We start from the raw sequence: 112,500 nt of genomic DNA on the forward strand, positions 1-112,500 counted from the left end.
GGATCCTCAGTAGAGATCAATTCCTTGGTGTTAGCCTGGCAGAGAGCCTCACCTGGTCACACCAGCACCATCAACACCAGCTCCATCATCAAGAAAGCCCAGCAGACTCTGTACTTTCTGCAAAGGCTGAGGAAAGCACAGCTCCCTCCACCCATGTGACCGTGTTTTACAGAGGGACCATCGAGAACATCCTGAGCAGCTTAATCATTACCTGGTTTGGGGATTGCACCGTCTCTGCTCACAAGACCCTACAGCGGTCAGTGAGGAGTGTCGAGTCTGTCTTCCTTCTAACACAAACATATAAACCTCGTGCTGCATTCGCAACACCAACAACATTGTACATGACCCCACACACCCCTCACACACACATACACTCTTCACCCTCCTGCTGTCTGGGAAAAAGTTACCGAAGCATTCGGGACCTCACAACCAGACTGTGGTACGGTTTCTTTAATCGAGTCATTAGACACAACATCCGAAACTGAACCGAACAGACACTCACACATATTTAATATTTTTATATTTACACACTGTTTTTGCACATAACTATTTAACACTGTCATCAACTGCTGCTACTGTATGTTGACATGTGCTTACAAAAATCCTCTAATTGTTTACATCTTTTTATTTGCACAATGGTCAATTACAGACTGCACACTGCTCGGGACCATTTTATGTTTCATAGACTTGACTTACAACACACACACACACACACACACACACACACACACACACACACACACACACACACACACACACACACACACACACACGAGCAAAGAATTAACAGCTACTTCAGCACCTCTGAGACCTCCCGGAACAATAAATAGAAATAGGGCGGAGTCCAGGAAGGAGATAATGAAACACACCTTAAGGAATAGACTCAGCTCTGTGGTTCGAGCTTCAATCAGTCACTTCATGGATGAAGAGAGGAAACAGCAGAGGTTATCTGATAAATCTAGTAGATATCACACTGGACTTGAGACTGGCTAGGACGTGTTTAAGTTAGAAGTTGTTAAAACAGATTAGCATGAGCAGTTCTGTAAGTTAAGTTGTTTTAAAAACTTAAACTGTGGTGCCCTTGAGCAAGGCACCGAACCCCCCAAATGCTCCCCGGGTGCCGCAGCATAAATGGCTGCCCACTGATCCGGGTGTGTGTTTACGGTGTGTGTGTGTGTTCACTACTGTGTGTGTGCACTTTGGATGGGTCAAATGCAGAGAACGAATTCTGAGTATGGGTCACTGTACTTAGCCATATGTCACAAAAACTAAATAAATAATAAAACAAACAAACAAATAAACAAGTAAATAAATAAATAAATAAATAAATAAATAAATAAATAAATAAATGATTGGACAAAATAAATTAGAAAAAAAAATTACATAACAATCAGAGGTCACGACAGTGCTTCATTATCCATATACGTGTCTAAAACCAAAATAAAATACAAAACATTTTGTATTTATGAAATACTATTACTGACCCACAGTATAAAGCCCTGAATCCGCTCGCACTGAGCAAACGTTTCATTTTTTTTTAAAAAAGAGTGGCCATGTCTATTTCCATCAAAAGGTGCAGTCTATTTGTTAGTACCTTAAACAGAGAACGTAGCAGCAGAAGGCAGAACTTTCTTTTACAAAGCTCTACAATCATGGAACAGACTTAATGTTCAAGTCTCACTGTTCAAATCTAGTCTAAAAAAAAAAAAAGTCAATCCTTGAGTTTTCTTCAAATTCAAAATTTTTATATTTCTGTAAAGTTTTGGCAAAGTGCTTTCCAAATATAATTGAATTGAAATAATAAAAAAGTAATCTTTCTAAGGGAAAAAATAACTATAAATAAATAAATAAATAAATAAATAAATAAATAAATAAATAAATAAACCTTCTATCAACATGCGAATTCTGATGTGAATTTTTTTGCGATTTTAAACATTTCGACAAATAATTGTACGAGAGCAAAAAAACAGATGTGTCAGGAACTCTGTCAAGAGTTGTGGGCAAGTCGTGGCCAAATGGTTAGAGAGTCTGACTCGTAATCCTAAGGTTGTGGGTTTGAGTCTCGGGTCGGCAACGACCGAGGCACCGAACCCCCCAACTGCTCCCTGGGCGCCACAGCATAAATGGCTGCCCACTGCTCCGGGTGTGTTCACGGTGTGTGTGTGCACTTTGGATGGGTTAAATGCAGAATTCTGAGTATGGGTCACCGTACTTAGCCGTATGTCACATCACTTTCAACTGAGACACAAAGTGCTAATGCTACCAAGTCATTTGTGTGTAATAATCTGTTGAGAAGTATTTATCTGGCTTACGTTTTGGCAGGACTTAATGTTGTGTCTGATTTTTGAGATGAACTTTTCATGTGCTTGTGGTCACATTAAACGTTATGGATAATATCCAGGGAACATCTGTGGGTTGTTTTTTGTTTTTATCTATAGCTTTATTTGTTTTTGATGTAGGATTTTTCCTTCAGATGTCAATAACGCGTTTATCTTTTGACTCTTTTAGCCCACTGCACCACATCAAGTCTCCCAGCAAACTTTACTTTATCATGATGCAATCAAACTGCAACTTAAAGACAAAATAAGAAATAAGCAGGTTGCCCTCGGAGGATAGAAAGTCTTTCTGTGCGATGATTGACGCGTTCAAGCTCACTCGAGCTCACACATTCCGAAGCCGGCATTCTTTTTTTTTTTTTACAGACCGAGTCAATCACCATAAATTAAATCCGACATCCTTCGCAGGATTTGACAGTAAATTATTCCTTCATCACAGACAGACATCCGTCAGCACTGCGCAGATGCGGGATTTACATAGTAATGGGAACTCGTGCTCCGACTGAAGAACCTGATCGAGAGCCGGAGACGTAGAAAAAGAGCTCGAATTGAAATGCTTTATTTCTTTAATTACACGTGTGAATCGGAGGAGCTGATGACAGCCAGGAAACCGTCACTCCGATCCTCAGATCAGACACTATAAGGACACGCCCCTGATGGGGAACACGTTCAGATGTAAATGAGGATTTAAAGAGTTCAAGCTGCCTGATTCAAGTTCCTGCTGAGAATAGAAAGGCAGCTTGCAATGATGAATCCTGGATTCTGATTGGACAGAAGATGCCGATTCGTTTTCGTTCAACAGAGGAGTTTACTGTACGCGGTTACTCAGTAGCATGATAGTTTGCACCAATATATGCCTTTTTTAACTGATTGACTGGTTGATTGATTAATTGATTGGTTGATTGGTTGATTGATTGATTGATTGATTGATTGATTGATTGATTGATTGATTGAGGAATTTATAATCTACCACACGTATATTTCCAAATGACAAGAAACATCTCCTATTAAACCCTTCAGTTTGATTAATTTCCAAAGACAGGAAATAATAAGAGTGGAAAAACTATTACTCCGCTGCTCCTTGATAAACGAGCAGAGCTTCCTGCATAGCGGGTTTGAAAATAACCTGGATAATGACAGGTCTGTGAGAAAAGCTGTCACTGAATTCACTATGTTGTTGTTGTTGTTTGCTGGTTATCATCCACTCATCTGGAACTCATCATGCTTTTTATTATGTGGCTGATTTTTATGAGTCACAGCAAATTTGCAAAATCGCCACAACAGTGTCCGGCTTTATGACACATAGCACATTGCGAGCCTTTGCCTGGCCGATGCTGTCTGTAACACTGTGTGTGTGTGTGTGTGTGTGTGTAGGTGTGTAGGTGTGTACAATTATTTTCCACAGTCCATTATTCAAGTTGCTGCTTAAAGTAAACATTCAATAACAACATGATCAATTCTCAAAATGACTCCTCAAACTGATTCTTTATTTCAGTATCAGTTTGTCCAAATCTTTAATAAAATAAATGCTCACAGTGCTTTTATTTCAGTTCAGAACAGCAATGTTGGTGTTTTAATGCTTTATATTTCTCTCACTCACTCATTTTCTACCGCTTTATCCGAACTACCTCGGGTCACGGGGAGCCTGTGCGTCATCGGGCATCAAGGCAGGATACACCCTGGACGGAGTGCCAACCCATCGCAGGACACACACACTCTCTCATTCACTCACACAATCACACACACTACGGACAATTTTCCAGAGATGCCAATCAACCTACCATGCATGTCTTTGGACCGGGGAAGGAAACCAGATTACCCGGAGGAAACCCCCGAGGCACAGGGAGAACATGCAAACTCCGCACACACAAGGCAGAGGCAGGAATAGAACCCCGACCCTGGAGGTGTGAGGCGAATGTGCTACCCACTAAGCCACTGTGCCCCCATGCTTTATATTTGTGGGGGAAAACAACCTTAACTCAAGATTTATTACCGATGTGTGAAGGAACCGATTGACTCCATCAGAGTGAAGCTTCACTACACGCTTTATTACGCTGTCTGAGGCGCTAAATATGGACATGTTTCCTGTCAGAGAATATATGTCATATGCACCGATGTTATCTGTCATAGCGATATTTGTAACAATGGACTGACTTTCCTTGAAATAAATGTCAGTGTACTCACTACACAAACATAAAATAATCACACTTGGGGCATAGTGATGATACCTGCATGGCTATTTCTCATTTTCTTGCAGACGGTAAAACACACAGAACAAATGATTAATAAGTTGACTATTGATGACAGGAATGATTATTTCAGGTTTAGCGTCCTTTTTTAACAAATGTCTTTTAACTGGCTGTGTCCCGGATGATTTAAAAGTGGCTACTGTTACGCCTCTCCTCAAGAAGCCTTCACTAGATCTGTCTATCTTAAAAAATTTTCGCCCTATACAGTATCTGTCTGACCTTTTACCTCAAAGATTTTAGAAAAAATTGTGTCCGACCAACTTCAGTTATTTCTCACCTATAACAGTTTGTCTGACAATTTTCAATCTGGTTTTAAAACTGCTCATGCTGAGTCTGCTCTAGCTACAGCAGCATTTGATAGAGTTAACCACTCTACACTTATCGCTAGTTTAGAGTCATGGGTGGGGCTGTCAGGCACAGTTCTAAAATGGTTTCCATCATACCTATCAAACAGAAAGTATGTAGTAAAACTGGGTAACTTTTCCTTCTCCACTGCCCCGCTGTCTTGTGGTCTTCCTCAAGGATCAATACTTGGGCTTTCCCTGTTTTCCCTGTATCTGTTAGCACTGGGCATCATTCTGAGGAAATACGGAGTGTCGTTTCACTTTTACGTGGATGATACCCAAATCTATTTAACTTTTAAGAAAAATGACCCCTCATCCATTACATCCCTTTTATTGTGTTTAGATGAAGTTAACGCTTGGATAGCCCAAAACTTTCTGTTTTTAAATGAAGATAAATCTGAGGTGATTGTGTTCGGCCCCACAGAAAGTACAGTACGAAGGCCACCGACCTTGACTTAGGATGTCTATCTGTCTTTAGGTCTCCGCTGATAACAAGTTTCCACTGGTATTGGATCGAGTTTTTATCAGCTACGCATTTTATCAAAAATGAAGCACATTTTAGCTGACCAAACCTTAGAGATGGCAGTAATGTACATGCTCTAATCACCTCTCGTCTAGACTATTGCAACTCACTCAAATTAACCGTTTACAATTAGTTCAAAATGCTGCTGCCAGATTTCTTCTTAGGGATCGCCGTGCCGTCCACGGCACGGAAGTAAAAATGACCACTAGGGGATGAGCCAGAAACAAGCGTCATTGCAGCTTTAAAGCATTAAATCCTCTAAAAACACGTGTTTCTAGTAAAGTTTATACTCTCAAGATTTTCTTAAGCCCACACAAAAAGCATAATATGATTCATAGCCGTCATACTATTTGAAAAAATTTTTGGAGTAAACTGACCTAGGTGGCGCTAGACCAGTTTTTCCCTTACCTTTAGACGCTTCCCTTTCTTCACTGGGGTAATATTTTCCAAAACAAATATTCCATAACAATCCCCAAAGGTCCAAGGAACTGGAATCTGTAAGCCTTTTAATCCAAAACGCTTTGGTCGCCTCGCAAATATTCCGTTTGTGTTCCGCAAACTGGAAACAGTTCGGCTTTAACTTCTCATTGGGGGTTTCAAAAATTACACTGATGCATCATATTTATAGCCCAGGGCCTAACGAATCAAACAAGCCCTCACTTGAGCCAATCGGTGCTTGTATTGCAGAGATAGACGGCTGAGAAGCCAATGATGTCATGACATCATTTTTGGGAACCCTTTTTGACTGACAATTACTCCTTCCAATAGCAATGAAATGATCCGGGACCTCTACAGCTCTTTAGCCAATAAGGAGACGATTCCAATGGTATGCAACATGCCATGTCTCCGAGGCCTCATGCTGCGCAAAAAAGTAGCGCAAAGGATTTATTGCGCAATCCTCGACTTTTTCAGTCTCACAGCTCAGGGTGTCAAGTTACAGGCCTTTTTTCACAGCAGACTTCTAGGCAGAGAGTTTCTGTGTGTTTTAGGCCTTTTAAACTGAGCATGCAGTCTTTTAATTCAAAGTTATACAGTAAACAAGTACACAAAAACACATGACCGGACGGACATGTCCGTAGAAAAATATTTTTATTGAAGCCATTTTTGGGGCTGTTCACTTGAATTTTTTTTTGGTGAAAGCCAAGACATGTGGCTATGACCCTCAGTTGTTATTTGGTCCCTAACATGTTCCAGAGAAATAAAATTAATCAGTTTATCAGGTAAACAACTCTGTAACTTTGTGCCAGTAAGGCCTAGAATCACTCTGACACTTGTATCTGAAACTAGAGAATCTCTTCTTTCCAAAGAGACCAGGCTCACCCCGTGTGTCAAAGTATGTGGGAGCTGTACCACTTTTTGTTGGGTAGGTCATGTAGGCGAAAAACCTGCAATAGGGGGTGAGATCCCTAAGCGTAAAAGCGATCAAATTACCCCTCTTCTGAGGACTCCTCACTGGTTGCCTATTGAATACAGAATTCATTTTAAAATACTTTTATTTGTCTTTATGTCCCTGCATCATCAAGCTCCTAATTATTTATCTGAATTGTTACATCCTTACTCTCCTTCCAGAAGCCTAAGATCAGGCAACCAGAACCTCCTCACTGTTCCCTTTTCAAGACTTATGTATAGAGGGGATCGAGCTTTTTCAGTGATTGGGCCACAGTTTTGGAATGATTTGCCCATAGAGTTAAGATTAGCACCCTCTCTGTCCATTTTTAAGTCTCTTTTAAAACGTATCTGTTTTCCTTGGCATATCTATAGTTTTCCCTTTCATTTGAATTCTTCTTATTGTTCTTTAATTGTTCTTATTATTGCTTGTTTTAGTGTTTTAGTGTGTATTATTCAATCATTCATTCATTTTCTACCACTTATCCGAACTTCTCAGGTCACGGGGAGCCTGTGCCTATCTTGGGAATCGAACCCCCAACCCTGGAGGTGTGAGGCAAACTTGCTAACCACTAAGCCACCGTGTCCTCCAGTGTGTATTATTATATTGCTTAATTCTATTTTGCTTTCATTATCTCTTGTCTTAGTATCATTTTTTCTGTGTATTTTTACTAACACTCTTTTATTGTACAGCACTTTGGTCAGTCCCATGGCTGTTTTAAATGTGCTACATAAATAAAGTGAACTTGAACTAGAAATGTCATGAACAATATACTCCAAATGCACATATTATGCACTTACACTGATGCAATCTTGTCTTTCTGTGCGTAACACTGTGCGACCATAACAGGAAAAACTTTGGGTTCTAGGACGATTTTCTGAGCGAACTCGTTTGAGCGAATTCTTGGGAGTCCAGTCGAAATTCTGAAAACAGTTTTGCTGAAAATTTGTTCAGTATGTTCTGTTATTCACCATGGGTGAGTATTCAGAGTCTGTATTCAGAGATTTAGTACAGTCAGAAATATTAAGTTGAGTTATATTGAGTTGACTCAATATTAAGTTGATTTTTATTCAATTGATTCAAATCAGCATTCATTCATTTTCTACCGCTTATCTGAACTTCCTCGGGTCACGGGGAGCCTCAGGCGTCATCAGGCATCGAGGCAGGATACACCCTGGACGGAGTGCCAACCCATCACAGGGCACACGCACACTCTCATTCACTCACACAATAGGGACAATTTTCCAGAGATGCCAATCAATCTACCATGCATGTCTTTGGACCGGGGGAGGAAACCGGAGTACACGGAGGAAACCCTGAGGCATGGGGAGAACATGCAAACTCCACACACACATGGCGGAGGTGGGAATCGAACCCCCAACCCTGGAGGTGTGAGGCAAACGTGCTAACCATTAATCCACCATGCCCCTGATTCAAATCAGCAATGTATTTAACCACAACAGATACATTTTTCAGAAAACTTTACCATTTAAATAGCAATTCTTTGCATTTTGTTCAGTTTTGTCAGATTGGATGCTCTGATCATGAAGCTCAGAGTGAGAATAAACCTCATTTTCATCTGCCTCAGCAACACATGCAAAACGTGTTTTTAAGTAAAACTTTGTTCTAAAGATGGCCTTGAGTTGCTCTGTTTTTGTTTTTTATTAATCTTTTTCATATGAAACATTTCAAAGATTAAGAGATTTTTATTATTTGATCAGACCATTAGCAAGTGTGTTCTCAGTGAATCAATGGTTCAGAGGTTGTTGGGGTTTTTTTTTGTTTTTTTTTTTGGTAGAAAAATCCATTTCTTTTGAAGCTTTTTTGACCTTTGTTCTGACAGATAATTAACAAATCGTTTCCCATTGTAGATGTTCAGTCTGTTCTTTATTAATGATCCGATTCGGCCCTGTATTTCTCAGGGACCAATTATTTTGTTTGTAAAGACCGCTTGTGCTAACACTGTGCTATAAAATCCCAGTGACTACACACCCTGCTCCCTTTTAAGCGACAGGCCGCTCCCAGGCTCTCGCTGAGAGGTTGATCCGTACTGAGATTTGCCTTTGAAAGATCGGTTCGGCTCTTCATTCACAGCTGTCTGCTTTCTGTTTGGTCTGTGTGTGAGTGTGTGAGAGAGAGAGAGAGAGAGAGAGAGAGAGAGAGAGAGAGAGAGAGAGAGAGAGAGAGAGAGAGAGAGAGAGAGAGATAGTGAATCTCGCTAAGACTTTCGGCCAAATTAATCACAGCGTTACCTTTTTTTTCTTCACATAATGCTAATGCACTAAATCCACACAAATCCATGTTTCCGCAAAAAATCTGGCACATGAGTCACTTATTGTGAGAATCTTGACTCAGTCTGAACACGAAGGCTGAATGTCAATGCGTAGGCATATTTGTTTAGCATTGTGCCATGTGCTCTGACTTAGCCTTAGCATTTGCAAGTTGCACATGTTAAAACATCTGTAACTCTTGAATGCCAAAAACAATGGACGTTATCTCAAAGCAGCTTTACGAGAACATAAAATGTTTATTTTAAAATGTTTGAATTTATCCATAATGAGGTGAGAGAGGTGAGGTAAAACAAATAGTTTGCAAATATAAATTATTCTAAACAGTGGAGAGTGAGATTATAAACTTTGTCCTATCTACAGTCATATACTGTACAGTCAGTTGGAGTCGTGTAACCAGGAGCTCCAGGGAAACTCAGAAATTAGCTCAACATCTGAGTTCATTATAGATTCAACACCAACTCCGCTGTGCGAAGCCTTGAAGTACTCAACGATGGAGATACTGCACAGCGTATGTAGAATGGTATTTTGTTTAATGATTAAGAGGTTTTACTTCTAAACTAATAAATATGGCACAACCATGACTCCAACAGAAGACAGTGACTGAATAATGACTGAGAAGTTCTGATGTAGCTAATGATGCTACCACCACCATGCTTTTCAGAAAGGATGGTGCTTTTTGCGTTATTCAACATTTTTACAGTGTTGTGCTAGTTACTAAGAAATTAACTTTAGTTACAGTTACTAGTTACTTCATTTAAAATGTAACTCAATTACTTTGTTGATTACTTGTACCAAAAAGTAATGCATTACTGTTCAAACTAACTTTTTTGTTACTTTTTTAAAAACCGTTCTTTAATGTTCCCAGTAATGGATAGGACCTTCCAACCAGAAAGACACAGCTTACTGTACATTTGACTAAAAGGTTTTTGTCTTTATGCTCAACTAAAGTGAAATAATGAGCATATTTCCACTTTGAGAAACTCGTCTTGTTCTCGCCTCGACTCGCCATCACTGTCGCACATACTCGAATAAACGGAAACACGCCCACAGTGCGGCGTCCCCGTGTTTACAGGTCGGCATCCACCGATCCTACGATGCGTCGCTGCTGTAAACAGGTTAGGCTGTAGGCTACACTTCAGCCTAAATGAATTAATTTAAAAAAGTAACAGACAAACGCACCATATGGTAACGGTAATGGAGTTCCTTTATTTAAAAGGTAATGCGTTAGAGTATTAGTTACTGTCAGAAGTAACTGCGTTACAGTAACCAACTTTTATTTCCCAACACTGTATTTTTATTACATTTGCTGGAAACCCAGTATGAAGCTGCCTAGTGATGCATGGTGGTGGCATCATGAAAGAAATTCTTTGCTAGTTCAAGGCTAGCATAGTAGCAGATCTCATTTCCGTCTGCTAGCTAACTGGTCGCTAGATTTTTTGTAGAAGTTTTGTGTTGTTTTATTGTTTTAGCCTTCTGTCTAAATCCTAACATTGATTACACTGTAGAATTGCGTTCGACACATTGGGATTTTGCTGTAAATGTAATTCCTGTAGTAAAACTGTGTGATTTGAGCGAAATAAATATGAACTAAATGTCATTTTGCTCCCACTGACAATAGCGAAGCTTTTGTCCAGCTTTTGTCATTGTCTGGATTTGAATGACAGAACTATCAACTCTCTCTAAAAGAAGCTTGCTTGTGCTTTTCTTTCTTCTTCCGTGATTAAAATTCTGCAGAGAAGACCATAGAGGAGAAGGATATTCTCTCTCTCTCTCTCTCTCTCTCTCTCTCTCTCTCTCTCTCTCTCTCTCTCACAGTACTTTAATAGCCTTTTTTCTTCTCTAAGATTGAAACCAGGCCACACAGTCACTCAATAATGAAGCGACGGCAGCAAGAGGAAAGTCACGGGTCATCGGTGCGACTTCTGCTGCCCCCGGTGGCCCTTATTAACCGGGCTTTAACCGCATTCACTTCCAGGCTTCAGGTGTGCGAGCGCCACCACTGAGCTCCAGATTTACTCACAAAGCTGAATTCCAAGCTGGAGAGAATAACAGATTTCTATTCAAGTAAATCCTCCTTGTGCTGTTCGATGAGATGGAGCTGCTAGACAAAAAGCCAGTTTGTTAAGAAGAGGTACAGGGACAGATCTCTGAGGAGTGCTAGAGAACGCCAAAAAAAAAAAAAAAATCAATAGCTACAATGGCAATTTAAAAGAAAGTTTTTATTAACTGTATTTCCGAAAAAAAAGTAAGAATTTTTTTTCTTCTTTTTATAAAAAAAAACAAGTAAATTAAAATTTCTTTTTTCCCCACACTTTTTTTTCTTAAATATATTTATTTAACTACACATCTTTAAGTGTTTGATTTTGTAAGCCGAAAGACACTGTGTTTTAAATGAAAACTAAAAAACACATAACACCAGGAGAGTTTTGACAGCAAGAAGAGTTAAATAAACTTTAGCTTTGCTACGTAATTCCTAACACCAGAGCTAAGAATTGGTTTAAAAGCATTAGACACAAGACTAAAGCTAACCTTTAACAGAAATACCCACAAATCCATTATTTACCTCAAAAACCTAAGCTTAACAGAAAGACCTGGCTTCTGTAAGAAGTGTTAAGCTTTAACATGCCATCGATATTATTATTAGCATAGATCGGATTTTGATTAGAAGAGAGTGTTTGTGCTAAACGTACGGTCGAAATTGTTATCTCCAAGCACTCGTAGCTCGACTCAGCGTCCATCGTTCTGCATGATGCTGATTGTAATGACCCATGAGAGCCATTCTGCTGCCGGATGCAGAGAATCTACGGGAGTTCCGAGGATCCTCTCGAGTCCATCAGCCCCGTTCCGTGCGCTGTTTCTTTTGCATTTGAAATTTTATAGCCTTGTAAACTTTGCCTATCAACTAAACAATCTCTCTAAACAGCGCTGATTGTTGTGGATGAGTGTCTGGAGTGTCATCTCATCTCCTGATTTGTTCTAATGCAAGTTTTACTGACACATGATTTCACAAATTTAAAATAAAAGAAAATAAACAATCAAGAAAATGTTGGAGCAACTTTGAGCAATTCAAATAAGTAATTAGCAAAATGAATCGAATTGTTCTCACATTTTAGGAAAAGGGGCGTGGTCTTCATTTCTGCTAACATTTTAAACACAGGCAATTCACCACAGCACCACCAGAGGGAGCTCTTCCAGGAAGTTTAAACCTTTGCTTATTGGTTAGATTAGGTAGAGTTCCTGGCAAAAAGCTTATCAAAAGCACAAAGATAACTGCTGATTATAAAGTCTTGCCATTTACTGGTCATTATTTTTCAATGTAAAGCAAACACAGAAAATGAAGTGTAAGTGAAAACTCAAATCCCTTGCCTACGCTCTATTCTGTGCCATTTTGTTGTGTAAATAGAGTAGTGTAGTTTGTTCACATTGAAATCCAACTTGAAAAAAAATTCAAGGTGGCTGATAACACTGACTCTGATAATGACAGATTTAGAGAGAATTTACTTTTAAAAATGTTAAGAATTCAGCATTTCTTTTAAAGCTATTTCAGGTTAGTGAAAAAACGTTAGCCCATTTGACAACGCTACTCTTCTAAAATTCGTAGACTAGTTAGTGCATAGTGTTAGTGCGTAGTGTGTAGTATGTCATTTGGGGTTGTGCAAGCTACTGTATACTATCTAAACAAAAGTGCTTTGTCTTGAAAAGAAATATGATTACAGATTAAACATTGTGTGAATTTGTTTAAAAGTGAACAAACAGCTTTAATTTTTTTCTCTAGATCTACAATCTTGGATCTGGTTCAGATGTGTGTCAGAGTCCCAGTTGCGTGGCTAATTTTACACATCTCACAGCTGAGGTTGTCAGTGCGAGCTGGAATAAACACAGCTGCTAACATGGAAATAGAAACGGTCCTAGCCTATAGAGAGACGCTTTTACTGCTGAACAATCAATTCTGGTGTTAAAATAAAAACAAAAAACAAAAAAAACACCAACAACAAAGTCCTCAATGGGTTTAAAGAGCTGATGAGGTTGTGGAAGCTGATTTTTAATTCCGAGCTAAGTGGGACAAAGTGTTAACCTCGGGCTGAGAGAAAAAGTGGAGCTGAAGCGAAAGAAAAGAACAGATAAAATCCAAATATAAAACATTTCATAAGATCTCAAATAATATCGGATAAGTTGATCCCTAGAGTTGGTTAAAAATACATTTTATGTATTGAAATATCATTCTGAGAAAAAAACAAACAAACACAATTATACATATTAAAAACAATTTAAAAAATCAATTTACAGGAATAAAATAAAATTCTAAATATTACTTCTCAGGATAAGATTCGTACAATTTTCAAGAAAATGTCTAAAGACTCTCGTAACATTGATTTAATAAATACATAAATAAATAAACAAACAAACAAACAAACAAATAAATAAATGCAGTGTAGCAGACACCCATTTCCGAATACAGATAGAGAAACAGAGTGTCATTGCGTAACATCGACATTTGACATCGAATCCATATGTTCAGCAAAAATCCAATTTGCACACCCAAAATATGAAACCTGTCACCAGCAAAACAAACCTCCTGTATTTCCGTCCTTATTATTTGTTGCCTTCCGGTACCATATGTCGAGCCGACTGGTAAGCAAAGCTAGCAAGCAACTGAAACACACTGAATTTATCACCGCTTAACGGTCCAGAACAGCCCTAGCGGCATATCTGGTGCACTGATTAGTGTGATGGAGTGGAGCGGAGGCAGGCATACGGCCGCAGCTGGAGCGGAATAGTCACTCTCTGCTTCCAAATGGCCATTACGTGCCCTGTGGCCTGTGTAGCCGTTGTGTCTGACTTTACACACTGGCCCTTAATGATGTGTCCCATTGTCCCGCACTGTCACAGCTAATAAACTCCAGCTAGCAGCATGTACGCTTGTCGACTGCTAACACGCCTCGAGCGTGCGGAGATGGCCGAAACGGGAAAGGCAAATTCCCAGAAATAGAACTTGGCGGAAAAAAGAACGCATCCCTAACGTGTGCATTTCCGCATGAAACTTTATACTCTGTGCTTAGTTTCTATCAGTATATTTATGTTGATAATCCTTCAGGTGTTTTTAATGGGTTTTTTTTCTTTAATTTTCTGTGTTTTCTGCATTTTTTTGTGTTGAAAATATGACGCGTTTGAAAACTGTTAAATTGTATGTTCCGAAATCACTTCTCATTTTTTAGTACTATTACAACTTCATAATATTCTGTTTATATTTTTGATGTACTACCTATAATTCAGTTTAAAATATTAAAAGATTCTAAAAATTGCTTTTCAACTAACTAACTAAATAAATCTTAAATTTATATTAGGAATAGAAAATGTACTCATCAATTCTGGGTTTTTTTTATTATTATTTATTTTTTTTATTTAATACTCAAATAAATATGACAATGCTATTACTATAACTTTTGAATTAACTGCTAATCAGTGAACATGAACCTGACTATTAAATGCACATTCTGTGTGTGTGTGTGTGTATGTGTGTGTGTGTGTGTGTGTGTGTGTGTGTGTTATGAAGAACTTCCAGGCTTCTAACCTGAGCTGATTAGCATCCCAGATGGGTTGCATGCCTCAAGACTGTCACGCTGTGGCGCTAATTAACAGCAGCTCTCCAGGGAACGCTAACGGCCTCGTGCACACGCCATGTTTGGTCCTTATCCGTAGGCAAGTGTTGTTTTGATACACTATCACCAGAACCATCCACATCTGCTTGCCATCGATGATGTTATATACAGAACCTCAGCAAAAAATGTGATTAGGTTTTATTTAACAGGTGTTAATGATGTCTGAGAAGAGCAGACTGAAGAGGTAAAGGGTAAGGTGACTGCTAAATGCCAAGAAAAGGCAGAATCTTCATACTGTAAGATGTTGAGATCCGTGGTGATCCGTGACCGGTTGTAGGGTTCAGTGGTGAAGTGTGACTGGTTGTAGTGATCAGTGGTGATCCGTGACCGGTTGTAGGGTTCAGTGGTGAAGTTTGACCGGTTGTAGTGATCAGTGGTGAAGAGTGAACGGTTGTAGGGATCAGTGGTGAAGAGTGACTGGTTGTAGTGATCAGTGGTGAAGAGTGACTGGTTGTAGGGATCAGTGGTGAAGAGTGACTAGTTGTAGGGATCAGTGGTGAAGAGTGACTGGTTGTAGGGATCAGTGGTGAAGAGTGACTAGTTGTAGGGATCAGTGGTGAAGAGTGACTGGTTGTAGTGATCAGTGGTGAAGAGTGACTAGTTGTAGGGATCAGTGGTGAAGAGTGACTGGTTGTAGTGATCAGTGGTGAAGAGTGACTGGTTGTAGTGATCAGTGGTGAAGAGTGACTGGTTGTAGGGATCAGTGGTGAAGAGTGACTGGTTGTAGTGATCAGTGGTGAAGAGTGACTGGTTGTAGGGATCAGTGGTGAAGAGTGACTGGTTGTAGTGATCAGTGGTGAAGAGTGACTGGTTGTAGTGATCAGTGGTGAAGTGTGACCGGTTGTAGGGTTCAGTGGTGACCAGTCAATTGTTAAGAATAGTGGTGATAAGTGAGTGACTGTAGGGATCAGTGGTGATCAGTGGTAATTAGTGATTGGTTATTGGGAACAGTGATGATCACTGAGTGATTGTAGTGATCAGTGGTGTTCAATGTGTTGTTCTTGAAAACAGTGTTGATCAGTCAATTGTTGAGAACAGTGTTGTGTTAATCATTGAGTGATTTTAGAGATCAGTAGTAATTAGTGATTGGTTATTGGGAACAGTGATGATCACTGAGTGATTGTTGGAATCAGTAGTGATCAGCGAATGATTGTTGGGAGCAGTGGTCATTAGTGAGTGGTTGTAAGGGTCAGTGGTGATCAGCGAATGATTGTTGGGAGCAGTGGTCATTAGTGAGTGGTTGTAAGGATCAGTGGTGATCAGTGAATGTTTGTTGGGAGCAGTGAGTGATTGTAGGGATAAATTGTGACCTGTGATTGGTTTTTTGGAACAGTGGTGAACAGTGATTGGTCTCATATATATATATATATATATATATATATATATATATATATATATATATATATATATATATATATGTATATATATAGGTATATATAGGTATATATTGGTATCTGGTTCAATGTTTCACTTTTTATATGCAAATTTATATTCGGATTATGTACAGTCCTGGAAGGTGGGAGCGGGTTCAAATCCCATAAATATAAAGGTAATAATCTAAATGTCCTGGATTAGTTTAACAATCCACAAGGGGTTAATTATGAGGGTTTGTACATCACTGCTACTTTTCCAGCAGCTAAGCATGGAAGCATGGAAGAGCTTCCTGCCTTGTCTCGTTGTTTTTCTCACAATCAGCAGAGTTTCACTGCAGGATGCTAATCTGACACACAGCAGGACTGACCGAGTGCTAGTTTGTCATTTCCGCTCACTCGGAATGGTGCCAGTTGAGACAGCGGCTTTCTGTCTGCTTTCCTCGTTTCATGTTTGCTAAGTAGAGTAAATGCATCTTGACATACTTTATACTATACATATTTAATGCTAACACTAGTGAAGCAAAGAAGCAGTCTTTCCTTCTTACTTAATAAATCGATTATTTAAACATTTCTATAAAAGTAATACGATGACACTGGAAAGAGCTTTTCATTTCATCTACAGCCATAACGTTTTCAAAAGTAAACAATTCAACAAGAGACCTTTTAAAAGAACAGAATAGCATTGATTTACAGCAGGTAATGCTAAAAGCACATTGAACCGTGACCCTTAAATTGAATTGTATCCTTTGTTCCTTGAATTATTATTAAGTATTGAATTAAGAAACCCGACTCTGTGGAGTCTTTCAGGAAACCTGACCGAGTGAAACCTACAAGACTAAAAACCCTGAATGATCAAATCTTTTATGAAATAGCTCACTATACAGTATATCACTGATCACCACTATTCTTAGAACAATTGACTGACCACCACTGAGACCTAGAACTACTCACTAATCACCACTGATTCCTACAATCACTCACTGATCACCAATCTTCCCAACACACCAATCATTGACCACCAGTGATTCCTAAAACTACTCCCTGATCACCGCTGATCCCTGCAACCAATCACTGATTACCACGGATCCCCAAAACTACTCACTAATCACCAGTGATTCCTACAATCACTCACTGATCACCAAACATAAAAATGATATTCTTTTAAAATTAAATATATAATATATAGATATATAGATATAAATGTATAGACTAAAAAATCATTATTTGTATCAAATTATCAAATCTAAAAGTGAATAAAAAAATATAATTTAAATGCTTATGTGCTGGCCGGTTTGTTTCTCACACACACACACACACACACACACACACACACACACACACACACACACACACGAATACATATTTTAGGCAAAAGTGTTTTAATTTCTATTCCATACTACAAGTACTTACAGTATTTACAGTAAAAAAAAAAAAAAAAAGAAAGCAACCAAACAATCAAAACAAATTAATCGGTATATTTTTTTTTTTCTTCTTCCAGTATAATCAGTGTACAGTCTCATCCACCTGAATGTAGCACCTACCACTGCACTGGCTTTTGATTCGATTTACACTCTCATTAGTTCTTTGTTATTGATGCTTTCTCATATACTCATATCCGGTCACGTCACAAAGAAAAATGAAAACGATCTAAGCGTACGCTATGTCATTTCAAGTTATTTTAGAGGTAGGCTACGGCTAGGCTTATCAGTATTGTTGAATTAAAGACTCGGTGCTCAATAAGACTCAAATTAAAAAAGGATTAAGACGGATCAAGAATGTGAGGAAAATAATTCTGCGGTGGAAAGATATTTTATTATTTTATTATTATTATTTATATATACTGTATTGGAGGGAGAGAGAGAGAGAGAGAGAGAGAGAGAGAGAGAGAGAGAGAGAGAGAGAGAGAGAGAGAGATCGTAAATTGTCCTTTTAGTGTTAAAAACTAACTCTGGGTTGAAAACAGTGAAATAAAAAATATAACATTTAAATTAAAAACAAAAAAAAAGTTTTTCTCCAACAAGAATTTCTCATTTTAAAAATAAATCATTAAAAAAAACATATATTTTCTGGACTATAAGTAGTGACTAATACTTTATAAATTGCCTTTGTTTAAAGTTTTGCCTATTCTCTGGCTGAAATAATAAAGACTTAAAATGCTAAGCTTGCTACACAGACTACAAAGTATTTTTATAAGAATTCCTAATAATTGGATTTAACTGATACTTCACATTGGAACTGATTGAATTTTCTTTAACGATCACAAACTCGAAATGTTCTCCAAGCAAGAAAGTTTCACAAATTGTACTGAGGTCGTGAAAGGTGAGTGAGGAAGGGGTGGAGCTTCTGGGGGAGGTTAGTTAATGTCGATAGGTTAAATCACCTATGCAAATGTCAATCATTCCAGATTCATATGGTTACTGATTCATCTGTTGTTTTTATTAAGGGGTTGGGCCTTGGGAAAGAAAACCAGCATGTTTTTGAGATTTAAAGATACTTTTATATGATTGTTTTAACTTTACTTGACTTCTCTAAAATCATCTATGACTATAAATTTGATTTTGTCAAATTATTTACTGCAATTTTGGGTCAAAGTTAGGTGAAAGTAAAACGTTTTCTTCAGCTAGCTGACATGTGACTGGATTACAGTTGTAACGTAAGTCATTTGAAAAACATTTCTAATTTGCATTCTAACAGAATTCAGGCACATTTTCACAAGTGTAATGGTTGATTTTCGTTCAATTTACTATTTTATGTTGTGAACTTTAATTTTGTAATCGAATGCCCTATTTTTTGAATGTGAACGATTTCTCTAGAAGATTTAACTTCGTGTTTTTCTTGTGCTTTGTCAAAACTTATTGTCCAAAAAAAAAATTAATAAAATAAAAAAAAAAACACAAAAAACTCTAAGCATAAACAGTTGCCAAATAAATGTAAAAAAAAAAAAGTTGCCAAATAAAAACTTTTTGGGGAAATTATTATTACAATTATTTTTATTACCTCCTATTGTTTCCCGTCTCTTATTTACACTCGCAGCTGTACATGGGTATTTTTTGGAACACTGTTTTGTTTATATTGCTAATAAACAAAATTGATTAAACAAAATTTTAGGAGTTTTAGGTTAACGTTTTAAAACTATTGCTTCAAAATTCGATAAGATGGCCCAAGTCGTCATCAGCAAAACATAGTGTTGCTAAGCGTAAATGTTCTAAAAGAGGCAGCTAAAATTTTGTACTTTTAATATGCAGTCGAGATGCATGTTGAAAAGAGATCGCTTAATCAAGGAAACATTCCAAATGTTCTCCAAAACGTTCCTGAATTATTATTATTATTATTATTATTATTATTATTATTATTGCAAATTTGCTAATGTAGAAAAAACCTCACGCAGTAAAATCAGTAGTTCATTAGTGAAAAAAAAGAAAGAGATGGCATCATTTGTATAAAGAATTGTAAAAATTCTGTTTGTCATCTCATATTGGCGTTAGACGAGTGACCCCGCCCGGCTCTGAGCGGGAACCATGACAGGTACGGCGCCCATGCGCTCCAGTGCCGCTTGGCTGACGGCGTACGAATGCGTGCGACTCGGCAAGTGCGTTTGGGCGGCGCCAGAAGTAGGTGGGGGTGTTGTGGGTGGAGCTCGCTGAGTCAACGAACCGTTGCTGCGTGTAACAATAGGCGCAGAATTGGCAGTGACCACCAGAGTCTTGGGAGCTGGGAGAGTGTGTCCTCCATTTGCGTAGCCTACCCCGCCTCCAGTACCAGTCCCGACCCCAGTTGTGAAGCTTTGCCCGTCGTAGCGAGTGTAGGAGTTGGCGTCGTAGCTGGCTTTGGCATTGTGCCAGTAGCGGCTGTTGTAGGTGTTGGTGGAGGTGAGCGTGTCATTCTCAGAGGACGAGGCGTCCGCCTGGAACGCCTTCACCGACGACGACCTCTTCGGCGGAAGATCGTCCTCTCTGAAAAATGTTCCGGAACAATCTCACTTCTGTGATTTATTTGCGATTAAGTTGCTTCACAACAACAAATCAATAAGTAGTTAATGGAAAAACATTTTTTTCTTCATCTCGACTCCGATTCTCATAAGAAGAAAAAAAAAAGAGATTAATTTTTTCAAAAATCTATCTGTATTTTTTTTTTGCTCTGTCTATCAATAGTCTTGAAGGAGAAGGCAGCGCTCAGTGAGAATTGCTGTAGTCACAAATTAAAAAGGGATTAAAAAATAATACTGCAGAGCAAACAATGAAGATGAATTTTTTAAAGCGAAATCAGAGGTAGCGTTAGTCTGAGCTTTAATATGTTTTTTGTTTGTTCAGGTAAATCCTGAGTGGAAAAAAAAATTGCGGTCTTAATTTTAAATACATTTAAAATCATGCAAATGTTTCTGTGGCTAAAACCAAACAGAAAACCTATAACAAATTTTGTTATATTTTATTTAATTTTGTCATTTCTTCCTATTCCTGTGTGTATGTTGAGAGTATCAAACATGTCAACAGCACAGCTGACTGACGTTTTGACACCTTGTATAGGGCGGCATTATTTTTGAACAAGTGTGTGTGTGTGTCGAAATGTGAAGCATGAATTCTGCTTATGAAGCGAGTAAAAGTGAGGGAGGGTTGTAGCTAGCAGTTATGGTAGAATATAGAAGTCATCAGTAACAAACAAATAAAGGGTTAGTGGTTAAAGTTAGGATTAGGGTTAGGGTTAAAATTAGGGGTTGGGTTTATGGGTTAAGGTTAGGGATTAGGGTTAATGGTTAAGGTTAATGTTAGGGGTGGTTCTCACCTGATTTCATTGGGGATGTCATCGTCTTCGTAGCGGTTCTTGTTCCTCCAGTAGAAAAGCGTAACGATCACCAGCAGGGCAAAAATCACAGCCGCGAGGACGCCGGAGACGACGGTTCCAGCGATGAGACCTGCGCTCTGGGGCTGAGCTGCACATCACACATACATCAAGATTAAAACGTGTATGTGTAAAATACATACATGTGTAAAATTAAGGAGATCTCGTATACACTATAAAACACTGCGTTTTAAGTTCTTTCGTTCATTCCTCTATACGCAGTTAAACAGAAGACTGTTTACTGTTTATAGAATACGGACATTGGAGTGTCGTCATTTATTCGTTCGTTTATTTATTCATTCGTTAGAAGAGTTGGTGAGGTAAAAATAATAAGGCAACAGTTTGAATGTCAAGTTTCTAAGTTTGTAGTGCTGATGAAATGAAATCACTTTAATCAATTAAATGTCGGTTTACTCATAAATAGATTAATACACTTTTGTTATTTAGAGTTATGTTGTAATTTTTAGTCTCAGGGGGTAAAGACCCTCATCCCTAGCAAGGCCCCTGTTCGATACCCAGGAGCAGAAAATTATGGATTAGATATCAGAAAACAAAATGAAGCATTTAATCCGGTGCTGAAACAAATCAGAAGATTGGGATAAATAAAAAAATTCTAAATGTTTTTAAAGCAATCGTTAAACGAAATATCGAGATCAGCTGATACTCAAGAAAGGTTTCTCACCGTAATTAACAACCAGGATGTTAATTAATAATCAAGATTCAGATGCCGATTTTAATAAACAGACGAGAGGTGACTCACGTGTAACCACCTGCACGTTGAGTTGACACGTGCTGGTGCCGATGGCGTTGGAGGCGGTACACTGATACACACCCGACGTCCCCACGCTGATGTTCTTCAGACTCACCGTACCCTGCATCTGATCTGATCATCATCATCATCATCATCAGACACACACGTACCACACACACACACACGCACAATTATGCTACACTGAGGAAAAAGAAACGTCTCGTGATCATTTCCTGTAGTGAATGAACTGATCTAAAATCGACTGCAGTAACTTAAAAAAAAGTAAATGAAGTCTATTTATTTATTTGTTTTTTTATTAAACTGATACTGTAGCGATTGTGAAATTTTCAAGAAATGAAACCAATTGAAATCCCAGTCAGCATGAAATACCGATTTAAACCATGCAAATTTAGACAAAACAAAAAACAAAAAGAACAAGATGAAAACCAAATGAAAACATGATTATTTAATTTGTTTGTTCGCTGGTTTTTGTTTTGTCTGTGTATTATATTTATTTAAAAATAAAAAAAATGTTCTGAACAAAAAATATAAACATGTGCATGGAATAATAATTATATAAATTTAGGAAAAGATAAAAAGAAATGAATAAATAAAAGGAATAAATCATTAAAAATTAAATCAGTCTATTCATGAATGTTTTTAAGAAAATTAGTTTAAGATGGGCCGAAATGGACAGCAACCTTACATGCATAAAAAATTACATGCATAAAAGTGATTCACCGAAAAGGACTAAACTTATCTGAATTCTAATAGCGTAAGTAAAACATGACGTAAATAATTTATAATCATTTTTGTACCTTTTATTTATTCATGTAAAAGGTTAACCGAAGTTTGAAATTGCAGACATTCATACATTCATGTGGGTTAATAAATACTAAGATTTAAATAATTTTTATTTTTATTATATAATAATAATAAGAATAATAATAATGTGAAGTATAAAACAAATGCAGATAAATAAACACAAAAATGTAATGAATATCTGGATCATTTGCGGCACAAAGAGTGATATTTTTGTGATATTTAGAATACATTTTACTAATATTAGTAACAGCTACTAACAAAAAGCTAACAAGAAACAGTCTGAGACTAGAAAAAGAAAGTCGAGTTCAATGTAACTGCCATTCTAAATCTGTCCACTAGATGGTGCTACAGCAATAGTAATGAAAATCCCACACGCTTCTTTCATAAACATCTTCAAAGAAATGACCACCACCTTTAACATATGTATATAAATATATGTATTTTTATATATAAAATATATAAATAAAAAATTGTATATATATATACATTTATATATATATATATAAAAATACATACATACATACATACATACATACATACATACACACACACACACACACACAGAGTACCTTGCATGGAACCGAGAGGGAGTTTGGGGATCGAGTCCAGTTTCTCCCATGAGTACGTTGGCGTCGGAATTCCCTCTTCAGAACCACAGAGGAGCGTGACGTCACTGCCGACGTCCAGAGAACCCTGGATGCGACACACGGGCAAAGATGGAGGAACTGCAGAGGGAGAGGGAGAGAGAGAGAGAGAGAGAGAGAGAGAGAGAGAGAGAGAGAGAGACAGAGAGAGTTTGAGATTTTTTTTTTACAATACTTTAAATACACAGGTCATAGATCATAAAAATTCAGGGTGACTTAATAACAATAAATAAATAAGTAAATACGTGTTAAGATGGTTTCAGAATTGAGTAAAACATGAGTGATTAGCCTAATTCTGGTGCAAAGTTTACTTCTCCTTCTTCAACAGAGCACAAAGCATTCTCCCAACACCACACACATGTAAACACATCCACATCATTCATACTTCTGTAAAAATTAAAATCAAATCTAATTCTTGATTTTATCAGCCCTTTTAAACGTGTTTGTGGCCTCACAGTCAGTGTTCTGTGCAAACTGGTTTTTCCCGCTCAGGTATATTGCCATCTTCGCTTGACCGAGGATTAAGTCAACCAGTTGGCACCTAAACCTGTGTTTCCTAACGTATTTAAAACCAAAATAAAAACCTTAACAGTAAAATCAACATAAAACGATCTTAAAATGTTCCGTAAAAACACAAACAGTGACTGTAACTCAAGAGCAGTGAATAAAAGCATTAAAAACTCTGAACAAAAAGGACAGTCGTGTGCAATATCAGGGTTTAGAACTGAAATAAAAGAGTTCACAGAGATAATACCATGTACAATCCTCCACTGGAGGTCCTCCACTTTTTGGTATCGGTGGTTTGTACAGTGCCCTCCACTCTGGTTTAATATCAGCATTAAAACCACTTCTCCATGGGGTGTCTACCCTCCCACTCAGCTTTTTCTTATTTAAAACCTTAACACAGGCTCTGTAGAGCAGCTTCCCCATCACTGACCCAAAGTCCATTTCCCCTTCACCCGGGCACACTATGTGAGGGGTCCCTCACACCCATCGAGGTAGGGAGCGATGTTCAGCTGGGGAAAGGGTTCATCTCTCTGCAGGCCCAGCCTCTGTGTGATGATAATCCAGCAGCCGAACACGCTCCTCTGATGTTAGTGCAGATCTCCAGGGTTGATAGGTCCCAGTTGAAAGGTCCATGTGTGTTGTCAGTCTCATACGTGCTGCCAGGTCCTCTGCCCTCGACAAGTCTGTCTCCGTGATGTTCAAGAGCTCCTGGATCGTCACGATGCCAGATCAGATTAGAGTTCTGAACAGTGCAGGAACGGTCACACTGGAGACATCTAGTCGCCCACCGTACACCAGAGGCTATAAGTTTGATAGCCTTTGCTCTGTTTTTTTATAAATGTTCCAGATTTTAAAGAGTCCACGGTAAAACATTGGCAATTCAGAGATGTCCAGCATTTTTGGGTCCATTAAAAACAAGGCTCTGTCAAGCCGCAGTCCTTCAACTGTGCGTAATAATCCACTGGCTGCTGCTCTCCATACTAAGTCTCTGGGTCCAGTGAGGAGTCTCTAAATGAACTAGAGGCAGAATGCTGAAACTCTGCTGGACAGCTGGACCAGTCCGTGCCATCCTTCCTATTTCGGCAGATGGAGAACACTCTGAGGAATCCGGTGTAGGTTGTCCCAAAAAAAAAAAAACACCAGCAGGGCCTGGATTTTTGCCAGCAGGTTCGGTGGAGGATCAACGCAGGCTAGCTTTTAGGACCAACCATTTCCACCTGCTCAGTCTGCCTTTCACATGCTCTACAGAACCTTCTCAGTTTTTATGTAAAAAGTCATTGCTCCCCAGGTAGACACCCAAGTATTTAAAACCGCCTCTTTTCCAAACTACTGTAAGCCTCCTGGCAGTGAAGGTTGCCCACCTCCCCACTACCCAACTAACATGGCTTCACTTTTACCCCAGTTGACCTTGGCAGAAGATAAAATCTGAAAGTCCTTTAAAGTGTCAGTTAAAAACTTTGCATCATCTTGTGTGTTTATCATGACTACCAAGTCATCTGCGTAAGCTGACAAGCATATGGAGGCATTAATATGTGGGATATTAAAACCAAAGTGATGACTCCTTAACTTGTTCAATCTCCAGAGAGTACAACATACCTGAGAGGGAACAGCCCTGTCTGATCCCTCTGTACACTCTAAAAGGAGCCCATAAACCACCGTTGACCTTCAGTACACTCAATTTCATTGTACAGTACAACACCCTGATCATGGCTCTGAAACCAGTGTTGAACTTTCCAGCACCTTCCACAAGTATTCCTGCTCAACCCGGTCAAAAGCCTTTTCCTGGTCTAGGAAAATCAGACCAGTCTTTAAGCCCAATAGCCTGAAGATGTCCAAGGTGTCATGAATTAGATATATATTGTCAAAAATCAACCTGGCAGGCACACAGTACTTCCGGTCCTGGCGAATGATCTGCTTTATCACTTTCTCAGCTCTCCTGCAGCTTGACGCTTTCAGTGTCAGAGCCTAGAGCCTGTCTCAGGCATCATCGGGCATCAAGGCAGGATACACCCTGGACGGAGTGCCAACCCATCACAGGGCACACACACACTCTCATTCACTCACACACTCACACACTACGGACAATATTCCAGGGATGCCAATCAACCTACCATGTATGTCTTTGGACCGGGGGAGGAAACCGGAGTACCCGGAGGAAACCCCCGAGGCACGGGGAGAACATGCAAACTCCACACACACAAGGCGGAGGCAGGAATCGAACCCCCATCCCTGGAGGTGTGAGGCAAACGTGCAAAATTTTAAGCCACCGTTCCCCCCGCATCCATCTCAGTAACGCTTTTAAAGCATGAGCGGACCAGCGCCCCCTGTGCTGCAGTGTCTAACAGGTTGTTAATTTTGGTCTTTTTAATTTTGGGGGCTTCGATATTTGTGCTTTTGTCACATCCCACCACTGCTGTAGGGAGTTAAAAGCTGCCTTCTCAAGTTTAAAACAATTTCATAAAAAAAACAAAAAGCAAAACAAAACAAAACAAAAAAAACACTCTAAGATTCTCTAAAATTAGCATCTTCTAAAAGAGCAGTGTTAAAATGCCAGTAGGCACTCTTAGGTTTCACAGTACATTCTTTTTAGCAATGGTGCACTGAACCATGCAGTGATCTGAGATGCCCACTGGAAAAATAAAACACTTTGTAAAAAAAAGTCAGCTGATGCTTAAAACCATAAAATCGATCTAATCTCGTTAGGGAGAGCGTGTTGTCTATGAAGTGGGCCCACGTGTACTATCTCTGTTTCTTGTTTAAATTCATCCATATGTCACAGAGATCATTGGCCTCTATAACAACTCCCACAGTCGCTTACGGGAAGCTTATCGAGGTTCTGCGTGATTTCTGTCTATACTTTCTGCCGCGCAATTAAAATCACCTCCCAAAACTAAAATGTGTGCACTGCTGCACTGGTGGGAGCGTACAAACCGATAAAAACAAAAACCTCATTCTCATAAAAAGCGTTCACTTTTAAAAGCCTCCCGTTCAAAACGTCATGTTATGGCTTAAAATCACCAACCCGTCAAACCAATCGGCATCATTACTTATGTCGCTGTGGGTTTCCTGTAGCATTGCAACATCTACTGTATATGTTTCTGCTTAATGAGCTCCTATACAGTAGTTTTGCTCTTTTTCCATGTTCCTTTGCTTCATTTATATTAAAACTCGCAACTTCTAATGAATCTGTTCATTTAAAAAAAAGTGTAAATAAAGCAAACAGATCATAAAAAATTCAAATAAAAAAACAACACACACTTTATCAGTCTTCATCCGAGTTTTCCCTATTTGACCTTCGTTATCAGTTTTTTAAGTCCTAGTCAATAAAAACACTTTCTCTTCTAAAATGCTTCACATCATGAACAAACTCTTCACTGGGAAAATCTCTTCAATAATAAATTTTTTTGCCATTTAGTGGTTCCTAAAAACTCTTTAATGGCTTCATCACTGTAAACAACATTTAAGAATTCCTCCTGAGACTCTTGGTTGAACACGTCTCCTCCGTTCCCTTGCACTGATGTTCCCTTATCACCGGTGTTCCCTTATCCGCCAGCGCAGGCAGCTCCAGCACTACTCCAGTGTCCGCTGTGACTTTTTCATATTCGTAGTCCTTCTACGAAAGCAGTTCACCGAACAGGGCTTCTCCGGGACCGTTACAGCCGAGCAGGGCTTCTCCCGGACCTGTTCAGCTGTGCAGCGCTTCTCCCAATCAGGTTCGGCCGAGCAGGTAGGTCACTAGTGGAGCTCTGGTCTGAGGTCTGAGCTTGGGGCTCACGCTCACTAGGCCCTGGTGCAGGAGTAGTTGCATGGCTTTCAGCAGCAGGCCAAGCTGTAACTGCAGGGGGGAACGGCTCCAGTAGGCTCAGCTGCCTTCTGCCCCAGTTGCATGGAAACACTGGGGTCACTCTGTCTTTCAGGACAGTCGTGGACAAAATGTCCCGTCTGACCACATTTACAACATTTTACGTCTATCACTGGAAACAAAAATGTTGTAGTCAAAGTTATGACTATTTTGGCAGGAGAACTGAAGGGAGAAACTAGTACACACTCATTATTAATGACAATTACTTTCTGGACCAGTTTAGTCACTTTATCAACATGGTTCAAAAACAATGATTGCACTGTACATGCGGGAGGCAGAGACAATGTTCTCATGTCCCACCACGTCTCCTATCGCTAGCACACACTCCTCTACACTCACCCCGCACACCACCCTCACACCATGCAGGTGAGTCAGACTCTCAAACAGCAAAAAGAGGGAGAGAGAGAGATAGAGAGAGAGAGACAGACAGATAGAGAATGAAAGAAAAAGAGAGAGGGTAGAGAGAGCGAGAGAGAGAGAGAGAGAGAGAGAGAGAGAGAGAGAGAGAGAGAGAGAGAGAGAGAGAGAGAGAGAGAGAGATAAAGAGTGGGGGGATTAGGAGATGGGGGTTGGGAGGAGTAAAGAGTCCAAAAGAGGAAGAGAAATAGTAGAGGGAGAAAGAAAAAGGAGGGAGGGAGAGAGAGAGACCTTCAAACCAACATACACAAACAAACAGTAAACAAACAAACAAATAAATCTAACTAATTCGTGAGCAGTAACAATTTACCTCTAAAATCCCACATTATTTAGACGCACACACACACACACACACACACACACACACACACACACACACACACACACACACACACACACAGAGAGAGAGAAAGAGAGAATTATTAAGGTTGCCAGTAGATGGCAGTATTGTACCACTTATCCTCATCTTTTTTACAGCAGTCCTGTAAAGAATGATCTTTAATGGGAAACTAATCATCCACTTTACTGTGACATTAAGTCTGTCGTCCTCGGTACTGAGACAGTAACTCGGTTTCTACGCTGTTTATTTTCCTCCTGTAGCTCAGCATGAAGCGTTTGCTTTCATATTTCAGGCATGACCTCAAGTCAGGAGACACACACAGTATAGTGCTGTTCATCTGAATGCAGTGTTGAAACTTTTGCCGTTGACTATGTTGCTATTATGAACTTATTCCTTTTTTTTCTTTTTTTCAGAAACCTGACCTCCATTTTGTGCATTATTCCCCATGAGCGCTTCACAGGCAGGGTTTGAGTGACGCTGATTACACTGAAGTGTACTTGAACTCATCTGATTTGTTTATTTTTTCTTTGGAAATGCAGGAAATTGTTGAAAACGTTGCTGTCACCGAGCAGGACGACGCCGATGACAGCAAATTCGAGGACTCTTGAGTTGCTCGCTTTAATGCACCACTGTTGTTCTCTGTGCTGCAATGGTTTAAAGAAAGTGACAAAACGTGTCTTATTATTTCGATTGCTATCAGCTTCATCCCGCAGTACAGTACGGAATCTAATTTGCAGACTCACTGGAGCATGTTAATCACTTCCAATGACTCCTGTGTTAATAAAAACCTCCTCACTGGACTTCTCCTGTGCACACCTTTGTGCTTCCTTTCTTATTAAGAATAAAATGACTGATGGAGACTCAGAGACAGGAAACGACAGACGCGGGTCATTTGGGTTACATTTAAATAGGGTGACACCGATGACATTGTAGGTTTGTTATTTATCTCTGGGACTCATTTCCGTCCATGTTCGTGTTACACTCGAGATTGCTCGAGTTGGAGTTTCACATTCTTTCTTTGCACTACAATTTTAACAAAATTGTAGATTTGAGTATAATCGAAAAATTTGTAGAATGAAAATTAAAAGATTTTTTTTTTTCTTGCGTCATTCCAGTTACCGAGGGCGATGACACAAATGACACTGCAGTAAGTTTTTTGTTATTTCTCTCTACTAGTTTTCATGGATCGTCGCGATACATCTGTGTTTCTTAGCTAGAAAAAATGGCATAAAGTGCAGATTTTGATCTATTTTTTTCTTTTAATATCATTCCAGTCACAGAGTACGACGACACAAATGACACCGGAGTCGCGGTTTTGTTATTTCTTTCTACAAGTTTTTGTGTATAAACGTGCTCACTTTAGTGTTTCGCATTGTTCTTTGCACAATGTTAATTTGTATGAATAAAAAAAAAATATGTACAGTAAAGTGCAGATTTTTTTTTTTTTTTACTGTCATTCCAGTTACCATAAATGATAACATAGATGACACTTTCTATGTTTCACTTTTGAACTTTTGGGAGCCTTTTGAACTTTTTGGAGCCTAAGAGTTGACTCATACTTGACTGCTTACCGAGCACGGTGAGGCCGATGACACCAATGTTTCTCCCCCCGCGGTCGGGCAGGTTGTTGACGAGGCACTGGTACGTCCCCGTGTCCGCCAGCTGTGTGTTGTTGATGAAGATGGAGGCACTAGTGCTGGGCATCGTAGCAACAAAACCCACACGATTGTTCATACGGTTAGCGAGGCTGAAGACCTGACCGCCCTGATAAATAATCACCTACAGAAAGGCAGAGAGAGAGAGAGAGAGAGAGAGAGAGAGAGAGAGAGAGAGAGAGAGAGAGAGAGAGATATTATTACATACTATACTGTGGGAATCTTTCGGGATCACATGATTTGATTTGATCTGATTTGATACTGATGCACTGAGCTACAATGTAATTATAACTCAACTGATTTTTTTTTTTAATTATACATCTTACAGGATGATTTTTCTTCTGCTGTGACTACATTTTAAAGTATATTATATATAATCATTTTCAACCATCATGAAAAATAATGTTAACCATATGAGATAAGCAAACAAACAAACAAACAAAAACAAATAAAGCTACATTGAACTATTCAATTCCCAACACGCTGAATCCAAAATGACTTCCGAGTCTCTCCTGTACATGCTCACTACATTGGGATTGCGATTCTGGTTGGTCAGAAAGTGTTGATGAATTTTCTAGAGCAGCAGCTTTGACATCAGTGCAGGTTTATATTGATGCGCGATCGTTTCTATAGCAACTTATTCGCAGCATGGAGGTGGTTTTAGGGGTAGAACAGTAACTCTGCTTCATCACACCACACCATTGCTGATTATTTTCCTGCAATAGCATGACACATCTATTACAGTACATATTTAATTAGACAGATTCACACAGATTTTTGGAAGTGCACACACACACACACACACACACACACACACACACACACACACACACACACACACACACACACACACACACACACACACACACACACACACACACACACCATCATGCTTAACATTACATGCAAATGTTTTGGAAAACACATCAAAGTCTTTGAACCTTCAATGCACTGTGTGTGAGTGTGGGCATGATCAGAGTACACACACACACACACACACACACACTACAGTACACACAAGTACTACAACAGAAGAGGTCAGGCTAAAGAATAAGTTGAATATTCAGGGGGTTCTTCAAAAGAAAATCATGTGATGACCACACACACACACACACACACACACACACACACACACACACACACACACACACACACACACACACACACACACACACAGCAGTTTAGGGATGCTTTTCAACTACATGCAAATTTCCATGCTATGGCTTGGTTTGATGTCTCTCTCTCTCTCTCTCTCTCTCTCTCTCTCTCTCTCTCTCTCTCTCTCTCTCTCTCTCTCCCCATCACTTACAAACACAAACACACACACACACTGTGATGTTGTTTAAGTGTTTGTAAATTGTGGTGTCATGGTTTCCCCACACTATGCATGCATGTGTTCTGCTGCCAAATCTGCTAAAGTAGTTAAACCATGTGTGAGTCGTGGTGTGTGTTTTTCTCTCAGAGTGCTGGGCTTTTGTCCTCTTATACACAGATGAATGAGCAGCACTTCAGCTGTGATGTGTGTGTGACTGTGTGTGAGCGTTAGAGTGAGAGAGAGAGAGAGAGAGAGAGAGAGAGAGAGAGAGAGAGAGAGAGAGAGAGAGAGATATGAAACAGCACATGAACAAAATTGAACATGAGGCATACAGGAGAGACTCACTCACTGACTCACTCACTGACTCACTCACTGACAGATTCACTCACTCACTGACAGATTCACTCAATCACTGACTATCACTGACTTACACTCACTCACTGACTCACTCACTGAATCACTCATTCACTCACTCACTCTCACTGCCATTACTCACTCACTCTCACTGCCACTCACTCACTCACTCACTCACTCACTCACTCTCACTGCCACTCACTCACTCACTCTCACTGCCACTCACTCACTCACTCACTCACTCACTCACTCACTCTCACTGCCACTCACTCACTCACTCTCACTGCCACTCACTCACTCACTCTCACTGCCACTCACTCACTCACTCTCACTGCCACTCACTCACTCACTCTCACTGCCACTCACTCACTCACTCTCACTGCCACTCACTCACTCACTCACTCACTCACTCACTCTCACTGCCACTCACTCACTCACTCACTCACTCACTCACTCTCACTGCCACTCACTCACTCACTCACTCACTCACTCTCACTGCCACTCACTCACTCACTCACTCACTCTCACTGCCACTCACTCACTCACTCACTCACTCACTCACTCACTCACTCACTCACTCACTCACTCACTCACTCACTCACTCACTCACTCTCACTGCCACTCACTCACTCACTCTCACTGCCACTCACTCACTCTCACTGCCACTCACTCACTCACTCACTCTCACTGCCACTCACTCACTCACTCACTCACTCTCACTGCCACTCACTCACTCACTCACTCACTCACTCACTCACTCACTCACTCACTCACTCACTCTCACTGCCACTCACTCACTCACTCTCACTGCCACTCACTCACTCACTCACTCACTCACTCACTCACTCTCACTGCCACTCACTCACTCTCACTGCCACTCACTCACTCTCACTGCCACTCACTCACTCACTCTCACTGCCACTCACTCACTCACTCGCTCACTCACTCACTCACTCACTCACATACACTCCACTAACTCTTCGTCACACACTCATATTTACTCACACACACACTCTCCCACACAAGATATCTGTTGTCAGTCTCAGCCCAAGACCACAGTGTTTTAATTTCGAACAAATTATTTTTCACTTTAAATTATTTAAATGGTTAAATATTTAGTGTTATTATTCAAGCTTTCTATTTACAAAGAATCCGTGTTCACTAAAACATTTGGGAAAACAAACAAAGAAATAAATACGCAGTGAAATAAATAAAAAAATAAAGGAGTTTTCGAAATTAAAAAAAAAAAAAAAAAAACTGGTAGTAATAATTTTTTCTTGGATATATTGTTTTTATTATTTGCCCTGAAAACACAGAACGTTACTTAAATATCCATATTTTTAATTACATCAGAAACATTTTATCTAGCATATGCTAGCTAATTTTCCTTTAAAAGTAATATGGAGCAAGCAAATAAAAATGTATGTTATTAATATTAGAGTAAACTGAAATCCAAGAGGTCAAAAGGTCAAGGTCACAGGAGCAGTATTTAAATGCTAGACCGCGGCTACCTGAGCTAATCCTGAGCTGTTTAGCAACGTGCCAGGAGTGAATGAGGAACTGAGCTCCGTTCATGCTAATTACAGTAGCTTTGCTTTATTGTTAAGATGGAGAGCTCGTTAGTGACAGGGAGTGAGCCGAAAGCCCGCGGACGTCTCCGTCTCTGCCGGGTCGATTCGAGTCCCCGTCGGGGATGGTAATGAAGATATTTAGGTAATTATAGAGCTGTTTGGGCAAGGCAATAAGGAGCGTCGACAAACTCAGCCATTAAAGTACTGCAATTACTTTCAGCTGGGTTTTCAGACTCCCGCTTTCAGCTAATCTGATAAGAACTGTGAAAAAAATCTAAGCATTCAAAACATCCATTTTTACATACAGACTTTTTGTGACAGAAAACAACAGGAAACAATGTTTGCATACCAGTGAAAAGCTAGCAACCAAAACTGTTATGATTCAAGATTCAAGCAATAAAAGAACACTTAAGCAAATCATGTTTACATCAACCTGACCAAATCAGACTAAACATAAACATAAGAAACCAGACAAAACTAAAGTAAAAATCAGACTAAACAAAAAAAAAGAATCAGAGTAAATCTAAATGTATTCAGTGAAATCAGCACAGGTTAATTTTAAAGAAATAAATAAATCTTTTTTTTCTTCTTTTTTTTTTTAGATTTTAAAGATTTTTCTTTGTAGACATTTTAAAGCTAAACGCCTGAAAAGTTATCAGCTAGCTAACAAAACAGTCATAATTAAATAAAATATCCTAAATGAAATATCCTCCTGGATGTGTCCCTTGATTTGGTCCAAAAATTTGAAATTTCAAAACAATGTTTCAATATAAATAAATAAATAAATAAATAAATAAATAAATAAATAAATAACATCAGCTAGTTTGAAAATAGTAGAAAAAATAAACCAGATGAATATTACAGCACAGTGGAATTCTTTTCTCCGTGTATCCCAACTGAGGAAGATGGGGTCAGAGAGCAGGAGCAGCTACTGTATGGTTCAGCACCCTGGAGCAGAGAAGGTTTGGGGCCTTGTTCAGGGGCCCAACAGTGGTCCAACTTGGCAGTGCTGGGGCTTAAACTATGATCAACAACCCAGAGCCTTAACAACTTAATCCACCAATTATTAAATATAAAATTAATATTGAATACTAATAATATGTTTGTGTAATGTAATATTTGAGTTGAATTTTAAAATGAAAATCAATTTTAAACATAAAAAATTGGACTAAATGGAGAAAAAAAAATCTGACTAAACTATTTACTCACGTTCTGGGCATAGTTTGTTTAAAACTTTGTGTAAATACATTCAGAAACAACAAATCATTCAAAAATGTTTCCTTTAAAGAGCTTGGGATAAAAATTTGAGTTTCTCTGTTTCTCAGATGAACACCAACATTTTTTTTTTATACAACAACCTTGATTTATTAGCTCATAACGACATTAACCCTGCGTACGAGAAACTGACGCAACACGTATTAGTCAAAGATAATACAAGTAAACATAACGTGCAGTTTTTAAATAAAGGTTTTTATTATTATTACAAAATCCAAACCCACATGGCCCTGTGTGAAAAAGTGTTTGTCCTCCCTAAATAAGACCTGACTGACAAAGTGAAGTGAACCAAAAGATCCTCAAAAACTACACATTTTCAAAGAAATTCCGGAACAAATGAGAAAGAAAGTAATTGAGATCCATCAGTCTGGAAAAGGTTATAAAGGCATTTCTAAAGCTTTGATACTCCAGTGAACCACAGTGAGAGCCATTATTCACAAATGGCGAAAACATGGAACAGTGGTGAACCTTCCCAGGAGTGGCCGGCCGAACAAAAGTGACAAAAGACCCCACAACAACATCCAAGAAACTGCAGGCCTCACTTGCCTCAGTTAAAGTCAGTGTTCATGACTCCACCATAAGAAAGAGACTGGGCAAAAATGGCCTGCATGGCAGAGTTCCAAGACAAAAACTGCTGCTGAGCAAAACAAAACACAAAGGCTCGTCTCAGATTTGCCATAAAACATCTTGATGATCCCCAAGACAATTTAAGAAAATACTCTGTTGAAAAAAAAAAAAGTTGAACTTTTTGGAAGGTGTGTGTCCTATTACATAAGGCGTAAAAGTAACACAGCATTTCAGATAAAGTACAGCACACCAACAGTAAAATACATGTATGGTGGTGGTAGCGTGAAGGTTTGGGGCTGTTTTGCTGCTTCAGGACCTGGAAGACTTGCTGTGATAAATGGAACCATGAATTCTTCTGTCTACCAAAAAATCCTGAAGGACAATGTGTGGCTATCTGTTCGTGACCTCAAGCTGAAGCGAACTTGGGCTCTGCAGCAGGACAATGATCCAGAATGCTATGTACCTGTGCTATGCAAAGACTATAAAGATCTAATCAATCAATCTATCAATCTATCTATCTATCTATCTATCTATCTATCTATCTATCTATCTATCTATCTATCTATCTATCTATCTGCTGTAAGATAGATGATAGATGTTTTTTATTCAAAAAATATCTGGCAACCTCAGAGATGTGATCTATACAAAGGTGAGTTTAATAACGTGATAATGTGGGACTCGACTCTAGGAACTTTCCCAGTAAAGCCTAACAGAAGAGAACCGAGATACCGCACTTAGATTTTAGCACTTTCAATCTGGATCACTTCCTGTATTCATGATAATTCTTAGTGTAAAGAGTTTCTCCTAGTAACAAATTCTAAGAAAATTCTTAGAAACGTGTCAGTTTCCCTTTCAGATTCAAGAGAAGATCCTAGTAAAGATAAAAGTTAGCATCTCATAAAGCATCTCAACCCTTAAAAGTGCTCGTAAGTTTAAAAAGTGTTAGTAGAAGTGAGGAGGACTTTTAAAAGGATTAAGAGTTTCTTTACCAGAGGTGAAGATGACTGAAAGGTGAAGAGGGACAAGAAATGTGTTGTATAAAATATTTAATAATGATCGTGAGTTAATAAAATGATACAGATTAGATCAGGTACAGTAGGGATTATTTTTGTGACCAATCAGATTACAGATACCGTCTCAGACACCGAGCAGAATTGAGATGTACAGTATACGCTGTGCCGCTATGTCATTTAGAGATACACTAGCATCTCAGAAACAGAGCTGAAACGCCATGGCAGCAGAAATGATATAATTTGTCTCTATGACATTTCTGCTCTGTGTTAGAGATGGTTACGTTTACATTTATTACATTTATAACATACAAATTTTAGAACATCTTTAATAGGATCAGACACATACACAGTATAACCTGAAATATCTTAACATAGAGACAAAGTGAAGGTTTATAATAAACCTGATTAAAAAAAAAACCACTTATTTTGTTTTATTTGATTAGACAACCAATCACAGCATTCCAAAAGAATGCATCATACCTAGTAACATGGTTTAGCCCCGCCTCCTCTCTAAGATTAAAGTAGAGTTGCTCTGTGATTGGTCCTGAATCTCTCTTATGATAAGATTCCTCGTTAGAATTTTTTAAGCGAAATTAGGAGCTCTCTGAGATCATTCTGAGAGTCTTTAGAAATACGTGCCCTGGAGTGTTATAAAAAAGATCTCATTTCATTATGTGTGTCTGTGTGTATGTGTGTAGACGAAGCCTGAAGGCCACAAGGATGTCAGTGAGATTAAACACAGAGAAACCTGCTACAGCCTCGGAGAATAAGGACATAATTAGTGCTGTTGGACTCGTGCTGGATAGGTGAGATGATTAGATTTTTTTTCATGAATGCCAGCATAAATCGGATTGTTCACATGCATAAATGTATGTGTGTGTGTGTGTGTGTGTGTGTGTGTGTGTGTGTATTCAGGGGAACAGCTGCGTTAATTAGTGCAGAAGATCGCTATGTTACGTGCTTGAAGTTAAATAGAGACAGAGGGAGGTGTGTGAGTGTGTGTGTGTGTGTGTGTGTGTGTGTGTGTGTGTGTGTGTGTGTGTGTAGCCATGTATAAAAGCGAATCAAACGGGAACAGCGGAAAACATGCAGCCAGCTGGCCCGACAGTGACTCGAACCTCAGCAGTGCAGCTGCAAATCACAGGTTTATTAATGCGCTCGTTTTCATCTGTTATTCGTTTCCATAGTAACGGCTCATTCACAGGGATTCTGAGGGCGGGCGCTGCACTAAAAATAAACTGATTAAGAGAAAATTGTGTGTAATCATAGCTACGACTAATTTTTCACCTGGGCAAGGAGATGTTTATGGAAGGAGTCTCCAGTTCTTTCTGTGCTTTGTTTACTTTTTGTTTACCTCTGATTCCTCGAGGAGCATCTAATGTAACTCTAAATTTTTGAAAGGGGCACGGTGGCTTAGTGGTTAGCAAGTTCGCCTCACACCTCCAGGGTCGGGGGTTCGATTCCCGCCTCCGCCTTGTGTGTGTGGAGTTTGCATGTTCTCCCCGTGCCTCGGGGGTTTCCTCTGGGTACTCTGGTTTCCTCCCCGGTCCAAAGACATGCATGGTAGGTTGATTGGCATCTCTGGAAAATTGTCCGTAGTGTGTGAGTGTGTGTGAATGAGAGTGTGTGTGTGTGTGTGCCCTGCGATGGGTTGGTACTCCGTCCAGGGTGTATCCTGCCTCAATGCCCGATGACGCCTGAGATAGGCACAGGCTTCCCGTGACCCGAGAAGTTCAGATGAGCGGTAGAAAATGAATGAATGAATGAATGAATGAATGAATGAATTTTTGGAAGCATTGACAAATTGCTGTGGTGGAAGAGGAATAAAACACTGTGGTGTGGTTGCCAGAACTGGATTTAGTACAATTTATTTTATCTTGTGCAAAGGTTTGTGCCCCCATTTGTCAATTGAAATATATATGAATGAAACAATGTAAAAGAATGGAATAGATCTTTATCCAGCGAATCCTAATTTATTATTATTTTTAATGTCATGTTGTGACAGATTCCTGTACACTGGACTTAACGATGCTACGAGCAATCAAGGTTGTGAGATTAAAAATAAATTATATAGAAAACAGTGTGAAGGATAAGATAAAACTCAAACTTTATTAATTTTATCCAGAAAATATTCACAAATATTTTATTTCATATTAGCTCTCCAATAAAAAAAAATTTAAAAAGTGTCTGGGAACATGGCAGCTATCGTAAAGTTCAATGAATATTAATAAAAATGATCATAACTATATCTCTGTGACACGATTAACACTTTAAAACAAAGTGAATTTTAGTAATGTGTAGTTTGTTACCTGCTCGGGTTGGTTGGCGTTGGCCAGCGGTGTCACCATCCAGATGATGTACAGGTTGTTAAGGGCAGCGCTGGTGGTGAAAGTGCAGGGCAAGATGGCTGCCTGACCTCTGGCCACCTGGACGCTGCTCTGACTGACCGTCACCTCCAGCGAGCGCACACACACTGCGGGTGAACACACACACGCACACACACACACAGAGTTAACCACATTAGCGGAGGAATCTGGCTAACGTTACAGTCTTTCCTCCATCGCTTGTCTTTGGTTGAATTCCATCTGCGGATGATTTTATTCATCTAATCTTACGCTTCCATTTCGACTCCAAGTATCAAACCAAAAAGATCATGATACAGAGAAAAGATCAGATTCTTTTAGAGAACACTTTGAACTCTTGCAGATTGAACCTTACAACAGAGTAAGGGCTTTTGAATGGCGAGGGGCTAAAAACCCTTCACCCTTATACAGAAACCTTATTATTATTTTAATGAATATTTCTTAATATCTAACCTGTCAGAAACTTAACATCGAGATATATTGATACGGAAAACTAGGGTCAGGTGTTTAATTTAGCTTCTTAAGGATTCTTTATCCCTTTTTCCCGATGGAAACCCACTTACTGTATAGGACATTTTTAAGCAATACTAGATTTGTAAATGGTGCTTTTTGGAGGCGTGTGGACATGAGGATCAGTGTTACTTTTTGAGGCTAGTGGAAAGAAAGCTAGGGTGCCAAAACATTTGGAGGCAAGTGGAGACGAGCATGTGAAATCTATCGAATACTCTAGAGGAAGTTCCCCACATTGGGCTGAGTGTTTTGATATGTCACATGTCCATGTTGTGCTAATTTTTAAAATCACGTGATGTCATCAGAATGCCAGTGAGGAAGTTCCCCTCATTGTGCTGAGTGTTTTGATATATGACATGTCAATGTTGTAAAAAGTTTTTTGATTTAGCATAATTTGGGGGCGGGGCGGGGCTGCGGCACAACCAAAAGGCAGTTGATACACCAATTTAAAACTTTGTTCAGAGTCTCACCCTAAAGGAGCTGGCCGAGTTTGGTGTAGATAGTTCGAAAGCTTGCCGAGTTATAAACCTCCAAATTGTATAATGAGAGTCTATGGGAAAAAGGCCACTTTGAGACCCGGTACCGGAAGTACCAGTACTCGGATCGCTGTTGGCTTTCAGTGTGAGACATGTGTTTTTCCCTCCATTTATAACCTCACACTGAATGTGTGTGTTGAAGATCAAATTTTATCCTATGAACAAACGGAGCAATGGGTTTGATATCAACATTTAGCTTAAAGATAGAAACATTTCTGTGGAAAAAAAAATGCCATTTTCGTTTTTCTGAAACGTTTTATGAATATATTGCTCCTAGTATTCAAGCGAAAAACAAATACTTATAAAACACTACAAAATAAAAGTCCTGAGTGTCTACTTTCATATGAGCTTCATATTAACACCACTGTGGAGTGAGACATGACAAAAAAAACACTCAGTACTAAACATGGAGATGACAAAACAGGAGTAAAAACTCATCTGAGAAAAGGTTAAGTGATCATTTGACAATTGTGGTTCAGAAATTGCTTCTAGTGCTTTCTCTTAAATCGCTCTTCTCTTTATTTTGTGCCATGCTTCTGAGAAACATGGAATGGCACTACTGTACATCGCGTTAGGAAGAAAATTTCAGATTTTGAAAAAAAAATGTTGAACTTTTTTTTAAAAAAAAAACCTTTGGACATTCAGGTTAATTCAGTGTTAGTTAGAACGGCGTGTTGAGGAAAAAACATAATCAACAAAACGTAAACAGGCCTGTTTCCATACCGGCTAAACGCATTAGACTTTAAATCAGGTTACCTGCTCTGACAAGACACATGGTAGTTGGGGGTAGTAATTATATCCGGATGTGTATTTAAGTCGAAGCGAACCGATCGTGACTCACCCCCACGCTAACCATGAACTCGTCAGCCGTCCGGCTTGTTAGCGGGTAGCTGGATCGAATTAACATCAAGCACAATCACTTGATAAGCATCCGGTCAATCACAGAGCAGGAAGTGATATTTCAGATCTCTAAAAATGGATTTCTTGTGATCCATTCCAGGTTCTGCTTTTGTTGTTTTGGGGTTTTTTTTTCTCAGCACTTTGGAAACATCACTCATGCCACCTGTGCCAAATTCATTATTTCCACAAATTGGCAAAGTGTCCGAAAATATGAGCAACTGTCCTTGACAAAGCCCTTAGTTAGGGAAATGAGAGCACTTAAACACTCGGGATATTACTTTTTTTTTTTTTTTTTCCAGAACAATGGTGCTAAAAGTGCAGATTGGACTCCAACCTGTTTATTAACGAGTGAAAATTAGCATTTTAAAATTAGTGTTCGTTCTCTTCTGTGAATAGACTTACTGATGGGAAATGAAGCGTGGCTGTGACTTCATCATTTAATCCATTGTTAGAGCTCTAAACTAGCATTGGGACACGAGGAAGGGGGCTATTAATAATTTAATAATTACACAAAAGTAACACACACACAGGGAGAGCTTATTTGTGATGGTTTCAGTGTAAAATAATTGCACCTGAGCTCTTTTACTGACAAAGTATCAGAGGGATAACTGTGTGTGTTTGTGTGTGTGTGTGTGTGTGTGTGTGTGTGTGTGTGTGTGTGTGTGTGTGTGTGTGTGTGTGTGTGTGTGTGTATGAGAGAGATGAAGACAGGTATACTGTATGCAAGTCTACAAATCAGTGGAGAATATTCACTACAGCTCAGATCTGGTATTAAATAAACTTAGAAATGAAGTCTAGAATGTGTGTGTGTGCGTGTGTGTGTGTGTGTGTGTGTGTGTGTGTGTGTGTGTGTGTGTGTATGTGTGTGTGTTGTTTCTCATGACTTTTTTGCATATAACCTGGGGGGGGGGCAGAAAGCATATTTACAGCCACCTACAGAGAGAGAGAGAGAGAGAGAGAGAGAGAGAGAGAGAGAGAGAGAGAGAGAGAGAGAGAAAGAGAGAGAGAACAGATGGAGAGAGAGAGAGAGAGAGACAGAGAGAAAGAGACAGAAAGAGAGAGAGACAGAGACAGAGAGAGAGAGAGAAAGAGAGAGCGAGAGAGAGAGTCAGTCAAAGGTCACTAAACTGCAGGCTGTGTCCCAAATCACAGCTCTGGTTTTACTATTGAGAGAGAGAGAGAGAGAATTTGTATCGGCCCCAGTGAGCATTTCAACTTACTGGAACATACAGGACCGAAATAAAGCAATCCAGCTTTTGATGGCTGGTTTGATTGGATGCAAAACTTCAAAACTTGGAGTCAAAATAACAACGACTATTTTTCATTTCTCAGGTCCTGATGCAGTTTTCACTGAGGAGAGGCAGTGAGGTGATGAGGAGGTGAGGTGAGACCGTGCCGAGGGTGTTTATCACACACACGTTTGCACTCTGTTTCAGGATTCATAATAAGTGACTTCTTCTAAAACCTACAGAAGCTGTCAGGAAATCACTTTACACCCCTCAATACTGTGTGTGTGTGTGTGTGTGTGTGTGTGTGTGTGTGTGTGTCTGAAGTGCAAAAGTTTGTATCCACTATATGTAAAACCTCTGACAGTAAAGACTACCCCTTTAAAAAATCACCGTTTTATTGTCATTTTGGTTTTGGCTCTAATGAAGTTTTGTGGGCGGAGCTAAACGTGAATGTGCTATAAAGATTTTTTTTTTTCCAAGATAAAATAAAGGTTTTAATAAACCTGCCAGAAATCTTAAGTCCATAAAAAAAAACCTCCTCTGTGGTAAATGATGAATATTTTTTTATATATTAATAAAAGTTATAATATAAAATATTTCATACAGCTGAAACTTTCAGAGCGTGATGATGATCATGAAAACGTAAAGTACCGTTGGTTTGCTGTTATGAGCTCTTAAATGATAAACCGGGTCCTTGTTTGGCTACATTTCTGCTCTTCTCGAAAGACCCCCCCACCCCGCCCCATTTGAGTTCAAACAATGCCCAATCACGTTCCATCTCAGTTAAAGCTTTTTTCCTTCCTCAGGTTCTGTACTTATTCTGTATTCGCTAAAGACCTTCTATCCCTTTTTAAGCTATTAAGATATTTATAGGAGATCTTAGGAAATGTGATGCTAGGTTTCTTTGATGTGCCTGAACATGTTCTCTCAAATCCTTGCTCTTGGCAGTCTCGCCTCGTTCTCCAGGTGGATTTGGCGTCCAACCATGCCACTCTTGGCTAAGGAACCGGATTGCCAGGGTAAAAAAATAAGCTCTTGCCCAGGGCATCTCCGCCCCCTCATCGATATGGAGCCTCCCTCACAGCTTGCTGGATTTTTAGCCAAGAAACCGTGTGATGCTGGAATTGTGGAACTGGGTCTTCCAATTGTCATTATCATTGTCATCATCACCATCATCATCACCATAATAAAAACTCAATATCAATATACAATCAGGACCAGTAATACCACTTATATTATTTATGCTTTATTGCCTAACTCTTTTTTGCAACAATAACCTGTCATTAAAACCCACAATGTCCTAGTTCTGTTCAACTCTAACGTACGTTTAGCATCACCTCTGGACACCTGTGAAACAGAAAGCCTTTTACAGTTTCAATTTAAATAAAAAAAAAAAAAAAAAAACGCTAAAAAATCACTCTGATTACAGAGCCAAAATAAGCAACATATTTTAACTTATAACGCTAACTCATGAAAAGCAACACAGCTGAGTTGGGATGATGCTTTTCAGCTCACGCATATGTAATTTAAAGCTAATTACTTAAAATCTGGCATGCTAATCACATACATGGTCCATACTGAGGCCATCCTTAAAAATATTCTTGTTTGCCGTACCCCGACCGACCCTGTCAATTTAGGACCGACTTAATTTTAAAATATTTTTTTTTGCTTTAAGTCCGACCGACTTGCCGGCTGTAAATTTGCGTTAAGACCGACCAATTTTTTTTTTTAATCTTCAAACAACTAATACAAAAGCAATAAAATAATACGAATTATATTTTAGTAAGTATTGTAAATATATAAATTGCCTAGGCCTACATACAAACGAGGGCTATGTTCTTTCTTTTAAATAAAAACCCGTGACGTCATCTACTGTATGTTTACACTATTGGTTACCGGATGTCACACTACGGCCTGTGCGTTCGCTTCGTCTCATTCTCTCATTCACTGTCAGAGTCAACGGTTCACGCTTGGTAACGATGGCTGCGGCTGCAGTAAACAAAATGTTCGCGGTCACCGTTCAAAGTCATACGGGTTCGGGCGCCATAATACATCTAAAAGAATTCATTAAAACAGCTCGACACCCCTTTAACTTGGCACAAAGTTCGGGAAAAACTGTCCAGCATCAAAATGGGGTTTGCAATGATGCACCCGAAGGCACGGGTTGAAGACGATAGTCACGATATGCTAATTTGTTTAATTTGAGTATCTACGTAATCACCATCACCAAAAATGTTCATTGAAATTTGAAAAAAAAATATATAGACCTAATTACCGACCCTTTTTTTTTTTTTACTGTTACTGCAAACCAAAATATTTTTAAGGATGGCCTAATACATCTCTGTAGATCAAGGTTTACTATACAGCGGTTATAATTGCAATTATTCCAAACAAAACCATGCTGCATGGATGAACTAAGCTTTACTACACACCGCTTGAGTACACGTCGGTTGAAACTAGCGACAGAAAAGTGAGCTCAGATTTTCAAAAGTAAAAGTGACAAGCTCAGAGGAAATGCCACAGAACATACCAAACAAGCCTCCTGACACTTTCAAGGCTCAAAGGTCAAAGAGTGCCGGCTTGCCCCTAACCGAGTGAAGGGTATGATTAATGAGGCTACGATTCTCCTCCGTCTTACAGCTATTTTAGTCTTTAACCAGCAGACAAGAGAGATGAACTGTAACAGGACTATAAAGATGAAATCAAGGTGACATAAACACTCTAAATAAACAGACTGGTGCTCCTAACATTATGTTAATTACTGTTCTCTCTACATCACTGATATTAGTATCGACTCATTTAATACATGATTATGCATGTATGCATTCCTGGCCAAATAAAACAAAGATATTCAAAGATATTTTAGATTAATGTCATTTTAAAACTTTTTATTTCTTAATCCACTGCATACCAATCCATCACAGGTCCCAGTGGATAGTGCTGTGGTTTACTACCTGGAGCATAGAATTGTGCTCCTAAGCTCATACCCTGCACTCACCCTTAACCTTTAGGGCAATGATGGCTCAAACGGTTAAGGCCCTGGGGTGTTGATTGAAAGGTTTGGAGTTCAAGACCCAGCAACACCAGCACATCACTGTTGGGCCCTTGAGCATGGCCCTTAATTCTCTCTGGTCTGGTGGACTGTATCAAGGCTGACAACTCTGTTCTCTGACCCCAACCTCCTGAGCACATTGAACATAATTTCAGTGTGAACGCATGTCAACCAGCATTAAGATGTTAAGAGCAGTAGATCAGTTACGTTCTCTAACTTGGCCTCATGGATCAGACTTTTTGATGTCTGTTTGACTAGATTGCAATCTAGAGACTCTGCAGACCAAGTCACACCGTGACCTCTTACTGTAGGTGGTAGGTGCCACTATAATATCAACATGAATGCCAGGACCCAAGGTTTTCCAGCTGAGCATCATACAGCCTTCACTGGTATGCCTCCTTCCCATAGTCCAAACCATCTCATGTTGTCATTGCTATTGTAGGCACTTTCAATGGTAGACTACCATCAGCATAGGCACTCTGACTGTTCTGCATCTGCACAGCGCTGTGCAAAGCAAGCTGTGATGATTTGTGTGTTCTGACTCCTTTCCATCAGATATACAGTAGCGTTATCTTTTCCAGCAGTTTGTGCTACAATAGCACTTCAGTGGGATCAGATAAGGTGGGCTAGCTTCATTTCCTAGGCACATCAGTTAGCCTATGGAACCTATGACCCTGTCACTTGTTCAACAGTTAGACCCCTTTCGGTAGATACTAACCACTGCATACTGGGAACACTCTACAAGATCTGCTTTTTTGAAGTTGTTCTAAACCAACAGTCGGGTAGCCACCACAATTTGGAGCTTGTCAAAGTCACTTATGCGCCTTTTCCACCGAGGCAGTTTGAGTGCTGGTTCGGAGCCAGAGCCTAATTTAGAACCAGTTCTTTCTTTTTCGACAGCCAAAGCACCGGCTCTGAACCAGGAAAAGTGGTTCTTAAGTAGCACCAAATCGTTGCTGGTCTAGACTTAAGAACCGCTTAGACTAAAGAATCCTTTGTGTCAGGAGCTGTGAGCGGGCCTACTGTTAGCGCATTTGATAATGTACCTTAAGTATACTAATGTTTAATACACTTTTACTTTACCGCGATATAATACATTATCAGCACACATGATAGTAGCTAGCTACATGCTAAGGCTAACGTTTTTCTGTGTTAATGATAAAATAATGTTACGTACTTTCTCGCTTACAACCTCCCTTTATACAGATTACACGGAGCTGCACGTACACGTCGGATTCGCCGCGTTTGGATGCCAATGTAGGTTCACAAAGCCATGAGCATTAACAGTAAAGCAACATCCGCCATTGTTGTTGTTGTGTTTGTGTTTGCCGCTGCTGCGCTAACGTTGCTGCACTGGGAAACGTGAGACGTACAATATACAGTGACGTCAGACTCGGCTCTGTGATGCTCTCTAACCGAAGGAAAGGCAAACCGGTTCTTAGAAGGTTCGCCAGTGGAACCAACTTTGAACCAGCACCAGCACTAGCTCTGAACCAGCACCCGGTTCTTTTTGGTGGAAAAGGGGCATTAGATCCTTATGCTTTCCCATGTTTCCTGCTTCCTATGCATTCAGTATGGTTAAGGCTTTTTAGCTTCCTAAAACAATTATATGTGTTCTCAACAAACCCTTTATATTTTCCTCTCTAGAGACAACCAAAGATTCCTTAACTGTTCTAGATTCGAGAGTTGTTTCTAAGAGTGTACCGTAGCACAGACAAAAAGTACATAACAGGGAACAGTTCCGTAGAGTTCCAGTTCCGCCAACCTGACACCACAAGCAGTCCTGAGCTTCTCCGCAGCGAGCAAATCGAGGTCAGCTGATGAGCAACGACACGGCAGATAAAAGAGTGATTGATCAAGGCGATAGAATCCCCGAGGGGGTGAAGAGGGGAACAAGCGAGACACGGAAACTCTGCGACGTTAACCGTGCGGCTCGGAATCGCTTCCATGATGACCGCTATCATTTATCTCACTACACACACACATCACATAATACAGCAACTGCAGATCCTCTTCACACAGTGAGGTTTCATTCACACACAAGGTGTTGATGAATTTTCTAAAACAGCAGCTCTGGCAGTGGTAAAGCTGCACATCACAGGTTTATATAATGCACTTGTTTTAACATGGGAAACTGTACAAAGCTTTTTTGTTTAAGGTTTTTTTAGTGTTTAGTGATGGTAACAGTAATGTGTGTAACACGACACGACACATCACCGCATCATTAATTATTTGCCTTGGTGTCGACTGTATGTTATTTCATATATAGCAGTTTTTGCGATATTTTAAACGTTAACTTTCCGTCTAAAGCAACGCTATGAACAGCGATGATGAATCAGAGAGCTCATTTGCATAATTGTATGACATCACTCTGCACACTGCACCAAGGCTAATGAGGAAAAGCTGCAGGTTTTTATCGTCTTAATAAAGAGATTCTTATCCGTGTTAAAAACAAAGGAGTAAATAATCTCGGGTGAAAATGAATCTTCGGTCCTCGCCTCGTCCTTCAGCCGTAATCGTGACCCTCGTAATGAAGCGTAATTGTGATCGATTCAGCAATTTTTCCTCTCCTGAGATGTTTCTCGTCACAGAGCTGACTTTAATATCCGACCATTACGCCTCATACATATTTATGACCTCGAATTGTATAAGAAGTGTGTTTGGGAGGTTCTGAATGAATTATGCTAATTTTCAGTCTTCGGTATTGCTTTCTTTGATATATTCCGTCTGAAGCCTGAGAGAGGGTTATTAGGACATGTTTTTCTGACATGGACAGACAATGGAGGGGGAAAAAAATAGACAGAATATAATTTCATTGCTGTGTTCACTATTGACACTGTTTCTGAGGCAAACATTTTAGATTTTCTCTTCAAAAAAAAAAAGCAAAATAAAATTCAAATAATACATTTTATACACAAAGTAAAAAACGTAAAAATGTTCTTGTACTTATTTACTGTAATTATTATTTACAGCATTATTGCTGTAATGTGTTTTTATTTATTTTTTTTACTTTGAAATCATAAATACATCTTAAAAGTGTACAAAAGTAAGAAGCTACTAGAGACCAGAACTTGAGACGATAACGCAGATTGGTGTGATGAAGCCGAGTTACAGTACAGTTACCTCCTTAAATTTGACCTCTGTTTCTGGAGACTCACCAAATCAACGACCAATCAGAATCCAGCATCATACTATAACAACATTCATTCGTTCATTCATTCATTTTCTACCGCTTATCCGAACTACTCGGGTCACGGGGAGCCTGTGCCTATCTATTAATTCTAATTGATATTTGATTTAATACATTTAGAAATAACATCAGCTCAGAACAATTTTTCCCATTGTTCATCATTTCCAAACAAACGACACAGTATTATGAACAACGGCTATGCTAATTTTTCTGCCACCCAGTGGCATCCAAAGATTGTACCAGCTTCAGCTGTGTTCTGCTTCAATTCTGCAAGATTTGGGACCTGCGGTGAGAAGACGCCAACCCTGTGAGGATCCTGAGGCATTTAGAGATGTGCCAGCAGTTATCACAGTTTATAATCACACCCTGCAGTGTCACCCAAATGAGGACGAGTTTCACTTTTGAGTCGGTTCCTCTCAAGGTTTCTTCCTCTTCCATCTAAGGGAGTTTTTCCTCACCACAGTCACCTCAGGCTTGTTCATTAGGGATAAATACAAACACACTTAAATATGTCTAATATAAATCATAAACTTTTTGTACTATTTATGTTCTGTAAAGCTTCTTTGCGACAAAGTGCTATACAAATAAAACTGAATTGAATTGAACTGGTCTAATGTGTGACTCCATATGAACTTGTGGGAACGTTTCCGCTTTCCGTCAGGCTCCAAACTGGTGACTGAACACTCGACAAATTCTCTAACAAAGCGTCACGTTGGCACTTTTATTTTTAGACCCGTTCCTCCTCGCTCTCAATCACAAAATATATAGATATGTATGAAACGATTTAAAACAAATAGCCTTTAGAGCCGAACTTGTAGTTGTGGAGAAACGTCAAGCGATAATTCTGAGCTTCAGGGATGGAAATAGAATAGAGCACGGAGAACACGAGTCGGGTAATTATGGCATGAATATAGTCATTCTGTGTAGAGTCATAGCTTGGGGGGAGAGAGAGATAGAGAGAGAGAGAGAGAAATAAAAGGAGAGGGAGAGAGAAGGAGAGGGAGAGAGAGAGGGTTGGGGAAGAGATGAATAGCTTGTCTGGTTAGGGAGGGCAGCATGGAAAGGTATAGAAGCTGGAAAAAGTACAAAAAGAGATCTCTTGTGTAGCGTAGAGGAGCATTAAGAGACGTCAGATGATGTAATTATTATTTATTTTTTTTAGCAAAACGTAAAAAAAGTTACAAACATAAGAGTCACAAACCGTAACTGTTAATTTATTACTGTTTTTTTCTTCTTCTTTAAAATATGAGCAGCACTGATGCCGCTGCAGCAGATATTCTGTTATATGATAAGCGTATTAACACACTTCTTATAAAACATCATCGTTTCTATAGTAACAGCTCATGGAAGGAGTCTCCACTGTCAGCGTTAAAGCTGCGACTTTTTTTTTTTTACGTCATCAGAACGCATTTTCGTCCGAGTTACGAATCTAAAGTCTTATTTTTTTTTTAAACTTACGGATTCGATTTTTTTAAATATTTTATTTTAAGTGTTGTATTGTGGAAAAAAAAACCCCAACATCCTGTGTTTCAATATGAATCCAGTCAGTATTCAGTCAGTAGCTGTCAGTGGACCTCAGTGTATCAATGGGAAACGAATATCAGAGTTTAAACTACACTAATCTATTAACTAATGAATCAGTGGACAAAACAATAAAGAGTACAAAAATAAGGATTAAGGACTAAATCCAGCGTGTGTATCATTTTTTAAGCCGGATCATTCCAACTGATCCACGACGTTGTTCCAGAGGTGAACAGACTGAACCGGAATCTCATCTAATATAAATCTGGCTAACTACGAGTCCGACGTCGATTAGCAAACCTGCGGTAAAAATGGCACAGAGATGAGACGGTGGTGTGAGAGTGGAGTACGAGAGAAAAATAGGTCTGTTCTGTTCCCAGATTGCCTGCTGACATTTCAGGAACCATTTCAGGAACCATTTCAGGAACCATGTGACAAAGGTTTTAATCGGCTTGATGATCTGCTGGCTGGCGTGATGCTCCCTGCAGTATCGCGTCTCAGGCGTGAGCAGATATGAACGTGTGTGTGTGTGTGTGAGGGAGGTTGGAGGAAGTGGACTCGTTAGCATGACGGTCGTCAACGCAGCTGCATGATTAATGTGATTCTAAGCTGCTTAGACTTCTCCCATCTGGCTTTAGTGTTTATAGAATCATACACAGAGGTCTGTTGACCACTCACACGCATACACACACACACACACACACACACACACGGGGGTGGAGCTTGATCGAAAGAAGGGAAGGGCCACCAACAATGATAATCCTCTGTAATCTGGTTTTATGGACTATTAAGGCCCCATTATGTATTCTCAGCAGCTTTACAGTGGTGAGACAGATTGAGAGAGAGAGAGAGAGAGAGAGAGAGAGAGAGAGAGAGAGAGAGAGAGTGAGAGAGACAGAGAGAGAGCGCAAGTCATTAAGAAGTTTGATTTTAGTGTTGAAATGATACAGAAGCATTAAAGAACCAAGGAACTGAACTGAAAACATCTCCAATTACGAACCTGTAATATTCAGAGAATCTGGACTTGTAGAATCCAGAACCTAGAAAAAAAAACCTGAACTTCTCTGTGAGACTCTCAACCTCCAAAGAACCTGCAAGACTCAAAGCGGTAGAAACTCGTGCAAACAACAAGGACAATTCAAAACCTCAGCATGTTCAGAGAACTAGCAAGACCTAGAACCTAGAAGGCATCTTCAGGCCAACGGAGATAACATCTGAGATTCAGTACTTGCAACACTCAGGACTTCGCAGGTTCAGAAACTCATAGATTCAGAACGCTTGATATTCAGAATTTGCACCAATCAGAAGTTCCAAAATGCAAAGATTCAGGAAAAAAGAGAGATTCAGAACATCTGAGATTCAGTACTTGCAACACTCAGGGCTTCCCAGGTTCAGAAACTCAGCCATTCAGAACATCTGAGAAGAAGTACTTGCACAACTTGGACCTACAGTAGAAGGCATTCAAAAGATGACTTCTAGAAGAGACGTTGTGTTCAAGTTGGCAGCAGTTCCACCTCGTGCTCAGTCCACATGTTGACCAGGTCGGTGTTTTTGATGCAACAAATTATGACACTGACGCCACCTACTGGGCTGGAGGCTTCGGTCTCATATCAGTTTTGCGTGTGTGGGAATAAATAAAAATATCTGTAAACATGTTAACAGAGCCTGTGTTCTCTGTAGATTAACAATACCCATCATGCATCTGTCTGCCCCACAGTCACTGATTTGCCGGCGGTCACCTGATCGTGGAAGGAAAAGCGCATTTATTCCGGCTCACTGCTCCCAAGCAGCGCTCATTTTTCCACAAATTTAGTCAAGTGTTCCTGGAAGCCAGGAAGAAAAAAAAATCATTTTAAATGAGCTGGAACATTTTAGTGAGAGACTTTTTGCGAGGCGAGCGGGGGCATTTTGTGATGAACGGCACGATGAGGGCCAGATGACGGAATACGAAGCGTACAATTATCTCCCATTCACTTCTCCTGCTATTACACAGAGTCAAAGGGGCCTGCACTTGATCTGAATATAACTTCTTACTAATGCATTCCGTCAAGACGGGTGGGTTATTCACGGCGCAACACACACACACACACACACACACACAAAAAAAAACATCTGTGCCATCCGTTCATACTGTAGCTGCCAGATCTTTACTTGTATTTTTTTTAATCGTGTCACAGTTTCTAACACTAGTACAATATTTCAAAAACATTTTTTTTAACACTGGAGACTCCTATAAATTCTGGAAAAAATAAAAATAAAATAATTAATTAATCTGTTTGTGCGAGTGTCATCCTTTTATACTGTAGCTGTAAGTTTTTTTTTGTTATTTTTTTTGGTCACACTACTACAGTATTCCAGTATTGACACTGGAGATTCCTTCGATAAAATGCTGAATAAATAAATAAATAAATAAATAAATAAATAAATAAATAGTCCATATGTGCAAATATCATCTGTTTATATTGTAGTTTGTTTTTATTTAATTTTATTTTTTAATTGTGCCACAGTTTTTAACACTAGTATAGTGTTCCAGGAAATATTATTGACACTGGAGATAAATTCAGAAAAAAAAAAATTAAAAAAATAAATAAATAAATAATTAGTCCATTCGTGCAAGTTTATTTATTTATTTATTTTTTGGTCATGCAACAATTTCTAACACTAATACAGTATTCCACTTGAGAATGAATGAATGAATGAATGAATGAATGAATAAATAAATAAATAAATAAATAAAGAGTCCATTTGTGCGAGTGTCATTTGTTATTGTAGCTGCATGGGTTTTTCCCCCACACTATTACGGTATTCTATTAAACCTCCTTAGACAAAACTTAACCTTCTCTATGATTTCTATGAACAGAGGATCCTAAAAATTGCTGTGAGGATGTAACTATTTACTATGTATAGAAACTAGATCACAGATTCATGTACTATATTTATCTGGCAAAAGTTTTTTCCCCCGCTGATTTCTATTTCTCTAGCCCAAGGTCGATCCACTGGGAGAACAGACCTAGCGTTTTTCTGTCCTTTGAGGACACGTAAAAAATGCTTCTGATCTAAAAACGAGATTGCTCCTGCAGTTTTCATGCAAGGGCATATGGGAAGGAAAGGGAAGGTGTATCTATGTGTGTGTGTGTGTGTGTGTGTGTGTGTGTGTGTGTGTGTGTTAAATACACACACCACTGCAGTATCTGCCCAAATCTTCTATTTATATCAAGAATCTAAATTTATTGGGATGCTGTTCAGAGCAACATATCAAGGTAACACTTTCACACTCAGAATGATTTCGGAATCGTTTAGGGGCGATGGCTTACGATTGAATTCCACCCGAGACGTATATCAAGTTGTTCTGTACCATTCCATGCATCACTTTTGTGTTTCGGGAAAAAAAAAAGGTTCTGTCCTCTTATATGTTCCACTCTTCGTGGATTTTTTTAGTTCCAACACACAACAAAGAAGATTCCCGAAACATCGTACAGGAATAGCTGCAAACAACGAGCTGTTCAATAGAACAGAGAATCGAGGCTTGGGACATTGTGTGGTTTTAAGATAATACAGCATTACTTCAGCAGAGAGAAGATTTTATTTGACTTCATCAACGACTCATTGTGCCAGCTCGCTAATAAGCCTTTCCCTGACCTGAAACAGAAAGACACGTGACAAGCTCGACCAATCACGTTACTTCAACTTTCAAAACTGAATCAGCTCAAGGGATCGGCTCCGTTTTCACACTTCACTGAATGTTTCACAAAAAAAAAAAAAGAAAAGAAAATTGAGCACCGTGTTCGTTCGTGCTAGCGGTTATTGTCCAGGGTCTCAGCACATGAGTATAACAGACTGATTGTTCAGTCAGCTGGATAAAAGAAAAGGGAAATAAGTGGACGTTGGATACCGAGGTCACTTATACACTGCGCTTGTCACAAAGAATATAAAGTCACAACAATGAACACTGGAGACTGCGAGTGCAAAATAAAACACTTTGTTTTCCGATCCTATTTCACGTTATTTTCACGAATGACAAATCCATTATATTGTAATAATAAATGAATAAATCATTCAGCGGTGTGAAATTTGCTGCCGAAATTAATTCATCAATGAAAAGCTCACATGTTAAATATACGTCCATGTTGCTACAGAAACGAAGATCTGTAGTTACAAACTAGATAAGCCTATAAAATAAATCATCGATAAAACACAAACTCTCATTACAAAAGCAAAATGTTTCTGGCAAACAGAATAATTTGCCAGAATAAAGTTCACAGTAGGTCATCAGTAGTTTGCTACAAACCTAATTTGCACATGAATATATAAACTTGTGGCAAATTTGTGGTAACCTAATAGGTTTAACACAACTAATTTTTTTAAGGGACTTGGTTTAAAAAGTTTATGCCCCTTCACAGCGCTAGTCAGAAATATGTAATAGTACTACCTAGTAGCTTTGCTAGTTGACAGACCTTTAGACCAATCAGAGTCAAGAATTACAAGAATACATAATATTATAGTCAATATAGTCTGATCTAGTAATTAATATAAAAAGGAGGAGCGATGCAATTTATCTGCATTACATTCGAACAGAAATCTGAAAAAGTTATATACTGTAAAGACGCATTACATTCTTTGTCCCATCCCTGAAAATTTTTGCTTAGCTTGACAAGAAAGAAAGTTCTGTTGCTTTTCTGAGATTTAATAAAGCCAGGCTCGCCTATGGCAAGATGGAGGAACTTTCGAATATCAATGGCCATAATCTGATTCTCCTCCAGTCTCATTTTCAACTAGGAACTATTGTGCATATATAGATAAAACTACTCTGAAGGGGATGAATGAAAAAATAAAAGTGCAATAATTTCAAGATCAGATTGATGATGTTACTCCTACACATACAAACGATATTGCCTACGTTAACGTATATTGATGTTTCCAATTCTGACATGATTTTAAATATGGCAGGATCTGAGGCTCACTCAACAACCTCGATGAAATTATAGACTCATCAAAATGCAGAAGCCGCTCAAAATAAACCTCATCAACTGAAACTGTAAACCGTTTTCACATGACACGCCTTGTGTGTGTGTGTGTGTGTGTGTGTTATGAGAGGGAGAAGTCATCGTGTCAAGTTATTGTGTGTTTTTCCCTCCTTTTGTCGACTCATGTATCATGACTCATATGACTCCAACAATGACATTGTTTACAAATTAGTCTTTGAGTCAACTCTTGTAGGTTTAGATTTTTTCCCCCATTTATAAACCTATTTATGTAGTAAATGAACTTACTCTTGCAATTAAATAAAATCAACATACTTCCCTGGAAACATTTTCAACATTTTTTCTGTTATTTCACATGACTCCTGAGTCATGTATTTGGCTCTCAGCTGTGTGCATGAGGGAAGTGTATTATTGAAAGTCACCATTCATAAAATATATAAGTATATATTTATCTATTTAATGAAAATCGGTCTTTCAATTAAAGTTCATACACCATAACAGCAATGCAGAAATGAAAAGCAAAAACAAATACTTTTTTTTAACACATTTTTTTACACTCATTTACACATAGATTAAAACTTCGGGATTATAAGGAAAAGTAAGAATTTATCAAATACAAAACTAAGGCACTATTTAAGTCAAGAGGACAAAGAAGCACATGGCAAAATATTGCAAACTTTATTTAATTTTAAGAAAAAAATGGAAAGAAAAGAATCAAATCTTATTGGTCAGTGAATCAAATTAACTGACTCTCTATTCTGAATGCACTGTAGCATCTCTCTCTCTGTGTGTGTGTGTGTGTGTGTGTGTGTGTGTGTGTGTGTGTGTGTGTGTGTGTGTGTGTGTGTGTGTGTTTGAGTGGGGTCCATGCTAACAAATAGACAAAAGCTAAGAAACAGCCGGGGGATACACAAATCACCACATGTAGGTCATAACCTTCATCAACTGCAGCAACAGAATATTAATGAAACCAGATAGATAGAAGATACACACACACACACACACACACACACACACACACACACACACACACACACACACACACACACACAAACACACACACACACCTATCTTGTTCAACCCACACAATTTTATCAAAATTAAAAGCTAAGCCAACTTTAACCACTTTTCTAAAGAGATTTACCACATAATGGAAAGTTAGCATTTCCAAACCAGTTTTAGCAGCACAATGTTATTTTGTTAACAAATCGAATCGAACAGAAAGCTAGCAGGCTATTCTATTATTAAATTAATTAGTAAATTAGTAAATTATTTTTTACTAATTTAAGTGTAAACTATTAGGCTTTATTATGTATAAATGTTACTTTACTAAACAAGTCATTTTAGCAAACTACTTTATTTATAAATGGTTACCATGACAACTGAAAACATTTTAGTACCTGAATGTTAGCTTGCTGATTATTAAAGTTATTGCTTTAGTAATAAACATTTTCCTTGCTAATCTATCAATGCAGCTTTTTTTGACCGTTAGCTTACTAATGGATTAAAGCACTAATTCATCAAAAGCAACCTGTTGCCATGAATGTTAGCTTGCTTGTTCATTACACCACTTTAGCTATGCAAATCTGATTGCTAACCTGTTTGTTTATAGTAAGAATACAAAAATAAATCATATAATCAATGTCCAATATAGCATGGGTTTGTAACAATACAATAATAGCTATATACTGTACAATGTACAATAATAGCTATATAGTTATTTAAAATTAGCTTAGCATTAGTACTGAGTGATAAGCATGGCTTTCACATTGTTCCCTAAATCTGTTTTCCTTGTCTCTATTACATTTGCAGATCAGAAGGCGACAGAGTCTCTGAATTTAGATTTGGTGTCATTTTTATTTGCGAGTTTTCACATTCCCTCCCGTGAAAAGTCACACTTCAGCTTGTTTAATTGGCGCACGTGTGAGACGGAGAATTCAACGTTAATATTCGGCGTGAAGATGAACATCAGCTCATGAGTCAGATCTCTCAAATTCGCTAAGGAGAAAAACAAGATGCGAATTTTAGACAATCGAAGGCAGAGCTGTGTGGAGTATTCTTCTGGACGAGGAGCTTGCTCGAGCTCAGACCAAGACGAACAAGCCGAACATCTCTAAAGTGACACGTAATCAATTGATGTTTCATCTGTGGTGAGATGATGTATCATCCCTCTGAAAAATACAATTCACTATGGCAACCACATGGAGTCTACGATTACTTTAGGAGCTCTTATACATTTGTTAATCGAATGATTTGTTTCACGCTAGTTATCCTAGAAACTGGTCTAACTAATTAGCTCACAAAAGCTAGCTCTAGCCTTCTAAAATTAGCCTAAACACCAAGTTGGATTCTAAGAAGGGAAACTTCAGGACTAAAGCGAGGATAAACAGGTGTGAAGAACCTTCTCTTGAAGGAAACCTGACACATGAATATCAAAACTCCTACTCATTTCGAAAAACGATGATTAAACCCAACTGCTATTGCTATGTTATTCTTTCTGTTGTTTATTTGATTATTTAATTTAATTGAATAGAGGGAATGAGGGAAAATGTAAAAGAAAAAACTGGACAAAAACAAACTGAGAGCCTGAGCATGTTAGCTTGTGAAAATAGCAGCATTGCACTTCACATGTCTTTCAAACACACAACGTCTGGAGACGTCTAATTTAGCCCACCGTCCTCCTTGGTATGCTAACGTTACAAAGGGGAAGAAATTCTATACCAAGGTCTGGAAAACACCCACACACACATAGACCTAGCGAGAAGATGACATACAGTCTATAAAGAGAAGCTAGCAACATGCAGCACTTATCAAAAAGTGTTTTATTTTCAGTCCACCATCTCTCAGTAAACACCAAACAATCAAACTAGCAACAAGTAAATGGTGAGCTAGAACATTAGCCTTCATGCTAGCTAGCATGCCAGTGTCTGTATGTCTTTATCATACAGTATAATACACAGTATTCATTAGATAACTAGCTATTAGCCTACCCAAATATATATAAAATATATACTAATTGTTGGATAGATAAATATCAAGTTTCTAGTCATTTGAGAATAATAGATATTAAATATTAAAGACATTATCAGCCAAAATTTTCTGTGTAGCCACAGCTGGAGCTAACTAAGTAGCTCGAAATCACTAGACAGCATAATATATTTTATAAAATTATCTATATTTTTCTGGATACTATTATCAGATAGTTAGTCATCAGGCTAATCCTTAGCAGATAATATATTCATATATAAGGCTATCAGTATAGTATTTTACAGTCTCTGCTAATTGAAGCTAATAGCCTGCTAGCTAGATATCTGATTACTATGAGTTTATAATTAGCCCAGCAGCTAGTTAGCTATTTTAAAATAACTGTTTATTATTTATTATTGAGTAGAGTTTTATTTAGTAAATTCTAAGTACTTTGCTTGCTTGGTATTTACCTTCATTATTACGTAAGTAGCTAGCAGGCTAATTATTAAACACTGCATATGATGGCTTGTATTCATACTAACTCGAGTACAGTGACAAATTTGGAAGATACTGACTCAAATATGAGCGTCTGAAAATAACCACAGGCGCTTGCAATACACCTCACACACACACACACACACACACACACACACACACACACACACACACACACACACACACACATCTGATTTAGCCAGCCCTGGAGACGGTTGAGTCCTCCTTGGTATTCAAACGTTATGAAGATGAAACTCAAAACTGGGCCTGGAATAGTGTACAGACACACACGTTACAGGAGTAAGGCATAATCTGCCCCTCCTTACCCTCTTTAAACCACCATTTTTGTGTATTAAGCAACCCTCAACCCTGCTTTTGAGATGTTGCAGCTGTTCCAAGCTAAAATAGTGTTGGTGTGAGTTAAAGCAAGCAAACAAGCAAAAGTGACAGTGCATTCTGTTAAAAAACCTCGAGTCGAAACCGTTAACTTGTTTAATTAAACATGCTAATGAGGTGTGTGGTGATGTTAGCATGTGCTTATTATAGCTAACAAAGATAAACAGTGAGACTTTTACTCTGTGAAGTGCATACAAAAGTGGAACTGGACTACACACACACACACACACACACAGACACACACAAACTATCAGGACATTAAACATGTTATGGAAAGGGAAATGAGGAAGGGGGTCACGTGATCAGTCACATGACCTTTTTGATCTCTCTGCAGTCCTGTCACGACTCGGTTCTTACACCTGTCACTCGACTGTGAAATGGAGACAGGAAGAAAGAACAGATTTTCTCTGCCGCTTCTTGCAAACCCGCTCTCACGCACACACACACACACACACACACACTACAAATGGAGTCATACTCATGCCATTAATGATAATGCTAAAAGAGCTAGCTGCTAGTTTTTGTTCCTGGTTTTGGTCTGAACAGCTATGTTGAAGGGAATAACTTGTTAGCTTGCTAAAGCTGTACCATTGGTTGTGATTTCACTAGCTAGTTCAAATTTATACTATCTGGCTAGCTATGGCTCACTCGTTGCATAGTTTTTACGTCTATATATTATCTAATTGATGGTGTTCCAGCATGTACTAGCTTGCAGCTTTTTTTTCTGTAATAACTATTAAAACACAACAATTACCTTTGCCAAATCTTTATCCTTACATTTCTGTTATCCCTCACTCGTTCTTTTCTTTGTCAGAATAAAATGTCATCTTGCTAAAAGAGATAAATTTATCACTTACATTAAATCACACCTCAAACGAGGCATGAGAAAGGCCTTTTGTGCTTCAGGCTAAAAGAGAGAGAGCGAGAGAGAGAGAGAGAGAGAGAGAGAGAGAGAGAGAGAGAGAGAGAGAGAGAGATGATAGAGTGTTGTCCCCGATGGGACGGCTGAGGAGACACTGCCCTACCCATAATGCACTAGTACACATTATAAAATCACCACACAACGACACACTCGCACATCTCCTCCACCTTTATCCATTCTTCCTCCATCTTCATTTCTATTCTCAGCCTAGTTCCCTCTCTCATACGTTTAACCCTGCCCTACAACGTTAACACACACTATCATTCAGCAGTGATGATTAGACTGTGTGTGTGTGTGTGTGTGTGTGTGAGACCTCTGTTAGCCATAGCCAGAAACAGTGATACTAATTTAACATGAAAGCTACAGTATATGAACAAATAAAAATAAACATAATTAATAAGTTAGCAACCTGAATGCAAGCTAATAGCTAATAAGCTTTCTGTTGGCTAGCGTTATAATAGTAGGCTGTTGGATATCATTTAAAAGTTAAATAAAAGTATAAGTAACATGGAACTAGGACGCTAAGCAACAACCTAGCAATTATCACTTGCCATTATTATGTTATGAATGCTTGTTCAAGTTAGCTATGCTGGTTTAGCTTGCTGTTAACATGCTACTTAGCATTACAAGAGTTGTTATTGTGCTAACAACTGTTAGAAAAGCTAAAAATATAGTAAATAGCTTAGCAATTATATTTCTTATTTATTACTTTAATCAAATAAATTAGTATGTGGGGTATTAAATAATTTGCTGTTAAAAGTGGAAATAAGGTGTATGGCTCAACTACAATATCTGTATGCTAATAACAATAAAACCAAGGTTTTTTTTATAGTTTGTTGTGGTAGTGTTAGCTACAGTAAGTGTCAATTTGGTGCCCTGCAAAACTGTTTGGTTTCAGATGGCAAATAAGTGAATAAAAGTAAAGAGGTAAAATAAAAATCTGGTACTTTATACTTAACATGGTAGTTGTAAAGTGTGTAGTGTATTATTTGAGTGTGTGTGAGACAATTTTTTTTCTGGTCCTTCTTGGAAAGTTGTCCCTTGTGATCCGTGGGTAATGAGAGCTCGCTATGATGTGTATGTATAAGAGGAAAATAAGTGTGAAAACCTGGGAATGTGTGTGCATATATGTGTGTTTGTGTGTGTGAGCTAGCATCAGAAGCGTTGCATGAAATTAGCAGGTGCACCCAAGGTGCGAAATTACTTTTTGCTTGATTTCACCTATAAAGACCCTGGGTGGAAAAGTCAATGGTGCTACTTAAACCTGTTTTATACAACTCTTTTAGTGAGTGAGCTCCAGGCTAATGAGATTTGATTAGCTCCACCGCTAATCAGAGGTACTCGCAATGAACACAGTGATTTCCTTCCAGATCAAATTAAACTCCTAGGCTACAAACTCTACTGGGCTACGTCTCCTCTTTGTAACTGTATATATAACACAGACATCTGGTGTGTATTCAAATAATGCAAAGGCCCATGTGTTTAAGTCCTGATGCAGCATGAGTGTGTCACCTTGATGCTAACTCTGACAGCTGAATGATGAATGACTGAAGCTCTACAGGAGACTGGCACAAAATTGGTTCTTCACGTTACGTTGCAAGGCAGTTAATGGGGAAATTTACTTAAAAATGCTAATCAGTTTAATCAGGAGGGGTAGCTAGCAAGAGGGGAAGCAAATAATTCTAAATGCTTGCCGCTAGTATTTTATATGCGTGAGGTTTTATATATATTTATATATATATCTAGCAACAATTATATAACTGTCTATCTTTTTCTTTGTGTAATATTTAGTAATTAAAATGTAATTTATATTTATTTTATGAAAATAAAAAATATATTTTTGTTTTCGGTCAATTAGACCAATTACTTGCTAAGAAGAAAGTGACTGAAAACAGGAAGAAATACGATTTCTGTTCATTTCGTTTCGATGGCATGCGCACCTTGTTTTCTAATGCTGGTGAAAAAACAAACCCTAAAGTAATTTAAACTGGCTCTGTGAAAACAATTAAAATCTTCCCTAGCTGGAACTAATCCAACTTGGACTGGATTAAATGTGCCTACAAATTTATCCTATTAAACACCTCAAAAATCTGAGCACCGTGTCTGAACCACAGAACCTCCTCAGGTCAGATTTAAGTTGAAAGTAAACTGGTCCTTCATTAGTAGGACAGGTAACCACTCTTCATCACTGACATTTCCCATTTTACCCTCTAAGCTATGGAAGCTAAAGTTACACAATTTTCTACATCCTCTATCGCAGTGGTCCCCAACCTTTTTATCACCGTGAACCGGTCAACGCGTGATAATTTTACCGCGGGCCGGCGGGGCGGTGGAGTGGGGCGGTGGGGGTGTTGGTGTTACGTGTGTTGGAGTTGATTGTTTATATTTTAGATTATATTTTAATTTCATTGTATATAAAAATGCTTTCAAAATAAAATACAGTTACACCAAAAATGAATATAAAGTGATTTATTTACATTTTAACTAAACAGAACACTATTTCAATGAGAACCCTGAGTTTCTCTGCTACGAGACGGTTCCATCTTGGGGTAATTGGAGACACTGACACCTGAAGTGTTTTGCTTATGTCCAGTTTATTTTTTGTTGTGTTTTGTTTTGGTTGCCGTCATTGCAGAAAACCCGGCTTCACACAGGTAAGATGTCGGAAATGGCAATAGGGATCTCAGTGCTGTGGTGGCGATCTCGGGGTATTCCGCCATGACTTTAATCCAGAACACCGGCAGAGTTGTAGTCTCGAACGTAGTTTTAAGTCCGCCGTCATTTGCAATCTCCAAGAGTTGCTCTTCTTGCACAGACATGCTAGATTCGCCTGGTTTGTTGACAAATGGGTCGCGGATCCATTCCTTACCAGTTCGTGGGTCTTTTGTGGTTGGGAAGTAGCGAAGTCTCTTTTCGAACTCTTTTAAAAGCAAAGACAGGTGATCGTGCACCAACTGGGTGAGTGAATGCTCAGGCTCAGTCTCACCTTAAATCCCCGCTAATGTCTGAAACATGTCCAAAATGCCTCTGTTCACGTACCGTCCCCACAACTCCAGTTTGGCTTTAAATGCAGCTACTTTGTCTGCCAACTTGAAAACAGTTGTCATTTTCCCCTGAAGGGACAGATTGAGTTCATTGAGCAGACTGAATATGTCACACAGGTAAGCCAGTTTTGCGACCCACACCTTGTCACTGAAATGTGCTGCCAGCGGTGACTTCTTTTCTGAGAGAAATCTTTGCAATGGCTCTCGTAATTCGATTACTCTGGTTAGCGATTTTCCTCTGGATAACCATCTTATTTCTGTGTATAAGAGAAGGCATCTGTGCTCTGCGTGCATCTCCTCACAAAACTGCTCAAACAGGCGTGAGTTAAGGGCGGGTGCTTTGATGTGGTTAATAACTTTAACGACAGCAATCGATACGCTGTTAAATTCCGGTGACATTTTTGGCTTGCCAGCATTTCCCTGTGAATGATACAATGCGTAGATTCACTCTCAGGTACAACCTCCTTAATCCGAGCAGTTAAACCTGACAGTCGTCCGGTCATGGCAGCAGTTCCGTCTGTGCATATGCCAACACAAAAGGACCATATTAGTTGTCCTGATATATAACCATCCAGTGACTTGAACAGTTCTGCTCCTGTGGTGTTGGTTGGCAAAGATAGTGCACATAACAAATCCTCATGCACATCCTCCTGATATAGATATCGCACATAAACAAGTAGTATTGCCTCGTTGTCGATATCTGTAGATTCGTCAACCTGGACTGCATACCACGGTGATGTATTAATCCTCTCCAACAATTGTGTCTTCGGCTATTTCCTCAATGCGCCTAGTCACAGTGCTAGCTAACAAAGGCACATGTGCTATCTTTTCCACAGCAGCCTCTCCTAGAAGTTCAAATGTCTTTAGTTGAGGGCAAGATCAATTCTTCACCGATAGTGAATGGCTTTTTAGCCTTAGCAATACGGTTAGCCACCAAATATGATTCTCTCAGTGCATTCTCCTTTATTGATGTGTTGGCCCTCATAAATTTCTTCTGTCCTTCGTGTTCCCGTTTTTTTCTTTCAAAATACTCCAGGGGGCTTGTCTTTTAAACCCGGGTGTTTGGCGTTCAAGTGGCGAAGCAGTTTTGAGAGCTGATTTGGAGAGCTATGCAGAGCGACGTTGGTGTGTGGGAATCTCCTGTCCCGATAAATCCATATTTTAAGTAGCACTCATGGTATTATCTGTTAAAAGTTTTATGTTTCTTTGATGTTGAAGGCTCTTCTGTCTCTTCACTGGGCCTTTTCTTTTTCCCAAGGAAACCTTCTAATGTCGTCTGTTTTGTGCTAATTTTTGCTAATGTGTAGCTAATTTGCTAATTTTGCTAAACATGTAGATCAAGCACTATTTTGCACATGGTGTGGCTTTAGGTTACGTCTCTCATGTACACCTAGCATTATTTTGCGCATGGTGCGGCTTTAGGCTACGTCTCTCATGTACACCTAGCATTATTTTGCGCATGGTGAGGCTTTAGGCTACGTCTCTCAGCTCCCGGTTAACCTGTGGTCCATGAAAAGTCGCACAAACCCGAAAGAAATACACCACAGTAAATGAAATGGAAATAATTTAATGTTCCTTGGGCGGCCCGGTACCATTTGATCCATGGACCTGTACTGCATGGAAACTGAGAGTAGAATACACTTCTGTGTCTACAGTACTATCCCATTCAACACAAATTCTATCATTTCCTGGAGATGTACCACAATGATACAAGCTGCATCATCTATAAACAATCTCATGTGACCTATTGGTTGAATGTTCCATCTTGAGAACCGAACCTCCTACAGTACGTGACTCTCAAAACCAAGAGAACATAAGCATTAACACTATTCTACTGTACATCCTTGAGCTTACTGGGCACCAACTCTTTCCTCCCATCAATGGACCTTAAATGGATTTGAGCTACAAACAGGTCAGATTTGGGTTGAAACCGGTGTGAACATTCATTACAGTTATTAGGGACAATTGTCTCACCCATATTTATGCGGTTTGAACTGAACACTAGACACACCAAAACACTTGACCAGATGGACGTCATGTGAAGATAATAGGGTTCATGATCCATCTCAAAAATTAGATAAAGAATGATTTTATGGTTAATGACTCCATGTTATTGAAAGCGTAATTGGGAAAGTTTGGTCTCAATTGGTCCCCAAACACCGGACACCAACAATTCTCCTGTAGATGTAGCTTCCCATGAATATAAACAAAAAAATGCCAAACCATTAGAGCTCCTATTAGGAGAACCTGAGACATCTATAATAGTAATCATTTTGCATGTCCTCCACCTTAGACCTTCATTAAACCAAATTAGACCTCCATTAAAAAGCTTGGTGAATATTTTATGTTCCAAATCCTTTTAGGATAAAGCACAATCAAGGCATACGAGTTGATAACAGAGGCCTTTCTGTAGAAGCAGCAAGTCTGACCATCATGTGTCCTGACCCATGATGAAACCCATTAAAAAGAATGCCAGGCTTAACACAGAATCCTTTCAGCCTGACTCTATAAAGCAGAAACAAGTGTCTGGACATTTTTTTCTCTACGATACTGTCCAACCATATATATCTAAGTTGTAAGGGTAGATATTTGAAATCATTCTGTGGCTTTGGCGCTAGATATCCTACATAAATAAACAAAGCATCTTATCCAGTAACTCCCACTGTGTGTGTGTGTGTGTGTGTGTGTGTGTGTGTGTGTGTGTGTGTGTGTGTGTGTGTGTGTGTGTGGCTCTTTGGTTATCCATGTGGTACTCTTTGGCTCAGGTCTCTGATGTTCTCCCACGAGGCTTCACATCAACAGAGTAGGCATGCAAAGCGATATTTCAAAGCCACGGCCTGCTTTCGGCTCTGCATATCAATAAATGAAAATCCGCTTGCTGCTAGTCACTGCGTTTGGAACAGGATCGCTTAATGATGAAGAGAATTATGGTGCATCTGATACTGAATCTATTACTGAGCCAGAAATTTAAGACACACACACTCACTCACTCACTCACTCACTCATTCACTCACTCACACACACAAATATATGGAAGAAGAAACTGTACAGTGACTCACATTTTTATGAAAATTATGCAAATTCATAAAATGCCTGATCAACATAATTATAAAATATGAACATTAATATACAGTGTCCACAAAATGTTGCGTAGTTCTTACTTGTGTATTATAATACCCATGAATGTCTCTGTTTTGTACTAAACTCTGGGAACTGGCTAGAAAGTACAGGAAGATCTTTATACCTTTACATTCGTAAAGAATGGAAGGATTCATGAATATTCATGATATGCAAATTGGAAATGGCATAATTTTTTATATGTCTTCATCCTTTCTCTTTATTCATACCATCTGAAGTGTAATGCCATATAAATGAAATAGCACATGATGGAATGTGCTGTTATACACATGATATAATTATGTTTTATATTTTTAAATAGAATATTTTTATAATAATAATAATCCATTTTCTATGCCAGGATTCCTCATAGACCACAGCAATCACTAACAATTATAATGTGTCATTGATTAAATACACATTTATAGCTGTCAATCAATACCTTCTGACCAATCAGCATCCAGAATTCACACTTAAGTGGTATAAGAGGAATAAAACCACCTCAGAACACGTAGTTTTAGAAAATAAATCAACTTCAGTGAATAACTCGGCTTCATGAGAGCAGTCTTCTTGTTGATTATATCAATATTACATCAGGATAAAAGTATTTTATTCCTTTTGTAACTCAGCAATTGATTAAACTTTGATATGAGGTCAGCTTGAAGATTCCTCATGAATTAATTAATTTATTTGGTTGTTTTGTCAGAGAAAACATTTTGTGTCATCTGCATTTATGTTTGCTAGCATCAAGCTAACGCTACAGAGCTGTTAATCTGCTGTTCTTGTTTTTTCTTAGTTCTGTTTCCAGCTGCAAATGAGACACTTGGATGCTTGAATTAAAAAAAATAATAAGTTGAGCAAGTTAGATTGTTGATTGTGATTGCATTTTTTTTCCCGAGCACGATTACATTAACTAAACAGAGTGAACATTTACTTCACCGATCTCATCAATAGTTCATTACACTAGCTCACTAATGACTGAATGTTTGTTGTTTTATCACAGCTGTAGTTCTGTCCAGAAAAAAAAGGAATGGTGGCGAAGGGGAAAAAAAACGTCATTCATTTCCAGTCAGGTTAATTTGTGTTAGCTTAGCCTGAGGTGATTGCTAATGCCTTAGTGCCAGGGAAAGAATTAAATTCCTGAATTAACCTCTCTCTCTCTCTCTCTCTCTCTCTCTCTGTCTCTCTCTCTCTCTCTCTCTCTGTTTTTCCTCTAATGTTAGTTGGAAGTAAAATTGCATGAAGGTTCAATCTAGGTCGCTGCATTTCTCCTTTCAGTCTTGTCAGTCCATCAGTTTACTCACTAGGGGATTCAGAGAAGACAGAAGAACGGCGAAGTGAAGGAAATGAACAACACCGCATTTCCTCAATTCTGCTTTATTCCTCTGTTTCGCAGCACCATGGTGATAGCAAAGCAAGGAAAAAAAAATACACAAGAGGGTAAAGGGAAAGTCAGGGATATGTAGTTCTAGACACATACAGTAGCAGGGAGTCAAAGCGTTTCTTCTGGTGCTTGATGTTTGACCTCCAGCTTTTGAAGACAGCTTTTACACTTCAGCCAGGAAACTATGCTCGCACCAATGTTCTACTCTGCATTTCAAAGGGATAAGCGAGAACGAGTGAAGTAGAGAGATTGTAATAACTTCCCGACACAGATATCAGCTCTATCCTGAAATATGCTGTCAATAATGCATTAGGAGTAAATAAAACATGGCCGACAGGCTTTAGCCTCAAATGAAGTGGCTTGACGTTATGTTGAGTTGAAGTGCTGAGCAAATCCTTCTCTTTGAGTTGCTCTGGAAATACTTGTCAGTTACAATTTATTTACAAACAAACAAAATACAGTACAACTAATTTCCCAAGCTGCCCAATCTTAACTAGCTAGCTTACTTAACTAGCCAGTGCAGACTTTGCGATTATGGTGCATTTTAAAATCTCAGCTACATTCTCTAAAAGCCTGTGTGATAACAGATGTTCTCTATGTTAGATTATACCATAAAGCGCCACTAATCATAAAGAAGAATTTTGCTGCACTGTCTTTACTTCAGCGTGATTGTTATTATAATGAAACATTATTTAAAGTGGTGTCATTAGGAGATTTTTTTTTAAAATCCATTAGCATGTTTTGTTTATGTTTTTTTTGTTCATCTCTAAAACAGAGATTCCAAGACATGCCAAATTGTACATGATGGAGTTCAGGGTGTTGACTTGACCTCTAAAAATTTCCAGATCTCTATCTGATCAAGCATCTGCGGGATGGGTTGGACGGGCAGGTCAGATCCCATGGAGACTCCGACTTCTTACTTTCAGTACTTAAAGGATCTGCTGATAACCTCCTGGTAACAGGTACCACAGTACAACTTCATGCCTTGATGGATCAAAGTTTTGGTGCCACAATGAGTAGCAACACAATATTAAGCAGGTGGTTTTCATGTTATAGCTGATCGGATTGTATCAACCCGCATTTTGATTTCTTTTTCAAAAGCAGGATGTGCAGATGTGCTTTTATTACAGTGTTTAGATCACAGGATTTATATGAATAATTCAGAAATTCTTTACCAAAAACATCATTACAAACAAAACACTATATAATTAGCAGAGCCACTGGGTGCATAAAAAAACTCTTTTGGTCTGGAGTGAGGCAGAATAATAGATATATAGAACAATCTATATATCTATTATCCAGTTTTTAATGATACATCAGTTACACTGGTTCCTTATTCTAATCTTGACCGGGCCTAGAGCTCACCCTTGAGGTTTACTCATTTATCTAAATATTGAATGCATGATTATTTCACTTAAATATTGCTCTGCATGTGAGAATATGATAGACTTTTTTTTGGAGGGGGATTTTTTAGATGTTTCGACTGGGCCTAGGGTTCACCCTTGAGGTTTACTTATTCATCTAATTCGAAATATTGCTGCTGTCTTTGAAATTTCATGATGAGCATTTTACTGGATAACTATCATTTTTATTAACATTTCATATAGATTACTATCTGTTTGATCTTTTTAATCTTTTGTTCCCTGAGCAAAAACTTCACCCGTGAGATGCTATTCTCATTCAACTCATGTTAAATATCCATCTGTGCATATATTTTTATAAGTATTTCTTACTAATGAACTGAAACCTTTTAGATTTTGACATTTGTAAATGTTTCGAGTTAAAATCGTTTCTTGTTTCTGTGATCTGTAAATTAATTATTTAATTTAAAACGTAATCATTCATAAATTGATCTTTTTTAAAACAAATGACACCAATGCTGGTAGACCGACTCAAAACCACACCCACAGTACAATTATCTATGCATGTGTGTATGAAGCAACATGTGACCTTTAAAATGAAATGTTCTCATCGTTAGCTAAAAGCTATTCTTGCTAAAGAGTTGAACCTTTTAGGGAAAGACCCTGCTGCTTAATAAAGGGCATCAGAGGAGTTAAACACTTAAGAAATCCAAAGAGAGAGAGAGAGATGCCACAGTGTTTACAGATCCTGTTACCTCTGTAGCATAAAAGAGCTAAATTAGTCAGCATCACACCAAGCCTGGTGAAGTGTGTATACGAGCGTGAGTGTGACTGGAATAGAAAGTGAGCGATAGCGACAGAGAGGACATTACCATTCATGTTCACGTGTTTCTGGGCGGGTTTTTGATTAGAGGGTATGAGCACACGCATACATGTTTGTCAGCATGTCTTAGCATATATCTGCGCGCATGTGTGTGTGTGGGTACCAGGTGAGAACAGCTAAATTTGTCCGATGCTAGCATTTCTCTTGATACCTATAATAAATCTTATTTCATGTTTAATAATAAATAAGGGATTTATTTTTTTAATAAATCCACGGATGTGTGAGCAAAACCCTCATCAGGTATTACATTAGAAAGTTTTGTTTGGCTTTGTTTGTTTTTTACTGATTTAAAGTTTAGTTCTTCGGTCTGTTTATTAAACTGTTTGTTTTTAAGCCTCACCTTTTTACTATTTTCTGAATTGGATTAACTTTTTTTTAAATTTTATGTGAAACAAAAGTTCATCAAATTGTGGAGACTTACAAAAAAAAATCTAAACAAAACACAGTAAAATATAACATAATAAAATTAATAAAATTCTAATACGATACAAATCTAGAAATAAAAAGTGCATAAAAGAAGCATAGATTTTAAAATTTCAAATTATACCAAAAATACAATTTGAAAATAATCTAAATATAGTATTAAATGATATAATTAAAAGTAATAAGTGAATAATTTAAGTTTTCATTTAGTTTTCAATTCAATAGCAGCCTCTCCAAACCTTTTTGTCCACTTTTCTTTACAAGCTTCAGCACGGCAATCTGATCCCCCTGTTCTGATTTCATTTTAACTCTTTTATTTCATATAAAATTATGTTCACAAAAATCTTGTCTTTTGGGGTATTCCTGTTTGTCAGATATATTTTAAACACTTACTTTGAAATAAATGTGAAAAATTCATTAATATTTGGTATTATCCATGCTGCTGTAGTCAGAAGTAAGAGAAGTATAAAGTTCAGGATTACGTATATATAACTACAGGACTGGATGGTTCTCTCTCTGTCTCTCTCTCTCTCTGTTGTCCCCAATTCTCTCCATTCTCTTCTGTCCGTCTCGGACACTCGTCTTACTCGACTCTTTTGTGTTCGACTCGCTTCAGGATCGAGTCATGTAGCACACAAACCAGCCTATTATACCGAGTCTGTACTGAAAACCCAAATCCACAATACACTCTCTGTCCTAATTGTCCCAGTTGTCTTAAACTATCACCTGATAATGACACGATTACTATTGTACTCTTCTAGCTGATGGACATAATCGTCTCTATAATCATGCTTTCATTCCCTCGGAATGAATTCGAAACATAATTAAAAAGGGAAACCACAGCGTTATTATTTGCTAAATTTAAATTCAAAAACGTTAGTTCTTCACTGTCATGTTCCCCATTGATAGTTAACCTCCAGGCCTCTAAAAGTGCCCTCTTATACATTTAGAGCTCTGTGGTTCTGCTAATTCATTTCAAAATAAAGATTATACCAATAACATTAAAATCGCTAATGTGAGATATCATTTGAGAGCTACAACAGCCGTAACAACCTAGTTTGTCTGCTGTTTTTTTTTTAAATTCTCCATAAAAGCTTAAATTCTCCATAAAACCTGACGTTATTACCAGTAAGGGAACATATCAAGCATGGATGCTCTCTGTTTTTTGTAATGCATTGTGGGATGTTTTAGGGAGCAACTGTTCCAGTGCACTGGAAGGATGCTATGATTAAGCAAAACAGACCTTAAAATAGTCGACTCCCTGAACAATGCCCTTACAATCAGACTAGGGAGCTTGATTGAGTGGGAAAACAGGAATTATTTTTTTACCAGTAAGGGAACCAGTTGTTACTGGTTTTTGCTTTGGTTTCAAGACATGTTGTTGTTGTTTTATTTTAATTTTTATTTAATTCTTGCCTTGATTTTCTACAAAGTAATCAAATTTACTAGATTTGTTTTCATTAAAAATAAATAAATAAATAAATAAATAAATAAATAAATAAATAAATAAATAAATAAATGTAAGCCAAATGTTAAACTTTAGCACCAAAGCTGTGAAGGAAGAATCTTCAGAATTATTTTATTAATAAAATTAAACTTAAGAAAGATATTTTATTTCAGGATAAATTAAGTCTAGTGAAATTGTGTTTTTTTTCTGCAAGCTGAGGTACATTATATATGTTTTTTGTACTATTATTGTGAAATAAACTTAATGTCATCTTCGTCCATAAAAATAAATGCATTTCTTATAAACAATACTATAAATATATAAAAAAAATTTGTCACTGTATATTTGACCTCTAGCCGCTGTCAGTCTGCAAGAATACGCACATTTAGAATGTATTAATTTACACATTCTAAATGGCTCATGATTGAAGTACATCTACACAACAACAACAACAACAACAACAACAACAACAAAAAGCAGCTAGTGTACTGTATGCTAGAAAAATTTCCACCATATATGCAGCACTCTTTACTCCGAATGGTAAAAATAAAGAAGACGTTTTAGTTCAATTTTGACTTGTTCAATCAAAAAGTTAAATACAGCTAGCTAGCTAAGCCACAATTTGAATTGGTTGCATATTAAGTTATGTTGAAAATAAAGAAATAAAACATTTTTTGGAAGAGGCCAGTGGTCAAAAGCGGGCAGCCCAAGCATGATTTGACACCGGCTTGGCTTAGTGATGCATGCTGGGAAGGTGGAGTGAGCGTGGGAAGTGCAGTAGGGGAGATTGGAGCAGATGGCCAGGATTACACCGGCCTAAAATACTCTGCTGATTCAGAGTGGGAACCAGCCAGAAAAGCTGAGAGAGAAATAATAAAAGAGAGAGATAGAAAGAAATCACATAGTCAGCTTTAGTCAACTCAAATCATCAAAAAAAAAAAAAAAGTAAGCAAAAGAAAACTTTATTCTCCAATTCATCTTATAAATCTTTTTTATAGTATTGAATGACACGATGTTGAATCAGTTCAGAAATGATTCAGAATTGTTTACCAATTTGTTCCCTAAATCAGTAGATTCAGACACTGATCAGCTTAATTAAGACAGAAAAGAATCAGATGAGAGAGAATCACCTTTTGAATGATTCACTGAATCAAACACTGAATCAAACAATGAATGAGAGAGGAGTGAAAATATTTGTTGATTCAAACACTGATTCGCAAAATAAGTGAGAGTTTGGACCAAAACGATCAAATAAGTCTGTTTTTCAATAATGACAAAAAATATGCATTTTACTGGATTGCTTTTTCAGACACTGATTTATACAGAGCAAATCCTGTTCATGAGTAAAAACTTTTACTGACTCACGGAGCACGAATCAGCTTTAGCACACGTACAATTGAACATTTACACCATACTCAAGTCACTGTTGAGTCACATTATGACGCAATCCTGCGTAAATTCTTCCACGTTTTAGTTTGCAGGTCATAAAGCCCATCATCAACAACTCAACAAAAGGACTCACTGAGTGATTCAGATTCATTTACCTTAGTGACTCGTTCCAAATAACTGAATCTTTCAGGGATTAAACATGACTAGATATTTGAAAGCCTCGTCCATTTGTTAAACACAGTTGATCCAGTGAAGGATGAATATCAATCATACCATCATGCTAACATCTTGTTCTCTATCGAAGAACACCGAAGTGGGAAACAGAATTCTGGGAATTCACTCATATGTGGGTCTTCCTTTCAAACCCGTCTGAAATTAGCAATGTTAGAAGAAGGCCATCTTTAGGCTCTCATCCAAATGGGACAGATCTCAGGAGAAACCACAAAAGCTGCCCAGAAATGCTGACTACCTAGGCGAACTCCTACTGAATGAATGGAGCGATATTCTTTACCTTAAATACCGCAATATTTTGTCTAACCGACGAGAAGAAATACTTCAGTCCATGCCCCTTATTAATGTGTGTGGGTATCTGTATTTATGAAAAGAAATCTCAGGAGGTGTGTGTGTGTGTGTGTGTGTGTGTGTGTGTGTGATTCTGCGAACATGCCTTTGAGCACAGTACAAACCCTCAGTAAATAACAGTAATTAGCAGTGATGATTTGGCTAATTGTACACGTCACGCCTATGAGTACGTGTCCGCTGGTATTTAAACACACAAACACGCTCGGCTCAGCCAAATAATAATTAAACACAATTACATTCCCCAGAGTGCTGTATAAACGAGTCACTGAATAAAGCTTGTCCACTTTTTTATGCTCATTTAAACAGGAGCTGTTTAACCCTGATGCCACTGTGAAGATTTAACAAAATACATCACTGTTATTTATTTTTGTTTGGCAAATTGCTACCAATGTTTAATTAAATTTATATTATTTTTGCTACTTTTTTATATTATGGTTTTTGTAATGTAATATATATATATTATTTTATCTGTTTTCTTTTTTATTTAAATGAACAGCCTTTATATTTGTTAATTACAGTTTTTTTATTGTATTATTTTTATTAAATTTTTAATTTCATTTTATTCAATTATCACTTTTTGATAAGACACTTGCTCTTATTTACTGTATTTTTGTATTGTATTGTTAAACTTCCTTTATTTCGTTATTTTTATTTTATTCATATAATGTCCCTTATCAATTTCCATTTTTTATACTATTTCTTATTCAATAATACTGTCTTTACATATTATATTAAATAATTTTATTTACATATTTTGTATTTTAAAAATTGCATTTTTTTTATATTTATGTACTGACTTAGGTGAAAATAGTAACAAACAAACAAACAACAACAAACAAACGACAATTTGGACATTCACCAATGACAGGACGGGGCGGAGACGAGGGTGGAGCTAATCAGAATTCAGTTGAAACCTGAATGGCGAGAGAGAAAATTGAGAATGAGAAGGTTATGGAGGTTAAAAAGACGAACGCAGATTAAATCCATCGGCTTCCTGCTGGAGAGCTTCGTGATGACGGATCGTCACAGATTGCGATGTGTACATGTACACGAGTGTGCCATATGCTGCTTTTAGTAATCTCCTAATGTTCCTCAGCTTGTGCTGTCTGTCTTAAATTCATTTGTGTGGAAATAACCGAGATTTAAACCTACAATAGGCATGAGGGGGTTAGTTCTCTGTTAGCTTTATGCTTGTGGTGTAAAATGGAAGCAATTCGCGACAACGTGTTATGTAAGGAGTAACGCACGTCAATCCGAAATAATCCACGTTAGAGTGATGTGATACAATGAAGCATGAATATTTAGGGAAGCCTTAAGGGGCCATTGCATTCTTACATTTTATTCTTCATTGATTTCTCGTTATCTGGACATAACAAAAGTTATTTTTGTCATGATGACGACTTAATTTTCTCGCGATCTCTCGTTTTAGAGGCAGTAATTGGCAACTTCCACATAAGTGTCCTACATCTAAGAAAGAGGCTGTGATGTCTGCATCTTTGTCATCGACTATGATATAGTGAACCTACTGTGAGGGTCTACAAGCCTTTACACCACAGCAAAAAATAAATGAATACGTAGCAAAATAAAAACAAAACAATTACAGTATACAGCCGTAGACAAATATTAATTTTCACAATGTCTGCTGCATCAGTTTTTTTTTTTATGATGGCAATTCGCATATACTCAGTAATGTTATTAATAATATAGTAATTTTAATTACCCCCCCCACACACACACACACACAAAAAAATTACAAAAAGAACAAAAAAAAATTCAGCTTATGTTCAGATCACGAGAAAAGTAAGTCATGCTAATGATAAAACAAGATAGAAAACACTATAATAATGCATGGACTTTTCCAGTTAGATCCTGTTTTTATAATATGGAAATTGCATAATTTCCCCTGTCCTGAACACTGTCCCAGTATCATGGCGGTTACAAAGCACTAACACTGGACATTCCTTCCATAAACATCTAATAAACTAAAAAAAAAAAAAAAAAAAAAAAAGCGTGACCAATTCTACGTTTTTTTACTTTTCTTTACCAAAATGGTTTAATAGTTTGAGGTTATGTGCGGCGTCCTGTGAACGCATATAGCTGTTGCTATAGAAACAATAACGTAACAACAATAACGACACTTTGATTGTGACCAATCAGAATTCAGCATTTAGACCACAGTGTATTTACGTGCTATCACATTGAGCAGTAAACACATTTTCGTTTTGTTACTTAGATTTGTCTAGAAAGGATTTTGTGTTACTACAGAGCTCCTTTTTTAAATACATGAAGGACACAGATGTTGACGTAGACTCGCTGTTGATCTTTGAAAATAATTGAATCCCACGTCTGTGGAAGGGGAAAAAGCTGTACACTGTGCAGAGGAATAAGATTAGAGGTTCATGAATATTTATCACTTCTAAATCTCCATCAGAATGTTTTGTGCTTGTGTTGTAGCTCAAGGCTGCTCCGCTGGGAGAAAATACCTGGCATTTTTATTGTAGTTTATTTATTTCTTTTTTTGAAAACCAAAAATGCTTCTGGTTAAAAAAAAAAGATAGAGAATGCAAAGGAAGGAAATAAACTTTTCTTTTTCTTTTCTAAAGTTTAGACTGCACCCTTCTAATCTAATTTTAAAAACAGACGTGATGCAGGATACTTTATTACACTGCAGTGTAACTGACATTCAGTCACGCAGTTAAAGCACAAACACACAATAGATAGATAGACAGAGAGAGAGAGAGAGAGAGAGAGAGAGAGAGAGACAGAAAGAGAGATAGAGAGAGAGAGAGAAAGAAAGAGAGTGAATGAGAGAGAAGGAGCGAAAGAGAGAGAGATAGATAGATAGATAGAGAGAGAGAGAGAGAGAGAATGAGATAGAGAAAGAGTGAATGAGAGAGAGGAAGAGAGAGAGAGACGGACAGTATGAGGGCGACCTGTTACAATTATATACACATATATTTAGTTAAGAAAATATATAACTAAATCTTTATAATCTTTAATAATCTTTAATATGAATCATTTTGTGTATATATTAAATGCATTTAAATGAATATTCTCATATTTTATTATTGATATTAATCAACTTCTGATTAAATAAAGAAATATTGAAATAACACATGCATAATAATAATAATAATAATAATAATAATAATAGTAATAATAAATATTATTGTTATTTTTTATATTTATATTGCATTATATTATATAATTTAATTATATTATAAAATTATAATATATAATATATTATAAATTCTTCTTCTTCTTATTATTATTATTATATTATTTATATTTATATTAGTTATCCATCCATCCATCCATTTTCTAGTTATATTAATTATAATTAATTAATTATATTAATTATATTATTTATATAATATAACATATAATTATGTTATATTATTTTGTTGTTGTTGTTGTTGTTGTTTTTATGCTTTAAACAAACATATCCAGTATCATTTTGCTTAACTAACTAAATATTTATGCAAATAAATATTTAATTAAATAAATAAATTAGGTAAATAATAAAAAAAAATTATTGATAATAAATAAGTAGTCAGAAGCCAAAAAAAGTTTGTTGTTGCTGTTGTGAGAAATAAAATATATTTGAAAATAATAAACAAATAAAAAAAATACAAATACAAATGACCCCAAACGTGAATTTTTTTGATCCTGTATTAAAAATAAATAAATTAAGAGCGTTCCAAATTCAGCTGTTTAACACTATCATGTCTGGCTGGATGATGCAACACAATGGGATCAATGTGCAGCCAATCAGGGGGAGGACAGAGCTGCTCATTGCATTGGCAGGCGAAGGGAAACGATCGATGGCATAACCGTGAGGCGCGATCTATCCGCGTCCACGATCACGTCAACGAGGCGAAGAAAACACTCGATCTGTTTCTGAAATCCATGAGTGATAATTACGTTAGAGAGCTGGTGGCAGGACGATTTTAATTAAACACCAGACAGAGGAATGGAGGGAAAATCAATAAATGTTTGCATGTGAATGTGTGTGTGTGTGTGTGTGTGTGTGTGTGTGTGTGTGTGTGTGTGTGTGTGTGCGCGCTAGGGATCATGATGTTTGTGCAAAGGTAGGAATATGTCAATCAATCTGGAGAAGATTCTGCACCTACTGTATACAAGATAAGAAATGATCAAGATTGTTCTTTCTTTCGCTTTAGTTTTGTGCAGGTGGAAATCCGAGGAATGTGTGAGGAATTAGTGGAGAAGTGAGAAAGCAAATCTCACACTGACTGAATTAGACCTGAAGCAAGGTTTATAAATAATTAGGTCGCACATTCATTAGGCTCTCAGTCACGAAGCTCGGACACACGTTTCAGGGTAAAGGATAGTTCCCTGGGGTGAAAAAAGTTAATGTAAGCTAACTAAGCATAGCTAAAAATGTAATTACTAAAATAAAAAACAGAACATATTTTTATTAGACACAGTAAATGGTCAACAGGGATTTAGATCCTTTGTTACATTAAAAAAAAAAAGCTAGGCTTACCATTTCAATGAGTCCTGAGATGCGAAGGATAAAGCTGTCCTAGTTAATGTATCATGTATTATAGCTACGGCGCTTCACATTTAAGCCGTGAGATTTATTTATAATATTAAAGCATTCGCTTTTTTCATTTGTGAATGTCTATATCTGGAATAGCGGTTAGCATGCAATGACGGATACATCATTTACAGCTTTAAAAAAAATCACTTACTGCAGCTTTAATGACCTGATCCAAGGTTAGTCCTTCCAGAAATGGCCCAAACCTAATACTTACTTGGTGCAGAAAGAGCTGATTGTTCTACATTTGTTCCACACCGGCACCAGATTCCTCTGTGTACAATTAGCTTAACATCCAGCTGCTAGCTGTACCCACACTGCCGCTGTGTTTTTATATAGAACCTGAGATACCTATCACATGTCTAGAAGGACAATATCTTTGTTTATCTTTCTTTCAAGCCCTTTTCTTCATCACTTCTGACTCTCACAATGGTGGAATGTTTCATTCTGTGTCTTTATTTTCATCAAATATAGCAATAGCGCTGTTCTAACGCAAGGCTCATCTGTGGCTCAATACAGTATAACGGTTAACTTCGCTAACTTCGCTTATGGTCACAAAATGTGTATAACTTCTAAAGCTAATTATTTAAGCATGCATTAAGCAGTGTGAACGTTGTGTGTTGAGCTTCGTTCTCAGATTAGATTAGCAAAACAATTAAACTGTCTTAGCTAGGTATGGTCGCAGTGTTTTTGAAGAAAACTATGGACAAAACTATTTCAAACATTTATAGTTAAATTGTTAAGTTGGGGAGAACGTCAAAAAAACAAAAAAATCCTTTACCACACCTTTAATTAACAAATTTACAGATAACCACCTGAACCAAGGTCAGTTATTATTATTAATTTTCCAAGATGTTTTAACTCAAAGTCCAGATGTGTGTGTGTGTGTGTGTGTGTGTGTGTGTGTGTGTGTGTGTGTGTGTGTGTGTGTGTGTGTGTGTGTGAGGGAGTGTAATAGAGAACACTTATGGTCTATTAGTCCCCACTTTAATGGTACCTGCTGCCTACTGTACGGTGCGGAATGCCTTTCATTTCAGAGACGGAGATACAATCGTTTTAGACATCAAGCTGTGACAGGGAGAGATGGAGAGAGCAGCGGGAGACAGAGAGAGAGAGAGAAAAGGGGGGGAATTGTCATACAGTCTGGCAAAAAAGATCAGTTCTTGGCACACAAAAAGGTGGGAACTACCCATAATGCAATCTGTTCTCTCTCTACACACATTATATATATAGATATATATATAGAAAGATAAATAAATAAATACAGAATATATAAGTATAAACATATTTTCTTCAAATTTGTTCACCATCATTGCATTTCCACTAAAACACTTCAAATTCCAAGCAATTATGAAGCTAAACAATGGGCACAAAGCCTCTGAAAAGTACATCTGTTACCATAGATACAGGCGTGCGCTGGCGCCGAGCCCAGGGTTCCGACCGAGCGACAGCAAGCGCTTGGCGGTTTTGCTGAGAGATTCACCCGTCTTTCGCCCTTCCTTTCCTTCTTTTCTGCCCTTTCTTTACCTTTGTATTTTCAGTGACACTTTCTATTTCTATTAAGGCCACATACAGAACTACGAACCAGCATTCTCAATTTGTTATAAACCTGTTTGTTGTTGTTGTCGTTGTTGTTGTTGTTGTTTATAAAATGTGTTCTTGTGTACCTTATAAGAAAGTTAGAATTTTTAACCAAATGCATCATGATGCTAATTAAAAAAAAAAAGGACTAATTAGTTGTTGATTCAGTAGAAAGAAATGGCCATAAGAGTAAATCCTGCAGAATGATCACATGGTATAGTCCTTAGAAATGATTAGGAAGAGGTCGTACTATGTTCGATTATAAAATCGCTCAGCTTTGATGCCGAGAGCAGTGAAAGGAAAGGCAAAAATGGCAGTGTAAATGCGGCAGTGACACATCTGTCTGTGTGTGTAGTCAAGGGGTTTTAGAGAATAATCCAGGGCTTCGATCGTGCCGTCACACTTTCTGACAATCGTAGACGCCGAGCCTCTCGGGTTGAGGCAAAATGCTTCACTGCTTATTGATTTTTCTCTGAAGCAAATGAGGAAAAAAAGAAGCTCATGGGACACTAAACTACAGGTAATTGGGTTTAGCTCACTATGTTAACATCAACAGAAAAGTTGAACTTTGAACGCTCTGATCAGAAGAAGGAAAAAAAAACAAAAAAAAAACAATTGATAGCATTCCTTCCACCTTGACGCTACTTTGCATCAGTGTATTTAGAGAGAATTGTTTATCTCCTCTTTGGTCAACAACCAGGCATCCTGAATCCCGGTCTTCTAGATACACTTCGAGTTTCTTATCTCAAACTCAAACCTAATATGCTTTCTTCTGTACATCAAGGGCTTCAGCAGCATCTACATGTCCATACCAGGTAAACCATGCAGTACTGTAGATCTTCAGCAATAGTATTGGAAATACTTGCTCTGTAAAATGTTTACCAGTTTTATGTTCCTCCAGGTGAGCTATTTTTCCCAAAAGTACTGGGGAAATGTACCCTGGTTGATCCTGATCAACAACTCCCAAGGTCAGTCAAATACTTGTCAGACAGAGGTGTACATTTGGGTTAAATCAGGGGTTGAAGCTAAGGTATTATCAATTTTCTTTTCAAATCCCTTTGCTCTAAATATCCTATTTAGTCTGAAGGCTGTTCGCCAGTGCCAAGCCTTGTCCCATACTTGTCCTATCACTTACCGTCTTATCAAAGGGTTACCAGGTTTTTTTTTTCCCAAGTAGAGCTACAGTGCTATAGCTATATGATTCGGTGCTATCTAACCTGGATGAAAGTTTTTATCAATAACTCTAGCAAGTATGGTAGTTTAGGGCAGTGAATCTTTACACCTGGTCACTTCATGCGTTTTCTGTGATCAGATAGCTATCCGATGGTAAAAAGACCAGGTCTAAATGCCCTCCAAAACGATTTTGATATAAATCCGATCGCTCAAACCACTTCAGGAGGTGGTTTGTTCAAGCCACATACATCAGCGCTATACTCCTCCCAAACGGAAGTGCGTCACTCGCAGGTGACTCCCGAGTCGTGCATCGCACCAGAAACAAACATGTTTTCCCACCAGTGCTGGCTCGATATCCGATTCGCCGAGACGCATTTATGTGGCCTAATGTAAATGGAACAGTTTTAACAAATCAGATAGCTATCGGATCAGAGAAAACACACGAAGTGACCAGGTGTAAAAAGGCCCTAAGGTAGGAAGTCAACATCAAGATTTCCAGGAACATTGAAGTTGTAGTTAATTAAGTCTTACTTTTTACTCCATAGATGTATTTTTTTCCTCCAGCAGACCTACCTTGCTTGAAAGTTATGCTTCTAGGCAAATCTAATCTAGTTGATATTCTTGTTCGATAACTGTAAAGCTCTTTTATGCACTAGTCTGTCAGGTACTGTATGTTACTTATGGGGTTGAATCTAAAATATGAAATAATCTCTAGTATTGATGACCTTTGTCAATGCATCATAAGCATATGAAATAAAAACACTTCACAGGATGGAACCTGGCGAACCTTCGGGAAAACGACAAGAGCGCTGATCACGGTCTCTATCCCTGTCCAAACCTAACACTCTTGATATTACTACAGTACTCAGTGATGTATGAGGCTATTAAAATGTCAGATGAAGTGTGCGAGGTTAGCACTGAATCTCCGCAGGAGGGCAGATCTTTACGAGAAGAATCGTTGACCACCGCTTGAGAAGATCGGACAGCCAAAGTTAATTATGCCCCCCAGTAGAATTACCCAAAGGCATTTATATCTGTCAACCATTATTTCAGATGAACCCTATTGTTAGTATACTTGCTGTGGCTTGACAGAAGACCACACATTAGTGTTTAATGTGGAGAAAGGTTAATGGATGCATGTTCAGGGGAGATTAGCTGCATGGAATGGCATCATATGGATATACAAGGTTCGCATCCAGATTCGTGAAGCTGGCACCGTTTGCAAGTGGTCCCTTAGCTAATGTTAAAATGTTCTTCTCAAACCCTTCTAACAAGCTATCTTTGTGACCTATTCCTACTCCATCCTCCTACTTCTGAGCTTTATAGTACCTTTATATGAAAAATACAGCCCTTACAACCTTTTGTTCCCTCAGGTGAACTTGTTACAACCTATTACCAATCTTCTGACAATTTTCTGGCAGTCTTCTTTATAAAAGTCAACCTACATTTTCAAGGCTGTTCCCCAACATTCTGTACACATTTGCTAGAAAATTAGCATCTACTGTATACTCTTCACATTGAGCTACTGTACACAGCTCCTTGATTTTTTTCTGTTCTTGGTCTACCCACATCAGCGAGGTTCTCCTGAGACATATCCCAGATTAATCTACAAAAAACATTAATCATTAATTGACTGACCTGGTAATAGTACTCATGTGTAATTAATTGAAAGGTAAATGAGCTTTGCATGCATATTTAGTGCAAGGGTGATATTCAAAGAAAGCAGGTGTGTGTGTGTGTGTGTGTGTGTGTGTGTGTGTGTGTGTGTGTGTGTGTGTGTGTGTGTGTGTGTGTGTGTAGAAGTATTTTGGTATTGTTGAAGTGGAAGCAAAGGAACAAAGCGAATGGCTGGCGTCAAAACGGTTTGCTTTTATGGTGCATGAAGGGATACGTCGACAGTACAACGCTGCCTTCATTTGTTATCGGAATTATCCTATTCCCTACTTCCTTAAGCCATAATTATGAGTAAGTCATGTTCACATCACTTTCTTGTTGGTAACAAGATTGGAACACGGACCACACCGGGTTCATTCGTATGTACAGTGATCCCTCTTTTATCGCGGTTAATGGGGACCGGAACCCCTCGCGATAGGTGAAAATCCGCGAAGTAGGATTGGCCCTAAGTTTGACCTTTTCACTGATGGTCATCATCTTCCTCTTCGGCTCACTAGAGGAATCTTTCGCAGGGGCACGGCACTTAGGAGGCATTGTAAGGTCTTAACGAAAAGTTAATTTCGAACACAATACGCGAGACACGGTTGACAGCATGAACGAGAGTGGCGAGATACAACAAGGGAAGAAGCTGGGAGAGGATGCGATGATGCGCAGCCAATCAGCTAAGATCTCACGCCGGGAACCAATCATGTGCCTTGTCTGAGTGCCCGTGGGTATGTACAAAGCCTCTGAGAGTTTCTCTCTTTGTCTGGCATCCTAGGAAACCTTTTTTACTTTTATTTTTCGATTAATATTTTTGAAAAATCAGCGATGCACTGAGGCCGCGAAACTTGGACCGCGAAACTCGAACCGCGAAGTGGCGAGGGATTACTGTATTCCTTTTTTGTTATTTTATTTATTTCCTCATGGAAAACTCCCATTTACGACAATTCCAGTAGCACTTGAAGGTAGCATGAAATCTGACACCACCCAGTTTTTTTTCAAAGAACTGTCTTTCATCACAAAATATAAATAACATTATTTATCTGCTTATTATCGTGAAAATTCTGAATGAAGAAGCTGTTGCTGTAGAAACGATAACGCATAAGAATGAGGGCATTGATATAAACTACTCACCACTCAGATCAGACATGCTGTTTTAGTAATCAGCACATTCTGACCAATCAGGATTCAGAACACAGCATTTCCTCTATAATACACACTGTTTGGGAAGGTAATATCTATACCACATGAAAACCTAGCGAACAAAAGCACGTCGCTCTACTTATATATTACCCGTTAGTCCCATTCACCCTTGTTTCCTTCCAGCTTTTTTTTTCGTCCTCCTTTCTATTTTCATTTCTCATCAGGTCTCTCTCGGGGCTTCATGTTGAAATGGACAAAATGTGTTTTGAAAAATATCTACACCATGTGTTGAGGTAACAGGAAGGAAATGTTGTGGCATTCGACGAGTCCTGCGGCGTGAACGGAGCGTGGGTGGAACAGGGTGATTCAAAACTATGTTTTTTTTGTTGTTGTTGTTCAATTTGCATGATGAAAAAAACGTTCACGATTTTTAATCTGAGCTTAACTGTGTTTGAGGAACATGATGTATTGATGTTGTGGAAGAAGTGACAACGAATGCATTGGTGCTATTTAACATTTATATAAGGAGTCTCCAGTGTCAGTGATTTCTAACAATAAAACTGTAATAGACAAAGATTTGATTGCTTGTTTGTTTCATTATAAAAAAAATAAAAAAAAAGAAATGCCATATATAGCTGCAATAATGTAAGCGAAAACAGGATGTTGTTCTGTGGACATCCGATAGCATTAAATGTAACTATAAACTGATAAAAATTCAGATGTTTTTTTCTGTAATTAAAAGAAGTCACTGGAGGAGAGAAGGAGGATGAACTCCGACTTTTGTGTGTGTGTGTGTGTGTGTGTGTGTGTGTGTGTGTGTGTGTGTGTGTGTGTTTGGAACATGACCTTTTCTGAATCTCGTCTACAAATGGATGTTCTGCAGCAGATCTTTTGTTCACGCGGCATGAAAACTATTTTCAGGTTTGTAATTGGGCCCAGAGAAACCCGTCGCCCGCAACCGGTGACAGATCACAGTCTACATGTGAACATATGAACGAGAAAGAGGGGGAGAGAGAGAGAGAGAGAAAGAGAGAGAGAGAGAGAAGGGGGTGCCACCGTTCCATCAGATTGGGTCTGATTTACATTGAAACCCCATTACTGTCTTGCGCTTCATCGATTCGATGCGGATCTCATTGTCATGATGAGTTATTATCCACAATAATACACAACACGCTGTTTTAATGGATTAGCCCGTGAATTAGCAGCTAGCGTAGATCGACGGTTCAGTGTTCAATAACCGAGCATGCAGCACTCAAAGAGATTCTTTAGTTTTTTGTTTTTTTTGCAGTTAATCTGAATACATTGAATCAGAGGCTAAGGGTAATAATCCAGTAATGGTTGAAAAATATGTGGTATGTCTTGTATTATCTATCCATCCATCCATAAAATGTAACTTCCATCCATCCATTCATCTATCAAACTTAACTTCCATCCATCCATCCATCCATCCAACTTAACATCCATCCATCAAACTGAACTTCCATCCATCCATCCAACTTAACCTCCATCCATCCATTCATCCATCAAACTTAACTTCCATCCATCCATCCATCCTTCCATCCATCCAGTGTAACTTGTATGACTGTGAGCCTTGACCGATCTACAGTAGAGTGGAAACTTTGACTCGTGTATTAATGAATCATTAGCTGCATCCGCTATATCCCTGTAAGATAGGGTTGGGAACCGAGAACCGGTTCTTATTTTTTAACAGGAACCGGAACCGCGCCGAATTTTTAAGTTTCCTTTCCAAACGCGATTCCGATGTGATGACGGGCAAAGCGCTGGGAGCGGTCACTTAAAATAGCCACGTCTTACCTCATGAATATTAATTGTTTACACTGTTTACAGTCACGCAACCAAATTAAGGCAGTTTACCACAGAAATCAGTCACTCGCGCTGCTGTGCTGAGGTACGCTTTGTGTTAAACATGTCTAAAAAAAATCGAAAGTGTGGATTCATTTCCAAAGCTACAACAATGAAGCAAATCTACTCCGTCTGAGAGGGTTTTCTCCACAGCTGGAGATACAATAAGCCAGGAAAGGTCTCGTCTTCTCCCAGAGAAAGCGGACACGTTCATTTTTCTTCAGAAAAATTGCTAACTGTTTGCTAAGTTGTAATTCTGGATGTTAAATTTTATGTTGGATTTATTTAAATTTAAACTGATATGAATTGATATGCTCTGTTTAAAATATTTAAAGAGTGATTAATAAACACAAATGGAATTGTTTAAGTATTGTGCATTATTTTTCTCATTTCTTTTATTATGGAATCGGAATCAGAACCGGGACTCGTAAGGCAGAACTGGAACCAGAATTGGACCCGGGAAATTTCTTTTGATACCCGACCCTACTGTAAGAGGTCTACCAGTGATATGTCGGCCATCTTGAAATATTTATTCATCCAGGTCAGTGTCTGGTAGCCCCGCCCCTCTTTCTCTAGTGCATAAAGTGTCCAACATTTTCCATGTGTAAACACTATTCATTCACTATTCACTATTGATAGCATAGTGCACAAGTACGCAATTTTGGACAGAGCTTATTATTTATTTCTCTATAACTTATTAAGTTATACTCCTTAATTAGAACATTCATATCACTTTAATACAACAGCACTAATTCATGTGATACTGTAGATTCATGTCGAGAGACTATATATTTTAGCAATATTGATTCATTGCTAGTTAGCGCTAAGATTCCAGACATTTTTCTTTATTCTCTCTCATGAATGTGAAGTAAAACCCTGTGACTCAGCGTCAGAGCCCCGTTGTGTTCCAGCTCCTCATCTCGGGAACAGGGCTTTCCTTTGTTTCGCTGGAAGATGGACGTGCATGCTGGCATGCTAATGAGATTCAACAAAGCGACCCAGGACGGCCGTCGCCAAGGCGACCGTCCCCGCACCAGGACGCGTATGATGCATTCAGGACACATTTGTTATTAGCCCATGGGGTTTTAGTTTTTTTTTTTCCTTCACATCTATCAAAACCACAACAAAGCATCCAGGGGAAAAAAACAATACTAACACATGCTAACATATAACACCAAGACGACTTCACAACTCACACACACATTATTAATGCCGTTGAAGTGACAACAAACAATAACAAAAACAGCATTAATAAAGAAGAATCAAAATACTAATAATAAAGTAATAAAAACGAGATCAACTAAGCAGTTCACCGTTATATTAAATATTGATGATTAATATTTAAATGTAATTTCTCTTTTTAGCTTTTTAACCAGTTTAGCTATTTCTAAATTGGTTTCGAAATTTTGTGTTTAATCTGTTTTGTCTTTTATATTCTAAATTCCTCGAAATATTCTATACTCTGTTCTGAATCATTGATCTACAGAATCATATAAATACCCGATATACAGGTTATTCATTTGTAATGATTTATTTGAATGTTTCTTTATTTCTTTTTTTACTTCTTGATTTTGTATTTAGATTTTATTTCTGTTATTTTTTATTCGACAGGGTAACTTTTATTTTTTTAATATTGTGTATATTTTGTATAAGCGTATTTTCTTGTTTTCGATACTTTTTAATTATTATTTTGAATTCTAGCTTGTTTTATATTTATTATTAATTGGAATATTTTTACTTTTCATTTTTGTTTCTTTTTTTCTGACTTGTTTAGTCTGGCTTCTGGTTGTTGTTTTTTTTTTATATAACAAGTTTCTTTGAGTGGAAGCTTATTTACCTCCAGCTTTTGTTTAGTGTGGCTAGTTTTTTGTTTAGTTTGGGTAAATCTTTATCTTGAAACTGTTCTTAAGTAAGGATTTTACTTTTAAGTTTTGTTTGAGGTTTTGTGATTTGTTCAGTGTAAGTCATTTTTAACTCCCCTTTTTTGCTTTTAGCGTTTATTTAGCGGTGTCATTTTTAGCCAAGGCAGTTTCATTTAAGATGGATATTTTTTTTTCCTTTTAGCTTTTGTTTAATAAGGGATTTTTTTCCCTTTCTTCTTGTAGCACTGTGTGAGAATCCATTAGTAAATTCTGAGATTCTCAGCATGCTGTTTTTACGACTGAGCGATTCTGGGAATGGTCTTTAACAGCGATCAGTTCTTTGTTTAAGACTTTCTCTCAGTGAGCTCCCGGGAGACGTGAGTGAGACACGTGAGATTAAAGTGTACTTTATTATTTTTAACCTTCTCTTTGTTTTGTAAAAGTTCACCGCAGGATTGTTTGGGTTTCTCAGTCCAGAACCGGAGAGAGCTCTTCTATCTTATTTAATGATTTCACAGAGAAGTCGCTCAGGACTACGGTACGTGTGAAGGTGTTGGAGTTGGCGTACGGTGGGGAGACGATTAAACGAGGCACGGATGAAGAGCTGAAAGAAAGTCGGGCGCACCTGACTGGAGGAGAAGAAAAAAAAAAAACCTTCGCTTGTGTGATTGCTGCAACTTGAGAGCAATTCTAATTAATGCAGCTTTAAATAAGACATCAAGACTTCAAGAATGAATTACACAGCAGCATGCTGATGAGACATGAGAGAGAGAGAGAGAGAGAGAGAGAGAGAGAGAGAGAGAGAGAGAGAGAGAGAGAGAGAGAGAGAGAGAGAGTTTATGGCTTGTTATTTCAATGCTACGAGAGTTTACACAACACGATATCCAGTAAATCATCAGCATTCAACAAAAGCACCCCTTTGTAAAGAAACCTTGTGTTAGAACATGAATTAATTCACTGAATGATTGATTAATAAGATGATATTTACTTGCCATGTGTCGTGTTTATTGTAGAACTTTCTATCAATCATTGCTAATGCACACAATCTCTTTCTCTCTCTCTCTCTCTCTCTCTCTCTCACACACACACACACACACACACACACAAAGACACAAATAGACAGACACAAAGAGACACAATCAAATGACCAAACACACATACATACAAAAGGCACACAGACAGACAAACACACACACAATTCACACATAAAACTTAAAATGCACACTATTAATTCAATACTGATTAATGCATGCATCAGAGGCAGTGTTAATTACTTATATGCTTAAATGGACACACACACACACACACACACACACACACACACACAGACACACCTTCAGCTGCCCTTTCAGTGGAGGATAACAGACTAACAGGACTGAATGTAGCACATGGCTGAACGACAGAGCATAATACACTCTGTGTGTGTGTGTGTGTGTGTGTAGGTGTAGTTCTGTGTTTCAATATGCCTGAGCAAGAGAGCAATAGACAGAGATAATAGGGCAATTTGCAGTGTACAGATGGGGTCTGTGGCCTTATACGCATTCTATCCTACATTATTCTGCAGTGCACGCACACAAACACACAAGCTGTGTGACACTCCAAGAGACACTGCAGGTAAAATGATGTGATCACTGGTCTCTCACACCGTGAGCCCAGGCACCTCATCTCCTTTTATGGATGTTTGAGGGTGCCAATATTTTTTGTAAAGACAGCAACTGAGTGAAGTGATGATTATTATCTGATAACAGCACGTCCCTGTCTTTTATTACTCTTACACTGTAGCACAGCGACTTGTCAGTGATTCCACATTTTACTCGTTGTAGAATGTCCTACTTTTATCCGTTTATAGTTACATTTAATCTGGTTCTTACAGCAGCTATAAACATTCTCTCTCTCTCTCTCTCTCTCTCTCTCTCTCTCTCTCTCTGTCTCACACTCTCTGTCTCTCTCTCTCTGTGTCTGTTTATCTCTGTCTCACCCTCTCTTGTCTCTCTCTCTTTCTGTCTGTCTATCTCTGTCTCACCCTCTCTTGTCTCTCTCTCTTTCTGTCTATCTCTGTCTCACCCTCTCTGTCTCTCTCTCTCTGTGTCTGTCTATCTCTGTCTCACCCTCTCTCTGTGTCTGTCTCTCTCTCTCTCTCTGTCTGTCTATCTCTGTCTCTCTCTCTCTGTCTGTCTATCTCTGTCTCACTCTCTCTCTCTCTCTCTCTCTCTCTCTCTCTCTCTGTCTGTTTATCTCTGTCTCACCCTCTCTGTCTCTCTCTCTGTGTCTGTCCATCTCTGTCTCACCCTCTCTTGTCTCTCTCTCTTTCTGTCTCACCCTCTCTGTCGCCCTTTTTCTCTGTGTATGTCTATATCTGTCTAACCTTCCTTGTCTCTGTCTCCTTCTTTCTCTCTTTGTCTGTCTATCTGTCCGTCTCCCTCTTTCTCTGTGTCTGTCTATCTGTCTCACCCTCTTTGTCGTTCTGTCTTCCTTTTTCTATCAATCTGTGTGTCTGTATCTCTCTCTGTCTCTGTCTGTCTATCTCTGTCTCACCCTCTCTGTCATCCTCTTTGTCTTTGTCTGTCTGTCTTTATCACTCACTATCACACCCTCTCTGTCTCCATCTTTCTCTGTCTCTGTCTGTCCATGTCTCTCTCTGTGTGTCTCACTCACTCTCTGTCGGTCTGTCTGTCTATGTATGCCTGTCTCTCACTCTGTCTGTCTGTCTGTCTGTTTCTCTCTGTCAGTCTATCTCTCACTGTCTCCCTCTTTCTATCTCTCTCTCTCTTTAGTAGTGAACAGATTTGAGACGTTTCCTGGAGGACAGATGCTCTTCTCGTAGCTGGTGAAGTACATATGGCTGCCTGATGGAGTACAATAACTCACACGTCCTTCTGCAAAATTTGTCTGTTTCCTGTGTGACGAATCCTCTCATCGAAACACACACACACACACACACACACACACACACACACACACACACACACACACACACACGCACACGCACACGCACACGCACACACACACGCACACACACACACACACACGCACACACACACACACACAACTCATATTCACTCATATGATGTTTCTGATTGTTTCCATCTTACACTTCATTGTTCATTGGTAAAAATAAAGGAAATGGATATTTGTGGTATTTTTATGTGACACTAAAAAAATAACAGAAATAAAATATACTGGAACAAAAAAATGGGACTAGAAGTAAAAGATATAAAACAGATAAAGAACAAAAAAGATTAATAAATATTTCGTATTAAACTAATAAAATTATTTTAAAAACATGTATTTTGTTTCCAATATCAAAAATGAATACAAGTTAATATTAGGTCAAATAAAAATTATATATGTCTAGAATGTATTATTATTATTATTATTATTATTATTATTCAGATAATAGACAGAATATTTATTTATTTATTTATTTTATACATTTATTTAAATTTTTTTTTTGGGGGGGGTGCTTTGAGTGTGTGTGTGTGATGGGTGGGGTGGGGGGGTCCAATTATAACCACACCCTCAACCTTGGACCTTTTGTAAAGGCTTGTTTGAGAAAACTGTGAAAACATTTTGAATAAGATGAAAGTCTTTGCCCGGCGTTTACACAGAAAAATGGATTTTCAGTCAATGAAACAAGGAAGGAATGAAAGAATAGAGAGAGAGCGAGAGAGAGAGAGAGAGAGAGAGAGAGAGAGAGAGAGAGAGAGAGAGAGAGAGAGAGAGAGATTTGTTCAGCTCTCCTTCTTTAGATCGTTCCTGAGCTGTGAGCGATGAAGAAAACGACATTAGCAGCAGTGTGAAATTATTACCTGGTGTATTTTTAGAGCACCGCAGTCGAACTGCTTTATGTAGAAATTGCCTGGTGTGTGTTTGTGTGTGTGTGTGTGTGTGTGTGTGTGTGTGTGTGTGTGTGTGTGTGTGTGTGTGAGACATCCTTTTGTGGCATTGAACAGGTTATATAACCTTCATACACCTTACAGTACATAAGTGTTCATAACTTTAATGCGACCTCTAAATATCCGTTTCTCTACTTAGAGTTACATTAAAAGTGGGCGTGGTCTAAAGAGTTGCAACACCTCCATTAACCAATCACAAGCTCAAACTTCAACATCCTGACCAGAAGTGTCCTGATCCCATACTGAGTGAACTTCTGGGTTTTTTCACAGTAACGCATCATTGAGAAAGTCACGACCTTAGCCGCTGACACCATTAGCCGCTAATAACGAAGCGAGGTTTGAATCTCCTGCATCATTTATACATCTGCTTGTCTCCCATAAAATTTCACAAGATGCCTTTATTGTCCATTTCCTCCCTCCTTCCCCTTCTCGTCCTTCCTCTTCCTTTCGTTCCCGCTCGTGCCCTTTAGGAGCGTTCCTAACGGCCATTTAATTTTTGGGATGTGGTTATTTTTAGCTAAAGATAATCGAGGTGGAAACTCCCATCTGTCCCGTGTACAGGCCAGCTGCTCTGCTTTTCTTTTTAGGCAGGATAGAAAAAAAAACATGAAAAAAAAAGCACTTTAGCATGATGGCATGAGGGGCGCATGGCACTAAACACTAGCTCAGAGCAGAGCAGATGTTTAGAGCTTTAGGTGTTTAAGATGTGAGGCCATGTTGGTACGCCATTAAAGCCATCAATCGGATTCGGGGAGGTTTCTGTCCTTCCTCGTGATTTCTATCCCTAACCACGTCTTAGATACAATTTAGTCGCTGCGGAAGAGCAATGAGCGGTGAAATGAGGACGATGGCTTGTCCCTGATATTTCACCAGTGAGCCACAGAACGAATGAAGGGAATTTAAAAAAAAAAAACAATTATGAAGCATCAGTAAACGTTACACACCTAAGCTAAGTCCTTCCTCAAGGATCCACGCAATGCTACGCTAACACACCCACGCACACGTCTCTAATCCATCATCTTCTCGGTCTCTGAGGATCCCATGCATCTTTATTAGAAGCTTCAAAATTTGATTCCTGTCCAGTCGCGGAGTTTACAGTAGAATTCCTCCGCCCGTGTCCTCACGTCTCACTCCACTCACGTCCTCGTCAGGTCGTCCTTCCTTTGATCTTCCTGTCCCGCGCCTGTCCATTAATGGCAGCGGATGCAAAATTAATGGCACCGGTCCAGAGTGAGAGTGACAGCTGAAGAGGAATGACACTGAGCTCAGAATATAATATCAGTTAAGATCCAGATCAGGAGTTAGCTATGAGAAGCTAACGAAAAGAAAGCTCCAGTTTCCAAATCAGGAAATTTCTTGCGTCAAATTAAAATCTGAACAGATATGTGAGAAACACCAGAGAAAGTGTATTCACAGATTTATTATTTATTTTTGTTTTTGTAAAATTTTGTAAAAAAAAAACCAAAAAAACAAAAAAAAAAACTGTCCTGTTTTAGTACTTTTTCCAGAATATTTATTCACTTTTCCAGATTCTTCCTAATCCTGGTCGCACATCTGTACGAAACCCAGAAAAAATCTTGTAAGATTATGTGAAGTGAAGTGAAAGTGACGTGACATACGGCTAAGTACGGTGACCCATACTCAGAATTCGTTCTCTGCATTTGACCCATCCAAAGTGCACACACACAGCAGTGAACACACACGCACCAAGCTGCCACTGCTGGTCCCCTGAGCAAGGCCCTTAACCCTTAGTTGCTCAGTTGTAAGTCACTCTGGATAAGGGTGTCTTCTAAATCCCGTAAATATATTATTTGTGTGATATGGTACTTTCTTGCCTTTTGCTTACATCATAAATCAGCGATAACTAGAATTTCATTCATTTACTCATTTTCTACCGCTTATCCGAACTACCTCGGGTCACGGGGAGCCTGTGCCTATCTCAGGCGTCATCGGGCATTGAGGCAAGATACACCCTGGACGGAGTGCCAACGGTCACACACACACACACACACACACACTCTCATTCACTCACACACTCACACACTACGGACAATTTTCCAGAGATGCCAATCAACCTACCATGCATGTCTTTGGACCGGGGGAGAAAACCGGAGTACCCGGAGGAAACCCCCGAGGCACGGGGAGAACATGCAAACTCCACACACACACAAGGCGGAGGCAGGAATCGAACCTCGACCCTGGAGGTGTGAGGCGAACGTGCTAACCGCTAAGCCACCCTTAACTGGAATTTGTTTTTCACAAAAAATAAACACAACTTTTTGTCAAAGTGAGTTTAAAGCAGTAAAAGTCTTTTTTTCTGTTCATAAGCATGTTTTGTTTCAGAAGAATCATCACTGCCGTATTCGGAGTCGTGTCCACCAAGTTTTTCCGTAGCTGTAGCGTTCGCAATCTGATCTGAATAAGATTTACTTTTCACAGGATTACACAACTTTGTCATCAGACATCTTTAGTCAAAAAAATCAAAGAATTATTTAATGATGTATGATGTATACAGACATCATTATGTTTCATGCTACACACTGGCATGTTTTCAACCCAGTCTGATTCATCCCTACAGAATGTTGCGATTTTGCGAAGCAATTATTTTTAAATTTTTCGTGGATTTTCCGCAGATTTGCTCGATCTCATGACATTACAAGACAATGCCGTCGTTCATTCACGTGTGCGGAACATGAGTACAGCTCTCTTAAAAAGTAATTACATTTGTGCTTTCATTGCTACGAGTTTGAAAGTATTCTGTGCTTGTAACTTTGCCAATTTTAGTAAATAAATAAATAAATAAATAAATAAATAAATAAATAAATAAATGAATGAATGAATGAATGAATGAATGAATGAATGAATAAATTAAATTAAATTAAATTAAATAAAAGACTTCAAATCTTGTGACTCTGATAAAATAAGTAAAAATGTTATGTATATAAACAAGCAATCCTTCAGGGTGGAGGAAACTAAAACTTAGTGTCCCAGAACTGTCTCAAAGATTGCTAGCATGCTAAGCTACTTACCCTTCAACAGCAACCAGATGTTTTACCGTGACACTCTCTCAAATGTTGATTTTTTTATTTATTTATTTTTTGTATCAGGAAGATGCTAGATGCTAAAAAAAAAATAAAAAATAGACCGAATCCTAGACAGAGCCTAATGATTCCTCATGCTACTTCATTCATGTGAAATAAATGGGAGGAATTTTTGGTGCTCATCAACTACATTTAAGTCCTGAATGTAGTGGTGTTAGCATGCTAATCAGAAACAGGTTTTCTGATGTTGAATTTTACTTCACAGATTCATTGCTTAGGTCTTTACAGTTATGTAACTTGACCTCAAACGTACAGTATGCTAACGTCACGTGCATCATACCACATATCTCATGTAGCTTTGGGATTGGAAATTTTGAGGTATTGACCACGTTAGATTAATTAGTATAGAAGCGCAACGTAGCAGGTCACAGACCAGAGAGAAATCAATCAACCAGAAAACAGGACAGTCAACTAAACCTCAGGCATTCTGGTCATGTTCCAGCTTTGATTTTTGTAGCTTTTCTTCATCTTCCATGCATCGATTCTGGAAAGAAACTCTCAAAAAAAAAATGCTAAGATGACCAATTTCTCCAGTTTATATATACATATATAGATCTGAAGAACGACGCAGAGCTACAAGACATCGGGAATCTAAAGCTCGGCCCACGCCATGATTTGGTCGTCTGAGACAAATTTTGAAAAGTCTTTGATCACTGGTTTGATCGAACACGTCCCAACTATTGTTTCACAGTGATATATACTTTAATCATGAAGAACAGATTATTCTACAAAATCACGAAAAGTGCTCTCAACTTCCGCTCGACTGATAATCGGTCAAAAACATAAAACGACATTGAAGGCATCTGACTCCTTCTCCTTCACAATCGGACAAATTTGAAAGTGACATGACATACAGCTAAGTATGGTGACCCATACTCAGAATTCGTTCTCTGCTTTTAACCCATCCAAAGTGAACACTAGAGGTCTTCACGGGTCCACTTAGATCCGAAAACCTGAGATCCGACCCAAGCGGCTTCGGATCTAAAAGTTTCACTTTTAGGGTATAATAATAGTGGCATCGGGTCTCAGGTAATTTAAAATGAATGTGTTTTTACAGAACGGAACCGAGAAGACCTGAACTACTGTATCTCACGTGTGTGTGTCGACTCGAGTCCTTTTCCAACCTCTCCTCTGTTTGCCAAGACCGCTTGCGACATGTGGCTGGCGACGTGCGGCTGGCGGTAAGCTAACTTTTGTTGAAACAGACCTGTCAATCAATTTTGAATCCACTCTGTAGCGGTTACTTTAGTGTAGAGTTATGCAACATTCGGGTCCAGTCGGGTTAAAAAAAAATTGCCGTCGGGTCGGACTCGGGTCTAATTTTTTTGGGTTTGTCTCGGGTCGGGTCTTTCTTAAAAAAAAAAAAAGTATGCACGTAAAAAGTGATTTGGGTCACTTTGGGTCGGGTACATTTCTTTAGAACCGAGAAGACCTCTTGTGCGCACACACACAGCAGTGAACACACACACACAGCAGTGAACACACACACACAGCACTGAACACACACAGCAGTGAACACACACAGCAGTGAACACACACACACAGCAGTGAACACACACACACAGCACTGAACACACACAGCAGTGAACACACACAGCAGTGAACACACACAGCAGTGAACACACACACACAGCAGTGAACACACACACACAGCAGTGAACACACACCAGAAGCAGTGAACACACACCAGAAGCAGTGAACACACACCAGAAGCAGTGGGCAGCCATTTATGCTGCTGCAATTGGGGAGCAGTTGGGGGGTGGGGGGTGGTCACGGTGCCTTGCTCAGGGGCACCTCAGTCGTGACCAGCCCAAAACTCGAACCCACAACCTTAGGGTTAGGAGTCAAACTCTCTAACCTTTAGGCCACGACCCCCCCCCCCCAAATAAACTCTATTGGAGTGCCACAAAGCCTAAAGTTAGATTATAAAACTTTTAACAATTAAAAAGTATTATAAGGTCATGGGTCACGTGACATGAGCTAGAACTTTCTTTCAGTCTCTTGCATCCTGTGTTAAATCATAGGTCTGTCCGTATGTGAAGTCGTTGCATGTTTCTCTGCAACACTGCAACACTGCAACACACCTTCAACAATCTGCCAATCCTGATTCACAAAATAAAGCGTTAAAGCACGCGCCTGTGCTACAAAACTTACAAGCGCGAGCTCGTCACGTGGTTAACTGAGCTCCTCTTAATCGTCTGGAGGATTACAGGACTACAAGCACGCGCTGTCTGGCTCTTCCCGTTCTGTAGACTCCACAACATAGACATAACACTAAAAGCCGGGGAAATATAACCTTCACACGTGGCCTCGTGCAACTTTCAGATCTGATTGCATTCCTGTCTGCAACTCCTTGCAACCCCTGTTCTTTGCACCTGAAATCTCTCTCTCTCTCTCTCTCTCTCTCTCTCTCTCTCTCTCTCTCTCTCTCTCTCTCTCTCTCTCTCTCATACACACACACACAGTCCTCAATCTAAAAGCAGACTCCCTCTCAGCGTGCATGCATGAACTTGGAATGAAACAGAATCCCAGAATTCCTTACCTTCCATGCACAAGAGCGCCAGCCATGCAATCCATAAATTGTGAGTGCTCAGCATCGTTCCAGGATTTTAAATCTTTCTGGGTTTATTTAGAATTGGATTTGATTGATTTTTGCAAATCAGTGCGTCCAGAGTTTCTCTGTTGGAAACGACTCCCAATGCATGAATCAAGTCTTTGTCCTATAACACTAGATTTTCATTCTAGTAACACAAATCAAAATGTGAAACCGCTGCATTTCTGTGCCACTTATCTCCACGCGCTCCTCTTTCTTTGCATCCCGTCTTTAACGGATTACAGACATTCTCCTCCTTTTGTCCGCAGTTTCTTTTATTTTTGCTCCGTTTGCTCCGCGCATGTCCGCGCCGCAGGATAAACAATGTATTATTTATAATAATAATGATGATGATGATGATGATGATTATTATTACTACTACTACTACTACTGTTGTTTATAGCACCGCGAGGAACCGAAGGAAACACCACGCGCGAGCCCCGGGTGAGAGCGCGAGACAGTGCATGGCCGTGCGTCCTGACCGCGCGCGCTCCGGGTCCGATATGCTGAGACGCGCGCGGCGTCCCGGAGACGGACCTTCTTTTTTTTCTCTCTCTCCTGCCGCTGTTGCCGCGGAGACGCCGGTGACGCCATCGGGAGGAAGGGTTGGGTACGAGGGAGGAGCAGAAATGACGCCACCTTGTGGCAAAGGAAAGAAGAACTTTGTGAGTGAGAGAGTGAGAGTGAGAGAGAGAGAGAGAGAGAGAGAGAGAGAGAGAGAGAGAGAGAGAGAGAGAGAGAGGTGATAAAGTGTGCTACTTCTTACAACGCTAGAAGTGCATTGTGGGTATTCTGCTGTTCTGTACCTGCTTTAGTACTACATTAGGTACACTGCAGTGTATTGTGGGATTTTATCATTGACACAAAAGGGTACATAGTGCACTTGATAAACGTCGTTTTTTCTTCCTTCAACATTAAAAATAAATCAGAAAACTCACACATACAGATAGATAACTACTGTCGCCCTTAGACCGACAGAAAGATAGATAAAACTAGTGGCACCCTTGGACATACAGACAGACAGACAGGACAACTGGCACCCTTAGACAGACATCCAGACAGACAGGCATCCAGACAGAGAAATACTGGCACCCACAGACAGACAGATAACTACTGCCACAGACAGACATCCAGACAGACAGACATCCAGACAGACAACTACTGACACCCCCAGACAGACAGACAGACAGACAGACAGACAGGACAACTGGCACCCTTAGACAGACATCCAGACAGACAGGCATCCAGACAGAGAAATACTGGCACCCACAGACAGACAGATAACTACTGCCACAGACAGACATCCAGACAGACAGACATCCAGACAGACAACTACTGACACCCCCAGACAGACAGACAGACAGACAGACAGGACAACTGGCACCCTTAGACAGACATCCAGACAGAGAAATACTGGCACCCACAGACAGACAGATAACTACTGCCACAGACAGACATCCAGACAGACAGACATCCAGACAGACAACTACTGACACCCCCAGACAGACAGACAGACAGGACAACTGGCACCCTTAGACAGACATCCAGACAGACAGGCATCCAGACAGAGAAATACTGGCACCCACAGACAGACAGATAACTACTGCCACAGACAGACATCCAGACAGACAGACATCCAGACAGACAACTACTGACACCCCCAGACAGACAGACAGACAGACAGGACAACTGGCACCCTTAGACAGACATCCAGACAGAGAAATACTGGCACCCACAGACAGACAGATAACTACTGCCACAGACAGACATCCAGACAGACAGACATCCAGACAGACAACTACTGACACCCCCAGACAGACAGACAGACAGACAGGACAACTGGCACCCTTAGACAGACATCCAGACAGACAGGCATCCAGACAGAGAAATACTGGCACCCACAGACAGACAAATAGACATAACTATTGCCACAGACAGACATCCAGACAGACAACTACTGACAGCCCCAGACAGACAGACAGAACAACTAACACCGGTATACAGACATCCAGACAGACAGAGAAATACTGGCACCCACAGACAGACTAATAGACAGATAACTACTAGCACCCACAGATGGACAAACATAACTACTGCCACCCACAGACAAACAGACAGATAACTACTGCCACCCACAGACAAACAGACAGATAACTACTGCCACCCACAAACAAACAGACAGATAACTACTGCCACCCACAGACAAACAGACAGATAACTACTGCCACCCACAAACAAACAGACAGATAACTACTGCCACCCACAAACAAACAGACAGATAACTACTGCCACCCAGACAGACAGACAGATAACTACTGCCACCCACAGACAGAAAGAGACAGACATAACAACTGGCACCCTTAGAGAGACATCCAGACAGAGAGGCATTTAGACAGAGAAATACTGGCACCCACCGACAGACAGAACTACTTGGCACCCTTACCTGAGAGAGAGAGAGAGAGAGAGAGAGAGAGAGAGAGAGAGAGAGAGAGAGAGAGATTGTATTTCAGTCGGCATGACTGCAATGTTTACACCATGTTACAGTACTGCTGTTAAATTCTGGATCCTGATTGGTCAGAAAGTGTTGAATTTTCTAGAACAGCAGCTCTGACAGCTCTGCAGCTGCAACTCACAGGTTTATATCAATGCACTCGTAATATGTTATTGTTTCTATAGTAACAGCTCATTCACAGTGTAGTAAACAGATTTGGTTGTGGGATGTGGGGAATCATTGTGGTGAGGTTGGAGATGTTTGCACTTTGTACCAGTCAGCAGTCAAGCTGTTAGTTCTTTCACTTATCACATGGTTCTAATGTAACATTGGTAATGTGACAACTGTCAGGTCCAGGAGCACCAGGAAACAGCACAGAACCGAACCCCAGACTCTCTGCATCAGGTGCTGAGATTCAACCAGTACTTGTGCCCACACTTGTTCAGGAAGTAAACACATAACATTTATTAGTTTCTACAGACAGACATGTACTATAGGATGCCTTACTTTGCATAATATCAAAATATTAAATATAACAATAAAAATCGGAAGACATCGGGGTTCTAATCGAGTGTTTGATAGAATTTAGTGAGTCTGAAATCGGAGCATTGCTGCAGGGAGCCAGGAATAATCTCACTCGGATTCGGACCACAGCAAATGGAAAGAGAGAGGGAGGGAGGGAGAGATGGAGGGAGCGAGGGACGCATTCTATATTGTCTGAGTGTACTGCAGCGTAAAATGCTAAAAGTTTCATCAGTAGTTTATTTATTTGAAGAGTTCACAGCTGCATCAGCAGAATTAATACTCAGCTTTTTTGCACGTTGTTCTGCAGGGACAGATGGATGTACAGTGTGTGTGTGTGTGTGTGTGTGTGTGCACCCAATTTTACTGTAGTCAGCTCAATAAAGAGATGTTAAAGCCCAGGTGTGCAGATTAAGTAGTTTTTTTTCCCTACACTGACAGTTATTGTTATTTTCAAATAAAAATATATATATCTGCAGACCTGTCTGTCTCTCGTTCTGCCTCTGTTCATGCCAGCAGTTCTGGATCTGTCTATCAAAGGCCCATGCACTCTGTAGTTTCTGCTGCATTCCCAGATGATTTTCCTCAAACACTGCCAGATATTCTGGGGTTAGTTGTTTGTTAAAGTTCAGTCCATTTCCAAGGGACACAAATTCTCCTGACATGTAAGGACCGCACGTCTAACAGGATGTGACAGAAGTGCCGATGCTGACAGGGCACGATGCGCCTGGTCTTTCAAAGTGTAGGAGTTAGACGTGTTTAAATCACACTTTTACTTCAGCTCTGGAATGTTTCAGCGACTTATACAAATGACTATTTAGAAAAGCAAAGAAGCCTGAATTGTGTGTGTGAATAAGAAATAAAACTACAAAGCGTGGTTATATATAGCCATGTTTAAATAGGGTTCAACTACCACACGCAAACACAGAGTAAAAGAGAGATAGAGAGAAAGATATAGTGTCAGTGTGACATTTTATGTGTTATTTTATGCTGTTGTTGCTCTTATACGGTGTATAAAAAGGTAAAATGTCTCCACCATGTGGACAAACAGAGAAGTGCGTTCTCTCTCTAACCCTAACCCTATCACTTCACCACTAATTTACACCAAGACAGTAAAGAGGGCAAACACCATTTCACAGAACTGCTAATACCAATGTTGAGCTGAATGGGCAAAAACAACTAGAGAATTATTTAGATGTTTTTATTGTTAGAATTCGAAACAGCTTTAAATCACGAATTATTAAGAGAAAGAGTTCTTTCCTCAGCCAAGTTGTTTTCCTGAAAGAGAGATAATAATATGACCAGTTATTAGACATCCTCTTTATTATTTATGTTTTAAAATATGATCAAAAATAATTCATTTTAAAAACATTTCTTAATATTTAACCTTATAAAGTAATAGGAAGAAGACTCGCATAAAAATAAGAAAGAAATAATGGAATATTTAAAAAAAAACATTTAAGTGTAAATAAATAAATTTCAATGTAAGAAAATGATTACTAAAGAAATTACTGCTGCTGTGTAACAGTGACATCTAGTGGCATGCCGAAGAAATTACGCGGGCAAGCGCGCACACACCCCCTTTCTTCCATTTTCGAGTGAAATTATCATCATGTATAATTAAAATAAATATATTTATAAATAAGTTATAAGTTTCCAGTATATTGTGAATAAAATGGGTTGACAGTTTTTACACCATTATTACTGTTTGTACAAGAACACAAAGATGAATTAGCATTTAGCTCATCAATTTAAGAGTCCGCCTTCTTCATTAAGCCGCTCACATCAATTGTTAAGAGATTCTTCAGCTCCCTTTCAGGAGGAAACGAAGCTACTCAAGCCCCATTCCAGTCTGACCTTTACCACAACTTTATCTTTAAAATCAGGACACGCCTGTGCTATAAGCACCGAACCTGTAACTATCACTTTGTTCCCTTATAAAGAACTCTTCCCGTTTTTAACTGACAAAAAAGAAAGAAGTTTTCATTCACCAAATCATTTGTTAATAAAAAATAATAAATAAATAAAAACAATGAAGCTCCTTTGTTATCCCATTTTGCATGACATGAGGATGCGAACACTAACTACTTCAGGAGCCTGTGTTTCAAATCCCTTCGTATTAAAGAACGACTGTGCTGTATTTAGCGGCATTTCTCTTAAACTCTTAGCCTCAACCTACACAGGTAGCACGTAGCATACAAGCTATCTGTTCTAATCTGTTCACAAATAGTTCACTAAAATGCTAGATCTGTGCTAAATAAAACATTTATTATTATAGCTATGCTACATTTAATTGACTTACAAATAAAACTTACTCATTGAAATATGTATTGAAGCACAAATCTGTTTGTTTACAGCTAACCAAGTCACGCAGATTTTACGTGTCATGTGACAGCACTAAAGTCTGAAGTTATTATAGTCATGTTAGCAAGTTTCCTACACGTTTTTGACATTTGCGAGCTAGCTTTGCTAAGTTTGCAAAGCTAAATAATTTTTGCAAGTAGCACAACACAACAACAGTAGGAGCTAATGAGATACTTCACTGTGCCATGTGTAAAACTCTCCATGAGGAAAATTCTTTACATTCCTGTTGTCTTTGTGGTAAATACAGTTATATGGTACTTCTGTTTATTCGGCTTGCTATGCTGTCAGTGATTAGCACCTTTGCGTGCTCGGTCAGGTGTTATTGAATGTTATATTGAACAAAAAGGCCAATTAGCTCTTTAGCTAGCACATTTCTTAACGTACATCATAGCTAGTTGCTAAATATAATTTTTCTGTGATCTTGTTCATATAAAATATTCAGGCCATATGCTAGCATTTGGCAAGTGATGCATCGAAGACCTAGTATTGATAGTCAAAGGTTGTTACCTAATCATCACTGGAGGAGGAGGATGAGGAGCTGTGTCCTCCATGCCCCTTGTGCTCCTTATGCTTCTTGTGTTCCTTATGCTTCTTGTGCTCCTTATGCTTCTTGTGCTCCTTACACTCTTTATGCTCCTTATGCTCCTTATGCTTCTTGTGCTCCTTGCTTTTCTCCTTGTCTTTACATCCATCTTTCTCTTTACATTTGTCCTTGTCCTGTTAAAGAGATATCACATAAATAATGTCAACACAATCATTTTTATTTACCATCTCTCAAAGAATGTGTTGTGGCTGTGCTGTGTCACAGCATGAGTTCATTTGCATGATTGCAAATTGATTGAGTGTCATCACTTCACATAGTGAGGTATAATGCTACATTAGTGGTGGAAGTGGGATGGGTTTGCTAAAGGAAGAACAACCTGATAGTTAACAGTGGCTAAGGCAAGTCTGGCTGCAAAATAGAAGATGGTAGAGCCAGCCATGATGGCAACCAGGTCAAGATGGCCCTTAACAGCTACACAAGCTACTGTTGAGCTGCCACTGAGAGAAAGGGGGAAGCCTGGAGATTCTACTGAGCTGTGCAACCTGCAAGGCAAGCATACCTTGGCATGATAAGCATACTCTGATGAGACAGGCATAACCTGTATGGCAGGCATACAACTGCAAGTCAAGAATATGATTGTGAGGCAGGCTACCTTGGTGCACAAGCCAGGCCCTGGGGCACAGACACAAGCCAGACCCAGGTGAGGCAATCACATGCCAAATCCAGGTGAGGCAGGCGTACCCGGGAGTGCTACAGTAGGCGTACCCTGAAGTGCTAAGCATAACTTGGTGTGCTAGGCTTCCATTGATGACCCAGGTATTTTGGGGTTGTACCTCCTCAATTCAGTCACAGCAACACTGTACTTGGGTGATACAACATTTTTCATAAACCAAATTAAGATTCCTGAAACCTGCAGTACTAAACAGGACACAAGGCTAATATAAGACAGGCAAGTCCACTTTGGTCCTATCTGCGAAAGCACCTTAACACTGGTGATATAACAGGAAAGGGTGGGTCAAATTTTGAGGTGGAGAAGCAGACAGCACAAACAATTCCTGAAAAAGCTGAACATCCAGTGTCAAAGCGATGTGGAAACCACAGATGCTGGAGGGGGCTAACTGAAGGCACATCTACAGTTTCAGTGCTAAGATGTGACAATGGTGTCAAGTGACGCTGACTGCACAGTGATGGTGCAGAGAGATAGCATGGTTCACTCAGTGGGCAAAAGCTAACCCTAGTGAGCTCAACTTAACCCAGTGAACAGAAATAATCAACTCAGAATAAGTTACAAATACAGTAGCTGTGAAGGCCAATATTAACTTAAGGAGTCAAAGTAAAGATGAACCAAAGTTAAGCAAAGCTAATGAAATGCAAACCTAGCAAGTAAAAGTGATTCAAAGAACTGAACTCTATGATAAAAAATCAAAGGCTAGCAAGTGTAAGCTAAATAAATAAGACTAGGATTTAAACAATGCTAATTCTCACAGCTTGTGTAGAAGTGGCTGGGAGTCTCTGACTTAGGGCAATCATTTACACACAACAATCTATTATACAGAACTGTGAGGCAGTTCTCAGAGCAGTCTGTACACTTACTTTTGCTAAAATGAAATATAAACAACAGGGTGTGTTATTATATGAATGCTTTTATTTTTATAGCACATTACACCAAACCTTCTTACCTTGTTCTTTCCAAATCCAAAGATACCCTCGACCTCGTTCGCCTCGGTCTTCTTCACAGTGTCTTTATCCACAGCTGAGGGTTTGAGGAAAAAGTCGGTCAAACATCTTTAAAAAATGTTTACTATATGTTAACTAGTCATGTGCAAAAGTTTGTACTCCCTCAAGACAATTTAAAGAAAAGAAATTTATATAATTTATAATCATTGTGTGTATGCTTTCGTATGATATGTTATTATCTTTAAAAAAAATAAATATATTTTTTTTAAAAATCACACACATATACATATATATCGCCAAACAAATAAACAAGTAAACACATAGGTAAAAAATAAAATGCAATAATAAGTAAATATTTAAATAGGTAAATAAGCAATTAAATAAAATATACAAAATATGTAAACAAGTAATTAATTAAGTTAATAATAAAGAACTTTGCAAATAAATGAAAGTAAAAGAAAACGATTTAGGAATTAAAAGTTTATTTTGCTTTCTCTTTTAAAGTGTTTAATTGTTTATTTCTAACTCGATATAATTCGATGATGTTAATGATAATGTTTATAAGAATGTTCATTTAAAAAAAAAAACAAAGTTGTCATTTTTAAGTCGATCGAATTTGATTTGAAAACAAAGACAAATAAAACCTTTGCACCTGACTGAGTTTGTCTCATAACAGAGTTTTAATCTTTGACCACATTGTGCCATAGACACTATATGAGTCTATAATAAAACTATTTAATATGCATTTTTTTGCACAATCTCTGCGCGAGACTAAAGCGCACAAACTAAGCGCGTTACAGATCTATTGCATTGTTTGTTCGTTTATTTGTTTATTTTACCTGCATTCAAATCGAAGTCCATGTTTAGTCTCTGAACTCAGCAACGCTTCTTTAATCTGACTGTAGAGGAAACTGCCACGAACATGACTTGCGGAAATAAACCGAGGTCGCACCCTAGACAAAGACCGGGGCTGTGTTCCAAATCACCAGCTGCACAGGTGCACCTGTTTACTGCCTAAACAAGCTCGAGCTCCATCTGCTTTCTCACTGAATAGCTCGTGAAGGTGAGTCGATTCGCAAAATTCCCAGTTGAATATGAAGCTGACTCCTGTGCAAGGAGAAGTTTTATGTGCCCTAGGTAGGGAGGAAGGAGCCGTTTGTGATTCAGCTATTAGGATGGAAAAAGTGACGTTGGCATACAACTTCATTTTATAACACAAATAGTGCTGTTGTTGTTGATCGTGTTACACGAGACTCTTGGAAATCTGGAATTTCCTGTTCCATATGTATATAAAAAAACAAATCCAGTTCCACCAGTGTGACAGTGTTCATGCTTAACTGGAAGTACAAAACCACAACAAGAAGAAGAGGAAATTACTCTCAATGTGTTTATTGTGACAGATGCTTTGACGTCACAGTTTATGCAAATGAAGCGTCTTGTCCTTGTTTTTTGTTGCGTAGCTAATGATTTGACACCGAAACATAAATCAGCCAGTAATTAGAGATAATTAACCATGAACTGAACTAAAACCATTAATTCGGATTTAAGAGTAGATATGGTGACTTTTTCCCTCGCTTTTAAGGAGACTCTTATTTAACATTACGGAAGGAGTCTCCAGTGTCAGTCAGGAGTAATGATTTAACCTCGAATTATCCTTTTTGTAATTTTTTTTGTCTAATTTAGCTAAGAGACTTTGTCTAATTCAGTCAATGCAGAATCTACAAAATGTTAACAAAGATAAATAAATAAATAAATAAATAAATAAGGGTTTGTAAAACATGAATTTAGTTGTTTCATTTGCTACATCCCTGAATAAGCTATTTCACATAACATATACTCCACAAAACACAATAATAACTGAACTGATTCAAGTGAACCACTTTAAATTTTCACCCACTCTTGATTCTCAATCCTGAGAATCTGAGCTCCTTGTTTTTCCTGAGCATTTAAACCACCAACTGTTTTTTAAAAAAATCTGCACTTTTTTTTGTCTTCTCAGCATATTTCACTTCATTTCAGCATGAATATATGATACTGAGATCGATCTTTTTACTTGGGACAACTATTACAAAAAGGTGCAAACATTCACTGATTCACAGGCAACAAGGTACTGTACAGTAACAGCCAGGGGTGTGTAAACCTTTACACAGGAATAGGTGTAAATTATTGTTTTGTTTACAGATCCTATTTTTTATATACATATATATTTTTGTCCTTAATAGAAGCTTGATTTACATATTTCCCAGAAAACAGAATAAACAAAATAAACAAAAAAGCAAACTGTATTTAAAACTGGAAATAACGCAAAATAAAACACAAAATAAAATTTGTATTATTTCTTTTTGTAATTATAAATATTTGCAGATTGTGTGGGACTTTTGTAAACTTATGACCTCAGCTGTAAATATAAACACATTAAAACTATCATTCAAATAAACACAAACAAATAAAAAAGGTCACACACAACTGCCCCCCCCCCAAGTGAGCTTAGTTCAAATATTTACAGAAGGACATTAGGGTTTCTATAATTATAAACTAAAAAGCAGCATAATCTTGTTTTATAGCAGCTGATTAACAGAAAGGTGAGACAAATGAAAATCTTATTTGTTGTTTATTGTAGACAATTGTAACAAAAGTGCATCATTGTTTTTCCAGAATCTCACATTTTCAAGCAATAACTTCAGTAAAAATAAAGTGTTTTGATTCTTCAAAATAAAATTTCGATTCATTTCTATTTTTATCTTGCAGTTTCACATTTCGCTCGCTCTGACTGTTTTATGAACTCAAATTTCATGAATTGATCTATAAAGCTAACGTTCTTAGAACAACTAAGAATTTACAGTTGAGTTTGTTGATTTGTTTGTAGATCAAATTGTTAACAAAACAGTGAGCTATAATTAGTCATCATTTAGTCGTTGTAGCCCTTTGTGCTCATTTGATGCGATCTAAAATCTGAACAAATGTCTTAAACTATAAAGCTACATAAGAAAATTACTTCCTGTGCCATAAATCAACAGCAAAATAAATCACAAAATTCCTTGAGAAACAAATTAGTAATCTTTTCAATTAGCTCTTATGGCTCATATAAAAGCCCTGATTGTGGTCATCAGATTAAACAACTGCTGTATTGCACGAATCAAATCTAAACTCAAATGATTTTTTTTTACTCCGAATAACAGATTCACAATTCGTTTTCATTCAACATCTGATATTGTGACTCGTCATCTTTCTTCTCAGAGTCCGCATGAGATCTGTAGCTGAAAGCTCCGTCCCTCCAGGTGACCCTAGAGCCCTCCCCATTAGACCCCGCCCCCTCAGTAAAGATGCCACGTGTGGGATCGTCCAGGAACGTGTCGTATCTCTCTCTGTCCTCTCCTCCTGCTGCATCGCTCCTTCCATCCTGATGTTCTTCCTTCACTTCCTCCTGCGCAAACAGAATCAAAATGAACTGATTCATTAAATTGAATTGAAATTGAATTGAAGTTGAATGTGTACATTTAAAGGTTCTTTGTCAAATTTGTTAAACAGATGGTGGATTATGAAGACAATTTTAGCTAGTTAGGCTAGTCAGAAACATGCTAAATACTACTTATCTATCACTTTACTGTAGTATTATTACTTACCTTATTTAAACAATAAATTTATTCGCATTTAAGAATAATCTCCATTTTATAATAATAATAATAATAGCATATAATAATAATAATAATAATAATAATAATAATAATAATAATAATAATAATAAGAAGAAGAAGAAGAAGAAGAAGAAGAAGAAGAAGAAGAGTCCAAAGTGGAAATAAAGAAATGATGTGTCTGCAAGTCTACATGTTAAAAAAATATTTTATTTTCAAACAGATTTTTAAAATATTTGTGTGCACACACTTAAATTACTTTCATTCATGTCTTTACCTTTAAGAAGTCCTCTTTCATTTTATTTTCATCAGGAGCATGAAGCGAAGGAGATCCGAAACCCTGGCACCGGGCAGAAAGGACAACACGATTAAAAAGCATTGAAATTCTACAACACCACATCAGAGATCGGACTCGGTTGCCATGGCAACAGGCATCTGAAAGAGGATTGTACAGCACTCTGTGGAAACTATTTGAACACAAATGATTAGATGCACATGACTGGCCTTTATTCATTACTTACTCTAAGATGGATTTTTTCCCATGTCATTTTAATTTTTTTATTTTTTAAGTGATAATTAAGCTACCTCTGTAACTAAAAAAGCGGGTATAAAATATTAACAAAGTTGAAAATCTAGAAATAAAAAAAAATCAGAACAATAAGTCAGAAATGAAAAAAATCAGATTTTTTTTCAGAATCACCTTCTTCTTAGATTTGCTCTTTTTCTTCTTTCTTCTTTTTGTCTTCTTCATCCTCTTCTGTTCCTCCTCACTGTCAGATGAAGAGGAAGAGCAGCAGGCCTGTACCACAATAACAACAGCAACAATGTTGGATAAACAAAGAAAAAACATGACTCTGGTGTTTTATTGCAGTTTGAGGTCAAAACTCAGGTTTACCTTCTTTTTCTTCTTCTTTCTTTTCTTCTTCTTTCGCTTTTCATCCTCACTGTCTGAGGAGGAACACTCTGATGAGGATGAGGACGAGCTCGAGTCCTGAGCGAGAGAAGTTGGTAAATAAACATATTATAAAATCAAAATAAATAAAAAATAAAATCCAAATCAGAATAAACTTAAAATTTAAAAATTATGAATAAAAACTATTTATACAAATTTTACATGAAATTAGCATGAATTTTCATGTCATCAGCATCTAAATTTATTTATTTATTTATTTCTGTTTTGTTTGTGGTTTTTTTTTTACATTTATTTATTTATTTAGTCAAATGATTCATTCCTGAAGTATATTGTTGATTGTGATACAGTTAACTGAACTAGCATTAGTCTTCCACAAGTTAAATGTTAGCATAATTATGCATTAGTCTTAGCATCTTCATGAAAAAGAAAATCAACCTAGCATTTTCTGTTAGCATTTCAAACTGAGTGCTCATGCCAACATAAGTAATAGTGTCATGTACACGTATGTTTCGGTATTAGCATTGTATTGTGTTTCACCATGCAAGATTTCTTTACCTTCTTCTTCTTCTTCTTATTTTTCTTCTTCTTCTTCTTTTTCTTTTTCTTCTTGTCATCCTCACTGTCCGATGAGGAGGAAGAATCAGATGAAGATGAGCTTGAGTCCTAAAAATATCACACAGGAGCTTGAAGGTTATTAACAATCCTTGAAATCATTTAATTCATTTATAATAAACAGAGCACCTTCTTCTTCTTCTTCTTCTTCTTCTTCTTCTTCTTCTTCTTCTTCTTTTTCTTCTTTTTCTTGTCATCCTCACTGTCTGAGGAGGAACTATCCAAACAAGACGAAGATGATTCTGAAGATGAAGCAGAATCCTAATAGAAAGATACTGGGTTAGAACATACAATTTATTTTTACATATTTGTGTTTGTTTATTATATATTTAATTCAACATTTTTTTAAAAACGTGAGCGCAAGCTAGCTGATCTTGAAAGGTAGCTAGGAATCTACACTAAGAAATTCATCTTGCTATGATAACTAGCTAGCAATCCTCTCTTTTCTAGCTAGTTATATACTGTAACTTGCTTACTAAACTTACAAAAACACAGCATCAGCTGTCATTAGCATCAGCTGGACACATTAGCATCAGTTAGCATGCTAGCTGTAGAGAACGAGTGAATTCACTACTTTTTTTTTGGTCTAGATTTGCTAATAGACAGAACCTTTTTCTTTTTTTTCAGCTTTGCTTTCATTTCTTCTTTTCTTCTTTCACCTTCATCGTCACATATCCTATCAGTCTTAGCTTCACAGACCACAGAGAATGCTGGGAAATAAAATTGGAGTGGATTAGAGTATAGTCAGCTACAGTTAGAGCTGCTCTTTCCAGACACCAGAGAAAAGAAAGAAAGAAAGAAAGAAAGAAAGAAAGAAAGAAAGAAAGAAAGAAAGAAAGAAAGAAATGAGAAGAAACAGGACATGACAATACAAATGGGAAATGGAAAGAAAGAAAGAAAGAAAGAAAGAAAGAAAGAAAGAAAGAAAGAAAGAAAGAAAGAAAGAAATGAGAAGAAACAGGACATGACAGAATACAAATGGGAAGTGGAAAGAGAAAGAAAGAAAGAAAGAAAGAAAGAAAGAAAGAAAGAAAGAAAGAAAGAAAGAAAGAAAGAAAGAAAGAAAGAAATCTCATGAACACACTTCAGGTGAAGGAAAAGAAAGGGAATGAACATGATGAACAGAATGAAGTGATGAGTAAAGAGAGTAGAAAGTTTGAGTTTGAGCTAAACTGAACCTGCTGAAGCTGTTGACTGAACATCAGCTGTTACTCCTGATCTTCCCTCCTGAGAGAGAGAGAGAGAGAGAGAGAGAGAGAGAGAGAGTGAGAGAGAGAGAGAGAGAGAGAGAGAGAGAGTTAGATGGAGGAATCTCTGATATCCGCACTAATCTCCAGTAGACGCTTAGCTGTTCTTAATAATGTAAGAAAACGAATAAAAACGCAGCTCAATATTAAAATCCTGATGATTAAACACATTTGGCACAGAAATGAGAAGCGTCTGACATTTTAAATAAGGAACACTTACATTTTAGTTCTTAGAACTTTTTTTAATCTTACTTAGGTTTTAGAACCAAAAAATGGATAGACAGATTAAAGCTTTTACTTAGCATGCCGTGCATAAGTATTGACCCCCCTGATGATACTCATGTATTTTAAATGTAGTAAGTTGGAATTGAAACGGACATAAAACATAAAAATGAGACCTCAGGGATGAAGAAGTAAAGCAGGAGTCTACAGAGATTTTTCAACAGCAAGCAAAAAAATTCCAGAAAGAAAGAAAGAAAGAAAGAAAGAAAGAAAGAAAAAAAAAAGAACAAAAGATTCAGTGGTCTGATAACATCAGAATCTGAAATTTTTTGACCTTGGACTAAGTTATGTTTTGCAGAAATTTAACCCACCCGAGAAAACCATCCTCTCATCCTAAAATGAAACACGGTGGTGGGAGCATCAGGGTATAGAGATGACTTTACACTAATAATAAAGTGTGTGTGTGTGTGTGTGTGTGTGTGTGTGTGTGTGTGTGTGTGTGTGTGTGTGTGTGTGTGTGTGTTTGTGTGTGTTTATGTGTGATACTGAAAGAGATATTCTAAGATGTTTTCTAAAGGGAACTTCAAACTGTAAATCAAAGCATTTAATTAAATGATTATGTTGTCAGCATTTAGCAAATGAAAAAAGAAACAAAATTCTAAAAGCTCCAACCTCATTTTCCCCGGCATCATCACCCCATGGCGACCATTCTCCTGTCTCCTTCTAGTAAATAATAAATAAATAAATAAATAAATAAATAAATAAATGTATCAATTAGCCTGAAATAATATAATAATATATTGAATATATTATATTAAATAATATAAGAATAATTGTTCTAAATGGGTGGGGTTAGAGTGACAGGAGGGTTTACAGTGAGGGCTAGGAATTTTTTAAATTAAATGTTAATAGAATTTTTATTGATCAAATAAATGATTACTTAAATTTTCAAATGCTTTTCAGTGATTTTCATTTCTATAATTTTATTTTTTATTTTTTATTTTTCTTGTTGTAACATATACTATGCTGTGAGAAAAACATGTAAAAAAGAAAGATTTAAATTATTTAGATCTGACATCGTTTGTTGGGGGAAAATCTAAATTTAATATCCCATTTTTTATTAATACTTTTAGAAATTGTTGTATTTAACTTTAAGGTCAATAAATATAACTATTTGTGCAGTAAATAAAACACTTTTCATTTTTATTTTTATAGTTATTCATCTTGCGAAAATAATTTTTTAATGAATTAATTTGTATTAAATTTAACTATATATATATATATATATATATATATATATATATATATATATATATATATATATATATATATATATATAAAATACACAAATCATGAATTAAAATCAACCCACAAAAAGAAAGGTAGATTATGTTTAAATGTCTTACTTTCTTTACATTCTGGCTCAATTTCTCGCTATCACTCTCGCATGAAGATGAACTGCAACTGGAGCTTGAGAACTAAAACAAAATAAACAGAAGGAAATCAGAATGCCGGAAATTCTGCATGTATATTGTGGTGGATGTGGGGATGTTTTTTAGCGTCTGCTGTGGATAGGGAAAAGGCAGGTTGAGTCGGCAGGTAATGCGTCATGACACATGTCTTATTATTAGTTTCTCTTGTGTGGTTTTGAGTTCTTTTGAGGGTTTTTGAAAGTGCTGGGAAAAAATGCAATCCCAGAGCTCAGTCAACCTTCCACCTGTCTCCTGAGCCTTCCTCCACAACTGTTCGTGGCCCTACAGTGGTGCTGAGTCCAAGGCTTTGAGGAACAACTCATCACCACCATTTACATTTACAACCTTTGGCAGATGCCTTCATCCAGATCCACTTATTTATGCTAAACAGTTTTGGTTAAGAGTTCGGATAAAGCGGTAGAAAATGAGATGAGTGAGTGAGTTTTGGTTAAGGGCCTTGCACATGGGCTCAGCAGTGGCAGCTTTGTCTTCCTGTGTTTTGAACTCATAACCATTCTCCCATCAATCTAACATCTTGGATTCCATCACTAAGAAGCTACTTTCCATGAAAACACCTCCTTAGCCAG

At 38.3% G+C, this 112,500-nt stretch overlaps 3 protein-coding genes and 1 long non-coding RNA gene across 4 annotated transcripts in view; 1 reads left to right on the forward strand and 3 right to left on the reverse strand.

Annotated features, from left to right (window-relative positions):
* Positions 1-19,256: 19,256 nt before the first annotated feature.
* igsf11 (immunoglobulin superfamily member 11) lies at positions 19,257-96,845 on the reverse strand. The gene is made up of 7 exons (XM_047820203.1): positions 96,167-96,845; positions 38,405-38,568; positions 29,917-30,124; positions 23,145-23,300; positions 21,760-21,882; positions 20,943-21,090; positions 19,257-20,116 (listed from the first exon to the last, which is right to left on the reverse strand). The coding sequence occupies exons 1-7, from the start codon at positions 96,219-96,221 to the stop codon at positions 19,645-19,647; spliced, it is 1,326 nt and encodes a 441-aa protein (XP_047676159.1). The 5' UTR covers positions 96,222-96,845; the 3' UTR covers positions 19,257-19,644.
* On the forward strand, positions 50,747-51,667 carry LOC113637945. Its single transcript, XR_007144302.1, has 2 exons — positions 50,747-50,937; positions 51,114-51,667. It is a non-coding gene; the product is annotated as an uncharacterized LOC113637945 (long non-coding RNA).
* Positions 96,846-100,417: 3,572 nt separating the features above from the next.
* On the reverse strand, positions 100,418-104,920 carry LOC113637820 (splicing regulatory glutamine/lysine-rich protein 1-like). Its single transcript, XM_027138709.2, has 4 exons — positions 104,655-104,920; positions 103,818-103,891; positions 102,102-102,311; positions 100,418-100,508 (listed from the first exon to the last, which is right to left on the reverse strand). Exons 1-3 carry the CDS (start codon positions 104,674-104,676, stop codon positions 102,102-102,104), a joined length of 306 nt encoding a protein of 101 aa, XP_026994510.1. The 5' UTR covers positions 104,677-104,920; the 3' UTR covers positions 100,418-100,508.
* A 1,495-nt stretch (positions 104,921-106,415) lies between these two features.
* LOC113637847 (protein FAM133-like) overlaps positions 106,416-112,500 on the reverse strand; it is a 7,423-nt gene continuing 1,338 nt past the window's right edge. Inside the window, exons 2-11 of the mRNA XM_047820205.1 lie at positions 111,848-111,919; positions 111,114-111,164; positions 110,151-110,199; positions 109,582-109,682; positions 109,102-109,233; positions 108,916-109,023; positions 108,343-108,438; positions 108,148-108,246; positions 107,725-107,787; positions 106,416-107,239 (exon numbers count right to left, since the gene is read on the reverse strand). Of these exons, the coding sequence (XP_047676161.1) occupies positions 106,997-107,239; positions 107,725-107,787; positions 108,148-108,246; positions 108,343-108,438; positions 108,916-109,023; positions 109,102-109,233; positions 109,582-109,611 (771 nt within the window). The 5' untranslated portion in view covers positions 109,612-109,682; positions 110,151-110,199; positions 111,114-111,164; positions 111,848-111,919 and the 3' untranslated portion in view covers positions 106,416-106,996. The remainder of the gene's footprint in view (positions 107,240-107,724; positions 107,788-108,147; positions 108,247-108,342; positions 108,439-108,915; positions 109,024-109,101; positions 109,234-109,581; positions 109,683-110,150; positions 110,200-111,113; positions 111,165-111,847; positions 111,920-112,500) is intronic.

Source organism: Tachysurus fulvidraco, chromosome 11, assembly GCF_022655615.1.
Source record: "Tachysurus fulvidraco isolate hzauxx_2018 chromosome 11, HZAU_PFXX_2.0, whole genome shotgun sequence".
Taxonomy (NCBI): domain Eukaryota; kingdom Metazoa; phylum Chordata; class Actinopteri; order Siluriformes; family Bagridae; genus Tachysurus; species Tachysurus fulvidraco.

Excerpts from the sequence above, each read along its gene's own strand:
- igsf11 (XM_047820203.1), bottom strand. The coding sequence starts at position 96,221 with ATGCTGAGCACTCACAATTTATGGATTGCATGGCTGGCGCTCTTGTGC. Across the intron at positions 38,569-96,166 it reads GGCGCTCTTGTGCATGGAAG|TGTGTGTGCGCTCGCTGGAG; the intron begins GTAAGGAATTCT and ends GTTCACCCGCAG. Across the intron at positions 23,301-29,916 it reads CATCGGCCTCACCGTGCTCG|TTCCTCCATCTTTGCCCGTG; the intron begins GTAAGCAGTCAA and ends CTCCCTCTGCAG.
- LOC113637820 (XM_027138709.2), bottom strand. The coding sequence starts at position 104,676 with ATGGACTTCGATTTGAATGCAG. Across the intron at positions 103,892-104,654 it reads GGACTTCGATTTGAATGCAG|CTGTGGATAAAGACACTGTG; the intron begins GTAAAATAAACA and ends TCAAACCCTCAG. Across the intron at positions 102,312-103,817 it reads TTGGATTTGGAAAGAACAAG|GACAAGGACAAATGTAAAGA; the intron begins GTAAGAAGGTTT and ends TCTCTTTAACAG.